The sequence below is a fragment of the Ctenopharyngodon idella genome, chromosome 14 (assembly GCF_019924925.1).
Source record: "Ctenopharyngodon idella isolate HZGC_01 chromosome 14, HZGC01, whole genome shotgun sequence".
Taxonomy (NCBI): Eukaryota; Metazoa; Chordata; class Actinopteri; order Cypriniformes; family Xenocyprididae; genus Ctenopharyngodon; species Ctenopharyngodon idella.
The window spans coordinates 1,911,452-2,037,273 of NC_067233.1; the positions used below are offsets into that span (position 1 = coordinate 1,911,452).

A 125,822-nucleotide genomic window follows, 5' to 3' on the forward strand; every position below is an offset into this window, starting at 1 on the left:
GCATATAAATAAATGTTCATCTTTTTTATTAGCATATTACCATGTGTTTTTACTGTATAATTCTCTGTGTGATTTTTATTTCCAACCTTTTTTGGGTTCCCCTCTTGAGCCAGTCTACTGTAAATTGAAATAATCACCGAAATGTACTGCATATATTTTTACAGTAAATGTCTGTAAAGTAATTTCACCGTAGAATTACAGTATGTTGCTGTGTCTCTGCTGCCAATATTTTACTGTAAATTGAAAAATACAGAAAATACTTTAGTTTTTTTTTATAGTAAACATCTGTAATTTCAGTAAAGTATAAAACATAAAAAGTAAGGTATATTTTTTTACAGTAAACGTCTGTAAAGTAATTTCACAGTATTCATACCATAGAATTACAGTATTTTCTGTATTTTTTCAATTTACAGTAAAATACTGGCAGCAGTATTTACAGAAATTACAGACGTTTACTGTAAATTGAAATAATCTGTACTGCATATATTTTTTTTACAGTAAACGTCTGTAAAGTAATTTCACTGTATTAATACTGTAGAATTACAGTAAATGGCTGTCTCTGCTGCCAATATTTTAATATATATTTTTTATAATTAAAAAATACAGAATACTGTATTTAGTTTTTTTTTTACAGTAAACGTCTGGAAAGTAATTTCACAGTATTAATACCGTAGAATTACAGTATGTTGCTGTGCCTCTGCTGCCAGTATTTTACTGTAAATTGAAAAATACAGAAAATACTGTATTTAGTTTTTTGTTTTTTTTACAGTAAACGTCTGTAAAGTACTTTCACAGTATTAATACCGTAGAATTACAGTATGTTGCTGTGCCTCTGCTGCCAGTATTTTACTGTAAATTGAAAAACACAGAAAATACTGCATTTAGTTTTTTTACGGTAACATGCTGAAAAGAAATTTCACAGTATTCATACAGTAGAATTACAGTATTTTCTGTATTTTTCAATTTAGAGTAAAAAACTGGCAGCAGTATTTACACAGACAATACTTTACAGACATTTACTGTAAATTGAAATAGAAATAGTCACAGAAATGTACTGCATATATTTTTTTTACAGTAAATGTCTGTAAAGTAATTTCACAGTATTAATACCATACAATTACAGTATATTGCTGTGTCTCTGCTGCCAGTATTTTACTGTAAATTGAAAAACACAGAAAATACTGCATTTAGTTTTTTTTACGGTAACATGCTGAAAAGCAAGTTCACAGTATTCATACCGTAGAATTACAGTATTTTCTGTATTTTCCAATTTACAGTAAAATACTGGCAGCAGTATTTACAGACATTACTTTACAAACATTTACTGTAAATTGAAATAATCACAGAAATGTACTGCATATATTTTTTACAGTAAACGTCTGTAAAGCTATTTCACAGTATTAATACTGTAGAATTACAGTATATTGCTGGCATCTCTGCTGCCAGTATTTTACCGTTATTTCACAGAAAAAAGTTTTACAGTGTAGGCTATGCAAACGTGCAGCGATGAGAATATGCATAAGAAGAGCTAAAGCACACAGTAGTGTAAGCTGAGGTCTGGAGATATAATGGTGAGAAGCGGTCTGTTTTGGTAGCACACATTTGCTCTGCTCACACAGTAGTAACCATGACAATGCAAATATCAAACTCTAAACCAACAGTTTACCTCACCACACTAAAGCACAATAAAAAGTGGGGGCTTGTTAAAAAGTCCAGAACTGAAATAGACATGGTCATTGTTTTATGCGCACATTGAGCTGATACGACCTGAAATATGTGGGTCGCCTGATCTGAGAGAAGACCAAAGCAAAACAAATGCTGCAAAATGGCTTGCTGCTTTCCCAAAACTCCGCTTTCGGTGAGCTGCTTTGATAGACGACTCACGAGTGACCCTCTTTCATTCACGTGTTGCCTAAAATAGCAAGAGGCTGTGTGAAAGCCTGTGGATAAATGACACCGGACCCTTTAACAGGAGATCTAACCTGCCTTGGCCAGAGCTGGGCATGCACAAAGATAAAAGATGTCAGATGCAATCGCCGAAAACACGGCCATGACATCACTCGAGCGCAGCAGCTTTTCCCAAGGCAACAGCCAAGCGCTATGGCAGGGTAAATGGGGCAAACTCGCACACTGAACCAACACACTCTGAAGCAGCCTGTCGAGCAATGATGTCAACCCTTTCCCATACAGACTCTTGAGAGAGAAAAGTTAATGAGCCTCACATCACAGGCTCGGCCCTTTAGACACGTCAATCTGTCAGAGGGGCTGGGGCAGGATGTAAGGCTGCATTGATTCGGCTATGTTTACTTCCCTTGCTTTTGGAAGACATAAAGCCTTGTGAACGACATGGGCACTGGGTCAACTTACCCACACAAGATTTACAGGGGCAAAGCAACATGGTAGATTGACTGAAAAACGTTTAAAATAAGCTCTGATCAAACTGACCCTGTCTGCACAAAGCTTTCTGCTCGGTATGCAGATGAACTTGTGTGTACATCAGTGCCCTCTGCTGACTGTTGCCATTATTACTGGCCCTCAGAATTTACTTTTGAGACAGGTAAACAAGTTTAGATTGGCGAATTACCATTTTTTTCATGATTTCTACTCATCGTTTGTGATTGTTTAAAAATTCCTTTAAAGTACTTTTTTTGTGGCACCAAACAAGTATAGTTCTTGATTTTTGGCCTGACATCCACATTTGTGTCCATGAATATGTGAAGCTATTGCAATCTGTTTTTAAAAATAATTAAAAGTAAATCAAATGTAAAAATCCAGTTCACCAAGTCAAGACACTCTATATTAAACAAATCAACACATTCTAAATGTCTCTGACCTTGTAAAAGTCAAACACAAGTTTTAGTGCAAAAAAGCTGAATTTGCTGACAAAGAAATGCTGAAATATTAAAGCACTGAGACTGGATCAGTTTGCAAACTATTTTTGAGTTTTTAACAGAGGTGTGAAAGTCTGTATGTGGCCCAGGGTCATTATCGTTACCTTACTAAAACCGTACAAATTGTATTACTTAAAATAAAACAAACATGAACTGAAATAAAATAAAATTGAAAAAAATATGGGTGGTTCAAACTAACTTCAACCTATTTTAAATGTTAAGATGGCTTTAACACAAGCCGGCATAAAGTTTGTCTTTTAAACTTTTCAGTCTATTCAATCGAATGCTTTTTCTCAGGATGACAGTTGCCACACCAGTAAAACTGGTCCAGTTTCTGATCTATGGATATCCAAAATACCCTCTGTAAAAAAAAAAAACAAAACAAGAATTTTTGGCACTATCCAATGTTTAGATTTCATTTCATGCAAATTAGTGCATATTTAATTAGGCAATGCCTCATTTGCATAAATTTCAGAAAACTTGTATTACAGAACAGTGTACTGTAAAGTCACCTTTATTGATGTAGCGCTTTATACAATAAATATTGTTTCAAAGCAGCTTTGGTATAAACAGTGAAATAACAATTCAATGATGCAGTAAAGCAGAACTAAAAAGACAATAAACAGTCATTATTTAGTTGAAATCAGTTCAGTGTTGATTTAATTCAGTTTCAGTAACTGTGTAAAGTTAATCAATTATGAAATTAGTTCAATTTATCTTTAAAGAAGCTCTGCAAAACACTGACGTCATCTGTGTTCAGTCAAATCAATAATATTGCTGAATATTAAAGGGATAGTTCACCCAAAAATGAAAAATTCTCCACATGTAGTAATTTATAGTAAGTGTTTTTAAACCATACTATAGTAAAGTACTTGAATTAATTTGTTGTGGTAATATAACAACTACAGTAATATAAACAAATTACTTTACCCAATACTTCTACAACTATAGGCTATATTAAACTACAATTACACTACAGTGTAGTAAAAACTAAAGTATACTACAGTGTTTATTACAGTTGATCAGTTCGCTATAGTTAATAATACTACAGTATGCTGTAGCATTCGTTAGCAAAGTGTTGTAAATACTATAAATATATACAGTATACTACAATTTACTATAGTATGTTTCAAAAACACTAATATTTTTTCACATGCCAACTTGTTCCAAACCTGTATTCATTTCTTTCTTCTGTTGAACAACACAAAAGAAGATATTTTGATGGGCAACCAAACAGTTAATTAGCCCCATTGACTTCCATAGTATTTTTCCCCCATGCTATGAGGCGCATCAAATGTTTTGTTGATGACAGAATTTTCATTTTTTAGGGAACTATCCCTTTTAAGTGCCCCCAACTTTGATTAATCAACCGAGGAAGTATAGTAATATCTATTACTAAATGTTTACCTTATTCACCTGCGTTATCTTGCTTTAATATGTACAAACATTGTGTGAGGGAATGTACTGCAAACAGTTCCCGCCTAAACTGTGTGTGTTGTATTCACCCACACCCTTGTTTGAACGCTGCCATATTTAATCTACCGCTATTTGACCTGTAGTGCTGCGCACGCAATGATTTTTTACTGATAAACAGTAAAAAAACGGATATAGATGATTAAACATATTAGTCTTCTATATCAGATATATGTGCTAACGCAGAATTATCGATATTTGCTTTCATATTAGTTATGTTAGAATCGCGCGCAATTCGCAAAAGCTCTACTTTTTTCATATTCACGCCCCTCCTCCTCCTCGAAAAAGAAGTTCCGGTCACATCCGCCATTTCGGTAGAGACTGGAAAGCCATTGTTATCTGGAAATTTCGCCATGGTGAAAGTATCGAACATAAATTCGCCTATTTAACCAGCCATCTATATTTGAGGTCGTAGACTCGTAGATATATATCCTTAGAACAAGTAACGTCGACAAAAACGATTTAAGGCGTTCGCTGTGCGCGTCAGATTCCGTGAATTTGTCCGGTTTCTCCTGTAGTGTGTGTTAGCTTAGCAGCAAGAAGACCGCAGGCTGTTTACCGAAGATTGCAGCGGTTTTCGCCATAGAAACTGAGTCTAGTTTTTAGAAATATTAAATAAATTCGGGACCTTTAATATTTTACATCCTCTATTAAATCGCGACACTGTCCGCCGCTGCACAGGATTCGGTGAAGAGTGAAGGAGAGATGGCGAGCTCGGTGGGGAACGTGGCTGATAGCACAGGTAACCATGACAATAACGGCCGTTTGGCTCGTGATAATGATGATAATCGGCCGCTTTTATTAATTTTTTGAAGACTTGTTTATTTGTCAAGTTTAATAACTCTGTAATACTGACCTCTTTGCATGCGTGCCATGATTAAACTGTCAAGTAGTTTGTCGAAGTAGATTAATATGTGATATGAATGGTAGTTACTTACTATTTCAGCAACATTAGTGAAATTAAAGTAGTGTTTTCTTTCCTCATTAAGACTAGTTGGGCAAAACAGCCAACTAACCTCATTATAATGGTGAGTTAGTCAGGTGTCCTTGAATGTGCATCTCCTGCCTCTTTCATCTCTTTCTTTATGGACGGCTGTTTGTAATCGGATGATTTTTAGTATAATAGTCGATATTTATTAGTTGCACTGTGTAAACCAGGATTGTGCCATTAGGAATTGAAGTAAATACTCTTAAGTGTATTGTAGTTATAAGAGTTTCATTTTTCAGTGTGAAAAAAACCTCAAAGATGTTACAATATAAAACATTTAGAAACATTAAATGTTAATATTTAGTGTTTGAAATGACAAATGTGTATACATTTAATTATATTTAAATATAAGTATATTTTAATGTATTTAAAATAGTAATATAATTTAATATATTTAAAGTTTAATCTTATGGGCAGTGGTGGATATCTCATTTCCCAGAATGCTTTAAAAGGGTTAGTTCACCTAAAAATGACATTTCTGTCATTTATTACTCACCCTCATGTCGTTCCACACCTGTAAGACCTTCGTTCATCTTCAGAACACAAATGAAGATATTTTTGATGAAATCCGAGAGGTATCTATAGACAGCAATATAATCAACACTTTCAAGGTCCAGAAAGGTACTAAAGACATCGTTAAAGCAGTCATGTGACTGCAGTGGTTCAACCTTAATGTTATGAAGAGACGAGAATACTTTTTGTGCGCAAAAATAACGACTTTATTCAACAATCTCTTCCCTGTCATTATCCTTACGCAGGTGAGCACAGTGAAGGCTTCCATGTTTACGTCCGAATGCCGGCTCAGTATTGGCCAAAGCTGATCACGTGACTTGTGCGTGTGATGCTGACGCAGGAGCCGGCCAATAATGAGCCGGCGTTCTGACGTAGAACCTGGAAGCGCTGGACGTAAACAGCGTATGCGAATGACACAGAAGAGAAGAGATTGTTGAATAAAGTGGTTATTTTTGTTTTGTTTTTGCGCACAAAAAGTATTCTCGTCTCTTCATAACATTAAGGTTGAACCACTGCAGTCACATGACTGTCTTTAGTACCTTTCTGGACCTTGAAAGTGTTGATTATATTGCTGTCTATGGACATATACCTCTTGGATTTTATCAAAAATATCTTAATTTGTGTTCTGAAGATGAACGAAGGTCTTACGGGTGTGGAACGACATGAGTGTGAGGAATTAATGACAGAAATTTCATTTTTAGGTGAACGAACCCTTTAATTATAAATGGAGCCAAACATATAGATACCAAAGAATAATTGCATAAAAATAAAAATTATGTAATTATTTTGCTTTTTTGGATTAATAACGAAATTCCTCAGTTTTGTGATTGTGTATAATCAGTTTAAGCTGCAAGGAAGATCCTCTTTCTGTCAAACTAAGGAATTGAAAGGAAGCCAGTTTGCCCAACTCTTGATCACACCCATATGTTAATCTGCCCTTTGCACGTTCATATCACATCATACTCCTTCACACCAAACCTCATCTGTTTTTCATTTTCACCCCAATTCATTCATTTTAATCCTTTACATATGAATTACATATAACTTTTATTTCAGTTATTATTAATTCATTAATGATTTAAAAAAAAAAAACATTAAATCATTAATTTTAGTCAGTCGCTGAGTTTCTTTGATAATTTGCCTTTGGATTTTTTTATTTATTTATTTTTTTTCTCGATGGCAGTACATTAAAAGTGCTATCAGCATTACAGGAACCATCAGTGCAAGTTTTAGAACATTTGCAGTTTTATGCACAAAACACAGCATAAAAATGGTTCCACACTATAGTGTTATTTTATTTTTTAAACAGCACCACTGTTCTTATCTTTTTTTTTTATTCTTTTTTTTTATTTGACCTCATTTCCATTTCTTCTAACATGTTGTTTCCCCCTCCTCTGGGTTGCGTTGGTGCTCCAGAACCAACCAAACGTATGCTTTCCTTCCAAGGGTTGGCAGAGCTGGCGCACCGGGAATATCAGTCGGGAGATTTTGAGGCGGCAGAGCGCCACTGTATGCAGCTGTGGAGGCAGGAGCCAGATAATACTGGCGTACTGCTGCTGCTCTCCTCCATCCACTTCCAGTGTCGCAGGCTTGACAGGTGAGATGGGCGTCTTTGCTCTGTCTTCATGGAGCTCGGTCTGTGGGTCTTCACGGCTTCTCTTTGGGAAGAAGGAGTGGTGGTGGTGTGGTGGTAGAGGTCTATTGATTGGGGTTTTTAAATGAATTGAGAAATCAAATTTTCCTTGTTCTTTTCACATATAAGAGGTCATTGTACTATAAAAATGTCCTGTAAGTTTCAGAACTCAACACCTCTTTTATTGAAACCAAGCTCAGAAAACAACTCCTTTTGGATTTTGTCAGATTATTACGTCATAGTGCGACGAAAGACCGCCTCTGCAGAAGAAGATCAATGCCATTGCCTCTTTAGCCCCGCCCACCGATTCGTGCATGTCATGTAGTAAATACGAGACCGACGCAAACACAGGATTAATCTGCAACAACATGATAGAGATGCTTCTGAGGATTACAAGACTTTTTGCAGTCCCAACACAATCTTTGCATTTCCGTACTTGTGATACTGTTTCCAAAAGTAGAACGAAAAACGCTTAAAGATAGCAGTAATTGATAGCGTATCCAGAAATAACCTGGAACGTTTCTTTAAGAGAACAGTTTAGGGAGAGTGTTTTCGGACATAATGGGAATATATCCAGTCTCATTCTCTTAATTTTGGCTCGGTCTGCAGGTCGGCCCACTTTAGCACTCTGGCCATCAAGCAGAACCCCATGCTGGCTGAGGCCTACTCTAACCTGGGCAACGTTTATAAGGAACGGGGTCAACTACAGGAGGCCATCGAGCACTACCGCCACGCACTCCGTCTCAAACCGGATTTCATCGATGGATACATCAACCTGGCAGCAGCGCTGGTGGCAGCAGGGGACATGGAGGGAGCAGTTCAAGCATATGTCTCCGCTCTCCAGTACAACCCTGTGAGTTCAGACTGAGTGATGTAGCTAAAATTTATCTCTGTATTTTCAGCCTTTTGATGATACGCAGTATGCGGAGAGCATTTTATAGTGTAACCCCCATTTCAAAATGCATGTTTAATGAGAGAAACCTAAAAACTAACCTTGAACCTTAGTCTTAATTAAAAATTATAGTTTTTCACTGAATAAACAAAGAAAGAACGATATTGAACCATTTCAGTATCACTTATATATTATCAGAGATGCACTGATACTAATTTTCTCCACCAATACGATAGCCGATTATTCAGAGTGATATCTGCCGATACCGACAGTTTGGGGGTTCTGCCTTTTATACCTTCTTTTAAATTAATGATAATCTCATTATAATTCATTAAATTTTTGCAAGAAATGCAATTAAAAACTTTATTCTCTCCATTTCATCAACTTGTTTCAGAGTAACTGGTATCAGTTATAAACACATTTCTAAAATTAATATTAACACACATTAGCTAAATTCTGAAGATTAAATTAACTTTCTGAATGTTATTAATTCATATAATAGCTAATAACATTGAACTGGTTTCTTAGCATTTTCTTTACACAAAGCACAAATTCAGTGCATTTTCCTGCCCTCTTTTGATTGACAGGATATATCCCGGACTATCGGCTGTTTTTAAACTATCGGTCTAGCTGACAGTGTGAAAATTTGCTTTTATCAACCGATACTGATTATTGGACGATATATTGGTGCATCTCTGATTACTATTATTATTAATATAAAATATTTTAAAACATTTAAGGTAGTTTGCCAAGTTTAAACTTATAAAAGGAGCACTAAAATTATCAAAGTTGCTTTAGTTTATTATTATAAGAAAAATACATCATAAATATTCTATAAATCACCCAGCCCTAATGTGTTTTTTATGTATTAGCTGATTATTGATTATTTATCTCTCTTTTATTACAGGATCTCTATTGTGTACGCAGTGACTTGGGTAACCTGCTTAAGGCGCTCGGGCGCCTTGAAGAGGCAAAGGTATGTTTAAATATGTCGGCCCTTGCACGTTTACATAAGGTTTTGTTTGTTTTTTTTTATTATGAACTCATAGCTCTAGACCATAATCCCCTGTCAGACACCTAGCCGTTCTTGTACTTTGGGAGTGAGTGTTAGGCTTTTTTTTTTCCAATAAGTTCTTGTCAGCGCACATAAGAGTGTGCTGCTCATTTAATTTCCCCACGTCAGCACTCTTTACCATCCTACAGGCCTAGCCTCAGCATTCAAGTAGAGCAGAGTGTACCAAAACCACCAGGTCACCTGCATCTCACCAACATAGTCAAAAAACAATTTTTCTTTTTTTTTTTTATTCAACAAGGTTAAGACCCCTTTACCCTCTTCTCACTTGCTTTTTTGTTTTGTTTCATTGTTCATTTGGATGGCTAGATTAGCGACACGCCCCCTCTGTCCACCCCTTCTTTTTGCCCTCTCTCACTCCAATGCTTTTCTCAGTCTAAACACTGCTTCAGTCCCCACTCGCCCCCACACAAAGGAAGAAAGGCTGGGCTCTTCTGTGTCTCACCAAATGGGGGTCCTAAAACACATGCTGCAGTTTTGGCATGCTTTTCTTCCCTGTAGTCTCTCAGAGGGATTTCGCTGGCTCGGTCTTGGGGAAATAAATGGACTGATGAAGGTAGTGATCTTTGCTGTGCAAAAAATAAGATGGCTTCTAACCCTAAAGCATGTAATTCTAGTCATTTGCGTTATTCAAAACCAATCATTGCCTTCAAAAGTTGAAGAGCAGACTGAGTTTGGATTTGCTTCTCCAGCGTTACTAGTAAACGCTTTCTTTGAGGCAGCGTGACCGTTTGTGGTTTCGGTCGGTGGGTCTTTGGGAGTTTGACTTGATGTTGTAGAGAGAGTTCTCCTCCTGTTGGTTAGAAGCCCTCTTATTTGGTGCCTCAGGGGGGCGGAGTGGGGAAGAGTACGAGGGCGCCAGCGGCCCCCCACCTGCTCTGTCGCTCCTAACCCCCCGCGCGCTCGCTTAGGGCCCGTGGAGTGTGCGCGCTTTGAACTGTCTGCCTGACCCCTCAGTCAAGCCATCAGATGCTCCTCAAGGGCTCCACAGTGCATTTGCATCCTTTCGGCCCTCGTTTTCCCCCAATACAACATCACAACCCCTATGTCTTGGCCCTTAAAATATGGCTAACTGGGTTCGGGAGGGTTTATGTGTTCCCAACAACACTGTGCGTCAGCCCTGGGCTGTGCCAGGCAGACAGATCGCTATTTGCACTCCACTGCACGCGTCAGATACCATGATAGAGAGAGAGAATTATACACGCGCGACACAAGCGATGACCTCTTTATTTCAGAGCTGTGGAGGCTTCTAGATGATTATGAAGTTCTTAAACCCCAGGCTTTTTTCCTTATCCATTGGCCAGGAGTCAAGAAGGCAGGAAAGGATAAAGCAAACAAGGTATTAAACCATGAAAACAAACAAAACAACAAAGGAAAAGAAAAATATCATGGACTATATTTCTTCCCCCTTGTATGTTCTGATTATTAATAATATTCCCAGAGCAATGTGATCAGTTCATTTGGGTAAGATCAAGCCAGTTCGCTTCCCTCTTTTACCTGTATTTGAAAATGTGACACGGTAATGAAAAGTTTGAGTCTGTGTGTAAATCTCAACTCGAAGCCTTTCTTCACTCTCGATCCCTTGCGAACATATTCCTGTTTCTGAAAGTGTAAAATCCTTTTCATTGCATGGGTTTAAACTGATGTCAGGTCATTTTTATATTTCTTTTTCTCCTTTTTTGTCTTACTTGTTTTGCTTTGTCAATACAAGTTTTGATATCGATATGAAATGTCAAACTTTTACTAACGCTCTTGTTTTCTTATTTTGTCTCTTTTGGTTTTCCACCACTGATATTGTTATTTAGAAGGTTTCAGGTGGGTGACACTATTCCTGCGTAGGTGCGGTCCGGTGGACAGGAACACTAGGGCAGCATCAGTCTTCTCCTCTTCCAGCTGCGGCCGCCCCCCCCAGACAAAGTCCAAAAATATGGTAACGGGTTTGTAACAAAACAGAAAGAAAAACACCTTACTCCAATGCCTGAGTTCTTCTGTCTTGTGGCTTCCTTTGAAGAACAAAAACAAGGAAAAATAAAACCACAGTAAATGAAAGCAAAAGAAAAAAGCGTAATGCCCAAGTTTTATTAAAGAGAAAATTGATTGGATGCTGTAAGCAAAACAAAAGCACAGTAAGAACCCTCTAACTCTCTTACTTGTTGATTATTTTTTTCCTGTTCATTTGGATTATGATTTATTTTTTCTCCTTTTATTTGGAGTTGCAGCGTTCTGCTGAGCAGATGATGCGCTGTGAGTCTGCAGCGGCGCAAGGGCTGCGCAGCGACAAAACCGCGACCAAAAGGCGCGCGCTTGAACCGCACTCCCTCTTCCCTCGACCCCCGGCTTGCGGGTTGCAGATCTGCACGCCCTCCCTGCTAGCATGGCACCTGGTGGCTACACAGCCCTAAACATGACTCTGTCAGCAATGATCATTACTCTCAAACTAAGGTATTAATGGATTTGGCCGTGGGAACTAACTCCAGCTGAACGCCCCAAAGGGTAAAGAGTTTCATAGTTTCGTGTGCCAGTCTGGTCAGATCGCTCCAGGTCTGCAGTCTTCACCCTGAGCTGGCGTTAGCGCAGGCGAATGCGGGCGCCAGCGGAAACAGCGCAAGCGGCAATCACAGTGCGGGTTGCCCGCGTGGCTTTTTGCGCTTGCATTACAGGGACCTCTACCTGCACACCGCACTTGCATTTAAGGTTGTGGAATTTACTGATATTATGTAATGTCAATGATCTATGAGACTTTGACTGCACCCAGTGTGTTTGTTTTGTAGTCTTAAGTGCATAATTATAAAGTTAATTTGAAACTGCATAACTGAAGAATGTAAGTCGGAGTATAGGTGTTGGTTGGATTTGCGCAGCGTAGGAAAAGTGTGCAGCTTAGCGCGGCAGAATTTCGCGCACGCGAGCCCATGCTGTAGACTCACTTTTTGCTTTTTGTGAGAATAGATACTAACTCTTTTTCTGTCTGCCCTTTTTGTTTTTTCTTCCTTTTTATTTGATCTTTTGGTTTATTTTTTCTTTTACATCCCCTCCCCTCTCTACCTCCTCTTCCTCCTGTTTTTTTACTGTTAACCTGTTCAAGGCTTGTTACCTGAAAGCAATTGAAACTCAGCCAAACTTCGCCGTGGCCTGGAGTAACCTGGGCTGCGTGTTCAACGCCCAGGGAGAGATCTGGCTGGCCATACATCATTTTGAGAAGGTTGGTTGTGCATGAAAGTCCCTCTTTGGTAAATGATATAAATGAACATAATGTTCACATGGGCTGTTCAATGGTTTTACAGGCGGTGACCCTGGACCCAAACTTTTTGGATGCTTACATCAACTTGGGCAACGTTCTGAAAGAGGCTCGTATCTTTGACAGGTAAACGGTCACATCCTCTGTCATTACAGTTTGCCTCAGCCTTTTTCAGCCAATCTGATACGTCATTTTTTTTTTCTCCCACCTACAGAGCTGTTGCTGGTTATCTTCGTGCCCTCAGCTTGAGCCCTAACCATGCTGTTGTCCATGGAAACTTGGCTTGTGTGTACTACGAGCAGGGTTTGATCGACCTGGCCATTGACACCTACCGACGTGCCATTGAGCTGCAGCCACACTTTCCTGATGCATACTGTAATCTCGCTAATGCACTGAAGGAGAAGGGCAATGTAAGAACCTACACCAGGGCTGTACGTTACTTTTTTTCGCACATAACACTGGTGCTACAGAGGTTGAAAGTTTTGTAACACAGGCCACACAAGTGTAGCGCAAGTATAAACATCTGTTACCATCTCTGAAAACAACCACAAGTATTGCAGTTCATCATTGAAAGGGTTAGTTCACCCAAAAATGAAAATTCTGTCATTAATTCCTCACCCTCATGTCGTTCCACACCCGTAAGACCTTCGTTATCTTCTGAACACAAATTAAGATCTGAGAGCTTTCTGATCTCCGGTTGACTGTTGATTGTTTTGTGCGCACAAAAAGCATTCTTGTCACTTAATAACATTAAGGTTGAACCACTGGAGTCACATGGACTATTTTAACAATGTCTTTGTTACCTTTCTGGGCCTTGAAAGTCATAATAACATTGCAGTCTAACAGAGGCCAGAAAGCTCACAGATTTCATCAAAAATATCTTAATTTGTGTTCCGAAGATGAACGAAGGTCTTACAGGGTGTGGAATGACATGAGGGTGAGTAATTAATGAGAGAATTGTCATTTTTGGGTGAACTAACCCTTTAAACAGGCATGTGATTGACAAAGGAAGTTAATGTTCCATACAGGGCGAACAAAATACAAACCTTAAAGGGATAGCTCACAGAAAAAAGAAAACTGTCATCATTTACTCACCCTCAAGTTGTTCCAAACACCCCATTGACTTCCATAGTATTTTTTTCCAATGGGGCCAATCAATTGTTTGGCTACCCATATTCTTCCTTCGTGTTCAGCAGAACAAAGACATTTATAAAGGTTTGGAACTCCTTGAGGGTGAACTATCCCTTTTGACAAGAAATGTTTTCAGACAAAAGGCCAAAAATGGCAGACTGCAGGAAAATAAGACCTCTTGCTTAACATTTAGCCAGTTTTGTTTGCATATTAAAATCTGTATGGGGAAATCTTTTCCCAAAAAATCCCAAATTCACGGACTCCTATTGAAATGATTTTGACCATGAAAGTTTGACGAACAGCGGTACATATGACAGTGCCTTTAAAGTCAGTCGCTAACTTGCATGCTTCCTGTTAGGTTTCTGAAGCTGAGGAGTGTTACAACACTGCTCTGCGTCTGTGCCCGACTCATGCCGACTCCCTCAACAACCTGGCCAACATCAAGCGTGAGCAGGGCAACATTGAGGAGGCTGTGCAGCTCTACAGGAAAGCACTGGAGGTGAGGGCACCAATAAGGTCCACTGAAAACATGCATCCATTTTTATGTGTTTAAAAAAATCCTTTAAAGTGATGGAGTTTGAATCGCATGTCTTGGTTTCCTTTGTTGGAAAGGTTTTCCCTGAATTTGCCGCCGCTCATTCAAACCTGGCCAGTGTCCTGCAGCAGCAGGGGAAACTTCAGGAAGCTCTCATGCACTATAAGGAGGCCATCAGGCATGTTCTTGTTTTAGCTACACTCTTATGTTGTTTAATGTTGGTGTCTTTCAAAGTCTCACTGTGTGTTTGTACTCAATGAACAGAATCAGCCCTACATTTGCGGATGCGTACTCCAACATGGGCAACACTCTTAAAGAGATGCAGGACGTTCAGGGGGCGCTGCAGTGCTACACTCGAGCCATTCAGATCAACCCCGCTTTTGCAGATGCTCACAGTAACTTGGCTTCCATACACAAGGTATGAATCTAGAGCCATGATGAATAGTAATACACTTCCTTCCAGTTGTTTTCAGTGTTATTTTGTATTCAAATGGCGACCTTTTTCCCTTAAAGGATTCTGGGAACATTCCTGAGGCGATTGCATCTTATCGCACTGCCCTGAAACTCAAGCCTGACTTCCCTGATGCTTATTGTAACCTGGCTCACTGTCTGCAGGTGTGTAAGCAACATGAATGTGCACATTTTCACTCCGCACTCAGGTGGGAGTATTTAAATGACACCGTGTTGTACTTCAGATTGTATGTGACTGGACCGACTATGATGAGCGTATGAAGAAGCTGGTGAGCATTGTGGCTGATCAGCTGGAGAAGAACCGCCTGCCGTCCGTTCATCCCCATCACAGCATGCTGTACCCCCTCTCTCACGGTTTCCGCAAGGCCATTGCAGAGAGACATGGCAATTTGTGTCTGGATAAGGTGTGTATGTTACACTGAAAGTATTTACACAGGCCTATTCTGCTATATTTTTTGATTTATCACTTGTGTTAAAGTAGTTTCAATGTAATACTTTTCGTGTTTTATAGATCAATGCTCTTCACAAACCTGCATATGAGCATCCAAAGGACCTGAAGGCCAGTGCAGGACGTTTGCGTGTGGGTTACGTCAGCTCAGATTTCGGCAACCATCCCACTTCTCACCTGATGCAGTCCATTCCCTGGCATGCACAACTCTGAGAAGTTTGAGGTGAAGAGTCTGTAATACAGCAGTTATGTATAGATCTTTCTGTTGAGCATGTTCTAGTGAACTCATACTGTTGTTTTTTGTGCAGGTGTTCTGCTATGCTCTCAGCCCTGATGACAGCACCAACTTCAGAGTTAAAGTCATGGCAGAGACTCATCACTTCATCGACCTCTCACAGGTGAGTATTCGTATCGAGGGCTTATTCAAGATACATCATCTACCTTCTCCTTTCATGGGGTCTGTTTTGATTTCATCATGTTTCTTGTCTCCATAGATCCCCTGTAATGGAAAAGCAGCAGACAGGATCCATCAAGATGGAGTCCACATCCTGGTCAATATGAATGGTTATACTAAAGGAGCACGCAATGAGCTGTTCGCTTTGCGCCCAGCACCCATTCAGGTTGGCATTTCAGAGTTCAGCTTACAGAATGTCATCTGTGTTAATTTTGTTACGTTAATATAATGTGCGCAAATGCGATTGGATTTTTTTTGGAATATTTTTACTGTGTGGGTGATGTAACAGAAATGGACCATATTTAGAGGAGCCATTTGCAACTAATTCCTTAAATTAAAAAAACAACAAAAAACTTAGTGATAATTTTTTTACAATTATAAACATTGTCTTGCATCTTGGCTCAGAAAATCATTGAGGCAGCCAGAACAATTAGCATGTTGTTTTAGGGTCATTGACGAATTGAGGTTTTTAACAGTGTAAAAAAAACATAATGGAGATATAATTAATTTTAAAAGTTTTATTATGTGTTAACATTGGGATTATGTGGTTTTTATAATCAATTAACACTGCTTTTGTCTTTTTTTTTTTTTTTTTACAAGATGGACAAAATTTGTCACCAAAAAAAAATCATTCAGTTTAACCAAAATTTTGGTTTTACCGAATGACACTTTTGGTTATACCAAATGACGATATTTTCAAACAATGCTAACAGGCTGATATCTAACTTGCTAGCTAGTAAAATGTTTGCTAACTAACTAGTAAAAAGACAAACATTTTATATTTAGTACGAGTTTTTGAAATATTAAAACATTTTCCATGTTTTATAACGGTTGTACCGAACATGCGTATGATCAAGTGAAAACATGAATTTTTCAAATAGTTAAGAGAGAGTTAGTTACTTTGCTTCACGACCATGTGGTCCTTTGCAGGTGTCTGAATGATGTCACATCCTGTCACATGATATTGACCGCATGATTTACTCCAAAATGGTCCCTTTATATTGGTTACTCCGAATTACATCAATGAAATTCATTTTTCCGGACGTTCTTTCTCATAATAAAATGACTTTTACTCATAATTTTAACACCATTTTGCACTATGTTAATATATATTGTTATAAAATCATGCCAGAATAAAAAATATATACATTTATTACATTAAGATATTTTAATCACAAATGAAATGGCTGTATTGGCCTTTGGACGGTTAAACCGAATGACTTTTTGACACTTTAAAATCTTTAAAATACCTTTTTATATGCTGCAAAATATAATCAAAACCTTTTGGATTCAATAAGAGATCTAGTTGTACAACCTTACATACTTTGGATGTCATATCTTTGTTTTTTATTATTATTAAGGCCATTGGACAAAAAAATGACCCCGTCACATCATTGTACCGTTACCATTAAAATAGCTGTTTTTATCTGAATATATGTTAAAATGTAATTTATTCCTGTGATAAAAGCTGAATTTTCATTACTCCAGTCTTCAGTGTCACATAATTCTTCAGAAATCATTCTAATATGCTGATTTGATGCTCAAGAAACATTTCTGATTATTATAAATGTTGAAAACAGTTGTGCTGCTTCATATTTTTGAGGGAACACTGATATTTGATGAATAGAAGCAGCATTTATTTGAAATCTTTGGTAACATTATTAATGTCTTTACTGACACTCTTGATCACTTAAATGTGTCCTTACAGAATAAAAGTATTAATTTCTTAAAAATAAAAAAATCTTATTGACCCAAACTTTTGAACTGTAGAGTGTATATATATCAGATAATATATAAAGATCTAGTTAAATAATAATAATTGTATTTTTTTCCTAATCTGCCCAGGCAATGTGGCTTGGATACCCAGGCACCAGTGGAGCTCCGTTCATGGACTACATCATCAGCGATAAGGAGACGTCACCCATTGAGGTTGCCGAGCAGTACTCTGAGAAACTGGCCTACATGCCCAACACTTTCTTCATTGGAGATCATGCTAACATGTTCCCTCACCTCAAGGTAAGATTCAGTGTCTAATCACGATTTTTTTTTTTAATCAGTTATGAAAGAGAAAGTTCATGTTTTTCTTTTAAACCCAATAGAAAAAGGCAGTGATAGACTTCAAGTCAAATGGGCACATTTTTGACAATCGCATTGTGCTGAATGGCATCGATCTGAAAGCCTTTCTGGAAAGCCTGCCGGATGTCAAAGTTGTGAAGGTTAGTGAAGAAATCGCTGCTTTAAATCTGCCTCTCATTCCATTACCCTGTTAAACAGACATGCTAATGTTTCTTCCCCTGCTTTCAGATGGAATGTGATGGTCAAGAGGTGCCTGACAGTAACGGTGCCCTCTCCATGCCCGTTATCCCTATGAACACGGCTGCTGAGGCCATCATTAACATGATCAACCAAGGCCAGATCCAGGTCACCATCAACGGCTTTACCGTCAGCAACGGCCTGGCCACCACTCAGGTACGGCCCGCTGTCACTGGACTTCACTGTAATTTCACTGCTTCTTCCTGGCTGTGAGGGTCCTGGCTTGCTCTCAGACTGTGATTTAGTCCTGTCCTTCATTCTTGGCATGACAGATCTGTGGATAATTGACCACGTTTACATGCACATAATTTTTTCTGGTTAAGCCTTCATTCTGTGACAGAGGGTTACATGCACACTCTTTTCCATTCTTTATTTTAATTTTGTTTGGACAAGTGTGGATATAAATGAATATTCTGTTGAACATGGTGAAAAATGTCTCACATGTGCAGGCTGTCTTGTATTTTGTGTAATTAATTTGTTTACGTGAATCATGCTCGCAATCGGAATATATAACTTCTTAATTAATTCTGAATATTGCTGTGTGTAAACATGGTCGCTAAAACCTCAGTCTTGCCCAAATTGTCAGTGTGTAATTTATGGCGATTAAGCAGCGTGGAGGCGGTTTTATCAAACACGGTTGCCATTTGTATTCGCACATGAGAGCCTTGATTTCACTCAGATGAAATTATTCAAATCATCTCCGATCAGTTTCCTCCTTCGATCATCTCCTGATTGACTCCTCCTATAAGAGAAGATCTGGCTAAAAGTGGCCAGAGATGGAATATTACCTCATGTTGTTGTTTTTCAGATTTTTACATTGGAGGAGGTTGTAGTATCTGGGACTGTAGCCTTGCAGGTATGGCACACTTGAGCTGGCTGAGAATAGCACGCTTTGAGACAGGATGTGCAATAGGCATTTTTCCCTTCACACCACTGCTGTAGGTGGCACAAACATGGTGGCGGAGAAGTTGAACAGCTTGTAGGGATGGGCGACACTGTTTTAGGGAACATGCTTTTCTTTTCAGAACCTAAACTAGTAACTCGTGTTCTTTAATCTTTCTGTTTAGATTAACAACAAGGCAGCAACAGGAGAAGAAGTTCCCAGAACGATTGTGGTGACCACCCGCTCTCAATATGGCCTCCCTGAAGACTCCATTGTCTACTGCAACTTCAACCAGCTCTATAAGATTGACCCTCCCACCCTGCAGATGTGGGCCAATGTAAGATTTAAAGTGGGAATTCACTGCTGAAAGATGGGAACACTTGGCTGTCTTTGTAGTAGAAACACACACACAAAAAATGGCATCGATTCTACATGACTAGAGACAATAGACAAAAAGAGCTGTGGTGTTCCCTTTTGACAAAACACTTATAAAGCACTTTTGATTTCGGTGCTGCCCATATGTCTCCCAACTATCCATGGGCAAGAATACAAAACTGCAAAAGTACATACTGTAGTTTTAGCTAAAACGCTAGAGTTGGATGACACAATTTTGGTATATCGCATAAAAAAAAAAAAACGCTAGACTTTTATGCCAAAATTTAAGCGCTCAATTGAAGCGGATAACTTTATCCAATAAAAAGACATGCACATTAAACTACGATGGAAACACATTTACCGAATAAATTCCTTGATGTGCAACAAAAACCCTCAGGTTTGCCTCAGCAGAGGCTGTGATTGGATAACTGCACTAACCAGTGGACCAATTGCATCGCAGCATCTCAATGTTGGTTTGGTGGTTCTGAAACGTCTGAGTCAAAGTCTGTCATCAGAATGATTTGGTTTAATTCCCTCCAGAAGCGTCTCACACGATTGTGTTCCCAAACACCAGCATCCGAACGCAAGATCACATGACAGCGTTTATTGTGTTTTGTCTGATGCTCTGAGACCAACTCATTTATGATGGAGGGAAAAAAGAGCCTGATTGAAGCAACTTAGTTATATTATTGATATTTTGCGCCAGTTTCCCAGGAAATTATGATTTTGTTCTCTTGAACACATGGGATGGAAACGCTGCTTTATTCGTCATGTTTAGAACAGTATGTGCTCATTGTAAAACTGATTCTCTGGCAGCTCTACTCACTGTGCTCTCCATTGTGTAGATCCTGAAGCGTGTGCCCAACAGCGTGCTCTGGCTGTTGCGCTTCCCGGCCGTGGGTGAACCCAACATCCAGCAGTACGCTCAGAACCTAGGCCTGCCTGCCTCTCGCATCATCTTCTCCCCGGTGGCTCCCAAGGAGGAGCATGTACGACGTGGACAGTTGGCTGACGTGTGCCTGGACACCCCGCTCTGTAACGGCCACACCACGGGCATGGATGTGCTGTGGGCTGGTACACCCATGGTTACGATGCCAGGTAATACAAGCTAGGAGCACATGGTAAAAAATGGGTAAAAAAAAAATATTGATTTCTCGATTTTAATTGATTCTCTTTTTTACGAACTGATGTTGATTCTTAAATCCCAAGAATCAATTAGTCTATCCTGTTTTTAGTTGTTGAATGAATGGAACATTGTAGCGCGCCTCCCATCCAATAAATTGCAGTAAACTTTGTGCTTTGTTACTTTAGATATGAAACAAAGTCTCAGATTTCTAATTCTGCCCATTTTATTATGAAATTCAAAAAATAAACCTGTTTATTGTGGCGTGACAGATTGCTGTAGCACCTCAGTTCAAGCGAAGGGACGTGAACTGATTAGTTACAGCGCAAAAAAAAAAATATATGAGTGAACATCTGAAGGTATATTAAAAGTACAACTTGCTGAAATCTGTATCATATCTCGTGTAATCACTCAATCAGTGTTTTAACTGCTGAAAGACATCAATAAAACAGCTTGAGTCACGTACCATCACATTTACCTTAAACAAAACATGTTTAGTGACCGTCAACTTGTTAGTCAGCTAGAAAAATGAACTCTAGAGAGAAGCATTTTGCTAAATATGTGCGCCATTTCATTATAATTTTTAAAGGGGTCCTTGATTATGATTTCACTTTTTTACCTTTAATGTGTAATGTTTCTGTTAGAGCATAAACAACATCTGCAAAGTTACAACGCTCAAAGCTCAATGCAAAGGGAGATATTTTCTTTTAAAGAAATCGCTGTTTAAGTATTACAACAAACAGCTGGTCACAAACATCACAAACACCAAAATTTACATAAACCCCGCCCCCGAGAACACGCAACAAAGGGGGTGAGGCCATGTTGGGCTGCTTTAGAGAAGAGGAAGAGTTGTTGTAGTAGAGTGTTGTTATCATGCTGTCATTTTACGCCGGACTGCTTCACAAACGAGGGTCAATTCAACGCTGGATTTGCACAAAAGATTAACATGACGGCACATGCTAGTGGATGAGTTGAATCAACTCCACAGCAACTACATAAATTTATCCACTAACCATTCAGAAACGTCTAAAAGTTGTAACTTCTTCCTGAGTCTCTCCATCAGTGTCGACTCCGGTTTGAACAATGTAAGGCTGAACACCGTTACTGACAATCCTCATTTTGGCTGCGTGAGATTCTCCAGCTTTGTTGTTGTTGAGCGACCGAAGCACGAGCTGTTAAAGCTCCGCCCTCTTCTGGAAAGGGGGCCGGGAGCAGCAGCTCATTTGCATTTAAAGGGACACATACAAAAACGGCGTGTTTTTGCTCACACCCAAATAGGGACAAATTTAACAAGCTATAATAAATGATCTGTGGGGTATTTTGAGCTGAAACTTCACAGACACATTCTGGTCCCCTTTAATGTTCTTCAGTGTTTAATGCATGTTTGAATAAATCTGTCAAGTTTTTATGATGGCCACCATTTAAATGTTTACTTAAAATGCGTTGTTTCCTGCAGGAGAGACGCTGGCTTCACGTGTGGCCGCCTCTCAGCTCACCTGTCTCGGCTGTCCTGAACTCATCGCTCAGAGCCGTCAGGAGTATGAAGATGTTGCTGTGAAGCTTGGCACTGATATGGAATTGTAAGCTCCTTTTGTCAATAACCACTTTCAGAACTAGACATGTTTAAGATTAAAACACGCTCTTCCTTCTTTCCTCACAGCCTGAAGAAGGTCCGCTCCCGCGTCTGGAAGCAGCGCATCTGCAGCCCACTCTTCAACACCAAACAGTACACCATGGACCTGGAGAGACTCTACCTGCAGATGTGGGAGCATCACGCTGCTGGAGGCAAACCTGACCACCTGGTCAAAGTGCAGTCTCTAGAGAGCAGCGAGAGCTCCTAAGTTGGGCTCGTCATTGCATGCCCCCCCCCCTCATGTGTCAGTCACAGAGACTCTATGGAGCCTACAGGTGAGCACCGTCACTATGATCCCATGAGCCGGAGTGGACGGCTGGACGCACAAAGCTGCCCCCTTTCCCATCGTCTGACGGATTTGATGTTTGTTGGCTACACTGATTTTGTTTTGTTTGTTTTTCTGCTTCTAAAAGACTTTCCTGTAATTGAAGTGGACTTTCTGAAAAAGTGGATAACGGGGTCTAAAATGCAAAACGACATGGAAATAATCCTGAAAATGTAACCGTAAAATAATCAGCACAGATAGGGTCTTTTTTTTTAGTTAGGTTATGTGCTTCTTGACCTATTTTAGCTTTCTGTCCTCATGACCTAAACCTGGGTGACGGATGCATACCTCGGATCATCCCAAACGAATGCCAACGTTGTTTCCGTATGCTGTCAATAGAAAATAATTCCTCTTTGTTTTTGAAAACATGCTATGTGAACATGCTAAACAGAGGAGTGTCTTATTACACACTGACAAAAGGCCTGCAAACTGCTCAAATGTTGACTCCTGATTTTTTCTTTATTTTTTTTATGGTTTTACCAGGAAAGGTGTAGGTAAGTATGTGGTTTTGTACACTGTCTTCCTATTAACGCGTTTTATTTATGCTCTGTCAGTGTCGATTCTGCAAGGCTCTTTACATAAACTGAAATAAAGAGAAGTGGCAAACCTTGAAGAGAGTTGCACATACTTTGTTTTTTCATTTTTTTTCTTCCGTTCCTTTTAGGAGCCAACACATAATGGAACTAACAATAGTAACATACTGGTTATTGTGATCTATATTGCTGTTACGCTGTTGCTGACTGAACTGTGATGTGCACCCATTGTAAATTTGATCGCTGTATTCAGTTTAGTTCAATAAAGAAATGCTAAAATTGTTTCTACACTTGGGTTGTGTGGCCTGTCCGAGATCATTCACATTGGGCTAGAAGGGGCAGCAGCCTTTATATTACATAGCCCCTAAAGGAATATGGTGATCGGAAAAAATAAGAGATGGGAGTAAAAAATTATATGCAATTGCTTTTGCGTTTTGCGCAACATGTTTTCCGTTCCCCTAAGAAACTTTGTTCTCGCGCAAAATATTTTTCTTTCCCTCAAGAATCTTTGTTCTCTCGCAAAATATTTTTCTTTCCCCCAAGAAACTTTGCGTTTTCCCGCAAAATATTTTTCTTTCCCTCAAGAAACTTTGCGTTATCTCGCAAAATATTTTCAGTTCACCAAGAAACTTTACGTTCTCTTGCAAAACATTTTCCGTTCCCTCAAGAAACTTTGTTTTCCCGCAAAATATTTTTCTTTCCCCCAAGAAACTTTACGTTCTCTCGCAAAATGTTTTCCCTTCCCCCAAGAACCTTTGCGTTCTCTCGCAAAATATTTTCAGTTCCCCCAAGAAACTTTGGTTCTCCCGCAAAATGTTTTTCTTTCCCCCAAGAAACTTTACGCTCTCTCGCAAAATATTTTTCTCTCCCCCAAGAAACCTTGGTTCTCCCACGAAATATTTTTCTTTCCCCCAAGAAACTTTACGTTCTCTCGCAAAATATTTTTCTTTCCCCCAAGAAACTTTACGTTCTCTCGCAAAATATTTTTCTTTCCCCCAAGAAACTTTACGTTCTCGCGCAAAATATTTTTCTTTCCCCCAAGAAACTTTACGCTCTCTCGCAAAATATTTTTCTTTCCCCCAAGAAACTTTACGTTCTCTTGCAAAATATTTTTCTTTCCCCCAAGAAACTTTACGTTCTCGCGCAAAATATTTTTCTCTCCCCCAAGAAACTTTGGTTCTCCCGCAAAATATTTTTCTCTCCCCCAAGAAACTTTGGTTCTCCCGCAAAATATTTTTCTCTCCCCCAAGAAACTTTACGTTCTCTCGCAAAATATTTTTCTTTCCCCCAAGAAACTTTACGTTCTCTTGCAAAATATTTTTCTTTCCCCCAAGAAACTTTACGTTCTCGCGCAAAATATTTTTCTCTCCCCCAAGAAACTTTGGTTCTCCCGCAAAATATTTTTCTCTCCCCCAAGAAACTTTACGTTCTCTCGCAAAATATTTTTCTCTCCCCCAAGAAACTTTGGTTCTCCCGCAAAATATTTTTCTTTCCCCCAAGAAACTTTACGTTCTCTCGCAAAATGTTTTTCTTTCCTCCAAGAAACTTTGCGTTCTCCCGCAAAATATTTTTCTTTCCACCAAGAAACTTTACGTTCTCTCGCAAAATGTTTTTCTTTCCTCCAAGAAACTTTACGTTCTCCCGCAAAATGTTTTCCGTTCCCCCAAGAAACTTTGCGTTCTCCCGCAAAATATTTTCATTTCACCAAGAAACTTTACGTTCTCTCGCAAAATATTTTCAGTTCACCAAGGAACTCAAAAGTTTTGCAAACGAATGTGAATTTGTTAGCAGCCTCAGTATCTAATTTTCTAAGTAATTTTCTAAATTCCACAAGTATTTCTAGTTGTCATGTGACATGGAATGAACTTTGTAACTGGTTGTTACAAAGTTGTAACTGACAGAATCTTCACATTAGATTTCTAAATGTTGGACTAAATAGAATATTTCAGTTGAATGAACTATGAAACTAGTTGAGCAAACATATATTAAAATTGGGGTCAAGACATTTTAAGCATTTTCAGAATTAAACATGGATGGATGGATAGATTGACCCTGTTGCTAAGGCTAATGTGTATACAAACAAATAATATTTTATATTATTAAATATAAATAATATTTTGGGGGTTTTAGCCTGTATAATTGATGGAAACGATGCAGAATAAAAACAATTTATACATGAAATTTACCTTGGTTTTTTTATTTACTGTTTTCTACACATCATATTTCACCTCGTTTCATTTCAAGCATGTCCTTTACTGAAACTGTTGTCTCTTTGGTCACGAGCAATCAGTGCTTTATTAGTAAAAGTTGTAGCAGAGGAGTGTGAAGACTGCATCGCGCTTTTCTGCCTCACCATCAGCGACATCAAAGGCAGGCAAAGCTGTATATATGAGGAAATAATCTGCTTATTTTTGTTACTTTTTTTTAATTATCTTGTTTAGCATTTACAATTGCAGATTGTCATATTGTCAGATTGATGATTGTTGTTATGCTTTGTGTATTTTGTCATAATGTTTACCATTCACAGTTGCAAGATGGTTTTACTTATATATTAGTATCTGATACATACATACAAATAATGATGGTGGTTTAGGGATGGATGGATCATGTCCTTCCAAGTGGACGGGGTGGTGGCAGGCATGGATGGATGGATGGATGCAAAGTTTCTCAGTGGAACACAAAACACTTTTTGAGCGAATGCAAAAGCATTGAAATATATTTTTTCCAGCACTATATCCCTTTAGTGATTACAATAGTAATATATTTATCTTCATTTTCTATTAGTTTATAATTAGTTTTAATGTAGTAATAATAATATAAAAACTATATCATCATCATCATCATCATCACTGAAAGAGGTCTTAGCCCTGAAGCGACGGTGGAAACACTGATTTGTTCAGATCAGAGCTGATTACGGCTTACAAAATGAGAATGATCAGTGGTCAGAACTAAATAAAGAGGCCGTCAGTCTGCTGACTTCCATTCAAAAGCTTGGGAATGCAGGACACTGAAGCTCATCCGAAGAAGTTTCTCATTTTGCTGTGATCCAAAGTGAACTCTTCTGACCTGAACAGAAGATCCATATGTCTTCACTTTGGTATGATAACTTGACAAACTTATAAAAAGAAAAGCCCTAGTTTCTGTTAATAAACACATTTGAAACTTGTATTATTTTGTTTTATTTTTAAAGACTGTAACATGTTTGTCTGTATTATCAAATAATAACCAGTGTTGAAAGAAAAGTTTCCTTGCACAAATATATCATGCTAAATATTTCCATCAATATTTCAACTCTTCATAAATACATGATTAATAAAATTAAAAAAATCAGAAGCTTCTTATAATGTAAAAGGAGATCCTGTATTCATATATTTTGATATTACAATAGCAACAATAACTGTAGTTAATATGAAACATTTGGCAGAAGTTCTAGTTGCCAGAGATTTTTCATCTCGTCCATTGCAATAATTCTCTTCGAGTACTACAGAAACCGCAAATTGTGTCTTTTTCATTTATTCATTCTTTAAACTGAGAGGAAGTGAAACGACACTGTTAAAAAGTGCAAGGAATGTTTAATGAACAGAGCGCACATACTAATGACATATTATAACACACAATAAACATGCAAAATAAGATCATATTCAAGCTTCACTTAAAAAAAGAAGATATTTAGACTATGGATGGATGTTAGAGAGACTCGAAGTTTTCAGACGGGGAAAGAGTCAAAACAAATGCTTCCAGATCTTCAAGAGAGGCCTGCAGGTGGAGAACAAGAGGTAAAGTGAATTTGAGGTATCATATGGCAATGAAAATGTCTCAATGAACTCAGTTTTTCTCGTACCCTCCATTCTTCCACTCCTGAGGCGACGCGCTGCTCCGTGTGTGTGATGTTCTCTCGGCCGGTCTGCACCTTCTGAGCAAGACCAGCGTTCTCCTTCTGGAGCTTCTTCAGCTGGATCCGCATGTACTCCTCCTGCTTCTTATAATAGGACACTAGATCACTGCACACATCCTGCTCTGGAACACCAGTCGGACGCCTGCAATGTAAAGGGTCAAAACAAAGCAAAAATTGTTTAGTTTCAATTAAAAAAAACAAATAAAAATAAATGCAGAACACTCAAACAGAAACACATTTAACTTTTTACAAAATATTCATCTTTTTATTTCTAGATATATATCTGAACGCATAAAAGCACATTTAAGTTTCAGTTTGGACTTTTGTTCCTCTATTCCAGTTTATTTTCTCTATATAGAACCTCCATAGAGAAACTATAGCTCCCTCTGGTGGCAGTTATCATAAAATGCAGATTAATGTCATCTTTTTCCCACAAGAGGTCAGCAGAGACACACCTGACTGAATGCATGATTTTTTGTTTTTTAAGAGGCTTTCACTAGAATTGGACTGGAATGGTCTCTTTTTGTGAAACAATATACAAAAATATGCTTATTTTAGTAATAAAATTCAAGAATTTAGAGGCAAGTAAAATAAAAATCACCAAAAAATATATTCTGCATAAATTTAAAGATAATATTTTATCATAATAAACTGATAAAGGATTTCTGGACCAAAAAAAAAATAGTGTAATTTTTTCCGTGAGGAGATGTTTTTGTTTTTCCCTGGAGAGGAGAGGAATTAGCTCCACATATTGTGTTTTATATAGTTGCTGTAAAAAAATGTAGGTATTGTTTCCCCCATTTTTATACATTATGCTTATCTGTATACTGTACATGACTACTTTGTGGTAATATTTGTTACTGTTTTATGGTTTGTAGGGATGCACAGATATGAACATTTTGGCTGATACCGATAACCGATAATTCTTTATATTTGAAAGCCGATAACCGATATATTGGCTGATAAATCTAAAACTAAATTTTTTGAGCCTGATTACAAAAACAGAAGTCTCACCATTAAATCCAAGTCCCAAACACACGATTATAATGTTCTCATTATAATTTTATATGATGCACATGTTGCACTTAACTGTATTTTTCTTTTTGAAGTGATTTCAATCGTATTTCAAGCAATTCAAAACCATCATGGTGAACAGCGCGCATCTGAAGCGTCTCAGCTGAAGGAAATAATCCATTATTTATCAGCTTTAATATATCAGACAAATTTTCTTATCGATAACATTAAAAGTGAACATATATCAGCCGATACCGATATGGTGGCCAGTATATCATGCATCCCTAATTGTATGTATTGTAAAAACAATGAAGTCAGGAGAGCATCATGTGAACTCACCACGCAGCTTGTGGCGTGTCTTTAGCGAGCTCCTGCAGTTTGTCCAACTCTTCAAGCCTCACCTGCAGATCGCCCTCCTCAATCACAGTCGCAATTTCCTTCTAAACACATCATCATCACAAAACATATGATCAGAACGATCACTGCTAAAACAGATACACCTCTAACATGAAGCAACACTGTGATCATCTAAACTGCTGAATGTCACACAGCTCAATCTGTTGTGAGATGTGTGTAGATAATGTGACTTAAGACTGTCGAGAATGTGTGGGATTTTGCTTGAAGAAAGTAGAAAATTAAGCCAATTTTAAGACCATCAAGATTTAATTTTATTGTGACATTATTTTCATGACAAATAAAGATACCCATTGTAATGTACTGAAAAAAATATATATGGGTCATTAGCAAATAAGGTTTTTAAAAGTGTACAAAAAACATAATGGAGATATAATTAATTTTGAAGTTTTATTAAGTGTTAACAATGAGATTATGTGGTTTTTATAATCAATTAACACTGATTTTATCATTTATTACAAGATTTGTCACCAAAAAAGTCATTCGGTTTAACCAAAATTTCGGTTTTACCGAATGACGATATTTTCAAACAATGCTAACAGGCTGATATCTAGCTAGCTAGCAAAAGGACAATCAAACATTTTATATTTAGCACAATTTTTTAAAATATTACAACATTTTCCATGTTTATAGCGGTTGTACCGAATGACCTGATGTTTGAGTGCGTATGATCAAGTGAAAACATGAATTTTTCAAATAGTTAAGAGAGAGTTAGTTACTTTGCTTCACGACCATGTGGTCCTTTGCAGGTGTCTGAATGATGTCACATCCTGTCACATGATACTGACCACATGACTTCATCCAAAATGGTCCCTTTATATTGGTTACCCCGAATGACATCAATGAAATTCATTTTTCCGGACATTCTTCGATTTTGTCATTTTATCATCACTGATTTTGTCATTTATTACAAGATTTGTCACCAAAAAAGTCATTCAGTTTAACCAAAATTTTAGTTTTACCGAATGACACTTTTGGTTATACCAAATTTACCAAATCATGACTTGATCCAAAATGGTCCTTTATATTGGTTACTCCGAATGACATCAATGAAATTCATTTTTCCGGACATTATTTCTCATAACCAAGCAACGACTTCTACACATAATTTTAATACCATTTTGCACTATGTTGATATATGATGTTATAAAATCATGCCAGAATAAAAAATATATACATTTATTTCATTTCAAGATATTTTAATCACAAATGAAATGGCTGTATTGGCCTCCAAAATCTTTAAAATACCTTTATATGTAGCAAAATATAATTAAAACATTTTGGATTCAATAAAAGAGATCTAGTTGTACTACCTTACAAACTTTGGATGTCATATCTTTGTTTATTATTATTATTAAGGCCTTTGGACAAAAAAATGACCCGTCACATCATTGGCCCATATATATATATATATATATATATATAAATAAATAAGTAATATACTTTACCTGTACTAAAGTCTGCAGTTGGCTGATGAACTGTTTGTGCATGGCTTCAGTCAGTTGAGGGTTTTGTTTTGACAGTGGCTGGAAATAGTGAGAAAACCTGTCGAAACTGACACAAAGAGTGCAACTAAATTTAAAAAGTGAAGCTACTTAGTAACAGACAACAAAAACCACTTGTTTTAACGCGAATTCAGTGAAAAACTATTTTATTCGAGTTACCTGGCGTTGTCCAACATCCACTGCAGACTCTTCTCCATCACCTTATTAAAGAGTTTGAGTCTCGGTTTAGTCTGAGATGATTTAACCGAATCATTGCGACGAGTCGATGCTTGTGATGAAACTTCACCAGCTTTATCCGCATTATTATTCGCTGAAACGGATTCACTGCTCTTCTCGGACTCCTCCATCTTACTGTTGATATTTACAAAAGTCCCCGCCAAGAAGAAGCGCGTCACACTACGGAAAGCGAGCAGCTGCCAGTTCAAGTCGTTTTCTCGAAACGCGTTTATCTGGTCTGACGGTTCATATTACCGCACTGACCCCTCAGCTGTCTATGATCTATTTCTACCCTCCCCTTCTCTTTCCTTTACCACATGAGACTTGGTTTTTACTACGTCTGCAGCAATGAGTTTAATTAGAGGTGTTGTTTCTACTTTATACCATATTCCAAAGATTTATAAATGGTTTTATCGGCCCTATTATCTGCTGTCACTGCTGATGACACTGGCGTTTCCAATCGTGCGCAGCTGTCCGGGACTGTGCGAGAATTTGCCATCTCAAAGAGAAGACGCCAACTCATGCGCCTTTGACTGGGTCAGTGAAGTTCAGAGAAACTCACTTGGAAAGCCTATGCTCTTATAAATTATTTTACTATAGCCTAACTTTATTACAGCTTAATAACACTTGCACTAGTAGAAAAGTAGCATGGTACTGATATGTTTTTGAACCGCATGCTGTGTTGCCTGACCCTGTAAATAAAATAAAACTAAATATTTAAGTGTATTCTTGTTATACGGTACCGGTCAAAAGTTACTATTTTTAATATTTTTGAATGACAAGACTGCATTTATTTGATCAAAAATACAGAAAAAACAATAATATTGTGACATATTATTGCAATTTAAAATAATGGTTTTCTATTTTAATATACTTTAAAGTATAATTTATTTCAGTGATGCAACGCTGATCACCATTACTCCGATCAGTGTCACATGATCCTTCAGAAATCATTCTAATATGCTGACTTATTATCAATGTTGAAACAGTTGTGCTGCTTAATATAGAAATCTTTTCTAACAATATAAGTCTTTACTATCACTTTTTATCAATTTAACACATCCTTGCTGAATGAAAGTATTCATTTCTTTCAAAAAAAGAAAAAAAATACTTTTGAACGAGTTAAACAAATGCTGTTCTTTTATTCAAAGAATCCTGAAAAGGCATGGTTCCCAAAAAAATATTAATCAGCACAACTGTTTCCAACATTGATAATAAATCATCATAATAGGATGATTTCTGAAGGATCATGTGACACTGGAGACTGGAGTAATGATGCTGAAAATTCAGCTTTGCATCAATAATATTTTTAAGGTATATTAAAATAGAAAACCATAATTTTAAATTGTAATAATATTTCATTTTTCCTGTATTTTTTATCAAATAAATGCAGCCTTGATGAGCAGAAGAGACTTCTTTCAAAACATTAAAAATATTGTTTCCAAACTTTTGACAGGTACTTTATATGGGTCAGTGACGAATAATGTTTTTGAAAGTGTAAACATAATGGAGATATAATTAATTTTGAAGTTTTATTAAGTGTTAACAATGAGATTATGTGGTTTTTATAATCACTGATTTTGTCATTTTTTACAAGATGGACAAAATTTGTCACCAAAAAAGTCATTCGATTTTACCAAAATTTCGGTTTTACCGAATGACACTTTTGGTTATACCGAATGACGATATTTTCAAACAATGCTAACAGGCTGATATCTAGCTAGCTAGCAAAAGGACAATCAAACATTTTATATTTAGTACAAGTTTTTAAAATATTACAACATTTTCCATGTTTTATAGCGGTTGTACCGAATGACCTGATGTTTCATGCGTATGATCAAGTGAAAACATGAATTTTTCCAATAGCTAAAAGAGAGTTAGTTACTTTGCTTCATGACCATGTGATCCTTTGCAGGTGTCTGAATGATGTCACATCCTGTCACATGATATTGATCACATGACTTGATCCAAAATGGTCCCTTTATATTGGTTACTCCGAATGACATCAATGAAATTCATTTTTCCGGACATTCTTTCTCATAACAAAGCAACGACTTCTACACATAATTTTAATACCATTTTGCACTATGGTGATATATGATGATATAAAATCATGCCAGAATAAAAAAACTTAAACATTTATTACATTTTAAGATATTTTAATCACAAATGAAATGGCTGTATTGGACTTTGGACGGTTAAACCGAATGACCTTTTGACACTTCAAAATCTTTAAAATACCTTCATATGTAGCAAAATATAATTAAAACCTTTTGGATTCAATAAAAGAGATCTAGTTGTACTACCTTACATACTTTGGATGTCATATCTTTGTTTTTTATTATTATTAAGGCCATTGGACAAAAAAAAAAAAGACCTGTCACATGACGTCATTGACCCATATATATATAATATGTGTTTCTAAAATGTGTTTCTTTATTTGTATAACCTGTATAATTGCTCCTGTATAGAGGGAGGTGGAGATTTTAATGTTTCTCAGTGCCATTGTCATGATGAAGAACCGCAGAGCCAGTAAGTTTAAATGTGTCATCAGATTACACACATCATCAAACTAGATATTCATGAATAATATGTACATCGATGGTGCTTTATTTGATCTCTGTCTCTCTCAGTAACACTGGAGCAGCACATTGGGAATATATTTCTCTTCAGTAAGGCGGCGAACGTGGTGCTGTTCTTTCGAGTGGACCTGAGACTCGGCCTTCTCTACCTCACGCTGTGTGTGGGTAAATAAATGAACATATGATCCACTTGGAAAATAAAAACACTACATACTTGTGTGATGTATAATGTGATACTGTGCCTTCTCTACACAGTGTTTTTGATCACATGTAAACCACCAATCCACATGGGCCCTGAGTACATCACATACTTCAGTGACTCAACTATAGATGTGAGTGAAATTCAGACTTCAGTATTTGTGTAGTTTATCAATATCTTCTTTTGCATGTGTGCATAGATGTGTCTTCTTACAATACATTGTATAAAATGATGTTATTTTAAAAATATATATTATTTCACATTATTTAATGTCATGAACTGAAACTAATATGCACATTATTCTACACAATGTCAGGATGAACTGCAGAGGGACGGTCGTGTGACATGGATTGTTGAGTTTTATGCCAACTGGTCTCCAGAGTGTCAGTCATTTGCTCCTGTTTTTGCTGACCTGTCACTTAAGTAAGTCACACTATACTAACATACTCTACATCTACTCTCACACTTAATAACTTTTACTGTGTTCACCAGGTATAGCTGCTTAGGCCTCAAATTTGGAAAAGTGGACATTGGACAATATGGAGCAGTTGCTGAGAGGTAAAGCCATCTTTATTCCCAATGAAACAGAATATTTCTACCCTATTGTGACGTGTATCCAAGTGAAACGGCGTCTCAAAAGAGAACAAATGTAAGGCAGGGGCTTGATTTTGTCTGTGGGGAATTGATTGGATGGTTGTGGTTTGCTATTGGTGGATCTCATGTGAGTGACAGGTTGTCTCTGGTGTCTCCAGAATGTGTCTGTGAAGTTTCAGCTCAAAATACCCCACAGATCATTTATTATAGCTTGTCAAATTTGCACCTATTTGGGTGTGAGCAAAAATGCGCCGTTTTTGTGTGTGTCCCTTTAAATGCAAATGAGCTGCTGCTCCCGCCCCCTTTCCAGAAGAGGGCGGAGCTTTAACAGCTCGCGCTTCGGTCGCTCAACAACAACAAAGCTGGAGAATCTCACACAGACAAAATTACGATATTGTTCAGCCTTACATTGTTCAAACCGGAGTCGACACTGATGGAGAGACTCAGGAAGAAGTTACAACTTTTAGACGTTTCTGAATGGTTAGTGGATAAATTTATGTAGTTGCTATGGAGTTGATTCAACTCATCCACTAGCATGTGCCGACATGTTAATCTTTTGTGCAAATCCAGCGTTGAATTGACCCTCGTTTGTGAAGCAGTCCGGTGTAAAATGACGGCATGACAACAACACTCTACTACAACAACTCTTCCTCTTCTCTAAAGCAGCCCAACATGGCCTTTGTTGTGTTCTCGGGGGCGGGGTTTATGTAAATTTTAGGGTTTGTGATGTCACCAACCCAGGAAGAAGCTCGTTGTAGTCCCTACCAGCCATTTTTTGTAGTCCTTAAACAGAGAATTCTTTAAAAGAAAATATTGAACTTTGAGCGTCATAACTTTGCAGATGTTGTTTATGCTCAAACAGCAACATTACACACTAACTAAAGTTAAAAAAGTGAAATCATAATCAACCACCCCTTTAAATTTGTTGAGTGACAGCACTGTGCTCTCATTACAGGTATAAGATAAACCCCTCCCCTCTCTGCAAGCAGCTGCCTTCCCTTTTGCTGTTGCAGGGTGGTCGAGAATTCATACGACGCCCTCTAGTGGACAAGAAGGGAAGGGCCATTGGGTGGAATTTCACTGAGGTAAAAAGTCCAAAACGCTCTCAAGACGTACAAAGCAATTGGTTATTCCTCTCTGAGCTTCCGTTTGTGTGTTTAACAGGAAAGTATCATTCAAGAGTTCAATCTAAATGAGATATTCCAAAAATGTAAGAAACTCAAGAAGGGAGAGAAGCCTGAGGAACCAAAGACACTCCTGCAGGAGGCTCCTGAAGAAGAGGAGCCTGTGGGCCCACATGAGGAGGAGGAGGAGGAGGAGGATCCAGAGAGCAAAAAAGACAAATAAGACAGACTAAACATGAATTATTCAGCATCATGTCTAAACAGATGGACTGAACAGTGCAACACATCTAAATGTCTCTCTTTTCCTGTTAATCTTGATTGCGACTTTCATTTTAGTTCACAAATCATTTTTAAACTGCATTATTCTCTTAACTTACTGTGGTTTTGCAGGGGGGTTGCCAATTACGGTTTGATCTATAAAAAATATTAGGCTTTAAACAAAAACAAAATATTAAGTTACCTTTCACCAATAAAAATCCAAATGTTTCATTCTGTCCCTGATTATATGATGTCAGCATTATAAACTATGTAAATGCATGAAGATTATACGCATTTTAGAGGCCAGGTTTAAAACGCAAGAGTCAGTTTTACAAACAGCATGTCCTTGATTCATCTCTCAATCCACCAAGGAGTTCCTGGTCTTGGTTGAACACTCCTGACTCAGAGTCTTTTATACTTTATTTTATGCTACATTTGCCTTTGAGGTTCAAAGTTTTAAAACTGCTGAGTAAATCATGTTTGTGCGAGCATTAGTTATTCATACTGATATTACACAGTCTTACCCCGAAAATGAACATGCTGTCATCATTTATTCATACTCACGTCTTTCAAAACCCAATATGAATTTTTGGGTGAACTGTCCTTTTTATTTGAGCAGCAAATCCAATCAAGAGAAATTCATTTAAAGTTTAGAACTGAAATCTTCTTAATGTTGATAACACAATCAAAGCTCGCACGCTTACAAAAGGCAAACCTTGAAAAATAATTCAACATGTTATTGGTATGTGATGAAATGACTGGTCCTGAGTTTCATGTCAGATCCTGTTTTTGTGTTACCAGATCCTGGGTCAGACGTAACAACCCAGCGTTTGGGTAGTTTTTGTGTTACCCAGATCCTGGGTCAGACGTAACAACCCAGCGTTTGGGTAGTTTTTGTGTTACCAGATCTTGGGTCAGACGAAATAACCCAGGGGTTAAGTTATTTTTCGCAGGCTTTTTGCGCCCTCTTCAGGAGAGAGCAGTGCAGCTCCGTCAAATTGGTGCATGTCTTCGGTAAAATACAGGTTTGTGTACGTTTTATTTCATCTAAAAATTCATTATTGTTCTGTATATCGTTTAATTTTATGCAAAGCAACATACAGAGGCGTGATGTGAGTCACCTAAATGAGTGTCGCGTCGGTCTTTTCGCGTGATGGAAACGCCTGATGCCTTGAATAACATTTTATGATTTCATTCAAAAAGATACAGAATATAAATATTTAGGATGTTAAAATATGTACCCAGAACTTTACACTGATTATTTATGGACAGGTTATGGAGTCAGTCACAGCATTTTTCGGCTACGAGTGAAACGCAGGCGGCGATCTAAAGTTATCAGTTTCCCTGCCGAACGCGAGTCATCTCCGGCACGAGATCCAGCGCCGTTACGTTGGAAACAGGACAACAGAGACTGGTCGATTACACTTGAATTACTTCTAAATGTTTCATTTTTATTTCTAATATTTGTTAAACAAGCTTAAATGTAGGCAATATGTATTTACCCAGCCCAAATTGGGTTGTTTTTAACCCAGTGTTTTTTAGAGTATATATATATATATATATATATATATATAAACATTGATTTCAGTGCACAGCTTCAAAAAAGACAATAATCCTTCTTGTCCGAGCCCATCTGTATTAGTCTCAGTTTATGTACTGTATACGGGCCAATATGTGTCATTCTCTCTCATTCTATTGACATGTGAATCTTTGTGAGTCCTATTATTTGCTCTCGTCGGCTGCTCCTGTTTGCCTCTGATGCCTGGAGTAAGTGTGCTCCAATACTGTAGCATTATGGCACCTGGCAGACAGTGTGTTGGCACGGCCGAGGACACAGAGACAGATTGAGGCTGACACAGCAGACCTTCACTTGGCGAATGGCTGGCACTGCCTGCTGTGCGGATCAGAGCCGGCCTCTATGACACTCCACTCGGGGGGGCCTGTCACCCTTTTGGAAAAAAGGAGTGCTGCTAGACTTCAGTTCCGGCTGCAGGATGGCAAGAACATCAGCGGAAAGTGTTCGGAAATCCTTCACAGTATGATGCCATATTCTAAATGTCATCTAGGAGCCAAGTGCATCGAAAAGAAATTAGGGCATTTATAAAGGGCTCTTTCCTTACATTTGGACATAGAGTGTGGCGTATATTTACAACTCTAAAAGTGTCAAACCTGATCTGATAGGATGATTAGGGATATTAACATTTTTTGTGCTAACGTTTTGAGAACATTGTTAAATAAAGCCCCTATTAAAAGATGAAGTCTCTGGTGTCTCCAGAATGTGTCTGTGAAGTTTCAGCTCAAAATACCCCACAGATCATTTATTATAGCTTGTCAAATTTGCCCCTATTTGGGTGTGAGCAAAAACACGCCGTTTTTGTGTGTGTCCCTTTAAATGCAAATGAGCTGCTGCTCCCGCCCCCTTTCCAGAAGAGGGCGGAGCTTTAACAGCTCGTGCTTCGGTTGCTCAACAACAACAAAGCTGGAGAATCTCACGCAGCCAAAATGATGAAACTGTTCAGCCTTACATTGTCGGACACTGATGGAGAGACTCAGGAAGAAGTTACAACTTTTAGATGTTTCTGAATGGTTAGTGGATACATTTATGTAGTTTCTGTGGAGTTGATTCAACTCATCCACTAGCATGTGCCGTCATGTTAATCTTTTTTCGTTGAATTGACCCTCGTTTGTTAAGCAGTCCGGCGTAAAATGACGGCATGTCAACAACACTCTACTACAACAACTCTTCCTCTTCTCTAAAGCAGCCCAACATGGCCCCGCCCCCTTTGTTGCGTGTTCTTGGGGGCGGGGTTTATGTAAATCGTAGGGTTTGTGATGTCACTAACCTGGGAAGAAGCTCATTGTAGCCCCTACCAGCTGGTTGTTGTAGTCAGTGAATTTTTTAAAAGAAAATATCTTCGCATTACCTAAAGTTCTGAGGATGTTCCCTGTCAGCTGGGAAGGCCAGGATCACTCAGGTGTACCTGCTTAGCTTCCCTCACTATGTACACTGTCAGGTGCTATCAGATCAGCCATGTTTATGTCAAGCATTTTCAGTTCAGCCATGGCCTGGAGTCTTAATGTCATTTTGCCAAGCTTTCCAGCAAAAAGAGGGCTACAGATGAATCTCAATAATGAGCCATGTGCTCCAAACAGCAGGATTCTTGTATGGTCTCCTGTTCAAGCTGTGACTGTGAGTATGCTTGCTTTGCCACCCAAACAAGGCAACAGGGGGCTTAAAGTGTGCTGCCCCATTTTATAATAGAGGATTATTTAAATATCTGAATATTCAATCAGCAGGAAATAATTAAGCATACTCAAATCAGCCCTGCATCTGATAAGCATATTGATCAGCCATGGTCTGCAGGATACTGTACACAGAGCCAAGTGCAGAATACAGGAGGATCCTATGTTTAACATCCCAGATCTTGCCATTTATTGCAGTTTGCTACTGTAGCTCAAATTGCTCAAGAAGTTAATGCTGATAGAAAGGTGTCAGAATACACACGTATGGAGCTGCATAGCTGCAGACCAGTCAGGGTGCCCATGCTGACCCCTGTCCACCGCCGAAAAAGCCAACAGTGGACACATGAGCATCAGAACTGGACCACGGAGCAATGTAAGAAGGTGGCCTGGTCTGATGAATCACGTTTTCTTACATCACGTGGATGGCCGGGTGCGTGTGCGTCGCTTACCTGGGGAACACATGGCACCAGGATGCACTATGGGAAGAAGACAAACCGGTGGAGGCAGTGTGATGCTTTGGGCAATGTTCTGCTGGGAAACCTTGGGTCCTGCCATCCATGTGGATGTTACTTTGACACGTACCACCTACCTAAGCATTGTTGCAGACCATGTACACCCTTTCATGGAAACGGTATTCCCTGGTGGCTGTGGCCTCTTTCAGCAGGATAATGCTCCTGCCACAAAGCAAAAATGGTTCAGGAATGGTTTGAGGAGCACAACAACGAGTTTGAGGTGTTGACTTGGCCTCCAAATTCCCCAGATCTCAAAGTTTTAAAAGTCTGATCCATGGAGGCTCCACCTCGCAACTTACAGGACTTCAAGGATCTGCTGCTAACATCTACAGATACCACAGCACACCTTCAGGGGTCTAGTGGAGTGCGTCGACGGGTCAGCAAAAGGGGGACCAACACAATATTAGGAAGGTGGTCATAATGTCATGCCTGATCAGTGTACGTATATGCATGAAAATGTTTATTTTCATGTCAAGTTAAGAGATTGAAAGCATGGCCCTCCATGCTGTTTTCCTGCACAGCCCATTAACTGAGGTAAGCTAGACCTACTTCCACATCTCATACAATGACAACAAACCCCTCACTCTCGCTAAAGCTCAGTTTTGTAACTAGGCACTGGGTTAAAAGGATCTCTAGGGAAAGCTTGTGAAAAAGGCAGGTCTGTAACCCTTGGCTCTGGGGGATCTCTCTCGGAATAAATCGAGTGCTGTCAGAGCTGTCAGATTGTCATGTCATCTAATTCTAGAAATAGCTGTGAGGAGGGTTAAGAGGCAGTCGGATTATCCATGTTTATACGAAATGCTTAAAAACATCTTAGCATGCTTGTATGATGCATATAAATTCGGAAAATGCCGATTTCATCCTTGGCTTTTGGTGTGAAGGTTTTTGCAGTTATAGAGGGCTGTTATGTTTGGCGCCATCTTTTGGTACTGAAACATTAAGCAGGACAAGCTAGCAAATTATTTTGTATCAATACAGATTCTGATTTATTAACACCTTTCTTTAATTCACATATTTCTTGTTTTCTTTTTCAGCTGACTTATCTTAGAATATGAATATGTCATCTGTGAATTTGGAGCATGTGTTTATAAATGAAGACTATATGTCCAAGTAACTTGTATTTCTTTTATTATATACTTGTGTATTTGATTGTTTGCTTGACAATAGAGTCACAGTGCGTATTTATGTTCAGATGTTTTGTCTGTTTTGGCTAACTGTTGTTGTTTTTGTTGTAACCCCTGGAACCTTCTAGAACATTCTAGGATGAGAAAAGTTTCTCAAAGACAATAGGAATAGAAAGAGGTATTGAATTGACAAATTTGTTGGGTTTTGTTTGAATATAGTCATATATGTGTGTGTGTGTGTGTGTGTGTGTGTGTGTTTTCATGAAACCAAATGTAATCATTCTTTCATTTTGCAGTATTTTTCTTAATGTGTTTTTATTTTATATATATTTATTTAATCATTCATTCATTTTTTATTTATTGAATAAGAATTAATGTGCTCATGTTTTTGTTTTGAGGGTTTTTTTCACGCAGTTATCGTGGGGATTTTACTTTCACGCAGTTATGGTGGTGATTTAATACTTTAAAATACTTTTTTGTCTTTTTCTGTCTTCCTAACCCAACGCTTTTACGCTATTTTGTGTGTTTTTAAGCTTTGCAAGTCACAGGAGCACAATGAGTAAGCTGGACTTCACAAGCGACTAAACCCCGCCTCTGTTTGCCGAATGGGGGCGTGGTCAACGCGTACAGACAAACCGCGACCAATAGGCTTTTAGAAAGACGGAGCTCTGTGTCAGCACTGCCCAATAAGGTGATCCTATGTTTGGATATGGACTTTCTCAGAGTATATAAAATGGAAGAAGCCTGCGCGTCATTGCCTGACGCCAAGGGTTGGGGTGTGCAAGGCGAATAAGTAATCTTGCTTTAAACTTACATACTTTGAACTTTCTTTTTTTTATTTTAAGGAGCTTTATTTTGTGTTTTATTTCATAAAATCAAAGATTTACATACTTGTTTTTAATCGGATCATCAAAACTACAAAAGGTAAGCAATACATTCATTTATTAATATTATTGCAGATTTTATAAATAAAAGCGCTGTGTACTTAACACATTACGATATGTTTTTTAAAGCTCTAGATGTTTCTTTTAAGCTAATGGTTGATCAGGCCTACAAATGTTCTCCACCACCCTAAAACAACAGAGGACACTCCATGTTCGTACGTTAAACGTAAAATATATGGCTTTGAAATTGAAGTTAGATTTAATATATTGATTTAAAGTTTAATCTAAAGTTAAATGAAACCGCCAAATATTGTTAAAAGACTTTAATGGAGAATAAACATCGTGAACGCGCTGGTTCGTGGACATGCCCCGACATGACCAGCTGCTCGCGTGCACAGTTATTCATGAATCTGTGATCTCGAGCTCTTACACCATTTGCGCTACGCAAAGAAATAAAGAGAACATTGTAAACACGAGCAATATTGTTTGGGGTACGTTGTTTACGCGTATATATTGAAGTGATTTCACAGTTTCATAAGCCGGGACATGCCCGGGCATGTATTCAGACCCTCGTTCTCACAGCGCCCAAGATGGACACTTGTTTTAGCTCCGCTATCATTTGATGTCCTTAAAACAGTGTGAAATCCTTTAATATTCTGAAATGAGATATATTGGGAACACCTGAGTTACATATGCACTAGAAGGTGTATCTTGATTACATAATTCTCATTTACTTTATCGTAGTGCAGAGGTCTGAGGTGTTCGGCTTGTGTTTGCGTTCCACGTTATATTGTCTATATGGAAAACCGTTCAACAATTTCTACGTGGCTGAATTATGTTGTCCACAATGTATTTTTTATTTTTGCTGTTATCTTTAAAGGGTTAGTTAGCCTCAAAAAATTCTGTCATTAATTACTCACGTCGTTTCAAACACTTAAGGCCTTCGTTCATCTTCGGAACAGAGATTAAGATATTTTTGATGAAATCCAAGTGTTATTTTTCTATATTTTTTTTATTATTATTATATACTCCATAGAAGGCAGCGAAATTACCACTTTCAAGGTCCAGAAAAGTAGTAAAAACATCGTTAGAGTAGTCAACGTGACTACCGTGGTTTAACCGTGATGTTATGAAGTGACAAGAATACTTTTTGTGCGCGAAAATAACGACTTTATTCTGCAAAATAGTCTCGTGCAGTTGACGTAGTGAACGCAGTTCAGCGCTTCCGTGTTTATGTCCGAACGTCCGCATACGTCATGCTGCTCACGTGATCAGCGTCCACAACCTGCAACAAAAGTAGAGCAGCAGAATGACAAAAAAAAAACGGAGATATAATTAGTTTTGAAGTTTGAAGTGTCAACAATGAGATTGTGGTTTTAAATAATTAACACTGCTTTTTTTTTTTTTTTTAAACAAAATTTGTTACCAAAAAAGTCATTCGGTTTAACCAAAATTTCGTTTTAACAGAATGACGATATATTCAAACAATGCTAACAGGATGATATCTAGCTAGCTAGCAAAAGGACAATCAAACATTTTATATTTAGTACAAGTTTTTAAAATATTACAACAATTTCCATGTTTTATAGCGGTTGTACCGAATGACCTGATGTTTCAGGACATGCGTATGAGCAAGTGAGAACATGAATTTTTCAAATAGTTAAAAGAGAGTTAGTTACTTTGCTTCACGACCATGTGATCCTTTGCAGGTGTCTGAATGATGTCACGTCCTGTCACATGATATTGACCGCATGACTTGATCCAAAATGGTCCTTTATATTGGTTACTCCAAATGACATCAATGAAATTCATTTTCCCGGACATTCTTCCTCATAACAAAGCAACGACTTCTACACAATTGTAATACCATTTTGCACTGATATGTTATAAAATGCAGAATAAAAAATATATACATTTATTACATTTTAAGATATTTTAATCACAAATGAAATGGCTGTATTGGCCTTTGGACGGTTAAACCAAATGACCTTTTGACACTTCAAAATCTTTAAAATACCTTTATGTAGAAAAATATAATTAAAACCTTTTGGATTCAATAAGAGATCTAGTTGTACTACCTTACATACTTTGGATGTCATATCTTTGTTTATTATTATTAAGGCCTTTGGACAAAAAAAAAATTGACCCGTCACGTCATTGACCCATATGCTGATGTTGTGTTATAATTTCAGATGATTGACCAGGTTACCGGAGCAGGGGCTTTGCCTTTCGCAGTCCAGCTCAAAGCTCTTCTGGACCAAGAGGCCAGATATCAGCCCAAACTCAGTGGACTTCGTGTCATCGAGTCTGCTCAGGATAATGGTCTGAGAATGACCGTCAAGTTGAGAGACTTTCAAGTGAGAGAACTTCTCTCCCTGACACGATTCTTTGGCTTCTGTGCGGAGACGTTCTCCCTCGCTGTGAACCTTCTAGATCGATTCCTGGCCGTGGTGAAGGTGTGTGTGCTTTTTAGACAAATTTAAATGTTTATTATAGCAATGGACCTCATCTTGGTATTTGACCTTCTAAATATGAGTCCCTGATGAATGATTTTTCTTCAGATTCAGCCCAAGCATCTGTCCTGTGTTGGTCTCTGCTGCTTCTACATCGCTGTGAAAACTTCAGAAGAAGAGAAGAATGTTCCTTTGGCCAGTGACCTCATCAGGATCAGTCAGAATCGCTTCACGGTCCATGACATGATGAGGATGGAGAAGATCGTTCTGGAAAAGCTCTATTGGAAGGTCAAGGCTCCAACTGCCCTTCACTTCCTTAGATTCTTTCACTCTCGCATTCAAGAGAAGGTGGACGCAGAAAGGTGAGCGGCTCGACGTTGTATGTATACTATTAAAAAGTTTAGGGTTTTGTTTTATGTGTGTGTAGTAGGCCTACTGAAATAATGTTTCAATGTTTCTTTTCAGTAAGAGGATTCTGAACATTGAGAGGCTTGAGGCTCAGTTGAAGGCTTGCCATTGCTCCTTTATTTTCACTAAAATGAAGGTAAGCTGTTTTGGACCATTCTGCAGTTTGATTTCAAAATGAAGTATGTTTGGAGTTTGACTATAATTCTGTTCCTACAGCCTTCACTGCTTGCTTTGTCCCTTCTGGCCCTGGAGATCGAGGATCAGCACGAGTGTGAGCCAGTTCCGGCTCTGAAAGAGGCTCTGGATGAACTACAGGAGAGTTTGTCTGTGAGTTTCCTTTACTTGGATTAAAGCAGATTTACTGATTTCAACAAACAGCTTGTGCTTAAAGGATTAGTTCACTTCAGAATTAAAATTTATTCACCCCCATGTCATCCAAGATGTTTGTCTTTCTTCAGTCAAAAAGAAATGAAGGTTTTTGAGGAAAAACATTCCAGGATTTTTCTCCATATAGTGGACTTCAACAGGGTTCAATGAGTTGGAAAAGTCACGCGTGACGTACAGGGAAGTACCGATCCAGTGTTTAAAAAGCGAATGTGCAATGTGAAAAGTCCTTTCCAATGTGATTTACATAATGCGTGGCGTATCGCAGTGCAAGACGAGCATTTGTGGTTAAGTGTGTGTATATATTTTATTTTTTTTGAAAATGGCCGATCATTTCACTAGATAAGACCCTTATTCCTCGTCTGGGATCATGTAGAGCTCTTTGAAGCTGCACTGAAACTGACATTTGGACCTTCAACCCGTTGAACCCCAGTGAAGTCCACTATATGGAGAAAAATCCTGGAATGTTTTCCCTCAAAAACCTTCATTTATTTTTCAACTGAAGAAAGACAAACATCTTGGATGACATGGGGGTGAGTAAATTATCAGGAAATTTTATTACTAAAGTGAACTAATCCTTTAAAGTGTTACCTTGGTTGGGGGGAGACATAGGCGAAATTGTGTTGCGCAACCAGTTATGCTAGGTTCAGACTACACAGTCACTGTCAGATTATGCAGTTTAACTTCTAAATTTGTGTCATGGACAAGAAACATGTCAGACTACACATTGCTTCCCGACCAATCATCGCTTGCCGTCTTCAACAACATGCGTTATGTCTTTGAGAAGGTCTGAACTAGTGACCGACTTCCAGAAACAAGAGCGTAAATAAACTACTGAAGCGGCGCATTAGCTTAATGCTAATTCCAGCACTCACCGGGTTGCTGAAGCACCTCCGCCATCGTTCTCCAGCGTTTATCTTTTTTCACTCTGTCATGGCAGTCCCTCGAGGAAACATCATAAAGGCAGGAATATTGTTGCCAAAGCTACACAAACTTATCACAAACACCAATACCATCGTTTCATTCGTTTCGCAGTGTTTGAAAACTGCGTATGGAAGAGCTTCTGTGATCCTATTGGTCAGTCACAGATGTTAAAACTAAACATGCTAGTCTTTGTCATGAAGCGTTGTAGACGTCGGTTGTAGTCCACTATGACAAACTGTATGAGATGAAAGATCAATTCTTGCTTCCTGACGCCGTTTCTTTGCGAATCTCCATGACACCTTGCGTCAAATGGATTGTGCCAATATTGGGCTGATATTGTGAACTAGTGTTGTTAAATGTTGATATGTATCGATACGGAAATATCTGAAACCGTTCCAATACTCCAATACCAGCTGCACATTCTCGCTCTTTTCTTCTCTTCGACAGTGAATTGACACACTCACCACCTCTCTCACTCATCTCACTCGCTCCGGTTGAATAGCACTTGTATCGCACATAATTTTAGTCATTCCCGCAGGTTTCGCACTCACACCAAAAGTGTGCGCGCCACTGATCTATATAAGTGGCGCTCTCATGAAGCCGCATCTGAAACAGCTCGCGAGAACCAATTTGACTATATTTATGGCTTATTGCGCTTAAACGGTCAAATACGTACAGAATTGTCAATGTCCGTCTTGGCGAGTTTTTGAACGTAAATATTTGAAAGAAAACGCATGTTGTATAACAGTATATTGGATCTGTGCATAATCTCTTAAAGTGACAGAAGCCTAATAAACCTCCTGCTGTCTGTAATGTTAATTAAAGAACAAAAGACAAAGAAAATCACTCACTGCTCTTGACTGAATAATTTTTGTAACTTTTAATTGTAAGCATTAATCTGTTCTTAATTTTTACAATGAAAACTACGGTAGTGACGGACCTTTGCTTTTGTGTTGTGACATATCCAAGTGAAACAGATTAAAAAATGTGGGGGGGAAAAAAATGTTTAGTGGGGATTGGCTCTATGCATCGGTTGTTGATTTGGATGTTATGTGGGTGTTGCACTCAAAAGTGGAGTCAAAAGTTTGGAGAAGTCCTGCATATGTCACCAGAGAAAAGTCTGTTTCGACATTTCAATTAAACATTACGAGGTAAATGGTCATTAATTGTGTTTTGTGACCTTTTACTTTTTGCATTTCAGGTTAAATCTGGAGACCTGGTTTGCGTGAGGGAGCTTGTTGCTAAATGCCTGGCTGAATACGCCACCACCAAGTGCCTGAAGCCAAACGGCCAGAGACTGCGTTGGATGATTTCTGGTAGAACCGCCAGACAACTCAAGCATAGTTACTACAAGATTGCCCATCTACCAACGATTCCTGAATATGCTTGTTAAGACTGTTAGTGTTGTGCGCCCATAACCGAACAACTTAATTCAGTCCTATGGAAAACCGTGTGAATGGTTCAATATCTACGCTATGGGCACCCAACACTAATTGTGCTTCATTTCCGTTAACTTTAATTCCTTCCTCAGTCTTTGTTCTCTATGACACCTTCAACGATTGTATTTATTTCACATCCGCACTGGCTCAATCTTGATTACTAGTCAAGGGTGGGTTTGAGCAAGTCTATCAGATGGGTTTCACTGGTAAGGCTTGCACATGTACAGTATGTTCATTTGAATCGGCGCAAGAATCGCTGGTTGTTTAAAGCAATGAAGTATAGAACCGCCTAGGTCCTCAGTCCACTGTGTGGAAGAGGAGGGAGAAGGGTTTTGAGATTCACGACAACAACAGAACCAAGAGATCAGGCCCAAAACCCTTAACTCCCACCCTAGGTTGTCCGCTGTTGTAATGCACACTCCTACCCAAGGTGATGAAAATGAGATGGTTTTTTGTTTTTTCTTTTCTTTATTTTTGGCATTCTGCTTTCTAATGTGGCATGATGAGATCTGGATGGCTATGGAAATGCAGGTTTTAACTTTATATAACATGCCTGTAATAGGAAGAAAATGGCTAATTACTAACTGACCAGGCTGAAGCTTATTTTACATTTGGTTAATACTACAAACTTATGTAACCATGACCATTTGTTTTATACCTGGTATAAATTACACTTAACAAAAATTGAGTGGTACAAATAAAACTGTTGAAATGGATTGAATTGAATGCAAGTGGCTCCTTTTGTTTTGGCTCTAATCTGGAAGTCAAGAGCAGCATTTTGCAAAATTATGTAGTTGAACCTTTCAATAAAAACTTATTGAAATGTGAAATACTCTTGCTTGTTTTGTGGTGTTTGAGGCCTTTAATAAGTGCTTAAGAACATAATTTATTGAAATTCAAAGGATAGCTGAGTCAACAGTCTTCTAAAACCACTGTGGTGGCAAATACAAAAAAAAACTTGGCGTTTGTAAATTAAAACCACCATAAAGGCTGCTTGTGATTAGACTATGGCTTTATATCGATTGATGGACATTGTGATATGTTCCTCCATTTGAAACAAGTTTCCAAAGGAGAAAATGTTCTCAATGAGGGGAAATAACACTGGTGCAATTTGGTAAGACCACATCAAATACAGTAATGACAATAGTCCTTTTATTTTTTCAAGTTGGAGAAATCTGGTCCACCACCATGAAAGTTCCCAGAGATCTCTGCCCCGCTGAAGTCAAATCCAGGGTTCTGTTTGAAACAGGATGGGGAAGAAAATATATAAATGGTGGATATACACTACAATTCAAAAGTTCAAGTCTGTAAACTTATATTCAGCAAAGATGCATTAAATTAATCTGAAGTTAGGTATTTTTTAGAAAGATGTTTCTTTTGGATTATCTGAATAGAAAAGTCCTAAAGAAGAAATGCATGTTTCCACAAAAATATGTATCTTTTCCACAACAAAGATGTACTAAAAAACAAACATTATCCTTTGTGTTTTTCACGTACATTATTCATGCCAGGCCAGTAGATGGCAATGTCACTTTGTAAAGGACCACTAAGCGCCTATATACTGAACATGTAACATGCATGGTGTCACCGTTTTCACAAATTTACGTTTTTGTAGTTTACACTGAGATGATAACGTATCGTTATCAAAAAACTTGCATTTCGAAACCCGTTTTCAAAAGTTTGCATTTTTGGTGGACATAAGGGTACGTTTACGCAACAAAGATGTACTAAAAAACGTAAATATTTTCTTTTGTGTTTCTCGCGTACAGACAAAAACATTGTTAAAACAATCTCTGTCCACACGGAACTGCAAAAACATTTAAAAACGCTGTATTATTCACGCCAGGCCAGTAGATGGCGATGTCACTTTGTAAAGAAACACTATGCGCCTATAGACTGAACACGTAACATGCATGCGCGTGGCGTCACCTTTTTGTGTTTTTGTAGTTTACACGGAGACAACAACAATATAGTTTTCAAAAACTTGCACTTCGAAACCCATTTTCAAAAGTTTGCGTTTTCAGGCCCCCAAAACGCCATTGTCGAGAAAATGAACGGCCAAAATGCTTAAAATGTTTTCCGTTTTTTTTTGTTGAAAACGGTGTCGTGTGAACGGCCCCTAAGAAACTTTTTTCAAAAATCTTACCGACACCAAACTTTTGAAATGTAGCTTGACTTTTTTTGAATTTTTTAATTCAGGAGGCTGACCTTCAAGTACACATGACTGAAGTGTGCGCCCAGCAGGGTGCAGTGAAATAGTGCCGCACCTCTCTCTGGAACCTCTCCAGCGTGAGCTTCCTCTGCATCTGATCCTGCACCCACAGGTCAGCTGTGTACTCTCCCTCCAGAAGAGACTGCCAGCAGTTCCCAGCCTCTCGGTTCGTCTTCATAAGAATTATTTGGATCAATTTTTTGTCCTCTGAATGGCACAACAAACACAAAGTTTTTCCAGAGATATATATTTTTGAAGTTGAAGAAAGATACATGCACTATTTACTCTAATATGAATATGTAAATGGATTTTAGTCTTACCTAACGTCCACGTTGCTTCATCGCTGACTGTAGATCCAAACAGCTTCCCCTATAAGACGACAGAAAACTGAATTTAAAATTTAGAAGTAGCTGACAGTTTCCATTAGCATCACTAGCAACATGAACCTCAGTGGGATGTTGCTTATCCAGGCTGAAATGCAATAATGCATTGTGTTTACATGACAGGAAGTCGCCCAACAACAAAATATTCCTTCTAGTCATACAGTTTACAAACAACTATAATGGACCGATTGGGGGTACTTGAGGCACTCCTAATCAAATTGCCTATGGCAGGACTCAGGGCTCCCACATATTCTGACCAATGAATTTCCATGACTATTTCAATGCTTTTCCAATTGATTGCTCTATTTAAGTTTTTTAAAATTGTTTTTAATCCCACCGGAAACAAGCAATTTCATTTTAATTATTTCACAGAGCACATTTGCTTTTTGCTACATTCTCTGAGAAACAATTTGGCTGTTTGACCATCAAAACCACTAATGATGCATGATATATCATCCACAATATCGGTATCGGCCGATATATGTTCATTTTTAACGTTATCTTTATCGGCCCAATAAGAAAATTTGGCCAATATATTAAAGCTGATAAATAATGGATTATTTCCTTCAGCTGAGACACTTCAGATGCGCATGATGGTTTTGAATTGCTTGAAATATGATTGAAATCACTTCAAAAAGGAAAATACAGTCTGTCATATAAGCTACATAAAATTATAATGAGAACATCATAATCGTGTGCTTGGAACATGGATTTTAATGGTGAGACTTTTGTTTTTGTAATCAGGCTCTCAAAAATTATATAAAAGTTTTTATTTAGATTTATCGGTAAATATATCGGTTATCGGCTTTCAAATATAAAGAGTTATCGGCCAAAATTTTCATAACGGTGCATCCCTAAAAACCACAATACTTTGTTATTAAAACATCTGACATCAATAAGCGTGATATTCATTTACAATATTCCTATAAAAAAAAACATATGAAGTTCTATGAAACTCAAATCACATATATAATTTTTTTTTTAAAGTCGTAAATACGAGTGGGAGCTCGGGATTTTCTTCAAGCCCCGATCTTTAGATGTTGGGGGCGTGTCATTGAGAAACGTGACAGATTACAACAATATTATAGGTGTGACATTGTCAGGCTTTTTTTTAATTTACAACAAAATAAGCTAATTCCCTGCAAAAAAAAAATAAATAAAATAATAGCATTGTAATATAACAATAGAATATGCAACGATAAAGTTTACAGTGGCTTCATAAAATAATTAAACACATTAAAAAGCAAAACACACCTGATGCACATTATTAGTTCTTCATTTTCTAGATTTCAAACACCTTGCTATATTTTTGTGTAGTTAATTAAAATGTACACCGCCATCTTGCTCCGTAGAAAGTTACTTGAACGCACCTGACGTCGTAAACACGACTTCCCAACTCGTAAATACGAACTTCCCAGTAGTACTTGAACGCACTATAAATCTACTCGATGTTCATATCCATACCTTGAAGATCTGTTGATCTTTTACACGAAGCTCTATCTGTTTGCTCTCGATGTTACACTTGATCTCTTTGGCTGAAGTACCAGGAGGAACATTGACTTCGATGAAAACCTCTTCCATAGTCTGATACCATGAGCCCCATGCTGTTTTACACGGGATCACTCCACTCCTCTCATCAAAATGCACTGACATACTGCTCGCCTCAGAGGCCTCTCATGAACGCAGGAGATCGAGATCGGACAAACGCACATCAGTTGCAATGACAGCTATTGCTACAGTGCAGAAGCTGGATATATTTCTCATACATTCTGGCAATATCTCTCAGTGTCTTCTTCTGCAGCGGAACGCTGTGGCAGCACGGATCAAGTGCGACATCTAGTGTATCGGAGAGGAGGTAAACAAGAGTACAGCTTTGTCTCAGACAGTTGGTCTTTCTCGCAAAATAATGTCTTTTTTTGTGTATGTGTTAAAATACATCGGCTGAGTTGAAATTACTTTATTGTTTACGTGCATTTATAACACTTTATATTGCTCTGGCAATAAATCTATTTAAATAGTGGTTAGGGAAAGCAAAATAGACTAGATATATAAAGACGGTCCTATTAGTTATGAATGGGAGAAACTGCAACGCGCAATATGGCGGAATACGTCCCGCCTACTAAGTAAAAGAGCCAATCGCTGATTGATAAAGTCATTGCGTCACTGCAGCTGCCGTTAGAAACTCGCGCTTAGGACTGCGCATGCACATTGGCTTGTCTAGCCTGAAAAATAAGCTTTTTAACGCTATTTGATTATAAGAAACAACATTTATGGGTCAGTTCATGTCATACTTATTTGCTGATTTAAAATATGGTATTTAATTGCGAGTTCGCCAAGCTGTTTTTGAGATTTCAGGATTCCCCCATTCAAATAGATAGAACTTGGTCTTGGATGCCCGAAATAGCTGACCGGAGGCGTTGCAAAATGGCCGCCGAGTGAACAGACTTTCAGGGCAACTGCAGTACGTTTTGTAAAGCTCAAAAGAAGTTTGAGCTTCACAAAACGGAGCAAGAATTTTGCTAGTCGTTGTCTAGTTTGCTAGTTGAACTACTCTTTAACCTGTTGCTAAAAAAGCAAGAGGATTTTCCTGATCCCTTAATTTGATTATCCTCAAAGCTTCACATCCAGCCCTCCATTTACTGCCAGTCATACATACAAGACAGTGCTTCAGTTTATTTGTAAGGCATTCTTGCATCTTATAAAGTAGATTATGACTTTTAAACATTGACAGGTGAATTTATTTATTTTTGCCACAGAAATGGCTTTTCTTTTGGCATTGTTATGCCTCACAAGGTGAGTTAATGGACTAAGCAATGTGTACTTTAAATGAGTTTAATGGTTTATTTAGGTATAAATTCACTGAAAGGACTTTCTTTCCACTTAGTGTTGCAAATGTAATAGGAAAGCAAAAGATAAATTCTGAAAATATAACACGGATTCTAGACGGACTTCTCGAGGGCTATGACAATCGACTGCGGCCAGGATCTGGAGGTAAGCATAGGCCTCACGGCATTGAAATAATGTAATATTAAGATTTTCTATACTGGGTCAAAGACATTTAGATGTCGGCATCAATAAAAATGTACAAAAAGGGATTTTATATACATAGAAAGCACATTAAATGCAAGTAAAACGTCTACTTTTAATGTTTCAAATAAGTTTTGGGAGAATAAAATGTCAAAATGTGGGTGAAATAGGCCATTGTCATTCAGTGTAACACTTTTATTTATGTAAAAAATTGAAACAACATACTTCTGACCTGTACATATTAAAATATATTAAGAATAAGTGAGCATACTAAATTTATTACATTTTAAATGAGTAAATAGATTTTTGTTGTAAATATCCATGACAAGATTGTTACACTGAATGACATTTTAGTGGGTGTATTCTGTAAATCATGGAAAAAAATTAAATTTTTGCTTAGAAACAAACAAATTAAACAGGACCCATTCTGATGTACTGAAAAACAACAACAATTCAAAGCTGTATTACACTTATTGTTTTAATGCTTGAAAACCCTTTCTCGTCTTTGACCCTACTAATACATTTCAAATAACTTTGCTATAACATTATGACTGAGTCACATTTTTGCATGTATTAACTTCACAGTCTCTGTAACTGAGGTCAAAACGGACATATTTGTAACAAGTTTTGGACCAGTATCTGATGTTAATATGGTAAGAAAGTACTTTATTTTATTGTTTTATTTATGTACAAATTCAACATCACTGGCAAATCTTAGTTATAATGCTTCGGGTCCTGTGGCTAAAGTAGATAAGCTGAACTTCTTAGTCTCTCTCGGTTCATACTAATATCAGTATGTCAAGCCTCTCCAACAATATGAATTCATATTGGTTGTAACTAAAAACAGAACATGATTCACAGAAATTGTTTTCTCTCTCTCAGGAGTACACTATGGATATGTTTTTCCGCCAAATGTGGGTTGATGAGAGGTTGGCCTTTCAGGGGCCCATTGAAATATTGCCTTTGAACAACCGCATGGTGGACAAGATCTGGACACCTGACACGTTTTTTCGCAATGCAAGGAAATCACGTGCACACAACACGACGACTCCTAACAAGCTGTTCCGGATCATGCAAAATGGAACGGTCTTTTACACTATGAGGTAAAATGATCAGTTGAGTTCTGAATAACACTTGATAGGAAACTTGAAAAACTGGCTAGAGTTTCCATTTTAACAATATAGATCTTATATAATCTTAAGATCTGATATAATTTGGGTCACCTAATAAACATATATTTTCTCTATATTTTAGGTTAACTGTAAGTGCAGAATGTCCAATGGTGTTGATGGACTTTCCTATGGATGGGCACACATGTCCTCTCCTGTTTGGAAGCTGTAAGATCGATCTGTCTGTCTGTCCATCCATCCATCCATCCATCCATCTAATCATCCATCCATCCACAGCCATCCATCCATCCATCCAATCAACCACAGCCAAACATCCTTCCATCTATCCACATCCATCCATGCATCCATCCATCCATGCATCCATCCACATCCATGCATCCATCCACATCCATCCATCCAACCACAGCCATCCATCCATCCATCCATCCACATCCATCCATCCATCCAACCAACCAACCACAGCCATCCATCCATCCATCATCCATCCACATCCATCTATGCATCCATCCATCCATCCACAGCCAGCCATCCATTCATCCATCCATCTATCCACAGCCATCCATTCATCCATCCATCTATCCACAGCCATCCATGCATGCATCCATCCATCCATCCATAGCCATTCATCTACAGCCATCCATCCATCCATAGCCATCCATCCATCCGTCCATGCATCCATCCATCTAGCCATTCATCCAGCCATCCACAGTCATCCATCCATTAATCTGTCCAACCATCCATTGCCATCCATCCATTAATCCATCCATCCATCAATGCACATCCATCCATCCATCCATCCATCAATGCACATCCATCATCCATCCATCCACAGCCAAACATCTATTGCCATCCATCCATTAATCCATCCATCCATACATCCATCCATCAATGCACATCCATCCATCCATCCATCAATGCACATCCATCCATCCATCCATCCACAGCCAAACATCCATTGCCATCCATCCATTAATCCATCCATCCATCCATCAATGCACATCCATCCATCCATCCATTAATGCACATCCATCCATCCATCCACAGCCAAACATCCATTGCCATCCATCCATCCATCCATCCATTAATGCACATCCATCCATCCATCCACAGCCAAACATCCATTGCCATCCATCCATCCATCCATCAATGCACATCCATCCATCCATCCATCCATCCATCCACAGCCAAACATCCATTGCCATCCATCCATTAATCCATCCATCCATCCACAGCCACCCATCCATCTGCAGCCAAACATCCATCCATCCACCCACCCACCATTTTTCAACTGCTTTCTCTTATACCTTCAGATGGTTACACTAATCGTGAAATTGTCTACACATGGAGGAAGGGTCTTCAGGCATCTGTAGATTTTCCTCCAGAATCGTCAAGCTTACTTCAGTACGATCTTGTGGGCCAGACCTTGTTCAGTGAAACATATAAATTCAGTACAGGTATGTTTTTAGTTATTGCTTGGTTTTATCAGAATATTACAGATGTAGCACGTCAAATGTCTTGTACTGGTACTACAGTGAATGACTTATCTAATTGTGTGTGTTAAGAGCTACAAGTCAGGCTGATCCCCGGGCAGCTTTCCCTCTGACAGGCAATCTAAGATGCTTAGCTGATCAGGCCTAATTCATGATGTCTGTCTTTAAAAATAGCTGCGTTGCTATAAGCCTGTTCTAGGCTCTGATCGTGTACCAAAAATGACCAGGGTCTCAGTAATGAGAAATTTATAGGCAAGCAAAAAGGCAGGGACCACCTGCTTGGGTACCCATCAAATCTGTGGAAATGGATCAGGCACCTAAAAGAAAGGAAGTTTATCTCTTACCTTCTGACTTTGCCTTTTCTTGTAATTAAGGACAGAAATTAAGAGTCAAGTAAATGTTTTGGAAACCAGTTTGGCCAAACGGCCCTGAACAGAGCATCATACGGATGTGTGCAGGCTGCTGGATTTGCATAATTTGTCTTCTTCGATGTCCTCTTGGCACCGTCTAGGTCTGTATTCTGTCCAGGTTGTCCATTTCTATCTTCAGAGAAAGCTTGGCTACCATCTTATCCAAACGTACATCCCTTTGATTATGGTGGTTGTGCTGTCACAAGTCGCGTTCTGGATCAACAAGGAGTCTGTTCCGGCTCGAACAGTGGCTGGTATGAGTGTCAAATGGTCATATATATCTTTGAGTATTAAAATGACATTGAACATCAAGTATGTTATGCTCAGCAAGGCTGCATCTATTTGATCAAGAAATACAGTAAAAAAAACAATAATATTTTGAAATGGTATTACAATAAAACAGAACTGTTTTCTGTGTGATTATATTGTCAAATGTAATTTATTCCTGTGATCAAAGCTGAATTTTCAGCATCATTACTCCAGTCTTCAGTGTCACATGATCCTTCAGAAATCATTCTGATATGATGATTTGCTGCTCAAGAAACATTTATGATTATTATCAATGATGAAAACAGAATGATGAATTACAAAATGTACTCTATAACAGAGTACACTGCAAAACAGCATAATGCAATGCGCTTGACTTGACCTTTCATTTTCAGAATGATGAATGAACTGGAAGTAATATCAGCCTCAGTTTTTTACGTCTGTTTCTTGACTCTTTATTTGACCGTACTGCCAAATGTTGCATTTATATTTCTTCCATTGTTTTTAATTAGATAGTCATTCGCAATGCTTCATGGGATTAAAGTTCTTATACTCACTAAAGCAGTTAAGTACATAGTAGGGATGCACCAATATGAAAATTTTGGCCGATACCGATAACCGATAATTCTTTATATTTGAAAGCCGATAACCGATAAATTGGCCGATAAATCTAGATCCAAATTTTTATGTAATTTTTGAGAGCCTGATTACAAAAACAAAAGTTTCACATGTCCCAAGCACACAATTATAATGTTCTTATTATAATTTTATGTAGCTTATATGACAAACTTGCGCTGTACATTGCATTTAACTATATTTTCCTTTTTGAAGTGATTTCAATCATATTTCAAGCAATTCAAAACCATCATGGTGAACAGTGCACATCTGAAGTGTCTCAGCTGAAGGAAATAATCCATTATTTATCGGTTTTAATATTGGCCAAATTTTCTTATTGGACCGATAACATTAAAAATTAACATATATCGGCCGATACTGATATGGTGGCCGATATATCGTCTAGTACCTTTATCTTTTTGTCCGATTTTCAAATACTTTTTTGCTTCAAATCTAATTTTGTAATGTAATTCACCTCGTAGCCGGTTGAAATGGTTCATGGCTTATAACACTTTAACAAAGACTTAAAATCCCTATGTGAGAAATGAATGGGAAAAATACCTCAGGAACCAACGCCACTAAAAAGTGGCAACTACTAGTGGTCTTAACAATTCACTTTTTTTAGTTTGTTTCATGCTCTCAACGTCTCATGCTTTATTTCTCATATTTGCATGTACTTCATGTTCACATAGTCCCTTCTGACCTTCAGGAATCACCACTGTGCTCACCATGACGACTCTAAGCATCAGTGCCCGCTCCTCACTGCCCAAAGTCTCCTACGCCACTGCCATGGACTGGTTCATCGCCGTCTGCTTTGCCTTCGTGGCGTCGGCCCTCGTTGAGTTTGCCGCGGTCAACTACTTTGCCACGCTCGAGGCCAACAGGGAAAAACGCAGGCTCTCCAAGGGCTCCATTCTGGAGTCTGTAGCCCAGGGCAGCGACGACGAGCCGGAGACAGTAACTATCTGCTATGAGCCTCGCGTAATTAACACTGTACTCTGGTCGGAGCTCCGATATGCACAACACAAGCGCTGCTCTTCACAAACCACTGAACTGTGTCACTGTTATTGTGATGCTAAACGAGTGTCACTGCAGCTGCATACATACGCCTCCCACAGGGGTGGTTAAATACCTCTAAAGACATATTTAGCACGCATAACTAATCACAGCACATGGCTTAACCTTAACGTGTCCACAGCTGTGTTAAGAAGCGACTTTGATCAGGTGTTCAGTCGTCCGTGAGGAGTCATTCACCTGCTCTGTGCAGCTCTCGCAGCCATGTGTGAATTGTAGTTCTTATCTGTTTTGCTGAGTTAGATATGGTAATTCAACAGGCGTGTAGCGTCTCCCGGGACTGCTCTCACACGGGGAGCTCATGGTTGGTGTTTTAAAAATAGCCCTCGTATTAAAACCACGAGCCATGACTCTTATAATCTTTCACCTGTGCTGTGGATCCATTTGCTCCAGTTCTCTCTCTGGCTTAGAGACGAGGACTGTTAAAGGGGTCATGAACTGCGTTGTTTTATCGTGTTATAATGTTTCCTGGGGTGCACTTATAATGTTAGTATGCTTTTTACATCAACAATTGTCATAATTTAGAAATAAAAGGCATTTTTCCTACCCTGATTTTAGCTCTCTGATTTGAACGCTCTGCTTTAAGGGGCGTGTCTGCTGTGAGACTTCAGTGTAAACGCCCACTGCTGTGATTGGCTGACATCTTTGCATATGAAATAACTAAGTATTACTCTCACTAAAACTTTTAGCACATTTTTACTATTACAGCTCTCAAGGTTAACTAGATCGTGGCATGAAAGGTTGCAGTGATGAACATTGTAGTCGATCACAGACATGTTGTTGAGCTCATGAAAGCAGTGATCTTGTCATTGTAACTCAATTTCTGCACACTAACGAATGCTTTCATCATAACTAATAGTGCAAACGTGATGTAACTAAGAGATTCGTTGAATAAAACGGAAGTTTTGGTTTGAGTCCAGAACTCAGTCACTGATAAACTCGCTCTGTTTGATTGACAGCTCCAGCGATTGTAAAGGGAGCGTTCTTTGATCGCTTTCTATATATATTTTAATTACAGTTTAAATAACAGATTATTTTCATCCTACTAAGAGAAACAACATGAAGTTGAGCGTTTAGTCACTGGTTTGATTTACTGACACACAGACAAAGATCATCTGACTGTACATGAATCATTAATATCAGATCAGACATCAGAATGAACACAGTTACTGACATGTTGTTGCATTACTGTCGAGTCCATATCGTAAAAGTCTGTTTGCACTGAAATGCGATTGATTTACCAAAGAATCCACAGTGAAATGTACCGAATACAAATAAATAAAGCTCAACTGAGACATTCACATTGTTGAAAATAAATAACCATATTCCTGCTTTAGGATCCTTTGACAAGTAATGTTATTTTAGTCCTGTATCGCTCTTCTCTCCTCCTCATCTCACTAACACACCAGTGGGCGGGGCTAACGCTGCAATGATGAAGTAGGCGTTGATTTCTTCTGCGGAGGCGGAGTTTCACCTATCTGGTGTCAATAAAAGCTTTTATTGGACTAACAAGGAAGTTTTCAGTTCTGAAACTTACATGATATTCTTATAGTACGATGATCTCTTATATATCAAAAGCTCAAGGAAAAGTTGATTTCTGAATTCATGACCCCTTTAATCAATTAATAGGTTTTTACTGTAGTATTTTTAGTCTTTTACCTTTAAAATTGGAATTGTTTTTTTTTCTTCACACTACCCCTAATTTCAGCCTTCATTGAATTATTTTATTTATTTTTTATTTTATTGAATTATGCCAATTTTCTGAGTATATATCTGATATATATACACATACATACATACTAATTGATTGTTTTTGACATCTGTATATCACACTTTAATTAAGAGATTTTTTTTTTTTAATCAGTACCCTAAATGCTGGTATGTTTCTCTTATATCAGCTTGATTTGTCTCTTTCAGTTTCTTGATCTATTCTTTCTTTTCATCGTAGCCTCCGTCTGATGGCTATGGTCGGAGAAGACGAGCAGACTCAGTGTTTGAACCGCCCAGGACTCGCATTCCCATCTTCCTTCAGGGCTCAGCTGTCCCACCCAACATGATGCTGGCAGGCACCAGCGCCATAGACACGTATGCCCGCATCCTTTTCCCTCTGGCCTTTGGGATCTTCAACCTCGTCTACTGGTACATCTACCTCAGCAAGGACACCTTGGAAAAGCCCAGGTCTGTGCTCTTATAACGTCCCGGACAGCCCACTATAGTTTTTAGTATTTTCTGTTCATTTATGTGTTCTTTCCCTTGGTTATAAAGGGGGAAATCACCAATCACTTAATCTGAAATGAGATTAAAGGAGCATTCACACAATGTCGGAATTACTGTATTTACAATATTTCTGAAAAATCGTTATCATAGAACTTAGAAAAATATTACAAAATTCTCGGAGATCTCCGACTTCACCGCAACGTCATGCAGAAACACTCAAAATGTCAATAGCAGTATTTGTCTTGTGTTTACTAATTTATATAATTTACTATTGTTAAAATCTTAATAATGCAAGATAGAATATCCGGGTTGTCATGATGTGAGCACAGCATACATTAAAGGATTAGTTCACTTCAGAATTAAAATTCCCTGATAATTTAATCATCCCCATGTCATCCAAGATGTTCATGTCTTTCTTTTTTCAGTCGAAAAGAAATTAAGGAAAACATTCCAGGATTTTTCTCCATATAGTGGACTACACTGGGGTTCAACGGGTTGAAGGTCCAAATGTCAGTTTCAGTGCAGCTTCAAAGAGCTCTACATGATCCCAGACGAGGAATAAGAGTCTTATCTAGAGAAACCATCGGACATTTTCTACAAAAAATAAATTTATATACTTTTTAACCACAAATGCTCGTCTTGCACTGCTCTGTGATGCTCCACGCATTACATAATCACGTTGGAAATCACGCATTACATAATGACGTAGGCGGAAGTACTGCGGAAGGATGAAAAACTCATTTTCTCCTCCAACTTCTAAATCATCCGACATCGTTGTTTTACCTTTTTTGGTAAACTTACGCCGTCGTCACGCGTGACCTTTCCAACATGATTACGTAATGCGTGGAGCATCACAGAGCAGTGCAAGATGAGCATTTGTGGTTAAAAAGTATATATATATATATATATATATATTTTTTTTTTTTAGAAAATGTCCGATGGTTTCTCTAGATAAGACTCTTATTCCTCATCTGGGATCATGTAGAGCTCTTTGAAGCTGCACTGAAACTGACATTTGGACCTTCAACCCGTTGAACCCCAGTGAAGTCCACTATATGGAGAAAAATCCTGGAATGTTTTCCTTAATTTCTTTTCAACTGAAGAAAGAAAGACATAAACATCTTGGATGACAAGGGGGTGAGTAAATTATCAGGAAATTTTAATTCTGAAGTGAACTAATCCTTTAATAGCAAATGGAAACGTTTGCTTCACAGATGTTTTTCATGAGAAAAAGACTAACTTGTCTAACTTTCTTTTCAGAAAATTGTAGGACAAACATGTGAGACAAAATAATAAAGCACTCCATTGTAATAAAGCACTCCATTTTTGGTTACAGGTCATAATGCAAAATATACAGGGATGGTATTTATTTTTCCTGAATTGGGAATTGTGTGGTTTTCATATTTATTCCTGCCCCGTAGCTTATCTTCTCATCCCAGCGACACAGAATGCTGTAGATGTGTTTTTCAGGAAACATCATGATGGCACACAGTTTTCCACTGGATCTTTTATCGAAACTGTAAATACATGAATAATTTCTGAAGCTAAAACAGCCGCAGGACTTGAGCAGGTGAAAACAGGAGAGATGATGTTCCTTCTGGGTGACTCTGTTCCTGCGGTTGTTGAGGTTAGAGCCCCATCCAAGATTTATCACTTCGGGCCAACTCTTAAAAAAAAAAAAAGATCCCCTGCCACATTTTTTTTCTCCTCCGAAGAATGCTTGAATCATCTGATTTGTTCAAAGGGATCATGAACGTCACATTTAATCCCAAACTTCCCTCGATGCCGAAGGCACGAGATTTACCGAATCAAGAAAATCAACACATCCTCTCAAAATAGTCACTTATCAAACTCAAAGCTAAAGTTTCATTATTAGTTTCCTGAGGGGAGCTGAAGGCAGTCATTTGAGGCCTTATAAGATGCAATAATGTACGACTTAAAACGGCTCAGAAAAAAATGATTTTCATCAAACATTAATCACTGACGTCAGGCGCGTGTGAACGCTTGTATGTCACGTTTTCATCTCTGCTGATCTTGTATTTGTCTTTTATCTCCTCAGGAAGATCGAGTGAGTTTCTCCTGAGAAGCGCAAGACATATTCAGCATTGTCTACTCGGCTGGACCTCTGTCTCTCACTTTCGTCATCTAGAAACTTCATCCCTGATGGAGCACGAGTCTGTCTGACACTGTTTGACAAGCATTTGATCCTGTTCCTTTCGAATTTTATCACCTACATATATATATACTTTCCACTCCACTTGGCTTTATATTCACAGCCGAGGGCCACGTCGTTATACTAACCCTCCTCTGGTTCTGCTCTAGTTCTTCTCTAGTTCTGCTCTTCTGCATGTGTGTGTGTGTGTGTAGCATTGATGACATAATCTGCAGCTCTAACTGGTGATGCAACATTGAACCAATGCTTTCAGTGGCCTGCCCTCTACAGAGACGCGGCTCGCACTGCACGAGATCAAAAGCAGTGGGTTTATACTGACAGCTTCAAAGATTTCGCCTTGAAAATAAAGGAGAAAAAGTGTATCCTCAGAACTGAACTTTTACCAACACCATTCACACGCATGCGTTTGCAGCAGCTTCTCCTGACGCGGTGGCGCTGTGATAGAGGGATGAAGTAGATCTCAGCGTGGGGGGTGAATGTTTAATATGTATTCTCGGCTCGCGGTTTATTTAATGTTCTCTGATGTTTCTCTAGTTCGCGGCTCTCTCTGTTGGGAGAACATGCACATGTCCAGGAATGCATGATGATTCAGACAACTCATAATATAATTATGCTTAACATCATAAATGGCTTTTAAAACCCATTTGGAGGAGACAATGCGGCACTGAAGAATAAACATGCAGGTGCTAATGTACATCTTAAGTACATTCATTTACTGAATTATACTTTGCATTGTGTGTATAGGCATTAGCATTTTGCCTAATGTAATTAGGATATTTTTTCTTTATATATGTTTGTTTGTCTGAACTCATGCTAAACATCAAAAGAGAATCATGTAATGGCACATTTTAAATCATGTCTGTAACACTGTAAAATATGGTTTTTCGAAGTTCTAAATAAAGATGATTGTTTTTGCAAATATTATTTCACTCTTTTAATTCAATGTGTTACTTGCTGTTTCTTTGTAATTAATTGTATACTCAAAAAAATGCTGGGTTAAAAACAAAAGTTGGGTTGAAAATGGACAAACTCAGCGATTGGGTTGTTTTAACCCAGCAGTTGGGTTAAATGTTTGGGTTAGGTTTTATTTAACCCAACTATTGTTTAAAAATTATTATATGTCTGGCTTAAAATGAACCAAAATATGTTGGAAATTAAAAATCAGACACATAATTACTAGAGTCAACAATAATAATCAAAAGGTGAACATTTATTAATAAGCAATTTAATAAATGTTTGTTGTTTAATTATTATTATTGGACAAACCCAACCGTTCGTTTACATTTTTAAATTAATTTTTTAACCCAATGGTTGGGTTTGTCCATATTTGACCCAAATTTGGGTTGAAACAACCCAACATTTTTTAGAGTGTACTGGGTTAAAAACAACCCAAGTTGGGTTAAATATTGACAAACCCTGTCATTGGGTTGTTTTAACCCAGTGATTGGGTTAAATGTTTGGGGGGAGTTTTATTTAACTCAACTATTGTTTAAAATTTACTAGATGGCTGGCTTAAAATAAACCCAAAATTGGAACAGGTGGACATTTATTAATAAGCAATTTCATAAATGTTTATCGTTTAATTATTATTCATTAAACTTATTAATAAATGTTCATTTCCAACCTATTTGGGGTTATTTTTAAGCGAGCAATACAGTAATTTTTAAACAATAGTTGGGTTAAATAAAACTACCCAGCATGTTGGCAAACATTTAACCCAACTGCTGGGTCTCTGGGTTTGTCCATTTTTAAACCCAACTTGGGTTGTTTTTAACCCAGCAGTTGGGTTAAATGTTTGCCAACATGCTGGGCAGTTTTATTTAACCCAACTATTGTTTAAAATGAACCCAAATATGTTGGAAAATAAAAATCAGACATAATTACTAGAGGCAACAATAACAATCAAAAGGCGAACATTTATTAATAAGCAATTTAATAAATGTTTGTTTATTCATTAAACATATTAATAAATGTTAATTTCCAACATACTTTGGGTTCATTTTAAGCAATACAGTAATTGTTAAACAAATAATAATAATTTTTTGAGTTAAATAAAACTACCTAATGGTTGGTCAAACATTTAACCCAATCGCTGGGTTTGTCCATTTTCAACCCAACTTGGTTTGTTTTTAACCCAGCATTTTTTAGAGTGTAAAAATTTACCAGCAATTTCAGAGTTAATTTTTTTTTTTCAGTGTAGTTTTGAGGTCATCTAACTATATATTAGTCAAAGTAGTGAACTCCTGAAACTTGACAAAACAATATTTTAACTGATCTTAAATGATCGATCATTCGTCCTGCACTCGGGGGCGTTTCCAACCTTTTGTCCAATCAAATGCTCTCTAGAGTAAGAACGTCCCTCCCCCATAACACCACCTGTTTCTGACTAACGGTCGCAAGCGGTTATTCACGTTTGTGACTTAAACTAAAGACTCCTGTTTGAATTGGAAATACACCGATTTCATTTGGTCTTTAACTGTAATATGTCATTCTCCGTTTCTCTCACAATAAATAAATCGCGAAGTAACTCTCAGGGCTCTTTATTTCGAGAGGTAATGACGAAGTTCGCTATGACTGAAACCCCTTCACGTAACCTTCAGGACGCCGCACTAACCTGTCAACTTCCAGATTCACACACACGACTAAAATGCTGCATGAAGATCACCTGATGTCTTCTTTTCTTGACTTGGTTTATTCAGGCGTCCCTTTAATTTTTCCCCCGCAATGGAAACAGCTCATCCAGCATCATCAGGAGCTGCTCTTTGATCTGGAGCTGGCGTGTGCGCATGCGCAGCTCATTGCCTTCGCTGCACTGGCTTCAGTAAGTTGGATGTGCGCTGTCTTCATCATCACATCCAAAACCCCATCAAAACTGTTGCAATGGAGAGTATCGGAAAAACCCCACATATCATCTTGTTATGTCCGCTGATCGTGGCTGTGGCGTGCGGGCAGAGGTATGGTTGCATTTTGTGCCTTTTTCGAAAAGAGAATATTGTGGTTTTGGGGATGTAAGAGGAATTTACGAACATCTCGTGATATTATTGCAGTAGCAGAGACCCGAGCAATATGCCAGTGGTCAAAGACACCGTGGACAGACTCATGAAAGGATACGACATTCGGCTGAGGCCAGATTTCGGAGGTAATGCATGAGTAAAATTCGTATAATTGTTGCATTTGCTCTGTCACGCGCACTAACATGCCCAATTACTCTTGTTCATTCATCTTAGTATCTGATCAGGCGTGCATGAGAAAAATGAACGCATGCTTATTTAATGCTATTTTTTTTTTCTTATTCCAGAGAGGGATTCTAACTTGGGGATCAATTCAATTTGCAGTGCAACTTTTGTTGCATCATGACTGCAAATGAAATGTCATGCTTTAAAATCTCCTTTGATGCACGCGCATACATACGAGTCCATCAGAGAAGATGCTCAAGCTGTTCTTGATAGAAGGACACGTATAACTGCTCATTTGTCAGTCATGCAGTTGCATTTGTGCGTTCACCTCCAGTGCTTGTTACAAATCAACAATTTCATGCGCATTGCCACGTGAATTTGGGGTGTTGGTGTTTCATATGCATGTATAATATGTGGTGTTTCACATATGTAATGTCATAAGTGTGTGTTCATGCATGCATGCATGCATGCAATTTCAATCAATCAGTTCCTTTTTAACCATTTTCCCTTCTCTCCATCAGGCGCTCCGGTGGCGGTAGGGATGAATATAGACATAGCCAGCATAGACATGGTATCCGAAGTAAACATGGTATGTTGCATGTAACAGTTTTTATGTGTGCATTATGTTAAAAATGCAATGTCTAACTTGCTGTTGCTCACACATGATGATTAGATGTGAAGCTGCAGAAGTTCATTGGCATGCTGCGGTATCTGCTCTGCATTTCGCTGCTACATTTGAATTCAAAACACACGCGCACTGGCGCACTCGCACGCGCACCCGCACGCGCTCCGCATGTCTCACACTGTGTTTTTGAGACCTGCAGTTTTGAGAAACAGAAGCACCTACCTTCACACTCAGTGTGTTTTTTCGCAAATCTAGTTCAAGGTGAGCGTTGCCCTCTCAAGGAGAAAGACGGCACGTGCCATGCGCGCTCACAGAATCATGCGTTTCTTTCTGGGTTTTGCGAGATGCACATCTGTGAACGGCATCTGACGATGTTTTTGTGCGAGTATCTTCCTTTTTAAAACGACCCCAGACATTAAATTGTGATGTCAAGCAACATACCTACTGTTGATGGGGACAGCTGAAAAGTTTATGTCGCGCATGCGCACCCTCTGTCGGAGGCAGCGGGTAGCGCAGCTGTAATTGCAGGGGAATATGTATGGCTGTGAAATTAAAGATTTATGGCTCGTACTCATTGCAGCTTTATCATTTCAGTGGGGGTGATAGAGTTTGTTTTCAATTCATTTCCCAGTCGCTCCTTTTAACTCGATGAAGGTGAAATGGACTGTGCCAGGAGCTCTACATTTTCTGTGTGGAAAAACAAAAGCATGCCTCGTTTGCAAATTGAGTTCACACATAGACTATATTTATAGAGCTGTAGATGGTGTACACACACAAGTAGGTGAGAATGTGTATATTACTTACCTGTATATTACCTGGATGTGGTGTTTGATCCATGCACAGGGCTTCAGAAAAATTATCTGACGGCTATCCCATGTACATAGAATTCTGTATCAGGGAATTTTTTTAATTTGTTTGGAGAAGTAATTTAAAGTCCTCCTGTGGTGAAAATCAAGTTTTTAATGTTGTTTATATGTCTATGTGGTGTTTTTAAAGGGATAGTTCACCCAAAAATGAAAATTATGCCATGATTTACTCACCTTCAAGCCATCCTAGGTGTATATGACTATCTTCTTTCAGACGAACACAATCGGAGATATATTTAAAAGTATTCTTAGTCCTCCAAGGTTTATAATGGTTGTGAATGGGGGCCGCGTTTTGAAGTCAAAAATAATGCATCCATCTATCATAAAAGTAATCCATACGACTAATAAAGGCCTTCTGGTGCGTTTTTGTAAGAAAAATATCCATATTTAAAACTTTATAAATTCAAACAACTAGCTTCCGGCTTGAGGGTGAGTAAATCATGGGATAATTTTCATTTTTGGGTGAACTACCTCTTTAAGACAAACCATGTGCAAATTCATATGTCAACACCATTGCTGAGTATTTTCTCTTTAAAACTGCAGTGATCTAAAGATAGTTTAAAAAACGCGATTTGAAATCGCTGGTGTTTCTGATGTCACAAACTACCTTGTAACCAATCACGTCAACATGTGGACGGGCTTTCGCATATCATTAACTATAATCGCTCTGAAGCAGGAGAGTCTCATATATATTTTTTTTCTGGTGATATAAAAATTCGGGTAGATTTAGCAATATAGCAGGTGTATGATGTATATTATGATGTTATGATATGCCTTTCTCCACCGACGTTCTAGTTGTTCAAAACATTTCAGAATATTGTTTGTGTAACATTAGCAACACACTATAAGCAGCTGTTTGCTAATGTTGTCAAGCAAAAGTCTAATCATATTGATTACCGTCATGTGTCGGATGTTGTAAAAGCGATACCACTGTGCAGCGTTTACCTCAGTAAGTTGACCGAGTGGATCTCTTTAGCTTGTGCGAGTGAGTGGAGGTGGGGCTAATTAGCATATTCATAGATCTGTGTATACTAAATGAAGCAAGGTTACATTCAAGCTATTTTAAGGCATGAAGATTTTTTTTTTTCACATGAAAAAATGTTTAAATATGTCATTTTGGTCATCAAAGATGAGTTTTAAGGGATAAAATGATTAACTACAGTGGGGCTTTAAGTAAATAAAATCTTAAAATATAATGGAAATTTCAGTAGTTGCATATAAATTGTTGTAGTTATCATCAGCAGATATAAAACATACATTCAGCTGGAATTTGTTCTTTGTGAATGCAAAGTTTTTTTTTTTTTTCTTAAATCCTCATATACAGCACATTTTCTGAATAAAGTGCACTTTTCCTAATTTTTGTTTATGATAGCATCACAGGCACAACTCCCATGTTTTTTGTTATGAGAACTATTAGATATGTTTGGTTATTGTAATTTAACATATTAACCTACTAAACTGAACTAGTTTTGAATATGTCAAATGTCTATTTTGGCCTGTCCCACCTTCGAGGACTTGACTTTTCAACCGTATCCAACTATTAAAGTCGGTGTTAAATAAATTGGTGTTCATATGTTGACCTTCAACCAAAGTTATTTTAATACAGAATAATGAGACAAATAATTTTCTTAAATTTATGAGACATAAGTTGATCAACAAGAACTACTATTATGTGCAAACCTGTTCTAGCATACGTTTTATTTATGTATTAATTTTAAAGTCCCCCTGTAGTCAATAATTTTATCCCTTAAAACTCATCTTTGATCACCAAAATTATATATATTTTTTTTCCTGTCAAAAATATATATTCATGCCTTAAAATAGCTTTAATGTAACACAACACCCTTGCCTCATTTAGTATACGTGGAGCCATGAATATGCAAATTAGCCCCGCCTCCACTCGCTCACACCAGCTCAGAGATCCACTGAGGTATACTGAGGTAAACGCTTCACAATGGTATTGTTTTTTTACAACGTCGGACACATAATGGTAATTAATATGATTACTCTTTGCTTGACTACGTTATCAAACAGCTACACAGCAAAATCACCAGAGTTAAATCAACTCTGCTCGGACTACATATGGTCTATGTAGTCTCTAAATAGTGTTAAAGTAACACTATTAAAGTTAATGTTAAAGTTAATGAGATAATTAAGCAATTAATTAAGTGATGATTGAGCATTAGTGATGAACACCTGCTGTTAACAAGTATAATCACTGAAGAAAAGAGAAACACAAGAACTACAACTGACTTCAGCCACAGTCTGAGATGAAATCAACTGAAGATAAAAGACATTATATCTCTCAAGATCTCAGCAGAGGCGGATTACCTTTTCTTCGGTGATTCTGCTTGTTAACAGCAGGTGTTCATCACTAATGCTCATTCATCACTTAATCGCTTAATTATCTTATTAACTTTAACTCTGCTTCAGTGTTACTTTAACACCATTTAGAGAGGGACCACGTGTACTCCGAGCAGAGTTGATTTAACTCTGGGGATTTTGCTGTGAAATAATGTGTTGCTAATGTTACAAACACTTTAAACAACTCAGAACGTCAATGGAGAAAGGCATATAGTTCTTCATAACATCGTAATATTCATCATACATCCGCTATATTGCTAAATCTACCCAATTTTTTTTTTATATATCAACAGAAAAAATTTACCGGGATTTTAGAGACTCCCCTGCTTCAGAGCGATCATAGTTAATGATATGCTAAAGCCCGCCCCCACATTGACGTGATTGGTTACAAGGTAGTTTGTGACATCACAAACATCAGTGATTGCAGTTTTAAGGAGAAAATACTCAGCAATGGTGTTGACTTATAAATTTGCACATGGTTTAAGCATATTAAAAACATCATATAGACATATAAACAACATTTAAAACTTGATTTTCACCACAGGGGGTCTTTAAGTTAACCGCAAACCTCATTTAAAATGAATTAGAAAATAAAACAGCTCCTGTAAATTATATTTTGACCTCGTTAGGCTGTCATTTTCTGATCGTTCATTTACTAATCTGGACTGACTGAAAAAGCCATTGATATTCATGGCTCAGAAGGTGCAGTGACCCCTGCGAGGAGTCGCGGCTGTAATTCAGTTTTAAGACGGGCCTGTGGACGTAGATGCTTCATACTGTGTAGTGATGTGCCTACAAATTACCTTTATAGATCTGTCAAGTTTGTTGCTTGTCACGGTTGAGCTCTGGAATCCCTAAGAGTTGGGTAGAAAAGATGAAAATCTTTGTTTTCTGCAGCTCCAGCAAAATTGGATTTTCAGCCGACAGGATCCTCGACTATCCTAAGGGTTGACAGGGTTGATCTCTGAGATTTGCAGCCATTAGTATCTGCTATTTCCATTCAAAGCCATGCAGCGTTCGCTCTCATGCTTGCCCTCGTACCAGTTTACCGTCTCATTAGTCCAGCGTGATGCCCGCGTCTTAGACAGATGTATGATCTCTCAATTAGGAGCGGCACGGATGCCCCAGGTGTCTTTGTTAGGCGTAACTGCTTGGAGCGTTTTGTTTTAAAACGAAGCAACCCCCCTCTCTTCATCTCCTCCTGCCTGCCATTTCACACGGATGTAAACAAGAGTGTCCGCTGTGTGTTAAACGTGGCCAAAGAAGCCTCGACCAAAGGTCACCCGTGTTGTTTGGCAATGCAAATCTTTAGGCCAGTCCACGCAAGTTGCGTTTCCGTCGCTTGACATTAAAACGCGAGCTATTTTTGGAGAGAGGCCGAAAGAAGAGGCAAATGCGGGCCATGCTCTCTGCATCTGATGACTCATTTGAGGAAGCAAAATACAAATGGGATAGTATGATATTCCAATCGATCTGTTGCATTTGCTCTGGCCGATTGCTAACACGAGGTCCTCTGTTTGCTGCCTGCATAAATTACGCTTGAAATGACCTTTGTTTGCGGCTGGGACGGTGGACATGTCGAACGGTTTTCTCTGAAAACATAATAGTCACTTCAAAGGAAAAGATTCAAGCAGACTTGTGCTAGCTCATGGGCTAAATAATTACCGGGGCGGAAACATTGCCCTTATATGTATCATTATCCTGACAAGCATTAATTGCTTACATGAATAAGAGGCAGGGCCGTGCAATGATAGCCTGTGAAATAACAAATGGATGAAAAGACAAATTTAGACTCAATTAGATTGGTCGACTTAATTACTACTAGTGTGCGTAATTGTAGATCATTTTTGCCTAGTCAGTTAGTGTCTGTTTAGTCCTGTTTTATTGAATTCCCAGCTGATAAACAGTGTGTTATTTAGTGTTATTTTTACTTTTTGTTGCTATGACAACACCACCCTTGTCAAAAAATGCGGGGTTAATGTGGGCTCTTCTCTGTTTCGATAGATTATGTTTTAAGGCAAGGCTGCAGATTGTTTTTATGAATTCTTTCATATTTAACGTCGTGCGATTGTGGATTTAGCTACAGCCAGAAATAGAGTGGCAACGCTGTGGTCACATGACGTTCTCCTCCAGACAGCAGCAACTTGTATTATAATTTCATACACTGATGAGATCTGCAGCACATCTCACTCTACTGAGAAGCTTATTATAGTTCTTGCAAGGCTTTTTTTTCTTCCTCGCTAATTTATGCGATTAATTCACCACAACCCGTTAACGTGCACCTAGCACGACTCCTTTTAGACTTTGTTTTGTGGGTTATTTCAGTCTTTTTGTCTTGTAAACTTGACATTTAAAGTTTAAATATTTGGAGAATGCAAATGCTGCTGTGTGTTGCTTACTGAATTGCAGTACTGAATTGTGATTGGTCTTACCTTGCTTGCATTTATTTAAAGGGGTGGTTGATTATGATTTCACTTTTTTAACTTTAGTTAGTGTGTAATGTTGCTGTTTGAGCATAAACAACATCTGCAAAGTTATGACGGTCAAAGTTAAATGCAAAGGGAGATGGTTTCTTTTACAGAAATATCTGTTTAAGGACTACAACATACGGCTGGTAGGGACTACAACGAGCTTCTTGGGCTGCTTTAGAGAAGAGGAAGAGTTGTTGTAACTACATAAATTTATCCACTTTTTTGCTGAAAATCGCCATTTTGGCTGCGTGAGATTCTCCAGCTTTGTTGTTGTTCAGCAACCAAAGCGCAAGCTGTTAAAGCTCCGCCCTCTTCTGGAAAGGGGGCCGGGAGCAACAGCTAATTTGCATTTAAAGGGACACACACAAAAATTTTGAGCTGAAACTTCACAGACACACTCTGCCGACTCCAGAGATGTTGTGAAAAGGGGCGTTATAGGTCCCCTTTAACTTCTTATACACTGCAAAGATGTATTTCTTGGTGTTTTGATTGTGTCTTGACAACCACATATGCCTGGTTTCACAGACGAGGTCCCTAGTCTCAGACTAAAATGCATGTTTGAGCTGTTTTAAATGAAAGCATCTTGCGCTGTTTATAAAAGCTAATTGAACTAAGGCCTAATCCTGGCTTAATCTAAGCCCTGTCTGTGAAACCGGGCCTAAGTGTCTCTGATGCCGCATTTCATTTACGCAGAACTAAATCCTAAACTTACCTAAAGCCCTAAATGAATAGTTCACACAAAAATGATAATTCTGTCATCATTTAATCACCCTCATGTCATTCCAAACCCATAAGACTTTTTTTAAAAAGATATTTTTAATGAAATCTGAGATTTCTGTCCCTCCATTAATAGTCTACTCACTCAAGATGTACGCTTCAAAATGTTCATTAAGAGAGTATGAAAAAGAAATGACGTGTGAGAACCAATGAGGTTCATTCTACTTCAGCAAGAACCAATGAGGTTCTCGCACATCAAACAAGTACGTTTGAGCTTCTGTTTATGTTTGCTGATCAATGTTTATAATTTAAACCGCTTGATTCACATGCATTCCTTTTACGATCACTTAATGTACGTTTTGAAGCCTCAGTGTTTTGGGTGAATAGTAGGGGTGCAGGGAAAAATCAATTCACATGAATCGAGATTCTATCTTCTACCGATTCGCATCGATTCACATATTTCAAATATCGATTTTCTTAGGTGTTACACTTCTTTAACTTTGCAGTACTACTTAAAGTTATTGACACGTTGTGTTATTAATCACAATAAGCCACAAAAAGGAACTGCGAACGGTGCTCGAGTTTCGGCCGTGTGTCCGTCAGTGCGAGCACCGTTCACGGTTCCTTTTAGATGCATGCGATCCCGGATTCAGTTCTCTCACAGCTTATTGCGCTTGCATGATCAAATACACACACAATTATGTCAAAATGCACATAGTGTGGAGTATTCATGTGTAAACAGTCTGTTATGTCCAACGCAAACGTAAACAGTTAGGAGAAAATCAGATAACAGGAAATGTAACAGTATATTAGATCCGTGCATTCATTCTTAAAGGGACAGCAGCCTCATAAACTGTTCTGTCTGTTTTATTAATGTTAATTGCTTTTGACTGAAACACTTTTGTATCTTTAATATGAATCAATTTATATTTAATTCATACAGAGTGTTTTATTTTTACATTTGATTATTCAATTTTTGTAGTATTTCTGGCTACATGCTAAATAAACCTAGGCTACTCTACTTGAAAACTTAGTTTATTTAATTTATATATTTTTTTCTATTGTATTTGTCCTATTGTTTGTAATTTGCTTTTTTGTTCCTATTTTTAATATCAAAAATAAAATAAAATTGCCTGCCTTGCTTTATTACAGAAGACTGCTAGTCACGTGTGTAATGATTGCAGTCAGCTTAATAATAATAATAATGTATTGGGTTGACTAAAATGAGAAGAAAAACAAAATAAATTCACCTTAAAAAAGTTCACCCAAAAATGAAAATTCTGTCATTAATTACTCACCCTCATGTCGTTCTACACCCGCAAGACCTTCGTTCATCTTTAGAACACAAATTAAGATATTTTTGATGAAATCCGATGGCTCAGTGAGGCCTGCATTGCCAGCAATGGTACTTCCTCTCTCAAGATCCATAAAGGTACAAAAAACATATTTAAAACAGTTCATGTGAGTACACTGGTTCTACCTTAATATTATAAAGCGATGAGAATACTTTTTGTGCGCCAAAAAAACTAAATAATGACTTTTCAACAATATCTAGTGATGGCCGATTTCAAAACACTGCTTCGGAGCGTTATGAATCTTTTATTTCGAATCAGTGATTCGGATCGCATATCAAACGGCCAAACTGCTGAAATCACGTGACCACTGATTCGATTCGTAAAGCTCCGATGCTTCATTTTGAAATCGTCCATCAATAGATATTGTTAAAAAGTATTTAATATAGGATATCGCACAAAAAATATTCTCGTCACTTTATAATATTAAGATTTAACCACTGTACTCACATGAACTTTTAAATATATTTTTAGTACCTTTATGGATCTTGAGAGAGGAAGTACCATTGCTGGCTATGCAGGCCTCACTGAGCCATCAGATTTCATCAAAAATATCTTAATTTGTGTTCAGAAGATGAACGAAGGTCTTACGGGTGTGGAACAACATGAGGGTGAGTAATTAATGACATTATTTTCATTTTTTTGGGTGAACTAACCCTTTCTTCAAGACCTATTAAACTGTCAACCGCAGTAACACAAAATAGTAAACTAGAATTAAATGTATGTATATATATCAAATTGAAATTTGATTCAAAATCGAGAATCAATTTGTAATCAAATCGTGACCTCAAGAATCGATTTGAATCGAATTGTGAGGTACCAAAAGATTCACACTCCTAGATATTCAATGGAGGGACCGAAATCTCTCAGAATTCATTAAAAAATATCTTCATTTGTCTTTTAAAGATGAACGAAAGTCTTAAGGGTTTGGAACGACATGAAAGTGAGTAAATGATGACAGAATTATAATTTTTGGGTGAACTATAACTGTAACACTATTCTTTTGTTGAATTATTCTTTGTTCAAGGGTTTTCAAGGTTTTTTGATGCTAAGAATCCTCAAATATGATGATCCTCTTGCGAAGGATCCACTTCCTAAAATATATAGGCAACTAGTAAGACTAGTACGTGTCAAGAAAGGATTTCCATGTATCAATTAATATCCGTTAATTGAATTAACATCACATGACTGTAAGTAGCCGTGTAATAAGCAGAATAATGTTTTTGCGTAAGGTCGAGTTATTTGCGACGATCAGCTGACTGTTCATTATCCCTTATATGGAAAAAGTCAACCATAAGATGTTTTCAGAACAAAGTTTAATCAAATAACAACATTAAACTCTGATTTCCAAACTAATTCTGCAAAGAGGCGCTCGGTTGTAGATTAATTTGAAACACCTGGCATTTGGAGTCTGTCTGACATTGCAATAAACTTTGCCACTTAATCACGTCTTCGACATCAAACGTTTATCTCCAAACATGTCATCAGCATCCTCATCACGGCACTTGCAGTTATGAGCTTAGATTAAGTGAAGTTAATGTGACAGATTTCGCTTGTGTAATCTGTTAATATATCATCCTGTGATGGGGTGTTAGGCTGTTAAATCAAACGTGTTTAAGTAGCTGTAGAAAACGCTCCGTTGGGAATAAAGGCTAATCGGGCCAGTCATGCTATCAGCACCCCGGGTATGACCACTGGATCTTAAGTCCATCTCTCTTACAACCTCCAATATTTAGAGGCTTGTGCTTAACCAGTCATTCGGATGGTTTCGTTGTCATGACCAATTAATGAAGTCTCCCAAGTCCACGGCGACTGCGTTGGTGTTTCTCTTATTGGGAGAGACAGTGAAACTATGGCAGTGGTGATGTTAAGTGCCCTGTTATCAGCGTTTCCCATCACAATCTCTTTACGCTCTCATTTGCCGCTTTCCACAAATAGGGACGAACAGAAACACTTTGGTGCCGCATGACTTATTCAAAGCATTAGAGGCACAAATCCCATGTTTTTGTTGTGAGAACTTTTAGATATGTTATATAACATGAAATGAAAAGCAGCTAGATTTAAACACAAACATTTTGTGCTCAACCCTGTTACCACATTCATTTCCTGCATTACAAAACATGTAACTTTCCTTAAAATCGTGACACCCCAGAAATTACATGCTTTGTATCCTGTTTACAGCATGATGGTAATTGTATTTAACATAATTAACATGCTTAACATAATTGTAATTGTAGTGTTAAAAGCATTCATCAAGGTTGACAATTCCACCCTGTTTTGCAAGGAATTGTAAGACAAAAATGTCGAATAATTGATTAGTCAGATGACCCAGTCTGTTGTGATTGGTCTACTCTGATCTGATTGGTCTGTTGTAATCAAAGACTATAGAATAACACAAGATGCATTGTTTGTATTGTTTTGAATGAGAGAAAGTGCAATGCGCAATATGGCGGAATAAGTCCCGCCTTCAAAATAAGAGCCAATCGCCGATTGGTAAAGTCACGCGTCACTGCAGCGGCCATTAGAAGCTCCGGTTCCTATAGGAACAGTCAGACGCGCTCAGTCAACAGTCAAATGAGGCACAAGAGACGCGCATTTAGGACTGCGCATGCACATTAGCTTAATCCAGCCTGAAAAATATTTTTTTTGTCATGATTCGAGCATTTACAAACAAAATTTATGAGACAATTGTTGTCAGATTTCATTGGTGATCTCAAATATGAAATTTAATCGAAAGCTTGGCGAACAGCTTTGGGGAATTTGATGTTTCCCCATTCAAAGAGATAGGAGCTGCACTTGAATGTCCGAGAGGCGTTTCAAAGATGGCCGCTGAGTGAAATGACTTGTCTTAAAGGGACTTTGGTTGTGATTGATCTACTCTGCTCTGATTGGTCAGATGGCCCAGTCTGTTGTGATTGGTCGACCGCTTACAGCACATGCTGGAAATGAAAAGCTCATTAAGATATCTGAAAATGGATGTTTATTTAATATTTGTTAAAACTGTAAAAACTGCGCATTATGATTTTAAACGTCTCAAACTTTTGCTTGCAACAGGTGTACAAAAATTACAAACCTCATATCAAATCAATAGAAAACAATAAACCGTTCATATAATATTCAGTTTGACATTTTGAGGTGGAAGAAAAATGTTTTCTAAAAGTTGAGCACCTCCTTTCACTAAGTATTTGTGTGAAAAAAAAGAAAACCTTTCAGGCCCCACCATATTCTTGGAAAATGCCATTTATTTCAATGCCTGGAAAAAAGTGAATCATGTTTTGCTTGATGTTAATTTTGCATAACTCGTTTTTTAAGTGGGTTCTGTGCAGTGTAGATGGATGTCTCCTGAACGTGATGAGTGCTGGATTTGGGTTGTGACAGGCTTAATGGAGAACTCCCAGCAGCCTCTGCGTCAGTGTCAGCTCAGTGGGAGAGACCCGACAAATGACGTTGTGTCATTCTGTCACAATCTCAATATGATCTATCGATCTGGGTATCCATCTGAAGAGCTGGCATGCCTCACTTTATCTTACATAAGGTTGTTTCACAGATTTGCAGTGCTCTGCTGTAAATAATGCTATGGCAGTGATCAACAATAAGGATTTTTTTTTTCTGCTGGCCCAGTCGTTTATACTTTTGTTTTTTACATGCTCTTCCAGTATTTTTCACTGATCCAACCAGAACAAAGTTTTATTTTTATTCTTATTGTTGAGCCCTGGTTTGGTGTTTTTAAATGCTGGCTTGTGCGAGCCAATGGAAGGAAGTCGGTCAGTTGCAATGAGAGTAAAACTGTTAAGACAGATCCTGTTTCAATGACTTTAAAGGGGTAAGTCAGTCTCTGGTGTCTCCAGAATGTGTCTGTGAAGTTTCAGCTCAAAATACTCCACAGATCATTTATTACAGCTTTTCAAATTTGCCCCTATTTGGGTGTGAGCAAAAACACGCCGTTTTTGTGTGTGTCCCTTTAAATGCAAATGAGCTGCTGCTCCCGGCCCCCTTTCCAGAAGAGGGCGGAGCTTTAACAGCTAGCGCTTCGGTTGCTCATCAACAACAAAGCTGGAGAATCTCACGCAGCCAAAATGAGGATTGTCAGTAACGGTGTTCAGCCTTACATTGTTCAAACCGGAGTCGACACTGATGGAGAGACTCAGGAAGAAGTTACAACTTTTAGGACGTTTCTGAATGGTTAGTGGATAAATTTATGTAGTTGCTGTGGAGTTGATTCAACTCATCCACTAGCATGTGCCGTCATGTTAATCTTTTGTGCAAATCCAGCATTGAATTGATCCTCGTTTGTGAAGCAGTCCGGCGTAAAATGACGGCATGTCAACAACACTCTACTACAACAACTCTTCCTCTTCTCTAAAGCAGCCCAACATGGCCTCGCCCCCTTTGTTGTGTGTTCTTGTGGGCGGGGTTTATGTAAATTTTAGAGTTAGTGATGTCAATAACCCGGGAAGAAGCTCGTTGTAGTCCCTACCAGCCGTTTGTTGTAGAAAATATCTCCCTTTGCATTGAACTTTGAGCGTTGTAAGTTTGCAGATGTTGTTTATGCTCAAACAGCAACATTACACACTAACTAAAGTTAAAAAAGTGAAATCATAACCACCCCTTTAGAATAGTTTTATTGAATACAAAGACAGCTTTTTCTTGTGTCTGAGACTTCTTTAGTTGACGATTTTTCATGTCACATAAAGAATTCATAACCAATGCGCCCTTAATTAGTACATTTATGCTGCAGATTTAGAGACGTCCTTGATTAAATTAATTTGCACTTGCAAATTTCAGCTCTGTTAACGATGATTAAACAGCGCAACAGAGGCTTTTTTGCTCTTGCAGAACATCTCTGAGATTGTTCACTCAAATATTAATATTCTGTCATCTTATACTCACCTCATTCTACTGTGGAACACAAAAGGATACATTTTGAGTAATTTAATGGTCCCACCTTTCCTTTATGATGCTTTGCTTGCTTTCTAAAACTTGAAAGCTTCAGATCCTTTTGCATTGTAATTGATTAGAAAAGAGTAGCTAGATGCTTTAAAATTTCACCATATGAAATAATAAATAAATCCATAATAATAATAATAATAATAAATCCATTATATATCCACTGCACCTCTATTTTCATGCATGATTCTATTAGCAGAGAGGGAAAAATCCACACGGTTGCATGTGAGCTCGCAGAAGCTGTGTGTTTGCATCTCGGTTTGAGATCTATTGATGTCAAAGAAGAGTAAACAGAGCCCAAAGAGGCATCTGCTACCATCTGTGACCATAGTAATTATGCTCACATTTGGCACTGAAGCCAAGAGGAAAGTTCCAAGCCCAGGTGTTCCACATTCTCTACCCTGGCATCCACACTTCGCTCGGAAAAATGTATATTTAACCTCTTTCCCCAAAATGTTAATCTACAGAAAGTTTTTCCCATTTTTCTCCTGGTTTTTTTTCTTTCTTCATGATTGATAACCGTAATACTCTAACATATGCTATGTGCACTCCTGTTTCATTGTACTTCATTACTCAACTGGAACACTATAGGACGAAAAAGCTCAGATGGCGGAATACCATTAGGCATAAATATCATCAAAACATTTCCTCATGCATAGCACAAATCTCATTCTTTCTTAAATGGAGATAGTTCATCCAAAAATAAAATATTTCTGATGATAATTTATCCTCATGCTGTTCCAAACATGAATGATCTTCCTTCTATGGAACACAAAGGAGATTTTTAGCAGAATGTTCATGTTGCTCTTTTTCTTACAGTGACGGTTAATGTTTAAATTTACCTCATTCGTTCGATTTGAATATGTGCATATCCATGAAATGCATTTACCAAAATATGAATGAGATTTGAGGTCTGTGGTGGAGAAGGTGATTTTTAGTTAGGGATGCACCGATATGAAAATTTCGGCCGATACGATAATTCTTTGTATATATGATAATTCATATTTGAAAGCCGATAACCGATATATTGGCCGATAAATCTAAAACTAAATTTTTATATCATTTTTGAGAGCCTGATTACAAAAACAAAACTCTCACCATTAAACGCCATGTCCCAAGCACACAATTATAATGTTCTCATTATAATTTTATGTAGTCTATATGACAGACTTTGCTGTTCGTTGCACTGTATTTTCCTTTTTGAAGTGATTTCAATCATGTTTCAAGCAATTCAAAACCAAAATGGTGGACAGTGCACATCTAAAGTGTCTCAGCTGAAGGAAATTATTTTTCGGCTTTAATATATCGGCCACATTTTCTTATTAGGCCAATAATGATAACATTAAAAAGGAACATATATCGGCCAATACCGATATGGTGGCCGATATATCATGCATCCCTATTTTTAGGGATCTGACTTTGTTTTTTACCTCACACAAAACTATTGTTTGACTTCACAAGATGTGAAATTAAGAATGTAGAATAAGGTCATGCAGAATAAGGCATTAATATGTGTTTTATAAGTACTAATAAACAGCCAATATTCTAGTAATATGCATGCTAATAAGCAACTAGTTAAAAGACCCTAAAATAAAGTGTTACCAGTTTGTCCTACTCAAACCAATTATTTTGAGCATCATAGTTTACAGTGTGTATTTATAGAAATATTAATTTATTATTAATTTACTTAATATAAATTGTCATTTCTGAATGCTAAACTGAGTGATACGTGTCTCTTACAGGGTTTAATATGAAAATAAACATAATTTTGTTATATTGGATGTGTATTTCATCTTATATAACTGTAATCATAATAGTTGCATTGTAACTGTCACATCTGGCACACTTTATACCCGCAAACAACCGTGTACAAACCACACCTGGGACTAATTAAACTCAATGAAAATGCTGAAGCCTCAAATCATTTTTACTGTGTTTATTCTAGTCAAACTTCAAGTGCTGGAATGATGTGCAATTACTGTTGTGTAAATTTCCCTCTCCACTTCTTGTGAAGTAATGTCTCGATGTTCCCTTATTCCCTATGGCATTGAATTCTCACTTAAGATGGCGGAACACCCTCTAAAGTCCACTTTGCAGGGCATTTATGGTCGAATAAAACGCAGTGAAACCGGTTTGAAACGACATGAGCATGAATAATGCATTTTAACACGTTTTATGTCTCAGTAAGGAGACGTCGTGAACAGGATTTTAATTAAAAATGGATAGTTCACCCAAAAATGAACATTCTGCAATCATTTGCCCATCCTTCATGTCAGTTCAAAACTATATGACCTTTTTTCTCCTGCATGCGGAACACGAAAGAAGGTATTTTGAAAAAAGTTAGTAACCAAACAGTTTTTGACCCTTTGAAACCACATTTCTCAAAATATCATCTTTTATGTTCCACACAAGAAAGAAAGTCTAATGGGTTGGGAAGCACATGTAAAAGATGTTCATTTATGGGTGAACTATCCCTTTAAGAGTTTGAGGAGGCTAAAGTGACTGTCGCCCAAGGCATCAGCTGCTTCTCCTGAGGGAAACCTGCAGCGTAGATGATCAGCACCATCTTTAACCTACTCTATACATAATGACAAATGCTAGAGATCGGAGGGAATTATGAGAGTCGAGCTCATACCACTGACAACGGACCATCTGCATGCTCATTAGAAGTTTTATGTAGTCATATCTTTAATTTGGAATCTTATCAGTATAATTTGGATTTTCTTATCATATTATGACCTTTTTCAAAGTCTTGATGTTGTTTTTGGGCTCTACTAGAACTTAAATATTCATTATTTTCCTCATATTCTCCATTGTTGCAGCTCCTCTCTTCCCACCCTGCATCCCAATGTGCACACTATCCGCCCTAAATAGTATTGAATATTACTAATGTCACATACTATTTAGGATGGATAGAATCTGTTTAGTTCCTGTCTCTATGAAGCCCCTCCTTCTGAAAAGCACAATGCGCTCTGATTGGTCGGCTGGAGCAGTGTGTTGTGATTGGTGTTTGGGAAATGTCCCGCCCCTTACCATAACTGCCAATTTCAACACACCACTAACTAACTCAACCAGGCCCCACCCCTTTATTCTGCGTATGAATTATTTAAATGAGGAATATTGTGACGTGTTTGTTCCTGGAAGAAAACTCGAGACTACAATGGAGGTGCTTCAGGGAGTTCAGAAATGTTGTGCAAAAACTAGTAGTAGTGCAGTAGTAATATTATTCTTGTGTACAGGATATGTAATGGAGAATTGGGGCGTGTGTGTGCAGGTGTGTTTAGCGTGTGTTTGCTCATGCTGAAGTGGCCGGTTGAATGTGCACATGCAGGACAGTGTGAGTCACAGCTGGTTCTTCCAGCGGCTTTTGAATCAGAGGGAGGTTTGTCCTTTAATGCCTGAGAATAACTTTATCAAGTGTGCTGGTTATTTTTGGCAGCAGACGATTGCCGGTTTTAAGAGTTCCCTCACAGGTCACTGCTGGAGAGGCACGGAGAGATAAATATGGGGCTAGAAACTGCCTGCCACCGTTCAGCCAGCCCACTGCCCCCTCATCCTCTGGCCACGCTGATAACCACATCCAGAGCACTCCCAAAAACAAACCAAAGATAAAATCAGGGGCATTTTATCCCAGGAGGCATGGGAAAAGTGCCTGCTCAAAAACAGTTCAGATGAGAATTAGCGTTACAAAATATAAGCTCAAATAGTGTGTAAAACTGGTTTTTATAAACAGCTGATGCTTCACTGTGATTGGCTGATTACCGTGTCAATCCATTAATGCCAGCCTATCACAATTGCAGCCAGTCAACAAATCGGCCTGAATGTGTCAAACTGGTGGAAATGGATGGGCTAATTACAGAGTAAACAACTCGCACTCGGACATCATCACTTTCGGTCGCATCCAAATCGGAATGAACTTGTAATGACTTGAAGCACAGAGTGATTTGTGACCGAGGCGGTTTCAGCGAGCACTCAGCTGGGTTAAATTAAAAGGTGCATCTGCGTGCCTGCCACCATCTGCGGTGTTTACCAAGGATTTCTTGACTAATGATCTGAAAGAAGGCGACTGCTAAAAAAAACAGTTAGTAGTAACTAATGAAATAGACAATAAATATGTTTGTTATTACTGTATTTTTGAAGTTATTACTTTATAAGCAACTTGATGAGACTAAAAGCGTTATAATATGCATCATGTGGGAACATCTAAATTAATTAAAATAAAAATTTCACTGCTATTAAAAGGTTTGGGGTCATTAAAGGGGTGGTTGATTATGATTTCACTTTTTTAGCTTTAGTTAGTGTGTAATGTTGCTGTTTGAGCATAAACAACATCTGCAAAGTTATGACACTCAAAGTTCAATGCAAAGGGAGATATTTTCTCTGTTTAAGGACTACAACAAACAGCTGGTAGGGACTACAACGAGCTTCTTCCCGGGTTAGTGACATCACAAACCCTAAAATTTACATAAACCCCACCCCCGAGAACACGCAACAAAGGAGGAAGAGTTGTTGTAGTAGTGTTCTTATCATGCCGTCATTTTACGCCGGACTGCTTCACAAACGAGGGTCAATTCAACGCTGGATTTGCACAAAAGATTAACATGACGGCACATGCTAGTCGATGAGCTGAATCAACTCCACAGCAACTACATAAATTTATCCACTAACCATTTAGAAACGTCCTAAAAGTTGTAACTTCTTCCTGAGTCTCTCCATCAGTGTCGACTCCGGTTTGAACAATGTAAGGCTGAACACCGTTACTGACAATCCTTATTTTGGCTGCGTGAGATTCTCCAGCTTTGTTGTTGTTGAGCAACCGAAGCGTGAGCTGTTAAAGCTCCGCCCTCTTCTGGAAAGGGGGCGGGAGCAGCAGCTCATTTGCATTTAAAGGGACACACACAAAAACGGCATGTTTTTGCTCATACCCAAATAGGGGCAAATTTGACAAGCTGTAATAAATGATCTGTGGGGTATTTTGAGCTGAAACTTCACAGACACATTCTGGGGACACCAGAGACTTATATTACATCTTGTGAAAGACACATAAGAGGTCTCCTTTATGACCACAAACTTTTGAACGGCAGTGTGTATACCATAAATACACCAAGAAAACTAAACTAAAGGATTAGATCAGACGGGAAAAGCTCCTTAAAGTAACATTCGCAGGTTACCACTTTTTACAGTAAGGTTTGAAATATTAATAATAAATACTTAAATATTAATTACAGTGTGGTTTGAAATATTAACGTCAGTCTTATTAATATTAAATATTGATGTAAACATACAAAAATATTATAGTGTTGGTTGCCTTTTGAGAGTGTAAGGCAGATGCCCATATACTTTTAACCTGGAAACTGTGTAAACATCAAGTTGAACATGAAATTGAATCTGTTGTATAGTCTTCATGATCTCATCTTTTCCTCTTATTTTTAGGACTACACCCTGACCATGTATTTCCAGCAAGCTTGGCGAGACAAGCGCTTGTCTTACTCTGAGATCCCTCTGAATCTAACCTTGGATAACCGCGTCGCTGACCAGCTGTGGGTGCCCGACACCTACTTCCTCAACGATAAGAAATCCTTCGTTCACGGAGTGACAGTCAAGAACCGAATGATACGCCTGCATCCCGATGGCACCGTGCTGTACGGATTAAGGTACGTCCTTTGAGGTCATTTTCATTGTCGTTATCGACCAAAGCTGACTGGTAATCACATCCGGCAGAGGTCGTTTAACTCCTCTCATGAATCTGTCCGAACTCTGGTGCAAACTATTTGCAATCCACTATGGGTGTAATGGTTCAAATTACTCACGGTTCAGTTTTTATCATGGTTTTAGGGTCACGGTTTCGGTACAGTTCAGTATGTGATATGTTCAGGGACTACAGTCAAATAAAAATAAAGAAAATAAGAACAAATAATCAAACTACAAGCAACAGCACAATAACTACAATAGAGAAAAGATGAAAATAAAATAAACAGTGCTTTTCAGTTTTTCAGGTATCAAACAGTAATTTTCAGATACAGAAATTGAATAAAGTAAAACATCATTGCTTATAATCTTCACTTTATAAATTAAATAAAGATTAATCATTATTAAAGTTACAAAAGCTATTCAGTCTGAATAGCTTTTGTAAAACAGACAGGAGGAATATTAGGCTGCTGTCACTTTAAGACATAATGCACAGATCCAATATACTGATACTGAACACATGCGTTGTCTTTCTCGACTGTTTATGTTCACTCACCTGCTATGTTTGCTAGGATACTCGGCAAGATGGGGATGTTGACAAAATTTCTGTTTGAATTTGTCCGCCCAAACGCAATATTTGAAAGAGATCTCAATATTTGTACACTGTCTGAGATGCAGCTTTCTGTGTGCGCGCTTCAGATGAGTGAACAAACAAATCTTCTCACAGCACGAATGTTTAAATTTGCAAGGCTTAAATGAGTTTAGTTTAAACACAGATAGCAACGTGTGCTGTTCAGGTCTCACCTGCGAGGTCAACACAGTGTAAATGACTGGTCATATTAGAGCACTCCTATTGAAAAAAGTTTACAAAGAGTGTCTGTTTTGTCCACGTTTTTTGATCATCGCTGTTGTAATGTGTTGGAAAGCCAGAATGTGTATCCATTGACAGAAACATACATTAGCCTAACTCTGTCTGTCTTAAGCATTGTTATATTTAACAAACCATATTATAGATGCGCCGTCAGATTTAAGATGAACCGTGGTGCAAATGTTTTTACCGAGAACTGTTACACCCCTACAATCCACCCACATAACACATTCACGACATGTTCTGAGGCCTGTTTTTATTTTCTCTCTCTCTCTGCTGATTGCATTATGTCGGTGTAAATGACTCAACATCGGTGTCTATGTATAGAAGGGATGAAATTGTTGTTGCTAATTCCAAAGCTGCATATTGTGCTCTCTGTTCCTCAGCCTGACAGCAGTGTCCTTATCAGAAGAGTGCTTAAAAATTAAAAATCTGCATTGCAGCAGATAATTCACTGTTATTAAGCTACCAAAATCAATAAATATAATTTATAACGCTTCATTATGTAAGTGCCCAATTACATAAGCTATTTTTACATAACCCAAAAGGGAAAATGCGTGCAGAAACACTAAATGCACATGATGAAAAATTGATGGGAATGTGTGAGAGTGCCGTGACCTGGCCCGCAGAACATTGCTGCTGGGACTGCCAGCGCGCTGCTTTGTCAATGGAGACCTTCGTATGTGAGACAGCGCCGGCTGCGGCCGCGTGTGTGTGTGTGTGTGTGTGTAAGCATGTGTTGAAGAGGCAGTAATAGAGCTTTCTCTTTTGTGACATTTGAAATTTAGTGAGAATCTGTGCTCTGTTGCAGTTTGACATAAAAGAGTGTTGGAAGATGTGGTTTGTGAGTGTGTGTTTGTGGTGAGTGTGTTGTCCATGTAGGTGCCCTGCTCCACTAAGCCTGCCAAAGCATGTTCCTCAATTACCAGGAGAAGAAGAAAATAACAGCGCTCCTTTATAACTGTCTGTGAGAGCCCAGTCTGAAAATTTAGCACAGGCAGGTAGATCTGATTATCTTGCTCCTAAAAGACTTCAACCAATAATGCGGCCACCAACACAATACACAGGCTTAAATACAATTTCCAAGTCATAATACAACAACTGAGTCATTTTACAGCTTGGCAGTCTGTGTTGTCCTTGTTTTAATGGGCTAATGTCAAAACATTTTCTAATATTATGCCTTAGACATTTTCATATTCATTTAGTCTCATATTAATTTTTTTTATTGTTTGGAGCCTGTAAAAACCAAGAAACTTTCTTTGATGCATAGCACACAGGGCTTGACATTTACACCCGCCAAATGCGGGTGGATTTCAGCAGTGGTGTGTAATGCAGTCACTCTACTAACCACTTTGGCGGGTTGAATTTTATATATAATATATACATTTTTCAATTGTAGTGTTGTAAAAAAAATATCGAACCCGCCTCCCCTCACTCACTGGTTTCATTTGCTCTGGTTGTTGGTGTTACAGGGCCTGAATTTCGGTGTATTGCATATAATTTTACTCATTCCCGCAGATTTTGCGCTCACACCCACATAAAGCTGCCTCTCAGTACTAAATTGTAACTGCTTATTGTGCTTAAACAATCAAATACACGCAAAATAATGTCAAAATGCCGGTCTTGGTGAGTATTCACGTAAACACAGTCAGTTATGTGTTAAGTGAACATAAACAGTTGAGAAAGAAAACAGTTGAGAAAGAAAACAGATGTGTAACAGTATAATGGATCAGGTCTTAAAGTGACAGCAGCCTAATAAACCTGCTGCTAAATTATTAAGAATATCAATATGGCAGTTTTTCCCCATGGTATCACTGTCAAAATTGTGGCCAGTGAAAATGCTGAGTGGCTAGAAACTTAAAAACACTAGTTGCAGTGGCTGGTGAGCCAAAAAAAAGTTAATGTCAAACCCTGATAGTACAGTATCGATTTTGTCTATAGATACTGATTCACTTTGCTACTTATTCTGGCCAAGAATCACCTGCTTAGACACAAAAAGACTGAAGCAATATGTATTTAATTTTTTATGGTTTTTGGATATCTATTTTCCTTGCTACTGGATCAAACAAAACTCTGAGTATCGTTCAATTTAGTCATCAGTTCTTTCTCAAAAACATTCAGCACCTTTATAGTAAACTGTAGTATCTTTTTTCAAACACTACTCTGTTTCCATACAACCAATTAAAAATCTGTATGCCTTTTATTCCTGGAAGTAAATCCAGCCAATTAGATTATTACTTGCCAGATTGAGTAAATGCCTTCTGCTTTTGTGTGGAATGTGTATAAAACAGTCAGTGTTGTCTTAGGCCGAGACATTGAAATGTAAACAAAATGACTTCTGTCTGAATTAAACTAACATTGCAAGTATAGTTTTAGCAGTTATTGGCTTATTGTGTTGCGATGTGTCTCATTCACCGCATTTTGTAGCACAACATAACTCAGTAAGCAAACATTATGAGGAGTTCATCAAGTCTATGTACTAGGCTCAATTAAGAAGCATTACAGTGCAGTTAGGGCCACTTCTGTCTAAATGCAGTTGACTAGTTTAGGACATAACTAATTTAGGCTTATTTTGTTGCGATGTGTCCCATTCACTGAATTTTGGAGCAAACGTTATGAGGTGTTCAGCAAGTCTATGTACTAGGCCCAATTCAGAAGTGTTACAGTGCAATTAGGGCCACTTCTGTCTAAATGCAGTTGACGAGTTTAGGACATAACTAATTTAGACTTATTGTGTCGCATTTTGTAGCACAACATAACTCAGTAAGCAAACATTATGAGGTGTTCAGCAAGTCTGTGTACTAGGCCCATTTAAGAAGCGTTACAGTGCAGTTAGGGAGAGTTCTGTCTAAATGCAGTTGACTAATATAGGCTTATTGTGTTGCGATGTGTCTCATTCACCACATTTTGGAGCACAACATAACTTACTGTAGCAAGCAAACATTATGAGGTGTTCGGCAAGTCTATGTACTAGGTTCAATTAAGAAGCGTTACAGTGCAGTTTGGGCCACTTGTGTCTAAATGCAGTTGACTAATTTAGGACATACTGTAACTAATTTAGACTTATTGTGTTGCGACGTGTCTTGTTCACCGCCTTTTTGGAGCACAACATAACTCGGTAAGCAAACATTATGAGGTGTTCAGCAAGTCTATGTACTAGGCCCAATTAAGAAGTGTTACAGTGCAGTTAGAGCCACTTCCGTCTAAATGCAGTTGACTAATTTAGGCTTATTGTGTTGCGATGTGTCTCATTCACCACATTTGGGAGCACAACATACCTCAGTAAGCAAACATTATGAGGTGTTCAGCAAGTCTATATACTAGACCCAATTAAAAAGCGTTACAGTGCAGTTAGAGCCACTTCTGTCTAAATGCAGTTGACTAATTTAGGACATAATAGACTTAAGTAAATCTAAATTACTACACATGGTGACTGAGAGAAGAAGAAAAGGTGTTCTGTTTACCATCTCATTTACAGTGGATGAGCCACACAATAAAATGGAGACATGATCATTAATTTTCATTTACAGAAAGGTTGCTTATTATATGGAGGTGGAGTGCATCGGCTGGCGTTATTTTTTTCCAGAGACTTAAAGATGTGTAAGGGCAGAATAGGACAGCTTCTATTTATAGCCTGCATTAATTTATTTTGTGTGTAATCACACATTCCTGTGCTGTCTTTCTCTGCAAAGGTGGGTGAAAACCAGTGCAGCAGGAAAACTCAGATAGGACAGGCTTCACTGCAAGGAAAATTGCTGAACTGGTTGCAGAATTCAATACTCTGTCCTTTTCTTGCACTTTCTGTCTGATTCTGTCAATAGTGGCTTAGCAGGATCACCAAAGAAATATATATTAAATATATTATATAACATACAACAGTAAATACTCTAATCTTCATGTGACACTTTCTTTGCTTTTCCCTATGAGAGTATGACTTTTGAAAACATATCTTCAGTGTTGAATGTAACCATGAACTCTAAAATGATCCTATTTAATCTTTTTTTTGGCATTTGGCACATCATGCATTCAAGGTATACATTTTATCACTTAATGCATTCTCTAGGAATTGAACATGCTTTACAGGAATATTTTCTGAAGACACATTCCTGGTTTGCATGTGCATATTACGTCTTTGTAATCTCTCATCAAAATTTGCTCCGCCTCTGAAATGACTTTCCACCGAGTGCTCTTGTTTTTCAGCCCATCCCTCTCCAAAGAATTTTCATATAGATTATAGACCATTTTTCACCATCCAAACAATCACTACACTTTTTAATAATCACTTTCTAGTAATTCAGTGTACGAAATCCTTGATCCAGTTCGGGACTAAGATATTCACTGCAGCGTTTTCAGCGTTGCCACCCTCATAATGTAATTTAGTCAGAACCCCTGCGTGGTGTGTTGCAGACAGGCCTTAGTAAACAAGGTCGTTTGGAATAAAGGTACACACGGTGCCTTGGGGTCTGTACCCAACCCTTACATGAACCTGTGCGGTGCACGGGGAAACCGTAGTGCTGCAGCCCGGCCATGATGGATAGATAGTGTGTGGGTAAAGAAAGCAGTCTTGAATGTATACGGAGGAGAAGATCACAGTGTTGGGGGGTTTCAGTGCAGGGAAGTAGCAGTCTAATGGCACTAGAGAGTAAACAGCTCTGACTTTTATTCCTCAGACCCTTTTCAAGCTGATACAAGATGCCAGAGGCGTTAAGCGGCACTAAACCGGTGAGGGTCAGGCCTAGCTTCCTTCTGCTCTTAATATATTGAGCCAAGCCCTCTTCAAGCGGATACAAATCAAGCAGTAAGCAGCAGGTCACAGTGAGAGGGAGAGCAGAGAAATAGAGAGATGAGGGCAATTTTTATTTTTTAAGTTTTTCTTCCTAACTCACAGACTACTACAAATATAGCTGTGGTCTTTTAGTAAAATACACATTAATATTTGGCAAAAGTAACTACAATTAATAGACTTATGATGAGAAAGACTTTAATAGAAGAAGTGGTTGGGGGCAATTATAACACCTGACAAATCATTTTAACCCACTCTCACATAAGATCACACATCCGGGTTATAATGTTATTGCCTTAATATGTATTTATGTTACTTTGTTTTCTCCTTTTATATGGTATTATTTTTTTAGCTTTCATGAATAATGTATGTTTAAAGGAAAAGTCTCAGTGGGACCTACATTATAATTGTATGAAGTAAATTAAATCCTTATTACTAAAATATATTGATCAGCTAGAAAGTCGAGAACAGTCCACAACTAGATTTTTATATAATATATATATATATATATATATATATATATATATATATATATATATATATATAAATATATAAATATAAATATAAATATATTAGGGCTGTCAATAGATTTTTTTTTTTTTTTTTTTTTAATTGCGATTAATCGTGCACCCTTAATCTCGATCAATCTCACACTTATCGTGAAATTAAGCATACACCATTTATCTTGTTTAGCACGTCCATTTTGCCATCATTGCCTATATCCAGCAAAGTAAACGATCAGATTGAAGTGTGATTTTCACAAAACTGTATTTTTCAGCTTTTTTCAAGGTAAATTTAGATGTCTTTCCAAAAAAAGACACTTGCAGACTCCAAAAGGACACCAAATAACCAAATGATATGATTTCATATAATTCATACATTTATGTAGGCTACACCAAAGCACCCATAATAGTATGTGCAACAGCAAAGAGCTTGTTTACATTTTAGACAAGTCAAGTTGCGATACTGAACAGGACCACATGGAGATGCCAAAAAAACCACCTTGACCTGCATATTTACTAAAGTACACAGCAACATATACAGGACAAATCCAAACATTATCCTGAATGTGTGTGAAAACAGCGTGAATGTACTGAAATGTGTCTGTGCATAAACAAAATGTGCGATCAGTGCGTCGAGAGCGCTCATACATGATTTGTTTGTGCATTAATATAACAGACTCACGCATGCTTCTGTACGTCACCGCAATCGTCTTTACTTTGATTGCAATCCTCAGCCATAAAAACTTTCATAGCGAGACGCTGGTTTGCTCTATCCATGTGGGATGTTTCGACATTCCATTCAGACAGGAACAGCGATGCGGGAGGGCTCGCGCTCTTCAGATACAATGATGACAGATACAATATGACAGAGAGTTCGTGTTTTAAAGCGAAACAGACACTGGAATGAATAATTCTCTCTGTCATCTCTGATATAATCAGCATGGAATTTAAGATCATGTAACTGCGCGACGTAAATAATTTTTTCACGTTAAGAATTTTGAATTAATCGCATATGTTAACGCGTTAATGTTGACAATCCTTACATATATATATAAAAATATGGTTTTGTTAAGATTTTTTAAAATCTTTTTAAAACTATCTTCTGCTCTCCAAGGCTGAATTTATTTGATATAAGAATACTGTAAAAACAGTAAAATTGTGAAATATTTTTACAATTTAAAATAACTGTTTTCTGTGTGAATATATGTTAAAATGTAATTTATTCCTGTGATCAAAGCTGAATTTTCAGCATCATTACTCCAGTCTTCAGTGTCACATGATCCTTCAGAAATCATCTAATATGATGATTTGATGCTCATGAAAACACTTGTGTACACTTTTTTTTTTTTTTTTTAAGGATTCTTTGATGAATAGAAAGTTCAAAAGAACAGCATTTATTTGAAATGGAAATCTTTTGCAACATTATAAATGTCTTAAATGTCACTTGCTTTTTATACTTGACGAATAAAAGTATTAATTTCTTTCAACAAAGAAAAAGTATTAATCCCAAATTTTTGAACGGTAGTGTATCATATGTTGGAAAACATATTAAATTGAGCATGTGCTGAATAAGTGTCATCATTCTAGCTTATTTATGATTAATGAAATTTAGTTTGTTAGAAATTGCCTCCGGGTACAACTGCCAATGGTCTCCCCTAACACAGAGAAAAAGAGATGAACTGTATGTAGTGAAAGAAAGGCGGAAGATGGAAAGAGAAGGAGGGGGTTCAGAGATGAGTGAGATTGAGGAAGGGTTAACAATGTTAAAGAGAGAGAGAGAGAGAGAGAGAGAGAGAGGAAGTTATCATGATCAACTTGAGAGACACTGAGGCTGCGTGTCTAACTCTTCTCACAGCTTTCCAACAACATGCTTCCAGAGACCAATAACTCTCTAATCTATCCATCTCTTAGACACCGAAATGCACAGAGACTTTTGCTGATGATGTAGCGACCTATAAATAGCCCGTTATTTTTACCTCTGCCATCTTGGCCTAATTTCCTGATTTCCCAGAGCTCCCAGTACTTCCACAGTGCTTCCTGTGGAATTGTGATTGCGGAATGGTGCGCTGGGAATCTCCAGAGTGTTGATGTTTTTAGCATGCTGATTTATGACTGTAAAGTTGTGAACAAAGAAAGAGATGAGGCTTGTTCTCTCTATATGCTGACAGACCATATGCTGATAAAAATTGCAACCTACATAAATGGAAAAAAAAAAATATATATATATATATAGTGCCTCACGCACCTGAATCAATCAGAGGTGCTTTGGGTGAAATTACTGTATTAGCTAGAAAAATAAAAATCATTGAAATATTCCTCAGCGTTACAAAACATGCAAAGCGAAAGAACATTTAATAACAGATCATTTAGAGTAAAATCAGCTGTTAGTGATAATAATCAACACGCTTTCAATTATGAATATGCAATTCTACACCCAAATGTAAAATAATACACAACAGGCTTACACTTTATATGTTTTGTAAGCCTGAGGAAGATGTTACTTATTAAAATATTTTAATAATTTTTTTTAATAGTGATGTCAAATGATTAATCACGATTAATCGCATCTAAAATAAGCTTGTTTGCATAATATATGTGTGTGTACTGTGTATATTTATTATGTATATATAAATACACACACACACACACACACGTGTGTATTTAGCAAAAATATATATTTATATGTAAAAGATTTATATTTATATATAATATAAATTATATAAATATTACAGCATGCCGTTCAGGAAATGATTGTATTTATAATATGAAGTTTGAGTATATGGAATGGAAATTGGAATATATGGAATGAAAGTTTGAATTCAGACTTTCATTCCATATATTCAAGTTTCATTCCATATATTCAGACTTTCATTCCATATATTCCAGTTTCATTCCATATATTCAAGTTTCATTCCATATATTCCAGTTTCGTTCCATATATTCAGACTTTCATTCCAATATATTCCAGTTTCATTCCATATATTCCAGTTTCATTCCATATATTCAAATTTCATTCCATATATTCAAATTTCATTCCATATATTCCAGTTTCATTCCATATATTCAGACTTTCATTCCATATATTCAAGTTTCATTCCATATATTCCAGTTCCATTCCATATATTCAGACTTTCATTCCATATATATATATATATATATATACATATATACATACATATACACATACACACACACACACACACAAACACATATGTACACATATAAATATTTTTCAAATATACACGTGTGTGTGTGTGTGTATTTATATATACATAATAAATATACACAGTACACACACACACACATACATATATCATGTAAACACAAACTTTTGTTTAGGATGTGATTAATCGTTTGGCAGCACTATTTTTAAATTAATTACTTATTACCTACTAATTAATTAACTTTGAAACTCTAAAATTTCACAAAATCAAGTAGAAGTGTAAAATGATTGTGACAAGTTAAAGTCAACATGAAATCAAAATTGACAATTCTTTTCTTTTATTTTACAGAAATGTTGCAGTGTTTATTATAAATGATTTATCTGTGCACACCTTTTTTTTTTTTTTGTTATTATTATTCATGTGCCCTCGTAATCTTTAAAGGGATAGTTCACCCAAAAATGAAAAATGTCTCATTATTTACTCACCCTCTATTTGTTCCAAACCTGTATGAAGATACTTTTAAGAATGTCGGTAATCAAACAGTTGATGGACCCCATTGACTTCCATAGTATTTTTTTTCCTGTGGAAGTCAATGGGGTCCATCAACTGTTTGATTACAAACATTCTTCAAAATATCTTCTTGTGTTCAGCAGAAGAAATAAAACATATACAGGTTTGGAATGACATGAGGGTGAGTAAATGACAGAATTTTCATTTTTTTAGTGAACTATCGCTTTAACCAACAAAGTTAACCTACCGTCCCCCTCAAAACGACGTCTGCTCTCTTCATGACGTGCGTCTCGACGGAGAGAGTAAATATCCTCACAACAGACTGCAAACTGGCAGTCAGATCTGCCTCCATTTAGTTAACAACATTTTCTGCAGACAATTTGGTTCAACCAAGGTGAAAACATTCACAAAAAAAATAGTAAACAAAGTTGCATTGAGAATTAATGTAAAAGGCTCTCGAATTGAATTGTGAGCTAAATTATTAAAGATAAGCAGTTCTCCAGATTAACTTTTAAAAACCCACATGAAGTTCAGGGACATCTATTAAATTTTAGTTTCCAGACCTCGTTTTAATTTCCTGTGAAAATGCCGCTGCGGTTGGGTCCGCCTCAAAAGAGCGCTTGTTTTCCTTCAGGTAATATCCACTGAGATCAAGTGAACATCAGCACCTCTCCCATACCTTTTATTCTATAGAATAGATTTTCTAGAATGTATTGATTGTTTTTCACTGCTGTTCTCGAACAGATCTGCAGCCCATTTTTAGGCTGTGAAGCACTGCAGCAGACTCTTTTCCATGTCATAGTGAGCTTCAGAAGTGAGACTGGTCTGATTATATAGATGTGTGGAGAGATGGAGGGAAGGGGAGGAGGGCTACTCCAGCTCTGCCTTGTCTCTGTTGTCCTTGAGAAGCGTCAGTAATCCCCACAGTCCCTTGTCTCTGCTTTGCATTCAGGATCACCACCACCGCTGCCTGTATGATGGACCTGAGGCGATACCCGCTGGATGAGCAGAACTGCACGCTGGAGATCGAGAGCTGTGAGTGCTGCACCTTTTGTCCTTCTTGACTCGACTCAGATCCTCTCACTGCACCAGATCTGTGTCTGTTTTCATCATCACCCTGACCAGAGGTCAGCTGATGTTTTTTTAACATAAAAATGAAAATAAATAAAAATAAAAATAAATGAAAATAAAATATCTGATAATAATTATATTATTATTATTAATAGTAATAATGTATAAATTATATTATATTTTAATGAAGTAGTTTGTTGTTGTTTTTTTTTTAATATAATTTGTATTTATGCCATGACTAGAGGTCAGCTGATATTGTTCTTAGGATTTTTCCAGCATTTATTTTCATGTTGAACTTTTAAGCGATATGCAGAAATAATTTTATTTTTTATTTATTTATTTTATTTTTTGTTATTTATTTTTTTACTTATTACCATAAGAATGAAAAATTAAAAACAATAAATTATGTAATAATTATAATAATAATAATGTTTATATTATATTATATTATATTATATTATCATGAAATAGTTCATTGTTTTTTTTTATATAATTTGTATTTATGCCATGACTAGAGGTCAGCTGATATTGTTTTTAGAGATTTTCAAGCATTTATTTTCATGTTGAACTTTTAAGCGATATGCAGAATGAATTTTATTTTTTTTATTTATGTATTTTTATTTTATTTTATTTTATTTTATTTTATTTCATTTTATTTCATTTATTACCATAAGAATGAAAATATTAAAAACAATAAAATATGTAATAATAATAATAATAATAATAATAATGTTTATATTATATTATATTATATTATCATGAAATAGTTTGTTGTTTTTATTAATAATTTGTATTTATGCCATGACTAAAGTTCAACTGATATTGTTTTTATATATTTTGATATTATTTTAATATGCAGAGTTTTATTTTATTTTATTATCATAAGAATATTATATTAATAATAAAATGAAATTATATTAAAAACACTAAAATAAATAATAATAATAATAATAATAATAATAATAATAATAATAATGTATAAATTATATTATATTAGCATGAAATAATTTGTTGTTTTTTATTAATAATTTGTATTTATGCCATGACTAGAGGTCAATTGATATTGTTTTTATAATTTTTTTAGCATTTATTTTCATATTGAACTTAAGAGATATGCAGATTGATATTTTATTTTATTTTATTTTTATTTTTTTAATATAATAATGAAAAATAATATTAAAAACAATCAAATGTGTAATAATAATATTAATAATATATAAATTATGTTATCATTAAATAGTTTGTTGTTTTTTTTATATAATTTGTATTTATGCCATGACTAGAGTTCAACTGATATTGTTTTTATTATTTTTTTAGCATTTATTTTCATGATGAACTTAAGCGATATACAGATTGATATTTTATTTTATTTTATTTTATTACTATAATAATGAAAAATAATATTAAAAACAATCAAATATGTAGTAATAATGTATAAATTATATTATCATTAAATAGTTTGTTGTTTTTTATTTATAATTTGTATTTATGCCATGACTAGAGGTCAACTGATATTGTTTTTATTATTTTTCTAACATTTATTTTCATGTTGAACTTATAAGCGATATGCATAAAGATTTTATTTTATTTTATTATTTATTTTTATTACCAATGAAAAATGATGATAATAATAATAATGTACCGTATAAATAATTGTATATTATTATGAACTTTTTTATTAATAATTTGTATTTATGCCATAAATATAATGCCATTATTGTTAATAATGAAATAATAAATAATAATGAGATAATAATAATAATGCAATACTGTAACATTAAACTTAAAAAGCTACGCATTTGAAGGTGAATGGCTGAGGTAAACAGCTGAATAATTTAAGCAGGCGATGCATTAAGTAAGTCACTCAACCTGTAAACACTGGTGTTTCCTGTGAACTCACAGAGGTTTACCTGTTGTTGGTCTGTTCTGTTCTGTGGAAATCCACCAAGTGCTGCTATTGATCCGTAAACCCGATATCACCGAACTGATTAAATAAAAACTATGTTGAAAGCATAGGTTCAACGTATAATCGGTTATGTCTTAGGCAGACCCATCTGATGTCAGAACCTTTAAACACAGATGATGTGCTTGTTCAGCTGTGCCATGACAGCAGTGCTAAATTATGCAGTTATAGGCATAACAAAAGCTAATCATCTCCCTCTTTATCAAGATGAATGGGCTTTCTATTTTGTCATTATTGCCTGTAATTGTGTGTAACGCAATTTTTCTTGTAATAAAAAGTGAGAGACATAAGAGAAGAATGAGAGGTCTTCTCAGTGTTTTATCTGCATCCCTGGAGTCATGGATTACAGCGCTGTGATGTGATGCTCAGGCACAGGCTGCCTCCGTTTGATCATTAAGTTGCCAGAAGCGTTAAGCAGCACAAAAACAGTGAGGGTCAGGCCTGGCTTCCTTCAGCTACTAATGCATTGCAGTATTCCTGTTTCCCCCTCTTTCTCCATTTCTGGCTCTTTTCCCTCTTCTTTTACGCATTCCCTCTGTTCTCTTCAAGGTGTTGCAAAATGTAGAATTTAAGAATTGGCTCACTTTTGAATTGAATTCAGCATGCCCCAAAGGATGCTGAAGTGAAAATTATGTTGAAGTAAGAGTGGAATACTATTAAAGGAATATACTATATATGGGTCATTGACGAATAAGGTGTAAAAAAACATAATGGAGATATAATTAAGTTTTATTAAGTGTTAACAATGAGATTATGTGGTTTTTATCAATTAACACTGCTTTTGTCATTTTTTTTTTTTACAAGATGGACAAAATTTGTCACCAAGAAAGTCATTCGGTTTAACCAAAATTTTGGTTTTACTGAATGACGATATTTTCAAACAATGCTAACAGGCTGATATCTAGCTAGCTAGCAAAAGGACAGTCAAACATTTTATATTTAGTACAAGTTTTTAAAATATTACAACATTTTCCATGTTTTATAGCGGTTGTACCGAATGACCTGATGTTTGAGTGCGTATGAGCAAGTGAAAACATGAATTTTTCAAATAGTTAAAAGAGAGTTAGTTACTTTGCTTCATGACCATGTGATCCTTTGCAGGTGTCTGAATGATGTCACATCCTGTCACATGATATTGACCACATGACTTGATCCAAAATGGTCCCTTTATATTGGTTACTCCGAATGACATCAATGAAATTCATTTTTCCGGACATTCTTTCTCATAACAAAGCAACGACTTCTACACATAATTTTAACACCATTTTGCACTATGTTGATATATGATGTTATAAAATCATGCCAGAATAAAAAATATATACATTTATTATGTTTTAAGATATTTTAATCACAAATGAAATGGCTGTATTGGCCTTTGGACGGTTAAACCGAATGACCTTTTGACACTTCAAAATCTTTAAAATACCTTTATATGTAGGAAAATATAATTAAAACCTTTTGGATTCAATAAAAGATCTAGTTGTACTACCTTACATATATGGAAGCCCGTTTCCGCCAGTAAATAAGAAAATAAAAACAGTAATTGCGACTTTTTATCTCAGAATTCTGACTTTTTTCTCACAATTGCGTGTAATAAAGTCAGAATTGCAAGATATAAACTCGCAACTTTTTTTCTCACAATTGCGAGTTTATATCTCAGAATTGTGACTTTATATCACACAGTTGCAAGTTTATATGTCAGAATTGTGACTTTATATCACACAATTGCAAGTTTATATCTCAGAACTGTGACTTTATATCATGCAATTACGAGTTTATATCAGAATTGTGACTTTATATCACGCAATTGCAAGTTTATATGTCAGAATTGTGACTTTATATCACGCAATTGCAAGTTTATATCTCAGAACTGTGACTTTATATCATGCAATTGCGAGTTTATATCAGAATTGTGACTTTATATCATGCAATTGCAAGTTTATATCTCAGAATAGTAACTTTATATTATGCAATTGCGAGTTTATATCAGAATTGTGACTTTATATTATGCAATTGCAAGTTTATATCTCAGAATAGTAACTTTATATTATGCAATTGCGAGTTTATATCAGAATTGTGACTTTATATCATGCAATTGCAAGTTTATATCTCAGAATAGTAACTTTATATTATGCAATTGCAAGTTTATATCTCAGAACTGTGACTTTATATCATGCAATTGCGAGTTTATATCAGAATTGTGACTTTATATCACGCAATTGCGAGTTTATATCAGAATTCTGACTTTATATCACGCAATTGCGAGTTTATATCAGAATAGTGACTTTATATCACGCAATTGCGAGTTTATATCAGAATTGTGACTTTATCACGTAATTGCGAGTTTATATCAGAATTGTGACTTTATATCACGCAATTGCGAGTTTATATCTCAGAATTGTGACTTTATATCACGCAATTGCGAGTTTATATCTCAGAACTGTGACTTTATATCACGCAATTGCAAGTTTATATCTCAGAATTGTGACTTTATATCACGCAATTGCGAGTTTATATCTCAGAAGTGTGACTTTATATCACGCAATTGCGAGTTTATATCTCAGAATAGTGACTTTATATCACGCAATTGCAAGTTTATATCTCAGAATTGAGACTTTATATCATGCAATTGCGAGTTTATATCTCAGAATTGTGACTTTATATCACGCAATTGCAAGTTTATATCTCAGAATAGTGACTTTATATCACGCAATTGCGAGTTTATCTCAGAATAGTGACTTTATATCACGCAATTGCAAGTTTATATCTCAGAACTGTGACTTTATATCACGCAATTGTGAGGAAAAAAAGTCAGAATTGTGAGAACTCGCAATTACTGTTTTTATTTTTTTATTTAGTGGTGGAAACGGGCTTCCATATACATACGTTGGATGTCATATCTTTGTTTTTTTAATATTATTATTGGCCTTTGGACAAAAAAATGACCTGTCACGTCATTGACCTATATATATATATTAGAATACTGCATCCTGTTTTCTACCTCAGTATCTAATTCAGCTTGCATACACTTGGCATTCTCGATTCAATTTTGCAACCTTGCTTGTCTTTCATTTTCTCCCCCACACTTGTGTTTTCTCATCGATCTCTCTTATCCAGCGTCTTTCTCGTGCACACGCTGCACGCACAATTGCGTGTTTTTCTCATAAATTTCATCTGCATATCTGTGCTCGGTGTCAGAAAGCAGAGGGCTGGGATGTAACATCCTGGAACAGAAATGTTTTGTGCCAGTGTGTGCCATTTCATGCAGGCTAATGAGACACAAGCTTAAGCCTACTTCTCCCTGATAAACTTGATTCTTGATACATTTTTAATGGCCGCGATTCAGAAGCAGATTTGAAAGCATAGCAAAGTAGAAGCTCTCCACTCGAGTCTGATGTGGATCCCAGCTCGCCTTATTCTCGTCCTTTTTCTCTCAAGGTCCTGAGGGAATAATGGAGCAGTAGCAGTAACCCCTCAGAGCAGAGTAAAGTGATGTGATCTGTTGACAGTAATCAGCCAGTCAATTGACAGAATCAGACGCGGTGGCACGGAGATAATAGTTTTAATGGAAAGTGAAACACCAGTCCTTCCCAGTCCAGCAGCAGTTTTCTCTGGAGTCCTCGTCTCTCTCTCTCTCTCTCTCTTGCGCTTCTCTGCTCGCCATTTAAAAGCCTTTTCAGACAGCGGGGTGAACACGACTCAACCTTATGTGGTTATGGACTCCAAATGCTCCCACGCTAAGAAGACATATCGGATGATTGTCACATGGCTGAAGCTCTTGTCGTATATATACATCACGTTGCTCTCTGGCCCATTAAACCGAATGAAAAAGCTGTATTTGTTATCTTTGTCGCTGAGTAGTTCATTAATGCTTTATAAGGCCTGCAGCTTTGTTGGCCTTTTTAAGTCTGTACCTGGTTGCTAAGTCATGCAGAGATAACTCCCTTGAATATGAAGAAATCAGAAGCTCATCTTTAATTATTCAATACACTAAATAGGTCACTGGTTCTCATTATAAGTTGCACACAGACAAACTGGTGCAGACGGAGAAGGAACCTTAGCGAGGATGGAGAACAAGCGCAAACACAAATTCCTTCACGCATGTGGATTCGTGTCTGTTTCATAACCAGCTCTACCCTTACATAATTTAATGATTACTTGTTTTGAAATCTAAATGTCACCGTCAATATTTATATTGCACTTCAATATGGTGCACTTTGGTGTCCTGTTGATTTATGTAAAGCATTAAAAACACAAATGCCATGTTTTTGGTTGCGAGAACTATTGGATCTCTTCTCTTCAAGATGTTGCAAAATATTAAGAACTGGCTTGCTTTTATTTTTGAATTTGAATTGGCCCTCATGGCCCATGTTGAACTGAAATGTATGTTGAAGTAAGGGTGGAATGCAATTAAAGGAAAAAAAACATAATTTTGACTAAATATGCAATATGCATATTTATTTTTTATATGTTCAGTATTTTTTCCCCCTCATAACTAACTTGAACACAGTTAAAACGATTAATACAACCATCAAAAAATGTGCTTCACCCTTAAAATTTTGGTCTGCATTACCTCTTGAATTTAACTGTTAAAAAACATAATTTCGACAATATATTACATTTATTTTTAAATTAATAATAGTTATAAAATAGTTTTAAATAAATTAATAGTATGGATCCTTTCCACACATAAACAGTCTCAAATATAATTTATCAATAATTAAATAATTGGTCCTGTTGAGTGACATCTTAATTGAGGCTACATTTACAACCCTGTTACCCATATTTGCATACTTATTTAGTTTGTTTTAATCGTATAAGTTTTGTTTATTTATTGCTAAAATGTTTTTTAGACATGTCCCAAATATTGATTGGAAAAAATTGGTTTAAATAAAATTCTATTAATGTAAATTAATAGAAAACAATTGTCTTGTAATATATAATATTTAAATTGACCTCTTGAGGATGATGATCAACAAAGCAGGATAACCGGCAAAAATAATGTATAATTATAATTAAATATATATATGGGCCATTCTACAGAATTGGTGTGAACTGCTGTCCCACAACCAAAAACACATTTAAAGTATTCAAATTTTAGATGTTTACTAAGATCCTTCTATTATATATTGAATCCCACAATAATATTTAAAATATCAGTAAGATTAATATATATAAAATCGAAATTTATTGGGTACTTTCAATTGGGAGGTGTCTGTCCCGAACCCTAACCCCTAAATTTCAACTTATTTAAAACCATTTTTGCAATTTTTTTCCATTGCTGTTTTTAAATATATATTTTTGATTCTTTTTTTTTGATAAAAAAATAATTATTTTATGTTTTATTTTTAAATCATGAAACTTTATGTAAAAAAAAAATGTGTCCCTCATTTTCATGTCACTACCGAAACAGTGTGTGTTCGAGTCCATTGTCTGAGACTGATTTTAACACACTTCTACATTTCTGATCAGGAAATATTCCTGTGTTCCTCCCTCTCATAGCCTCTCTTTCACAGTAGATAGAGTCCATCATTTTGAGTTAAATGTGTTCAAAGTCTGAAAATCTGTGTGGAACTTTAAGAAACGTCACTAACAAACACCTTTTATCTGCAATTAAGCAAACTTTTTTTGGGTGTTATTCAATAAAATTTAGTTTTTCTGTGTGTACAACTGTTCTGAACTGTGCTAGCTAACCATGTGCTGATTAGTATCTTTGAGCTAGACTCAAAAGTATAGAAAATTATCACGACCGAAACACCTGGTGAAGTTTCGGCTGTGACATCATTGTTTTTTGAGCGTTATTTGATAATTTTTTTTTTTTTCCTGTGTACAACTGTTCAGAACTGTGCTAGCTAACCATGTGCTGATTAGCATCTTTGAGCTAGGCACAAAAATATCTAAAATTGTCAATACCGAAACTTCACCACATGTTTCGGTTGTGACTGTTTCGGTAGTGACATCATTGTTTTGGTAGTAACAAAAGGGAGCACATAATTTGTTTATTTGGGGGAAATAAACAAAATTTTAGTAGAGTTATGCAAATCGTTGTGTTTTAGTATGTGAGTTAACATTCTGTAATGTGATGTGGTAGCTACCAACACATTACTGTCACTACCGAAAATGTGCAGTCACGACCGAAACATGGGATGTTTTGTCAAAAATAAAGTATATTGAATTATCAGCTAAGATGTTATTATAGTGTTTGGTTCAATGTTTATTCAAACTAATGAATCCTTCACTTTGAAATCAGTATGATAAACTTTGACTTTTACAAAGAAAGATCGGATTCAAAATACAACAAATCTCATAAATTACACTTGAAATATTGTTAAAATTGTAATTGTTATCAATTTACCTGTGAAAACCTTTTTAAAAAATAGCAAAAAATATATTTCCAAGGTAGATGTAAACAAAATCTCAATAGGTCAATGTGACCCTTCTTATTAAATTATTTATTATTGTGTTTCGGTAGTGACACATTTGTGGAGAGGAAAAATATTCCTTAACTTTCTGAAAATACAATATGAGAATTAACTGCACAATTACTAGAAATGTGTACCTTGGGTATTATACAGTTTGCATACATACAAAATTTGTGGAAAAAGACGCTAAAAGAATTTTAATTTTTAAAAATATTTTATTAAAATATTATTATATTTATATAAATGTATATATAATAATATTAAAATATTATTATATTTATATTTTAATAATTAAAAAAAAAAACTTTTTAGGCCCTGTTTTGTTCTGTATTGGTTTAAAGTCCCTTAAAGCTTGGTTGCAGAAGGAAGTAATACAGTCTTTATCCAGAGCTCATTTCCTGCTGCTGTTCCTCATTTGTATGGAGATGCACTCAGATGTTCAGTTTGTTTTAACGCACATGTGTTTGGGATCCTCCAGATGGCTACACTACAGATGACATCGAGTTTTACTGGCGAGGGGGAAATGGAGCCGTTACCGGGGTGGAAAGGATAGAACTGCCTCAGTTCTCCATCGTGGACTACAAACTCATCTCGAAGAACGTGGTTTTCTCCACAGGTTGAATTTATTCTCTTTTTTCTGTGTGTGGTACAGTTGGGACAATGAGTCAGATCTGTTCAAAAGTAATGTTTGATCTACTGTAGGGGTGGGCGGTATGACCAGAAATATTATATCACAGCATGAGCAGTTTTATTATGACAACAGTACAAAAAGGCAGTTCATTTGATTGCAGATTACATATTTACAAATGAAAGGTATTTATTTTTTTTAATTTGAACCTTGAAGGACACAAACCAAAAGATATGATTATTCAAGACTCGAGTTATAAACAAAAGCAAAACTAATATTATAAAATGAATAGGTCTCACCCTGAATTCTTTCAATTTTTTATGAGCTACGTGCAGCAATCATTACACACACATCTGTGAGCACACAGAAGCCCTGGCCTGGTATGATCTCTGCAGTTTAACCACCAAATTATTACAAACTGAAATGCTGTGCTGCAGATGTTATTGCATGCTGCATATATATAGTTACAGTGTCCTTTCGCTAAACCTTGAAGCGATGTACGCGATGAGTAAGCATGTGAGTAAGTGCACATAATTTGTGTTTTTCTCCAGTCTTATTATCATCACTGGTCTGCCTTTCAGGAACAGATAAAGTCACGCAGTCTGGCTGTCTGACTCTACCCACACTCTCAGACACGCCGCTTATTATTCTGACCTGTTCTGCCACCTAATATATATTTGTGGCCTGTTTGTTTACTAGAGCTGGACCAATGCATTGATTTATCAAATTACTCAGCAATCTGCAATAAGCAAGAAAAAGGCTGATGTTAAAAACAGTTTATTTATAATCAATTAGGTACACCAGCGTTACAAAGTTTGGGGTCAAAATGATTTTTTTCTTTTTTATTCAAGGGTTAGTTCACCCAAAAATAAAAATTCTGTCATTAATTCCTCACCCTCATGTCGTTCCACACCCGTAAGACCTTCGTTCATCTTCAGAACACAAATTTTGATAAAATCTGATGGCTCAAAAATAACGACTTCAGCAATATCTAGTGATGGGCGATTTCAAAACACTTCTTCATGAAGCTTTGAAGCTTTATGAATCTTTTGTTTTGAATCCGTGGTAGCGTGTATCGATCAAACTGCCAAAGTCACGTGATTTCAGTAAACGAGGCTTCGTTACGGCCTAAGTGTTTCAAACGTTTCGAAATTTCAATGGTTCACGTGACTGTGCCAGCTTGATAGACGCTCGAACCACTGATTCGAAACAAAAGATTTGTAAAGCTTTGAAGCTTCATGAAGCAGTGTTTTGAAATCGCCCATCACTAGATATTGTTGAATAAAGTCATTATTTTGTTTTTTTGGTGCACAAAAAGTATTCTCGTCGCTTCATAACATTAAGGTTGAACCACTGCAGTCACATGAACTGTTTTAAATATGTCTTAAGTAGTTTTCTGTGCATTTGAAACTGTTAATTATCTTGCTGTCAATGAGCCATTGGATTTTATCAAAAATATCTTAATTTGTGTTCCAAAAATAAACGAAAGTCTTACGGGTGTGGAATGACATGAGGTTGAGTAATTAATGACAGAATTTTCATTTTTGGGTGAACTAACCCTTTCAGCAAGGACGCATTAAATCAATCAAAAGTAATAATGCTCAAATTTCATTGGCCGATGGCGGCCATGTTTTTCGACATACGCTAATGTCCTCATAGACCATCATGGCTCCTTGGACCAAGACACTGCATGCCAATTCTCACATCAATTGGACTAACGGTTGTGTAGTTATAGCTGTTTTCATGGGTTTTTTCGTGTTATAGCGCCACCAAGTGTCCAATCGCTGAGATTTTTTAATGTGACCAAAGATTGAGCCCATACATATGTGTACCAAATTTGGTGAAAATATCTGATTCCATTCAAGATTTATAGTCATTTTAGTAAAAGTGGCTCCGCCTACTACGAACGTTTTGGCACTCTTAGGGACCATGAATCGAAATTTCAACTTTTTTGATAATTATTAATATTCAGATATTTCTGCACTGGTCTGGTTGCGATCAGGCAAAAAACATGGGAATAGTTCACAAAAGTAGGTTTTGGACAAAATTCAAATCAATCAAAAGTGACACTAAAACATTTATTGTGTTACAAAAGATATATTGGTGAAAATAAGAGATTAAGAATAAAAACAGACACCAAACGATACCCTCACGATTCGATACATATCACGATACTGAACTCACGACACGATATTATTGCGATACTTCAAGACATATGACAAAAGGATAACAAAAATTAACTGTTGATTAAAATGCTAAATTTGGTATTACATTGGGGTGGAAATGAATAGGCTTGGACTTGGTGCTGGTAACCCAATGCACAGGACAATAGTGACCCCAGAATAAAAATATTCATGATTCTGAAGCTGAAAATACAGAAAAATATATATTTAAAATAATGTAGACCACTTTTAACTGGTAACATAAGACATTTGGCATTATCAGGACCCACAAATATCCCCCCATTGCATTATATTCAACATTTTATATAGTAGTTAACTGACACTAAAACTCTGTAAACTTAAACAGTAATTTTCATTTTGGGTGAACTATACACAATACATATTGTTGCATTTTTGTATTGTGATATATTGTGACATGATATATTGTTACACCCCTATTAGCGTGCAATTATTGCAATTTCCAAAATGGGGCATTTTACTGAAGAGCATGAATGAAACTGTCCTTCTCTCTCTTCTTTTGGACCAGGTTCGTATCCACGCCTGTCTCTGAGTTTTAAACTCAAGAGGAACATTGGTTACTTCATCCTGCAGACCTACATGCCCTCAATCCTAATCACCATCCTGTCCTGGGTATCCTTCTGGATCAACTATGATGCTTCTGCTGCCCGTGTGGCTTTAGGTGGGACAGCTGATTAAGTGATGTGTGTTGACTAACTGCATATATCCTCTATATGCGAGTTGAGTTTGCTGACCTCTCTGTACTGTATCTTTATTCTGTATGCTCAGGGATCTGCTTGGATTTCTGGCACTTGTTTTACAGGCTCTTTTCTGTTCGCCTCTCATTGCAGTTGAGTAATACATCAGTGACTGATTTTGCCAAGACATGTTTCTGTATCAACATCCTTGTTGGTCCTGGAACAACATTGGTGTATTTTTGTCACGCTGGTTCCCTCAACAAAAAACAACAGGATTTTTTCTTTGATTATTGCAGAAGCTTAAGTTTTTGATTCTTACACGTTTTCTTCACCATAATAATCTTCACAAATGAACATTTTGAATTTTTAATACAGAAGTAGAAAGCTAATCATATAAATTAAGTCTCATGACTTTCAGACAACTCTTTCAGACTTTATTTAAAAACATTTTCCGTGAAAGTTTAAGGTGTGATGGTTTGTAAGTGTGTGATTATTATAAACATAATGAGGCTTTATTTCAGGCATTTAACCAACAACCCATTAAAAAACCCATTGACTTCGGGACGATGAAATCAGAAGTGCTAAAATGCAAACTCGTTTCCGGCTTTTAGGAGTCATGCTTGCAGCGCTCCATTACCAAATCAGATTTTAGCTTCCATTTATAGTCGGATGTGGGATATTCCTACTTGACATCTCAGATTTCCGGAGGCGTTCCATTTACTCACCACTCGAAAGATGACGTGCTGCGAAACAAGAAATCAGCACTACAGTTAGCTTTGCAGGTGTTCAGTCTCCTACCAACCAAATTGCAGAGAATAAGTGATGATATGCATTTATTTTGCAGGTGTGAGATTTTCAACAGATATTTTTTTACACACCTGTCTCTGCAAACACTTGCGAAATAGGTTATGTCTTGTAATGTTGGAGCTTTGACTCACTGATTCTTTGAGTTTGCTGAAATATGATTACATTGTACATACTCCAGAGTGCCGTCATATTTGTGTGACGTCAGTCGGAAGTCCAAAATGTCTTGCTTAGCTAGATCTTTGATAAGGTTTGGGCTCTATAGACGTTTCCAGGTTCTCCCACCAGTAAACACGCCATCAGAGAAGAGTAGAGCTGTCGCTGCAAGAGGGAGGGGAAGTTATTTTGATAAATCATTCATAATAAATACTGCAATATTCCATGCAAAAATAAGAATTGTCAATTTTGATTTCATGGTGACTTTGAAGCAAATAATGGTACAGAAATTAGTTTTAGCTCATTTGTTCTTAAACCACCTCTGTTTTTAATCCACCTAAAACAAATAAGCACTGATTATTTCAACAGCGTTCACGTTGTCAAAAGCCATCAGACGCGTCTGTTTGGAGCACATCTCTGCTTTTTAGTGCTCACAAGCAATTTAGGTGATTGAAATACACACAGACTTTGTGAGCACTGTTTTGTTTCTTGGCGAACCATTTCAACACGGAAATCCGGTAGAAGTTTTGAATTTGCTGTGCCCTGCGCATCAGGCCTTCTTCTGCAGTTTGTCATGTAGGCAAGAATGCTGTTCCAAGATCGACAAAAGATGCTGATACAGACAGTGGAGTGGTGTTTTAAAATGAGGAGGCAGGTGAATGTGGCCCAAATCTGATTTTTTTTTTTTTTTTGCCCACATGTGACTCATATCGGTTTTCCCTATGACAGTGTGAACAGTACAAACCACATTGAATCTGATCTTTTCAGTTCTGATTTGTGCCACTTCCATACGTGGTACTAAAACCGGAACAGTGTGAACAGTCAAATCGGAACTCATGCAACTCATTTGAGATCAACATTCATCACGATTCTGTGCTCATGGGAGTCTATTCAAAGATTTTACACACCCAACATTATCAAGACCGTTGCAAAAGATAGTCAGTAGAAGGACAGTGATGTGTCAGGACTCGACAGCTCTATAATACAAGCAAAACATGATGGCTCGTATCATAAAAGTTTCAAAACTCTGCTCTCTTTTATCACATTATTGTCTTTATTTTTCATATTGCCTGCACATAAATTCGCTGGCTTCCGTGGCACATCACACTATAAATAAACGCGTAATCCCTTACTTTAATGTCCTCCGTGTTTACGTCCATATGACAGCGCGCTGTGTGTTGCCAAGTCCGCGATTTTTCCCGCAGAATTGGGTTACTTTTTCACTGTTGTCACAGGTTGTTTTGCAACTACGTGGGTTGAAGCGACCACACTAACGCGATATTTAACCACCAGAACGCGATTTTTACCGGGATACCCCACGGAACCCGTTTGGGCTAGTTTTGGACTAATTTTGAGAAGCAATTGAGTGGATTTTATGGTAAAAACCTGGCAACCCCATTTGTTTTGTTCTTTTGCGCATGCAGGTCAGTTCAGAAGCATGATCTGTTCACACTGGAAATCCGATATTGGCCACATTTAAAACAACAATGTGAACAGCTAAGATCTGAGCAAAAATTGAGCATTAAGGCTCACAGTGTGAACTCGCGAATGAGCACGAAAACAAGAGGTGGGATTTATCGCACGAACCAATCATATTGCAATGTAGGCATTGCCTCCTCTCACGTGACTTTCCCCCATTCATTCTCAATTACCCCCCCATCAAACTCACCGCACACACTTTAGGGGGTCTGTTATAACTCAATGGGCTCAGGGGAGGCAAGCCTCCCTCTGTAACTTCACCTGCTGGTGTTGCTATTGGACAATTTTACTTTATAAAAACAAGTGACTTTTACACTTTTTAATGTCCTATTGCGTTGTTTTATTTGTGTAATATCGATTATTTTCACATCCAGTTTTTTTGAGGAGGCACTGCCTCCCTTGCCTCCTCGGAGGAAACGCCCCTGGATACAGAAACATGTCTTGGCAAAATCAAGGTGACCTTAACACATTAAGAGAATTGCTCAGAAGTTGTTCTTTCATTGCTCAAGAGACCTAGACCTACGTTGGTCCTGAAGTATCAATGTTTCTCCCAATATTTGTTGAGAAGACTATAAAAAAAATGTCTTTGAAAGACTTTGGTATTGTGGCACATCTGAGTACAGTTTGAGATGTTATCTCTTCTCTGAAGCTCTACAGCAGTGCTTCCCAACCGGGGCATTTCATATATACTGATTTCTTTTTCACGGCTTGTTGCACTTAAACGGTCAAATACACACAAAAATATTGTCGAGTATTCATTTAAACACAATTTTGTTACGTTCTAAGTGAAACGTAAACAGTTGAGAAAGAGCAACAGTATATTGGATCCGTGCATCAGCTCTTAAAGTGACAGCAGCCTAATAAACCTGCTGCTGTCCATGTTTTAAATGTTAAACAACAAAAGACGAAGAGAAATCACTTACTGCTCTAGACTGAATAACTTTTGTTATCTGTATTTTTACAATGAACACTATCCAAGGTTGTTTTACATTTAATTACTTAAGTTTTGTAACATTTCTTACCTGTATAGCCCTACTACTGTTAGACCTACCTGAAAAACATAAAGCAAGTAGTAATTTGCTTATTTGTACTTATTTTATTCCTGACTGTTTGCTTACTTTTTTTATTCAATTCAAAGTTTGAAATCAAGCTATCTTGTGCGATTGCAACAAAATTACCCCACTGTAAAAACACAAATACATTGAGTGAGCAAACATTTAGGTGAGATAGTTGTAATGGTAATTGAGCAATGTTTATATATGAATAAAAGCCTAAATTAAAATCTGTCATCATATAAAGTGAACTCATCAGAAGAAATTATTGATTGACTAGACTTTCCAATGGATGGACAAAAAATTAGATAATATTAAAAATATCTAAATGACAATATATAGGGTGGTTTCTCCCCATGGTATCAAATATCGATACTTTCAAGGTATCGTATCGAAGTTAGAAATTCAAGTATAGTGAAAACACTAGTGACTGAAAAAAGGTTGGGAAACACTGCTTCATAGGAGACACATGGGTCTTTTTTGATCTCCATGTTCTCTCATTAATGTCTAGGAGAAACTAGTGAGATGTTGCGGTTGTGCTTTCCTTCAGTACCTGCCTGTGCTCCAAAAGAGGAAGCTCAAATTGCAAATGAAATTGTATGATGCTTGGACTCAAGTGGGTCTTAAATCTGCCTCACTCCAATGAAGATGCTGCGCTGCCAGAGCTCCCCTCCCTCCTGCTCCAAACTCTATTAGGAGCGCTCTGTAGCCTCTCCTGATCTGCGCTGATGTATTACTGCTGATTAAGCTGACAAACTTTCCTCCGGTCGGTCTTTACTGACGTGTTTTATGTCCAGGGCCATGTTCCTGCCATTATGACAAAATGGCTTCTCCTGACGTTGATACTGGGGGGGAGACGGCGAGAATAGATCACTGATGATAGGAAGGCTGGGCCTTTTGTGTTTGGGTGAACTTGTCAGAATTAATCGGTCTGCAGTGAGGGGCATGTGACAAGGAAACACATGTCTCAACCCTGCTGTATTGTTTAAACAGAAATACAGCATCTCTATTACAGACTTGACAGCTCCCTCTCTCTCTCTCTCTACGTGGCTTTGAAATGAATTGCTTGAGATTTCTTCAGTTAACATGTTTTCTAAAGCTTAATGTGTGTGAAACAGAGATGATGCTGAACAAATTAAACATTTGGGAATATGGGGGAAATGCTGATGAATTGTTTTTGACTAATTTGGCACATGGTTAGAGGTGAGCTTAGAGGCGAAAACCTCATATAACTAGATTTTGACATTTTCTTAAGAAAATGTTCTTGGTGCTTGCCTTTGCAAAAGTCATCACCACGATATAGGGGTCTGTGTGGTTTTTAGCATTGCTGTGCTGTGTTCTGGGTGTTTGGTAAGCTGTTTTAACTGGTTGCTAGGCAGTTTCTTGCTTGCTCAAGTCAAAAGAGCCCACTCTCGAGTCTCTCTAGAGACCAACGGTTCGGGGACAGCAAGATTTTTTGGTAACACTTTAGTTTAGGGTCCAATTCTCACTATCAACTAGTTGCTTATTAGCATGTATATTACTAGGATATTGGCTGATACTTACAAAGCAGATATTAATGCCTTATTCTGCATGACTATATTCTACATCCCATAATCCTACCCAATACCTAAACTTAACTATTAATGAGCAGTAAATAGGAGTTTGAGGCAAAAGTCATAGTTAATAGTTAGTGAGAAATGGACCCTAAACTAAAGTGTGACCATTTTTTAAAAATAAAACAATAATTGTATTCAGCAAGGATACATTTAATTAACAGTATTGATAATGTTACAAAAAAAAATAGATTTTCATTCAATGCTGTTCATTTTAACTAGGGATGCACAAATATGTACATTTTGGCCGATACCGATAACCGATAATTCTTTATATTTGAAAGCCGATAACCGATATATTGGTAATTAAATTTTTTATATAATTTTTGAGAGCCTGATTACAAAAACAAAAGTCTCACCATTATTATAATGTTCTCATTATAATATTATGTAGCTTATATGTAGGGTTGGGAATCGTGAGAAAATTTTCCGGTTCCGATTCCGGTTCCATTAAAATAATTAAACAACTAATAAAAAATAGTAGTAAGGGAAAAATGCACAATACTCGACTCAAACAGTCCTTTTTGTGTTTATTATTCTTGTAAAATGAATTTAACAGACTGTTAATCTCAACAAATTTGCTAACACTTTACAATAAGGTTCATTAGTTAACATAAGTTAACATGAACTAATAATGAGCTGCATTTCTACAGCATTTATTAATCTCTGTTAATGTTAATTTCAACATTTACTAATACATCATTAAATTCAAGAGTTGTATTTGTTAACATTAGTTAATGCACTGTGAAGTAACATGAACAAACTATGAACGGCTGTATTTTTATTAACTAACATTAACAAAGATTAACAAATACAGTAACAAATGTATCACTCACGGTTAGTTCATAAATGAACCTAAAGTGTTACCACAAATTAGATAAGATGCTTGAACACACACGTAAGATCCAGACGGGTGAAACAGAATATTTTTGTAAGTTGGATTCATAAAGACTTGTTTCTGAAAGAATGATTCAGTGATAGACACATTTTTAACAGTAAATTTGTTGCCACCTAGTGGCGTAACAATGCAATCGATACAGTCGTTATTTGAAGTCCAGTTACTTTCAGAAGGTAATTTATTATACATAAACATCAGCGTTTCTATCTTAATAATAAACTTTTGTATTCTTCTGTTATAATTGGAATATTTGTATTTGGAATATTTATATTTATTAGCGAGGCAAGTTGCGTGCCGAAATTTAAACAAGATCGAACAAACCCCTAATCTCAAGTATTAATCTTCATCATGTAACACGTCAAACAATGTCCGTACTGCATGAGTGCTACCTGAAATCATCCTTTGTTGAAATCCATAACCCTGTGTAGGATATGGATAGTGCCACTGAACACATCTCTAGGGCCCTGTTTCCACCTGGTATGGGTTTTTTCAGATCATTTGATCTAATGGATGAAATAAGCTCACATAATTTACATATAAACGTGACCAGAGACGACGGAAAAACACAGACAAAGTTTGAATCCCATATGACTAGTAGGCGGAGAGTAGGCAGTCTTTTGTGGCTGTTCGAAAGCACTCAATCACATGAGCGTCTACACTACAAAAGCAATCTGTCGAATGCTTTTTCGACTACCTCTGGAAGTGGTTGAAAGTGGACAAGCTCAAAGCGTTTTAGACCCCATTTACACCTGTATTTAGCGTCGTCCACTTGTGATCCGATCGACCAAAACGCATCTTAACACCAGGTGTAAACAGGGCCTAGGTATATCTTAATGCTTCTCTCTGGAAGTGCTACGGCTTGCAGCACATCATTTCTGTTTGCATTTGCATTAGCACATTGTGTTCAAGTTTATTGTTGTCAAAGTTTTCATAATGGTTTCAAGTTTGAAGATGACACATGAATAACCTCTGTAATTGCTTAGTTGGCAGCTCCTACTCAGCACTTGCTGGATAATTACGTCTCAGAGTTCTCTTGTTATATAAAGCTTCAATTGACTTGAGCTTCACAGTACTGTGCTTAATTATCCTTGAACACTTTTCTTTGAACTCCAGGTATCACCACCGTGCTGACCATGACCACCATTAATACTCACTTGCGAGAGACCCTTCCCAAGATTCCCTATGTGAAAGCCATAGACATGTACCTGATGGGCTGCTTTGTCTTTGTGTTCCTGGCACTGCTGGAGTACGCCTTCGTCAATTATATCTTCTTCGGGAGAGGCCCTCAGCGGCAGAAGAAGGCGGCGGAAAAAGCCGCCACGGCCAACAATGAGAAACTCAGGCACGACCCCAACAAGGTACTGCCGAGCTGACCGCACACACACACGCCGTGCATCATTAGGGTTTGTTGACAAAGGCCTCTGGTCAGTAGGTGGTCAGTTCTCTGAGGTAATATGTTGTCCTTTCAGGGTCAGTGGTCTTTGGAGATGTATAGCTGTATTATTTTTTCCACTGGCATAAGCTTGTTCACCAACCACAAGCTAATGGGCTTTTACCCTCAGAAACATGTGATGAAATATCCGGGAGATCGGCGCAGACTTTTGTTAGCTGTAAACAACAGACTCGAGCTCGTGGCTGGCGGAGCCTCTAGGGCTTTCCTTCTAATCTCATTGAAAGAGTTGTGTCTCTCTCTCCTGAGTGCGGCCGACCTCTGTAACAGTGCTGATTTTGTATGCTTGCAGTGGTTGGTGGGAAGTGTAGTTCAGAGAGACGATGCTCTCTATGCCAGAATGAAACAGAGGGAAATTGACGGGTATGACTCGATGTGGGATCCGATCTTTGCGGAGGATGCAGCATTAGGACTAGGCGATCAAAGACTTAAGGTACTGAATATTTGACCTGAAGTCAAAAAAATGCAATGGCTCTGCATCGATAACCAAGCAGAAGTAAACACACCCAAGCTCTTTCTGTTTGATTATTATTATTTCTTTGGATGACTTTCTGTTATTCCTTTAGAGTAATGATGGTAAGCCCATCATCATTTCCACCATTACCCTTTTTCAGTTACTGTTTGCACCCGAGCCTTCTTTTTCCCAGACGCCCATTCCTGTTTGATCGGCGAGCGTAGCATTTGGAGCGGCGTACGCTTGTTAGCCTAAAGGCCCATTCACACCAAGAATAATGCTAACTTTTAATATATTCTCATTTTATGAGAATAGGAAAGATGTAACGATAACAACAACACACAGGAACGATTTCATTGCCCCGGCCTTTCCTTACCTCCATCTCTGCAACCTGTTGATCTAGACTTTTGCCTTCATGTTTTTGCCTTTTTTATTTGCATTTTATTTATCCGCAGACAGAATTTTAACCATGCTATGGTTGAAATTCGGAAATAACTCTGGATGTTATTGCCTGAAAAGCTTTATACTATGAGTGCAGTGGAACTACTCAAAACTATGGTTGTACTGCATTCATCCTCGTTTTAAAGGGACAGTCCACTTCTTTTCTACATCTAGTTCATGATATCCATCATTGTACATCATTTCAACTTATGGAAAAACAGCATTAGCCTGCGGTCTGTGATTCAAAACGAAGACGGCTTCCAGTTACATCAAGAGTTTTGAAAATGTCTTACCCACAGATCTCAGAACAATGCTGGTTTTGCACATAGTTATAGTGTTGACTTATGAAGGGCTCCTTCGCATGATTTCGTATTCTGACCTGATGCTACAATGTTTCGTCTCTCCACAGATGACCGCCGACGATATCCGGCTGACCACAGGTGGAAATGAAGAACGAAATGGGGCCGTCCGATCTGTCCAGGGGTCTGGGTGACCCACGCAGCACCATGCTAGCCTACGACAGCTCTACCCTGCAGTACCGCCGGGCGGCCATGGCTCGGCAAAACTACGGCCACAGCGCCCTGGAGCGCCACGCCACCCAGAAGAAGAGCAGGCTCAGGAGACGGGCTTCCCAGCTCAAGGTCAACATCCCAGACCTGTCCGATGTCAACTCCATCGACAAGTGGTCGAGAATGATCTTCCCCACCGTGTTTTCCTTCTTCAACGTAGTTTACTGGCTTTACTACGTTCATTAAAAAGATCCGATGAGCTAAACGGACCAAAAAAGAAAACAAAGAAGAGTAAAAAAAGAGAATAAAACAATACACCTTTTGCTGATTTATTTCAAATATATAGTGGAAAGACTAAGGAAAGACAAAAGTAAAAAAAAAAAATCAGGATGGACTCTCTTTCGATTTTTTTGGACATAAACATTGAGGAAACGCATCGGCGGCGTAACTGGAGAAAAAACATGCAGTACAGGGCTTGTTCCAGAGTTTCGATATACCACTTATATTTGTCATATGTAGATTACTCTGTGGATCAAATATTTATGCTTGTCTTTGCATATATTTTAGGGATTTGTTTTTTGGTTAGTATATGTTTACTTCGTAGCCAACTGCATCCAAGAAAGCTTTACAAACGGAGTCGGTCTTGAAAGTCTATTTTCCTATAGTTAAGCTGTATATCAGATATCTTTTAAAAGCATGCTTTGGTTTGTTTTCTTTATCTCTTGCAGAGAGCTGGAGCACAATGCATTTTCATTTGACACTTTAAAGGTTCTTCTGTTCTTTCAAATGAGTTTGCAGGATGCAATGCAAAGACGCTGTCAGGAAGCCATACAGGGTATTTTCAAAACAGGTCCTTTTACTATTGTGTTTTTTTTTTTCTTCTTCTTCTTCTTCTTCTTCTTCTTTTTGATGTTGGGCCAACAAGGAAACTCAGCCCTATTAAAACGAAGGTTTTATCTGATGCAGGGGAAATACGAACAGGCTGGGCCACGACGAAGGACATGTGTGAACCCGTGGAAAGGACGGACTGACATGGACCATTACCCTGGTGGTTGGATTCACTGTCCACTCCGGCTGTGTCAACAGTACCATGGCCGTGTAAATGCTAAACAGTCCTCATCTCTACACTGTATAAACTTTGTGTGGTGAGCCGCTGGGGAGGGGGAACGGCTGTTTGACATCTCTCAAGTGTTTTCCGATACATGGGTGTATTGGATGGAGGCGAAGAAAGACGCAATATATCTGTAAACCATTAACACTATCGATAGATATAAGTTGAAAACTAGTAGCTGATATTACATCATGGTAAAAAAAAGAAACTTTCTGATTCAATAGTTATAATATCAGATGTTAATGTTATGGTTCATTATTTAAACGTATTTTTTGGTGTATTAGATTTCTTAATGTTGAAGACTTTGGTTGAAGAAAAAAATCTTGCTGCTTAAAAATTGGGCAAAAAGGATCTGAATCTTTTTCAAAGGCCTCAAAGTGTGTACCAGTTGACTTTAATCAAGAAACCGATCATATTGCTACTCTGAAATTTATGGTAACTATCACTTCAGTTCACTAACAATATGTAAAGGATCTGGATCATACAATCAAGGCATCTGTCAGGCAATTTTGTATAAAATCCTGTAAATTATAATGATATTTCATAATGACCTGTAAATATATATATTGTGTAATGATTGTCAACAATAATGAAAATGTATCTAAATTAAATTATTAAAGCTTAATGAAGCTTATATCTCTTAAACCATTATCTTACAGAATTTTCCTTATAGTTTTACGGCAGCTTTCGTCGGCAAGTCTTGAGTTGGAATTACTAGTTTACCAGTGTTACCCTTACGAAAAATAACCATGGTTTTACCACGTATAAAACCAAAAAAACATAGTTATTTCATGGTAACAACACAAATTAACCATGGTTTTGCTACATTTACTATGATAAAACCATGGTTAATTTTTGTAAGGGTTGGCGTTAACGCATTACAAGTAACGCGAGTTACGTAATCGGATTACTTTTTCAGGTGACAAGTAATGCATTATTTTTGAATTCACAACAAAATATCTGAGTTACTTTTTTAAAAAAGTAATGGAAGTCACTTTGTTTTCCCATTTACTTTCCCCATGTTGAGAGAATTGTGAGTAAGCGCAGAGGAGTTGTGAGCATTTACTCATCTCACTTGCACAAAAACAGATTCAGTATTCCTCAAAATGAATAAAAACAGTGCCAATGTCTTGGCTGCCGACCTTCAATGATCCAATTCAACCATACTAAGCAAAAATGACTAGTTAAACATCACATTTCATTTTTAGTTTCAATTGCTGAAATAAGTGTTGAACTTTCTTGCACAGCTGAAAGGTTTGCGCCCTCTAATGTACAGGTGTGAATTTGCATTTAATTTTGCATTTGCACTTTTGGTGTGGAAATGCCTTTACATTTGCCAAAAATACAACTTTTGTTAATCAAAAACAAACAAGCAAGCCCAGCCCAGGTGAGAAAAAGTAACTCAGATGTAACCTAACGCATTACTTTCCATAAAAAGTAACTTGACACAATAAGTTACTTTTTTAGGAAGTAATGCAATATTGTAATGCATTACTTTTAAAAGTAACTATCCTCAAAACTGCTAGTATACTGCTAACCAGTTTACTAAAACTGGACACTATATATTGTATACTGCCTACTATTTTTCAAAATTATTATGTAAAACAGTTGACAGTATAAAACTATAAACATTTCAACATCGTTGTCACTTGACCTCTTCACATTGCACACTGAGTGGTTCATCTTATGTTTATTTAGCATTTTTAATTGAAATTTTTTCTCTCCATTGAAGTCTTTCCTTGACGAAATGTTAAAATCACAGTTGTAATTATTTCTGGTCACACTAAATATGTAATTATATTTTATTTGTCACACTAAAATGGAAAGTCCAGTTGAGTTCTTTGCATTATTCTGTTGTGTTCTACGCATTTTTGCGGATGTATGAGTATTCTATGCATACGGAACCAATTGCACACAGTATGCATGCTATATACTTCAGAAATAGTATGATAGTGTACTATACGGAACATACCCACCAGCTCATTAGATTAAGCAGAAGAACAATATTGAATTTGTTCTCAGTCATGTTGTGATTTTAATCCCATTGTAGGCCAGTTGGGACGTGTACATGATTATGTTGCTCTCCCTTCATTATCTCTGGTTTGTTTGAAATATGGATTCTGCTAACACAGCACAGGACTAATATCTTTATGGATCCCTGGAAAATGATGAGCACTTTAATAACTTTGGAAGATTTTCAATAGCCCTTCAATGTGTGTTGACGTATTACGCTTAAATTACCATAAATCCATGTGAGCTCCATACAAAGGAGAGAAGATTAAGATGTGTTATTGTCGCCAGGTGATTGAGAGACTGGGGTGTGTGCGCTTCAGGAGCGAGTGGAGTGGGGTGTTGTGCTCACTTTATGACTGACTGGGTGCCAGAATGCATAATGGACAAAAACACTCCTCTGATAGACAGAGAGGAGGAAAAATGCAGTTCTCATGGGCGATGGAGGCTGCCACAGGGGACATTAAGGCAGAAAGGCATGAACGTTTCAGTACACTATGGACTCTGTGTAAAAGAATGGCCCTGTAGGCCAAAGGAGCCGCTAAATGAAAGCTAGGCGGAAATAGAGATCAGAAATAAGGATTTTTCACCTCAACAGAACCCTTACTGACTCGCAAACATGCATGAATTTTTAAAATTGTGATTTCCAGGCCTGGAAAAACTAAAAAGTCAAGGGAATGTCTATAGTGAATACAAATTTTGTAGTTATGCTTAGCTCTAAAATATTTCATTGGCTAGAATTTTTTATTTTTTGTGAATACAAAATGATTTTTATTATCCAGTAATCATGAACGACTAGAAACACCAAGGGGGGGAAATCATGAAAATTTATTGATTCAAGAGAAGCTTGACTCCTGAATTACCTGTTTGTGAAGGGCATAGCTGTTTGTGTTTTATTATTAATTTATTCTTACAGTGGCTTGTAAAGTGAAAAAAATTCAATTCTGTCATGTTTAGCATGGTAATGGTTATGACAATGTTAAAGGGGACCTATAATGCCCCTTTTCACAAGATGTAATATAAGTCTCTGGTGTCTCCAGAATGTGTCTGTGAAGTTTCAGCTCAAAATACCCCACAGATCATTTATTATAGCTTGTCAAATTTGCCCCTATTTGGGTGTGAGCAAAAACACGCCGTTTTTGGGTGTGTCCCTTTAAATGCAAATGAGCTGCTGCTCCCAGCCCCCTTTCCAGAAGAGGGCGGAGCTTTAACAGCTCGCGCTTCGTTTGCTCAACAACAACAAAGCTGGAGAATCTCACGCAGCCAAAATGAGGATTGTCAGTAACGGTGTTCAGCCTTACATTGTCGGACACTGAAGTACACTGAAAAAAATTGGTGTAGGATTTACTTTGAAACTTTAATTTCTAAATTTAAAAACTTAATTACAAAGAGACGGCAGGTAACACATTGAATTAAACATGACATTTTGAAGTAGAAAGACTGAAAAAGTATTACAATAATCTTTGTTTTATTTACGACTTACAGAAAATCAGTTTTTACAGTGTATTTCTGTATTCAGTCATCCACGATTTTACTCCTGAGGCCTAAATTCCTGTTTTAATTGCCCTGAAGCTGACTACGTTAAAGAACTCCACCTGCATAAAGCCACACAGCCATACTCAATGTCAAGTGTAGTTGCCATGGAGATCTGTCTGCCAGTAAGTGAGAGAACAAGTTGGCTGTCTTAAAGACAGGGTTGCACGTTCACCCCTGGAGTTGGCAGTCAGTGTGACGGGAGCTGCGGTAATTAAATAGTAAAAGTCTGCACACGGGCCAGCGAGAGGAAGACTGTCACGTCTGGGGCTGCACTGAACCGCTGCCACAGAGGGACCATCACAGACTGCGCTCAGATGACTTGAGTCTTCTCAAAACGCAGCATTTTTAGTCAAAGTCGTTGATGTGACTCCTGTGACTTTCTCTTTAATATCTCAATTTATGTCTCTTAGAAAGTAATGATTCTCCTGCGTGTCGTATTTTTCACCAGAGAAAAGATCTTATTAATCTCCCACTAGTCTATAGTGATATATATATTTAATACAGTGTGTATAGAGACCCTGAGCATATATATATATCAGGGGTGGCTAACGTCGGTCCTGGAGAGCCACAGTCCTGTGGAGTTCAGTTCCATCCCTAATCAAACACACCTGAACAAGCTAATCAAGGTCTGAAGGGTTGCTAGAAAGCTATAGGCAGGTGAGTTTTTATCAGGGTTGGAGCTAAACTCTGCAGGGCTGAGGCTCTCCAGGACCGGAGTTCGCCACCCCTGATATGTATGTATGTATGTATGTATATATATATATATATATATATATATATATATATATATATATATATATATATATATATATATATATATGTGTGTGTGTGCTTCGTTCATCTTCAGAACACAAATGAGTTTTGAGAGCTTTCTGTCCCTCCATTGGCAGCTACGTGACTACCACTTTGACGCTTCAAAAAGTTCATAAGATTGTAAAACTAATCCATATGAATTGAGCGGTTTAGTCCAAATTTTCTGAAGAGACACGATCGCTTTATATGATGATTGAATTTAGGCTTTTATTCACATATAAACTTTCATCAACTCGCACATCAGTTGTGGTTAGCGGAAGCTCAAGTATGTTCTTATGACGTGCGAGTAAGTGATAAGAACTAATGAGGTTCATTCTCGTGTTACGCAGCACGTTTGAGCTTCAGCGAGAACCAATGAGGTTCATTCTCGTGTTGCGCAGCACGTTTGAGCTTCTGTAAGAACCAATGAGGTTCATTCTCGTGTTGCGCAGCACGTTTGAGCTTCAGCGAGAACCAATGAGGTTCATTCTTGTGTTGCGCAGCACGTTTGAGCTTCAGCGAGAACCAATGAGGTTCATTCTCGTGTTGCGCAGCACGTTTGAGCTTCTGTAAGAACCAATGAGGTTCATTCTCGTGTTGCGCAGCACGTTTGAGCTTCAGCGAGAACCAATGAGGTTCATTCTCGTGTTGCGCAGCACGTTTGAGCTTCAGCGAGAACCAATGAGGTTCATTCTCGTGTTGCGCAGCACGTTTGAGCTTCTGTAAGAACCAATGAGGTTCATTCTCGTGTTGCGCAGCACGTTTGAGCTTCAGCGAGAACCAATGAGGTTCATTCTCGTGTTACGCAGCACGTTTGAGCTTCAGCGAGAACCAATGAGGTTCATTCTCGTGTTACGCAGCACGTTTGAGCTTCTGTAAGAACCAATGAGGTTCATTCTCGTGTTGCGCAGCACGTTTGAGCTTCAGCGAGAACAATGAGGTTCATTCTCGTGTTACGCAGCACGTTTGAGCTTCAGCGAGAACCAATGGGTTCATTCTCGTGTTACGCATCACGTTTGTGCTTCCGCAGAACAATGAGGGTCATTCTCGTGTTACGCATCACGTTTGAGCTTCCGCGAGAACCAATGAGGTTCATTCCGTGTTGCGCAGCAAGTTTGAGCTTCAGCGATGAACCAATGAGGTTCATTCTCGTGTTACGCAGTTTGAGCTTCACAAGAACCAATGAGGTTCATTCTCGTGTTACGCAGCACATTTGAGCTTCCGCGAGAACCAATGAGGTTCATTCTCGTGTTACGCAGCACGTTTGAGCTTCCGCAAGAACCAATGAGGGTCATTCTCGTGTTACGCATCACGTTTGAGCTTCCGCAAGAACCAATGAGGTTCATTCTCGTGTTACGCAGCACGTTTGAGCTTCAGCGAGAACCAATGAGGTTCATTCTCGTGTTACGCAGCACGTTTGAGCTTCAGCGAGAACAAATGAGGCTCATTCTCGTGTTACGCAGCACATTTGAGCTTCAGCAAGAACCAATGAGGTTCATTCTCGTGTTACGCAGCACGTTTGAGCTTCACAAGAACCAATGAGGTTCATTCTCGTGTTACGCAGCACATTTGAGCTTCCGCGAGAACCAATGAGGTTCATTCTCGTGTTACGCAGCACGTTTGAGCTTCCGCAAGAACCAATGAGGGTCATTCTCGTGTTACGCATCACGTTTGAGCTTCCGCGAGAACCAATGAGGTTCATTCTCGTGTTACGCAGCACGTTTGAGCTTCAGCGAGAACCAATGAGGTTCATTCTCGTGTTACGCAGCACGTTTGAGCTTCAGCGAGAACCAATGAGGTTCATTCTCGTGTTACGCAGCACGTTTGAGCTTCAGCGAGAACAAATGAGGCTCATTCTCGTGTTACGCAGCACATTTGAACTTCAGCGAGAACCAATGAGGTTCATTCTCGTGTTACGCAGCACATTTGAGCTTCAGCGAGAACCAATGAGGTTCATTCTCGTGTTACGCAGCACATTTGAGCTTCAGCGAGAACCAATGAGGCTCATTCTCGTGTTACGCAGCAAGTTTGAGCTTCAGCGAGAACCAATGAGGTTCATTCTCGTGTTACGCAGCAAGTTTGAACTTCAGCGAGAACCAATGAGGCTCATTCTCGTGTTACGCAGCACGTTTGAGCTTCAGCGAGAACCAATGAGGTTCATTCTCGTGTTACGCAGCAAGTTTGAGCTTCAGCGAGAACCAATGAGGCTCATTCTCGTGTTACGCAGCAAGTTTGAGCTTCAGCGAGAACCAATGAGGTTCATTCTCGTGTTACGCAGCACGTTTGATCTTGATCTGAGTTTTGTGCCAGAGTCACAGTATTTACTCAAGGAAATCAACCTATAACTCTTTATTGATATTCATCACTGTGTATTAAACTGGAAAGTTTTCAAAATAATAACACACTTCAACTTTAAATGGCACATAACTGAGCTGTCTTCTGGGTGAAGAAAGAGCAACCTCTGAGCAATAACATTTTCCTCAGGGAAGACAGAAATGCACATGAGACCTATAAGCAAATGTTAAAAAAATGAAAAAACAAGAGACCCCTCAACACACAACATTGTACTCTCTTATATTTAGCATTTAAAGCAAGACCTCCTTCCCTCCCCTTTTCGTTCTTTCTCTTTTCCTCTCTGAAAGGGCCCTAGTGTTGTTGAGATGTGAGATGGCTGAAAAAAGAGAAAAGCAGAAAAACCAGATGCTTTCCGCTCTTCAATGCTTCTGTGCCACTGGAGGAATTAAGGATTCACAGATCTTTGTCCTATTTGTCAGGAAGTGGAGAGATGGAAGGGAGGGGAAAGAAACAGAGAAAGAGAGAGGGATGGAGGGAGAGGGGTGATGCTCTACTATAACAGCTGCGCCACCGCGCTGCACGAAACAAGAGGGCCAGGCATCCTGGGACGAGGCAGCCGTACGCTCCACTACTGAACCTCTGCTTTCATCAGACTTACACAACACATGGTGCGCTGCAGGGCCATGTCAGCTAGTGACAGCTGCAGAATGGGCTCTCTCTCTCTCTCTCTCTCTCTGTGTGTGTGTGTGTGTGTGTGTGTGTTGCTATACTTGGGCAGAATGCACTGAGACAGATATATGAGCTCACTGCTTTTAATCACAGTATGGTATTTATATATTAGTCATTTCACATGCAAATGCAGAAGCTTGAGGTGCAGTGATTATATAGCTTAAGTTGATGGATTTTAAACGCTTGGGTTCACGTAGGCATGATTCCTCACAGAGAAAAGGTGCGGTCACATTTAGCATTGTTCAGCAAATTTTTCAAATCATTTTAATAGGAAGCTGTGTGATCGGGAATTAGGGCGAAAGTTAGTCATGCGGAATCTGCTTGTGATTTGAAAGTGGCTTCTGTGTGAGTTGACTGATCAGCCACAACATTAAAACCACCTGCCTATTATCTCATAGGTCCACATTGTGCTGCCAAAACAGATCTGATGCGAGGAGGCATGGACTCCACGAGACCTCTGAACGTGTCCTGTGGTTTCTGGCATCAAGATGTTTGCAGCAGGTCCTTCAAATCCTGCAAGTTGTGAGATGAGGCCTCCATGGATTGGATTTGTTGGTCCAACACATTCCATAGATGCTTAATGGATTGAGATATGGGGAATTTGGAGGCCAAGGAAACACCTTGAACTCCTTGTCATGTTCTTCAAACCGTTCCTGAACAGCTTTTTCAGTGTGGAAGGGTTCATTATCCTGCTGAATAAGGCCTCTGCCATCAGGGAGCACCTGTTGTCATGAAGGGGTGTATGTGGTCTGCAACAATCTCTAGGTAGGTGGTATGTGGCACATGAATGCTAGGACCCAAGGTTTCCCAGCAGAACATTGCCCAAAGCATCACACTCCCTCCACCAGCCTGCCTTCTTCCCATTGTTTATCCTGCTGCCTTCTCTTCCCCAGGTAAATGATGAACATGCACTCCGCCATCCACCTGATCTAAAAACGTGATTCATCAGACCAGGCCACCTTCTTCCATTGCTCCGTGGTCCAGTTCTGATGCTCTCGTGTCCACTGTTGGCGCTTTCGGCGATGGACAGGGGTCAGCATGGGCACCCTGACTAGGTCTACGGCTATACGCAACAAACTTGCGTCGCTTCATAAAATTGTGACTAGAGTCACATGGATTACTTTGATGATGTCTTTACTACCTTTCTGGACCTTGAAAGTGGTAGTTGTGTAGCTTTCAATGGAGGGACAGAAAGCTCTCAGATTTCATCAAAAAGATTTTCATTTCTGTTCAGAAGATGAACGAAAGTCTTACAGGTGTGGAACGACATAAAGGTGAGAAATTAATGACAGAATTTTCATTTTTGCGTGAACTAACCCTTTAAATAATGTATACAAATGGAATCTAATTGTAAACCTGAGTCAATATCACAAACATCTTCTTTGACTTGAGCCACCAAACAAACATCTACCTAGCAACCACTCAGATTGCAACTGCATAGCAATGCACTAGAAGCCACTCAGAACACCTTAGCAACCACATAGCAATGCATAGCAGCAGCCAATGTGACAGATCACCAGCATTTCCTTCAGAAAAAAATCTAGCTCTCTTGAGGTTTTCATCCGTCACTTCTCTCTCCATGAAAGACTTGACAAACCTTACTAATATTACACTTGTAATGTATAGATAATGTCTTTGTATTAGTATGGGCTGAGTTGAGGTGATAGACAGCATTTTATTTTTGTACTCGCTTCAGGTGAAATGACACGTAGGTCATTACAGTACTGCAAGAAATGATGACATCCGCCTACGAACAAGTTTGTCTTCATTGCATTGGCACATGACATCACTGACTGACTCACATGTAATCCTTAAAATACACAACTAGACAAAGGTTTAGACATTTTTAATTCTTTATCCTTTTCTTTATCCTTTTCACTCTTTCTCTAACCAGCATCACGAGGTGCATCCATTTGAGACAGCACTGAAAGAGCTCACTCGAAGGCTAGAGATTTTTTTTTTTTTTGCCAGTTTTCCTTCACTATCTGCTCTAATTTATCAATTAAAAAAAATAATTATTAAAAATTATTGTTTTGAAAATAAATCCATACCTTTTTGTATCAAAAGAAACAAAGATGTCGCACTGGAGTGGCACCCGTTAAAGGCCAACTGAAGTATCTAGAAGCTCCTCCCCTTTTTTTCAAAATAGCCAATAGCGTTTCGCCTAAAGCACAGCTCGGCCAGAGCCGTTGAGCTCGTAAAACTCAATTTCCCTCATAATCTCTTACCGTTTCTCCTCCATATTGCTTTAAAATATAGCATTGTTTGTAGAATTCAAATGTGTCCGAACGTTTTGTGGTCTGTGCCGTCTCGCGCGTATGATCCGTTCCGTGCTCGCGCTGCCACGGTTCACGTGACACTAACGCGAAAACGTTCATTCGCGTCAATGGAAAGCATATTTACACTGTCCGAATCGTTCCCTAT

The 125,822-nt window shown here is 37.6% G+C and overlaps 7 protein-coding genes and 1 long non-coding RNA gene across 12 annotated transcripts; 5 read left to right on the forward strand and 3 right to left on the reverse strand.

Moving 5' to 3' along the window:
• Positions 1 to 4,658: 4,658 nt before the first annotated feature.
• On the forward strand, positions 4,659 to 23,211 carry ogt.1 (O-linked N-acetylglucosamine (GlcNAc) transferase, tandem duplicate 1). Its single transcript, XM_051859762.1, is given in 23 exon segments — positions 4,659 to 5,106; positions 7,312 to 7,462; positions 8,108 to 8,351; positions 9,298 to 9,366; positions 12,545 to 12,661; positions 12,744 to 12,823; positions 12,912 to 13,107; positions 14,187 to 14,327; positions 14,441 to 14,541; positions 14,628 to 14,781; positions 14,877 to 14,978; positions 15,059 to 15,238; positions 15,346 to 15,474; positions 15,476 to 15,505; positions 15,591 to 15,680; positions 15,777 to 15,902; positions 17,582 to 17,752; positions 17,836 to 17,952; positions 18,041 to 18,205; positions 19,117 to 19,269; positions 20,153 to 20,405; positions 21,887 to 22,010; positions 22,091 to 23,211. Coding segments are annotated over 23 exon segments (3,111 nt in total). The 5' UTR covers positions 4,659 to 5,069; the 3' UTR covers positions 22,272 to 23,211.
• On the reverse strand, positions 16,308 to 42,669 carry LOC127494140 (uncharacterized). The gene is made up of 2 exons (XR_007924809.1): positions 42,530 to 42,669; positions 16,308 to 17,017 (listed from the first exon to the last, which is right to left on the reverse strand). It is a non-coding gene; the product is annotated as an uncharacterized LOC127494140 (long non-coding RNA).
• Positions 26,474 to 30,133, reverse strand: si:dkey-6i22.5 (polyamine-modulated factor 1). Its single transcript, XM_051859777.1, has 5 exons — positions 29,909 to 30,133; positions 29,693 to 29,798; positions 28,170 to 28,270; positions 26,763 to 26,958; positions 26,474 to 26,677 (listed from the first exon to the last, which is right to left on the reverse strand). Exons 1-5 carry the CDS (start codon positions 30,094 to 30,096, stop codon positions 26,609 to 26,611), a joined length of 660 nt encoding a protein of 219 aa, XP_051715737.1. The 5' UTR covers positions 30,097 to 30,133; the 3' UTR covers positions 26,474 to 26,608.
• On the forward strand, positions 30,297 to 34,953 carry tmx2a (thioredoxin-related transmembrane protein 2a). The gene is made up of 8 exons (XM_051859772.1): positions 30,297 to 30,502; positions 32,437 to 32,497; positions 32,599 to 32,712; positions 32,803 to 32,879; positions 33,063 to 33,169; positions 33,239 to 33,304; positions 34,296 to 34,425; positions 34,505 to 34,953. Exons 1-8 carry the CDS (start codon positions 30,314 to 30,316, stop codon positions 34,685 to 34,687), a joined length of 927 nt encoding a protein of 308 aa, XP_051715732.1. The 5' UTR covers positions 30,297 to 30,313; the 3' UTR covers positions 34,688 to 34,953.
• On the forward strand, positions 40,285 to 46,923 carry ccng1 (cyclin G1). Its single transcript, XM_051859773.1, has 6 exons — positions 40,285 to 40,525; positions 42,678 to 42,941; positions 43,047 to 43,300; positions 43,404 to 43,482; positions 43,563 to 43,673; positions 45,856 to 46,923. Exons 2-6 carry the CDS (start codon positions 42,678 to 42,680, stop codon positions 46,045 to 46,047), a joined length of 900 nt encoding a protein of 299 aa, XP_051715733.1. The 5' UTR covers positions 40,285 to 40,525; the 3' UTR covers positions 46,048 to 46,923.
• A 300-nt stretch (positions 46,924 to 47,223) lies between these two features.
• nudcd2 (NudC domain containing 2) lies at positions 47,224 to 50,398 on the reverse strand. The gene is made up of 4 exons (XM_051859778.1): positions 50,153 to 50,398; positions 48,626 to 48,674; positions 48,361 to 48,512; positions 47,224 to 47,329 (listed from the first exon to the last, which is right to left on the reverse strand). Exons 1-4 carry the CDS (start codon positions 50,339 to 50,341, stop codon positions 47,246 to 47,248), a joined length of 474 nt encoding a protein of 157 aa, XP_051715738.1. The 5' UTR covers positions 50,342 to 50,398; the 3' UTR covers positions 47,224 to 47,245.
• Positions 50,399 to 50,403: 5 nt separating this feature from the next.
• On the forward strand, positions 50,404 to 62,365 carry gabra6a (gamma-aminobutyric acid type A receptor subunit alpha6a). 5 transcript variants are annotated; one of them, XM_051859768.1, is made up of 11 exons: positions 50,668 to 50,962; positions 51,445 to 51,481; positions 51,573 to 51,679; positions 52,301 to 52,368; positions 52,598 to 52,818; positions 52,970 to 53,052; positions 54,156 to 54,299; positions 54,847 to 54,999; positions 56,337 to 56,608; positions 58,650 to 58,879; positions 60,978 to 62,365. In XM_051859768.1, exons 1-11 carry the CDS (start codon positions 50,959 to 50,961, stop codon positions 60,988 to 60,990), a joined length of 1,332 nt encoding a protein of 443 aa, XP_051715728.1. In that variant the 5' UTR covers positions 50,668 to 50,958; the 3' UTR covers positions 60,991 to 62,365. The 5 variants fall into 5 exon arrangements, with proteins under 5 accessions (XP_051715730.1, XP_051715728.1, XP_051715729.1 ...); XM_051859769.1 differs by having other exon boundaries at positions 56,337 to 56,584; positions 60,978 to 62,363; XM_051859770.1 differs by lacking the exons at positions 50,668 to 50,962; positions 51,445 to 51,481 and adding an exon at positions 50,404 to 50,543 and having other exon boundaries at positions 60,978 to 62,363.
• A 1,114-nt stretch (positions 62,366 to 63,479) lies between these two features.
• Positions 63,480 to 116,681, forward strand: gabrb2a (gamma-aminobutyric acid type A receptor subunit beta2a). The gene is given in 11 exon segments (XM_051859765.1): positions 63,480 to 64,045; positions 64,139 to 64,230; positions 64,789 to 64,856; positions 83,043 to 83,263; positions 94,078 to 94,160; positions 103,060 to 103,197; positions 105,919 to 106,071; positions 113,185 to 113,429; positions 113,814 to 113,954; positions 114,826 to 114,854; positions 114,856 to 116,681. Coding segments are annotated over 11 exon segments (1,560 nt in total). The 5' UTR covers positions 63,480 to 63,971; the 3' UTR covers positions 115,172 to 116,681.
• The last annotated feature ends 9,141 nt before the right edge of the window (positions 116,682 to 125,822 follow it).

Excerpts from the sequence above, each read along its gene's own strand:
- gabra6a (XM_051859766.1), top strand. The coding sequence starts at position 51,502 with ATGTGTACTTTAAATGAGTTTAATGGTTTATTTAGGTATAAATTCACT. Across the intron at positions 51,680-52,300 it reads ACTGCGGCCAGGATCTGGAG|TCTCTGTAACTGAGGTCAAA; the intron begins GTAAGCATAGGC and ends TTAACTTCACAG. Across the intron at positions 54,300-54,846 it reads AACATATAAATTCAGTACAG|GTCTGTATTCTGTCCAGGTT; the intron begins GTATGTTTTTAG and ends GGCACCGTCTAG.
- ccng1 (XM_051859773.1), top strand. The coding sequence starts at position 42,678 with ATGATTGACCAGGTTACCGGAGCAGGGGCTTTGCCTTTCGCAGTCCAG. Across the intron at positions 43,301-43,403 it reads GAGAAGGTGGACGCAGAAAG|TAAGAGGATTCTGAACATTG; the intron begins GTGAGCGGCTCG and ends GTTTCTTTTCAG. Across the intron at positions 43,483-43,562 it reads TTATTTTCACTAAAATGAAG|CCTTCACTGCTTGCTTTGTC; the intron begins GTAAGCTGTTTT and ends CTGTTCCTACAG.
- nudcd2 (XM_051859778.1), bottom strand. The coding sequence starts at position 50,341 with ATGTCAGTGCATTTTGATGAGAGGAGTGGAGTGATCCCGTGTAAAACA. Across the intron at positions 48,513-48,625 it reads TGAAGCAACGTGGACGTTAG|AGGACAAAAAATTGATCCAA; the intron begins GTAAGACTAAAA and ends TGTGCCATTCAG. Across the intron at positions 47,330-48,360 it reads TGGAGAGGTTCCAGAGAGAG|AACCCTGGATTTGACTTCAG; the intron begins GTGCGGCACTAT and ends TGTTTCAAACAG.
- si:dkey-6i22.5 (XM_051859777.1), bottom strand. The coding sequence starts at position 30,096 with ATGGAGGAGTCCGAGAAGAGCAGTGAATCCGTTTCAGCGAATAATAAT. Across the intron at positions 28,271-29,692 it reads AACTGCAGACTTTAGTACAG|AAGGAAATTGCGACTGTGAT; the intron begins GTAAAGTATATT and ends TGATGTGTTTAG. Across the intron at positions 26,959-28,169 it reads GACACGCCACAAGCTGCGTG|GCGTCCGACTGGTGTTCCAG; the intron begins GTGAGTTCACAT and ends TTTACATTGCAG.
- tmx2a (XM_051859772.1), top strand. The coding sequence starts at position 30,314 with ATGAGTTTAATTAGAGGTGTTGTTTCTACTTTATACCATATTCCAAAG. Across the intron at positions 30,503-32,436 it reads ACTCATGCGCCTTTGACTGG|AGGGAGGTGGAGATTTTAAT; the intron begins GTCAGTGAAGTT and ends GCTCCTGTATAG. Across the intron at positions 33,170-33,238 it reads TTTGCTGACCTGTCACTTAA|GTATAGCTGCTTAGGCCTCA; the intron begins GTAAGTCACACT and ends TGTGTTCACCAG.